Source organism: Lottia gigantea (assembly GCF_000327385.1).
Source record: "Lottia gigantea unplaced genomic scaffold LOTGIsca_36, whole genome shotgun sequence".
NCBI classification, from domain to species: Eukaryota; Metazoa; Mollusca; class Gastropoda; family Lottiidae; genus Lottia; species Lottia gigantea.
This window is the reverse complement of record NW_008709220.1, coordinates 920469-1049171: the sequence shown is the minus strand read 5'-3', so window position 1 is coordinate 1049171 and position 128703 is coordinate 920469. Positions and strand designations below refer to the sequence as shown.

Sequence of the window (128703 nt, the reverse complement as noted above, 5' to 3'; positions counted from 1 at the left end):
AATCTTCATCTTTCCAATTTGTTCAATTTTGCAATCCTATTGTATATATAAGTAAGTTTATATTTCTTTGTCAATATTTATGTCCTGTGTTTATTATTGTTCTGTGGTACTTGGTTTATTTATTGTATTTTCTAGAATTATAATAAGGTAAGATTATTCATTTATTCATTATTCAATATATGTATATCATCGTTAGTAGTTGGCTTATTTGTATTTTATTGTTAATATTTGTAAATTTATATTTCATTGTCAATATTCTAAGGTTTTATACATTTTGTAGAAGTGTCTTGTTATTTTAACAATTTTATTAAATATTTGTTATAAAATTTGTCGTTATATATCAGTACTATATGTAGGAGAAATTGCAATCTTTCCAACGGGAATTTCTTTGTAATTGGGACTGGTTCCGAGCAGTTGAAGATTTGTTTGCTTCAATCTTATAGCCTACATAAATTTGTTATCACTAAATTAGATCATCATAAGATAACAATTTCTATTCATTGTATATCAATTTATTTCCTTAATCTTCAGTCAGGCTCAGTCAAGTGGTTACTTCGTTTACTTACTGTAACCTTTCATTAGCGTTGAAATGTTTGACTTCTCCTCTTCCGGAAATCGGAGGAGAGAGGTTAATGACCGCTGACGCCATCCTGACTTTTGGTTAAAATCTTTTGTTTGTATAGATTTGAAATCATGGTATTAAGATTTATAAAATATAATTAAAAAAAAACTGTCAAAAGTTGTTGGAAGGTTCGAGTCTCAGTCAATCTGTGATTTTTTTTTATCATTTTTCCAAATTTATCGGAAAGATAACAATGAATTAAAAGTGGAAAATTAAATTCTATAATCTACGCCAATTTTAAATATGTTTAAAAATAGATTATAATTTTCTATGTTTCAGGGTTAGGGTAAGGCTATAACAAATTTCTACCGTCTTTCATTGCTGACTTTGTGTTTGGGACTGAGGTAACAGATATTCATGATGTCACTGCTATCCAAACTGGCCAAACAATATGAACACGAAACTCGTTCAAAATATTGCATTACATCTTACAGAAATCCCTGAAACTCTATGCTCTATGTGAGATGTATTAATACACCACTCCTACTGAACTTGTCGGTATAACGAGAATTCGGTCGATAAAAGATGGGTAAAAGCGTAAAAACTTTGTTTCGTTTATGATGTTATCGGTAAACTCTTCACCTACATTAAAAGCGATTGTCGGTAAAAATGTTTCAGTTGCAATAATATCTGGGTTATCTTCCTTTAAACGTTCAGCTTGTGAAATTAAGTTTTAATTCTATGTTGTGTTTTCTGATTCGATACGTTTGAAAGGAATTTATTCAAAAATATTTACATTTCTACTGTCACTCCCTTCAATAAACCAGTTAGCCAAACCGGCGTTTATTTTCCAATAACTGTAGTTTGTCACGTGACAATAAGGCGTATGAATACATCGAGAACGAAAACAAGGATTGACTCAAGTTTTTTACCTACGGTTTCGGGTATTTTTACAATTAAAAATAGAGCATTTTGGCGTATTTTAGCAGAAAAGATAAACCAATGTAAATATAAGGAATGAATGTGGATCTTGTTATCGTTATGGGGAAATAAACGCTGGAAAAAGTGGTCTCATACGAAACTATGAAAATTGACCGTATAGAGGTATAAATATATGAAGCAATTTCCCATTTAATAGGAATAATGTTTACTCCAAAAATAATCTGAACAAAAGTTAAGAACCCCTAGCTACCTAGTCTGAGAAAATCCGGAATATATTGAAATGTTTAAACAGGAAATGTGGTGGAATATCTATAGATGTTGGTTTAGATATGTTTGATGAAATGGTAGTACCAATTTTTCTTATATGGTGCGTAAATGAGGTCATACGTACAGTTCTAAAATTGTAAATATGCGGAATAAATTTCTTAAATTTATATTAGAATTAACTAAATATTCATGTACTGCAGCTCTATTGGTAGACAATCAATGGGTACAGTTTATTATGTTAAATGTTTCCGGTATTCGATCAAATTATTATCAAATTATTAACTATGGATGATTGTAGGTTTGCAAATACATGTGTATTCCGTGGTATTTAATCTAGATTTGGCAGGCGAAAAACATGGGCAACGAATGTGAAGACAATTCAGGATATTATTATTATTGAGGTCACTGTGACATATCATTACTACAAGTGTTATATTTATTGACTGACTCATATTGCAAACCGTATGTTAGGTCGCCAGGTTTATATTAATATCTAGGGATCACTCTATTTAAGTGTTATTTCAATCGGGAAAGAAAGGACACGGTGTTGGTTATTGTTGTTTAACTTTTGTGAAGTAATAAAGAAGCCATTTCTCGGAAATCTAAAATTAAACCAGTATATTTGTGATTATTCGTACCACGCTGGGCTTTACATCAGACTTGTTGGTGTTGTTAGTACCTTATTCAATTGTGGTGTTCATATATTAAATATATCAATATAATATCAGGCGTAAATATAATAATATGTATTTTATATTTACACCTGATATTCACAGCTATTGATTGACTGATCCCAATGGTTATTTTACAGGTGACAGTTTTCTATGCATTGTGTTGAGGCGAAGACATTCATGTTGAACTGAACTACAAATTGCAACTTTTGTTTGTATAGATTTGAAATCATGGTATTAAGGTTTAAAAATATAATTAAAAAACAACTGTCAAAAGTTGTTGGAGGGTTCGAATCCCAGTCAATCTGTGATTTTTTTTTTTATCATTTTTCCAAATTTATCAGAAAGATAACAATGAATTAAAAGTGGAAAATTAAATTCTATAATCTACGCCAATTTTAAATATGTTTAAAAATAGATTATGATTTTCTATGTTTCGGGGTTAGGGATAGGCTATAACAAATTTCTATCGTCTTTCACTGCTGACTTCTATTTAGGACATTCCAATTCTTCATCCAATGCCTGTGGTCCCTGAAATTCAAGAACCGGAAATGACCCAGCTCCTATGGTAAAAATATCAGTCCCATTGATTTTGGCAGCATTCGTATTAGGTTGAGGATCTGGATAAGAATTTCCACCAGTAAGGACTATCGTAATATTTGGGACCCCAGGTCGACCTTGGGTCTCTAGCATCAGCTGGGCTGCATCAACTGCTTTTCTTACAATCCCAGGACAGCTATTATTTGGAAAAGTAAGATCACGGATATTTGTCTGCGATTGATTGTGGACATATCAATGCTACCCTCCACAAATTAACTAAAAAGTACGAGACCAACATTTACTGCCGCTGGGTCAATAACAAAATGTTGATGATATGAAATCTGCTATTTGGTTCATATTATCGAATTTAGAAAAACCTACTGATCCTGTTCCATCCATAATAAAAAACTACATCTAGTCCATCTCCACAATTTGTCGCAGAAATAGAAGTAGAAAATAAAAATAAATCTGGCTATTTATATACAAAAAGACAAAGCATCATATTAAATCCAAAATAATTATCGATTAGAATATTTTTAATGATTCGCGTCCGAGTTGAAAATTTCAATTTTGTTTTCAAAATAGCAGATTAAATCCTGTAACAAATAACAAAAAAAAAACCGAGGCTAAATTGGTCCACAAATAGGCTCTAAAGCCTCAAAACCAATTGTGTGCACATTATTCAATATTTCAATTTCGGTTAAGCAAAAATGATGTTTTATATATACACTTTGAAAACTATCACGACCTTATATTAAACAATAAAGCCAGAAATTCTATACCATTTTCGGTTTCTGCTTCATGCGTGGACGAAATAAATAACAAGAAATATTTAAACAAGGCGATTTGCCACGCCACTATCTTACCTAGAGGTTTGCAAATAGGTTTTTGATATTTCTATTCTCCGTCTATACATTCAACTACTTGTTCCATCTCGAATTTATTATCGCATGTAATTGCTATTCCTTCACATGGATCTTCAATGAAACTGGCGTTTTCAACATCAGGATAATTTAAACAATCTGTAAGTTCAATTTTGATATTATTTCTTGTCAACATAAACTCCTGACTCGAAACGATACACTTCCACAATATTATTGATTATTTGTCTATTATAGAAAAGATTGCTGATGATGCATATAGGCTAGTTCAAGTGATATTGGTACTCCAATCTGCAAATTGGAATATTAGAGACTCAAGTCAACCGCTGGGCTTCTAGCTCAGCCTCGTCTAATAATGAATAAGCTAACTGAAATTTCATTCAGTTTTACAAAACTTGAATTCAAAACAGTATACATAAAATAATATTACAAGTTTAGTAGAAATAGTTACTGGCATCTATAAGAATCAGTGTTGTTACGGATGATAACAATACAGAACATAAGAGGTTTTCATGGTTTTAACGTTAGCAATATCAAGACTCATTGATATTATATGTTAAGAGACACTATCTTATGCTACACTTGATCTCAAATTTATTGTAAAGTTAATGTTTCCTTCTGGACAGATGTTGCCTTAATACATATTTTATATCAGCAGACCACCGATGGATATCACACATATATTTTTTTTTAATTAAACACTGCTTTTTAACGAAGGATTGTCATTAAGGTGAGTCAATATTTCACCGTAATATTCTACAGGTCATTATTAGAACAAGAAGATGAATACTAAGTTCTGCGCACAAATTGCAAATATGAGAATTTACAATTATTCAATTACATTAACCCAAGGCCAAAAGAAACTTAACTAATTTGAAAGTGAATTTCAAGAAAAAGGTTCGAAATTGATAATGAAATTGCAGCGTTTCATTTTTTCTTTTGCTAGCTATAAGTTTGCCATTTGATGTGCTGGTTTCGTTGACTTATCAACCTGCTTAGAATATTTAAAACCAATCATTTATATTGTGTTATTTTTTGTATCAGGCAATGGCCCAGCGGTAGTTGGGCAAAGAGGGCAGCCGCCCCTCTCAAACCCTGGTAAAGTTTCTTTTGGCCTTAAGTTTATGTTGTAGAATTAATGCCCTCGATGTATAAATGGATATCGTTTAGATCTTGAATTCTAAAAATTCTTTAAAACAAAGGAAAGGGGTAAAACGTTCAACAGAAGAGGTGAGTAATCATAGAGTAAAATATTAATCCGTTTCTCTTATCCGTTTGCCACATACGGCCCTAAATATGTTGCGTAACTTGGCCGTTATTACAGTGATTTTGTGCTTTTGTTTTAGAAAAAGGTGCGAATATACCCTAAACAGATTTGATAGAGCAATTGGTTTCGAATATTTTAAGATACAATATAAAAGCAGACGTTCTGTGTAAATTAACACAACTTTTACTTAAAGAATATGAATCCAATATACAAATCTGTGGAATTTCATTTCATACAGACACCACAAGAAAGGTTTATTTTTGCATTGCTTGGTACATACAATTATGATAACGAGCATCTAAGATTAAGTTGAAGGGAAAAAAAGAAAATATTTGTTATACAATCAAAGCTAATATATTTGTTGTTTGATAAATATCATTATTTTTTTAATACGAACTGCATGTAACAACACTGGCGGACCTAGCACAATATAGCTTATCAAACATTTCATCGTACATAATATATTTGCATTTCATGAAGTTACGCCTTGATAACTGACTAACTGCACAAATAACTTTGTTCACTTTTTTTGAAACGAAATAAATATATTCATTTTACTAAATCGTGTGTCCACCTATTTAAAAAACGGTCAAAATTGTAGACTTCGTAATGGAATGACAACTCTCACAGGTTCCTCAGATACGTTGCAACTTTCTAGTGGTGTATCTTGTATATTTACTTTAGTAGTGTAGCTTGTATATTTACTCTAGCAGTGGATCTTGTATATTTACTCTAGCAGTGGATCTTGTATATTTACTCTAGTGGTGTATCTTGTATATTTACTCTAGTAGTGTATCTTGTATATTTACTCTAGCAGTGGATCTTGTATATTTACTCTAGTAGTGTATCTTGTATATTTACTCTAGTAGTGTATCTTGTATATTTACTCTAGCAGTGGATCTTGTATATTTACTCTAGTGGTGTATCTTGTATATTTACTCTAGTGGTGTATCTTGTATATTTACTCTAGTAGTGTATCTTGTATATGTACTCTAGCAGTGGATCTTGTATATTTACTCTAGTGGTGTATCTTGTATATTTACTCTATAGTAGTGGAACTTGTATATTTACTCTAGTTGTGTATCTTGTATATTTAATTCTGGTAGTAGATCTTGTATATTTACTCTGGTAGTTGATTTTGTATATTTACACTGGTAGTGGATCTTGTATATTTACTCTAGCAGTGGATCTTGTATATTTACTCTAGCAGTGGATCTTGTATATTTACTCTAGTGGTGTATCTTGTATATTTACTCTAGTGGTGTATCTTGTATATTTACTCTAGTAGTGTATCTTGTATATTTACTCTAGCAGTGGATCTTGTATATTTACTCTGGTAGTGGATCTTGTATATTTACTCTAGCAGTGGATCTTGTATATTTACTTTAGTGGTGTATCTTGTATATTTACTCTAGTAGTGTATCTTGTATATTTACTCTAGTAGTGTAGCTTGTATATTTACTCTAGTAGTGTATCTAGTATATTTACTCTAGTGGTGTATCTAGTATATTTACTCTAGTGGTGTATCTAGTATATTTACTCTAGCAGTGGATCTTGTATATTTACTTTAGTGGTGTATCTTGTATATTTACTCTAGTGGTGTATCTTGTATATTTACTCTAGTAGTGTATCTTGTATATTTACTCTAGCAGTGGATCTTGTATATTTACTCTAGTAGTGGATCTTGTATATTTACTCTAGCAGTGGATCTTGTATATTTACTCTAGAAGTGGATCTTGTATATTTACTCTAGTGGTGTATCTTGTATATTTACTCTAGTAGTGTATCTTGTATATTTACTCCGGTAGTATATCTTGTATATTTACTCTAGCAGTGGATCTTGTATATTTACTCTAGTGGTGTATCTTGTATATTTACTCTAGTGGTGTATCTTGTATATTTACTCTAGTAGTGTATCTTGTATATTTAATTCTGGTAGTAGATCTTGTATATTTACTCTGGTAGTTGATTTTGTATATTTGCTCTGGTAGTGGATATTGTATATCTATCTAGTGCTATCTACATGTGACTATTCTTTATGGATTTTTTGCTTTTTATTTTGAAGGTCAATGTAATTATGAAGATGATCCCTATCGATTGTCGCGATGATCTGATTATTTTTCACCGAAATATCATGTCCGACTTAGCGTTTTCACTCTATTAGCCATACAGTCCAACACTCAAGTAATAATTCTTTGTGGATTCTTATGATTTGTATACGCCCACGCGTAATATGGAAGCATATTGTCGTTCGACCATCCGTCTGTTCACACTTGGCTCGGGCTTACTAAGGCTACAAACATGATTTGTAGTTGCAATCAAAGCTGCTGGTGGGCGAGTGCCACCATGGTTATCTTTTAAACTTGGGACAGAGACTGAATAATATCAACAGCAAAAGTTTTAGATTTTACTTGGTCATGGCAACATTGGTCAATTTTAGAATTTATATATTCAAATTCAGTGGAAATTTGTTACATTGTCGGACATGTTGAATATAACTATTACAGTGAAACGCAGTAGATATTTGTAATAGATTCAGACATGTTCAATACATCTTCTACAGTGAAACGCAGTAGATATTTGTAATAGATTCGGACATGTTCAATACATCTTCTACAGTGAAACGCAGTAGATATTTGTAATAGATTCGGACATGTTCAATACACCTTCTACAGTGAAACGCAGTAGATATTTGTAATAGATTCGGACATGTTCAATACACATTCTATAGTGAAACGCAGTAAATATTTGTAATAGATTCGGACATGTTCAATACACCTTCTACAGTGAACGGTAGATATTTGTAATAGATTCGGACATGCTCAATACACCTTCTACAGTGAACAGTAGATATTTGTAATAGATTCAAAACAAATTCCTGGAGACTAAAAACTTCAATTTACACTTTACGTCCATTGTTATCTTTCTAAGAAATTTAAAAACCAAATATAAAAGAAAATGTGGTCAAGTTGAAATCAAACCAATCATAATAATATAGGATTCCCGTATGAGAAATCAGTAGAGAGCTATACTGACTATATTAATTAATATAACAGGTGATAGAATTCCACCCAATGTAACTGTAGCAACACTGTTAGCTTGATTTGTATCAGTAGCTGGTACAGAACCATCGAGAATGGGGTATATCTTAGTTGTAGCAACATTATTGGTTTGATCTGTACCAGCAGTTGAAGCAGGACCATCTAAAGTAGGATCTATTGTCATAAAAGTATCTGTAGTTGCAGGTCTTGAAGCAGGGTTATCTGTAGTAGCAGTATCTGTAGCCACATATCTTGAAGCAGGGATATCTGTAGTAGCAATATCTGTAGCCACATATCTTGAAGCAGGGATATCTGAAGTAGCAGTATATGTAGCCACATATCTAGAAGCAAGGATATCTGTAGTAGCAGTATCTGTAGCCACATATCTTGAAGCAGGGATATCTGTAGTTGTATCCATTGAAGATTGTGATGAAGTTGATAATCCATCATCTGAAAATAAATAAACGTGATGTGAACATGTAAAATATCATCATCTGCTTTTTGTTTAGTTTTATTTATGGTCAGCTGGAGTATCATTTACACAATTAAACTTAATTTCAATTATCTGAAGAAAGAAAACTTGCATTTGAATATGTGTCTCTTGAACTTGTGTCTTACTGTGGTGATTAGGATTTCAGTTATCTCTGTTGTTATCTTAGCTCAGAAGCTTTTTTGATCTACTACCCCTTTGAGGATCCGTGATTGCATTACCCCATTCTCCCTATTACTCCGTTGTATTTCCTGTTGTCCGAGAAGGTCTGACTGAATTGAACAATTTTCATTATATTTAAAAGCTTCCATTACACCCACAAAATTAAAAATTACCCCCAGGTTGAAACCTCTGTCTAAGCTAGATGCCACATTAGTTTGAAAAATTATGGCACATTCGGTATCATAGCTGACACTGCACTGTCCCTGCGTGGCTCAGTCGATGATAAAGAAATAACAATACAAATCATTTCATTATATAACTATACAAATGAAAGGACATACCTGTTGAATTTGTACATCCACAGTTTATAGACATAAAACCATCTAAAATTAAATATCACAAAATCACATGAAAATACTTAATAATCAACAACATATCGAACACATTATAATAAATATTGAGATTTTTCAGAAGAAATCCTGGACATATTCTTTTAGCATAGGTGGTCATAATTCCAAAAGGATAAGAATTACTTTCGAACAAATATCCAGTAAGTTGAAAACTAAGTCCTTACCCCAAACTCTAAAGAATAAAACATCTTCTTCATCTGGCTCCATTCCTCGTATTTCCAGTTTAAAATCTCTACCGATATAAACATGCTGAGTATTTAACATTGTAGTACCACTTGTAGAACAGCCAAACAGTTGAAGATTTTCCGAGAAAAACTTTACTTTGGAACAAGTGCGTGGTTTTAAATGGATGAAGAAAATTTCTAAATGAAGAGGGTTGTTAGATTTGACAGAGCAGTCACAGTTAATATTCTGCCCAGTATATTTCTCTCCAGTAAAATATAGAATAGGATTCTTCAAGTTTTTGTCAATTTTGGTAGATATATTTAGAACTGATGATTCTGAAACAAAGTTAATATTAATATAAAGATGAAAGTTAATAATTAAATCACGATTCCGTTTACACGGTATCACGCAATTTGATTGGATAACAGCGGTCACGTGCATTTGGTTCATATCCGTGTAAAAGGAATGAAAATATAAGCTCCGCCCCTTAACGCACTACTTTTATTATTGAGTTTGATTGGCGTGGCCACTTCACGGCGTCGCTGTCGTTCCTTAGAACGTCAACAGAGCCGAAATCGACACATCATTGAATGATAAAGGTATTTTCTAAATTCCCTCAAATGTGCATACTCTAAATTCATGAATTCTAGTCTTATTTAGATCTTTCAATAAATGTTCAGGTCATTCCTTAATTATAATATCAGAATATTTATTTGTCGGGAAATTGAAAATGACAAACTGTCCTGATATCCTCCTAACTAGAGTATTACCTTTGATCAATAATCTATTTTAATAAGCATACAAAATCACGCACTTTGAAACATTACTCATACTATTATATACTACTCATACAATTATATACTACTCATACAATTATACACTACTCATACAATTATATACTTCTCATACAATTATATACTACTTATACAATTATATACTACTCATACAATTATACACTACTCATACTATTATATACTACTCATACAATTATATACTACTCATACAATTATACACTACTCATACTATTATATACTACTCATACAATTATACACTACTCATACTAGTATATACTACTCATACAATTATATACTACTCATACTATTATATACTACTCATACAATTATACACTACTCATCAATTATATACTACTTATACTATTATAAACTACTCATACAATTATATACTACTCATACAATTATATACTACTCATACAATTATATACTATTCATACAATTATAAACTACTCATACAATTATATAATTCTCATACAATTATATACTACTCATACAATTATAAACTTCTCATACAATTATATACTACTCATACAATTATAAACTACTCATACAATTATATACTACTCATACAATTATATACTACTCATACAATTATACACTACTCATACAATTATAAACTACTCATACTATTATATACTACTCATACAATTTTAAACTACTCATACTATTATATACTACTTATACTATTATATACTACTCATATAATTATATAATTCTCATACAATTATATACTACTCATACAATTATAAACTTCTCATACAATTATATACTACTCATACAATTATATACTACTCATACAATTATAAACTACTCATACAATTATAAATCACTCATACAATTACACAAACTAACTACACAATCAAATAGTATATTATTTCCAGTTTTTGCTACATGCGTGGACAAAAGCAAATTTAAAAAAAAGGTTACAATCTGATAACGAATTGCTAAAGAAAACAGTAACTTACTATCAAGACAGTAAAATGGATAATTCACCATTTTCTTATTTCCTGTCCTTATTCCCTCTTTGATGTTTATTTCACAGGAATTTTTAAACGTACAGTTTTTATAAACTTCAATTCGATTTTTTAATGTTGAATGACGCGGTGGGTTATACCAGTTACATTTCATATAGTGGTCTACTAAACAGAAATCAGAATAACTCATCGTATAACCTTCTCTCATTACACTATAACCAGGTTCCATTAGAATGATATCATCATTATTCTCACATCCTATATAGAATTTGGACGTGTAATTGGACTTTTCACAGCCACATAAAAAACACAATTGTGTATCATTGCAGCGTTGTTGTATCTGTTGTATAGTACAGGTTGAATCTAAAAAAAAAAGAAACACAATAATGTTTTATTATAGCGATATTTGAATCTAAATAAGAAAATGATTGTAAACTGTCGTCATGTACCGAGTGAAAAGCTCGTTGGAGCGTGCTATAGATGAAAATTATAAATCTAAGGGACGTTTTTCTATGTTAAACACTATCGTTTGTATGGACATTTCAGTGTTTCCGTTTAAAATATTTATATGAAACATGACCTTTTCAAGTTAATATTAATATAATCACAGGTAAATAAATAATACATAAATTGATACCTTTACCTGTAAAAGTGGAGAATAAAAACAATAGACATATTAGGAACTGCATTATTTCTCTGGGCGCTGGCTAGGTGTGCTTTCTTGTTGGATTAGACGGGCCTTTACATGTGTAATCTAATATTGTCTAATATTTACATTTCTACTGCCACTCCCTTCTTTATCAGTTACGCAATCTGACGTTATTTTTCGACATACGTAAATTGTCACTTGACAATATGTCGTATAATAACATCTCTAAGCAAAACAATTACTGAATCTGAGAAATAGAAATAAATGCTAATAAAAAAAAACAATTCAGTTTGTAGGAATAGCAATTTCTGAATTTAAATATAAACCTTGGTCTCACTAGCCTCATTGGTGCGTTAACACTATTGATCACGGGACTAACATGTTTGTGGTGTGATCAATTGTGTTTACACACCTTTAATGCAAGTGAGAGCTACGTTTTGTCCTGAAAGGGGCAGTCTGTTTGTTCTGTTGGTCGGATATCTTTTTTTGGTCAAAAGTTTTGATCAAAATCTTTTAAAAATTTGTCTTTATCTTATCTGACAGTTTTAACTAAAAATGAATCTTGCAGTAAATGTGTTAAAGCCAAATATATTCAAAAGGTTATGTAAACTTTTAAAATTCGATATGGTTTTTGGCAGGGGTCACGAAACTATTGTGTGGATCTTAGCAAAATAGAAGCTTTATTGTAGAGTAAGAGAAATATATTTTCAGCATATTTAAAGGGTTTCAACTGATATAATAAAAAATACTGCTCTTTTGAATATACATCCTCACTCCTCCAGGTGTGTTTTATCGTATAACTGTCCCTATACACTGTGACTATTATATTCATACTATACGTTTTCTTAGTACATTTATACCCTATATTTAATATAAGGTTTATAGGGTACGTCTCATTTTTTATTTGAAGGGCGTTTTTTTTATACGTAAACAATATTTTATAAGTTTCTTTAGTTGAGGACAGGATTACGTCTATATAACCCTTCTCTATAATACAGTCTTCGTCTTCATTAGCCAACATAGTGCAGAAAAGTAGGACGTAAAACTCCCTTCATTTTCATTTCATTTTTTAGAATACAGTGCGTATTACAAATACTCATCCTCTCAATATATTAACATTTTTAAATGAAATGAATGGAGTTTTACATATTACTTTTCTGCACTTAATTAGACTACGAAGATGGGCAACGCCATGAAAAACGGCATTAGTTTGCTCTCTTTCTCTTTGCTCTTGTCAAGGGATCTTTAACATGCACAGCCTGTAGCACACGGGGCCTCGGTTTATTGTCCCATCCGAACGACTAGACACTTTACAATTGAGTTTGTAGTTTGTAGCACAGCCTGTAGCACACGGGGCCTCGGTTTATTGTCCCTATTCGACGGAACTACGACTAGACACTTTACCTTGCTATTTCTGACAAGGGGAAAATCAAGTTGGAAAATCCGAATGTATTATCTCGACCTGTGTGAAACTCTTTAGACAGAAATAATTAATTTATCAGAAAGAATAACATCGTTAATAATGTACAATCTTTTTGAATAGGTTTATAAAAAGCATGAACATTTTTATAAATTGTCTCCGAATCAAGCTAATAATCCAGAAATATTAAAACCTAAAAATATTGTTTCTCAGAGTTTCAAGCTATCTTCAGACGACTGACCTATCGCAGCCTGCTTCCCTACTGAAGTTGGACACGTAGAACTTATTCTCATGTCTACACTTCGGACGAGTTCGGGAAGTTTGTTTAAAGACGCGCGCTTAAGGAAATTTTCGGTTAGACAAAGGTTACATCGTTTGGTTGTATTTGTGTAGTCTTTGTAGTCAATCGACCACAATATTTTGTTCGGAATGTTTGTTTAAAGACGTTTGCTTACAGAAATTAATGATTAAAAGCTTCTCAGTTAAACACGTTATCGTTTGGTATTATATCTATATATAATAGGCCTTTATAACATACATGTGTTATCTTACCAAACCAATACAACCCGATTTACCTATTCAGGTCTATTTGTCATACATTTCATATAAAATTCATAACATATAGTTAGATGTCTTTCCTTTCGCTGATGTCTTCATAATATTTTAATATAATTTTCTCTTATCATCATAATATAACAAATTATTGTTCTCTCCCTTGACTGTTGAAATTGAAGAAATGTATTTCCGTCAGTTACGTACCTTGAACTTATAAAATTCATAAGCATGTTCCTATTTTTAGTGTTTGTTGTGTAGGTTGGGCAGCTATGACGGATTTGGTGTCAGGCGGAAATGCTTACTCTTCCAGACACCTGATACCACTTTTCATTATGAAATACCTATTCATAAAGAACAGTTCTTTTCCTGCTATCAATGTTTTGCCAGTATGTTGTTTGGATTTCGGGTTTCGTTTTGCGGTTTTGATTTATTGGTTTATATTCGAATGTTTCACATAGACATTTTATTATATTCCATGTAAGAACCAACATTGTTCGTCATTAATATTTCTTCCGAAACCTTATGCTCCTTTCTGGGATAAATATTGACTGAATTGTCTACCCATTGTTAAATAGTATAATAATTCGATTGAACTCAATTAAACAAAGAAATCGGCCAGATCATGTTTGGCGAGTGAAGAGATGTTTGCACATAGATAATCTATACTTCTTGCTTCTTTGTTTTGAGATCCTATGAAATAAAAAAAGTGATCAATTTGAAGTTTGGTAATTCGCCCCTATTTTGCCTTTTTCTCATTTCACTCGCTTACCCATTTTGTCCCTTGCCACTTCGCCCCTTCTTTGTTAATTCATAAGCTTATACTTGTTTCGATTTAATTCCGGTCTTGTTTGCTTTTTGGTACTGGGACAGCTGGAATTTGATAAAGACTAGACTGCAATGTCGCTGCTTCAGCAAAATTTTTCAAACCACAAACAACATTTAGATTTGTATTCAATGTCTTAAATTAGTTGAAAACATTTAAATGTTTGAGGTCTGCGTACGCATTTTTCAATTTTTGCAGGTATCCATTTAATACAGATTTAAAACAGGGGTGAAATTAAAATGGGTGATATGGGAATAAACCACCCCACCCCCTACAAATTCATTTTTAGGCAGTCCATGTGATAATGAACGCAATACTGCCAAACAAAATTGACTGCTTAGTTTATGGTTTGATTTTTATGGACTCGATCCAACTCTTGTCGGGTACTAAATAGTAGTAATAAAGAGAACATAAAATCAGACTTATATTGTGGTTTTGTAATTTGAACCACAACATTGCGTTTTTTATACTTTGGATCGGTCTAAGGTGTGCACAAATATTCTTGATCAGTGGCGGAGCCAAAGGGAAAGCAGAGCCTCCCCTCCCCCACTCGCAGCCCCGAAAGAGAGGGTTTTTCTGGCAAAAAATCTCATAACTAGCCCATGCCCCTCCCAACGGACGTAAACCTAGCTCCGCCACTCTGGGTGTGATGATTATATATTTGGAATAAACAACTCCCCTCCCAGAAATTGTAGCCTACATTATTTGATATTATGACTTCAAACCATCAGTTTCAATGTACAGAATTTTATTTCAGTAAATATTACAAGAATTTCTTAATACACACCTTGAGTAACTTTTATTAGTAGTATTTTTAGTTTTCTATTCACCGTAATTTATGTCTGCCAATAAAGCAATATGGCACATACTAAAAACTACAAATTTATTTATTTCTTCTCAAAATCTAAAAATACTTATAAGCGTATATACTTTTGAGATCCTGCGTAAATATGATTAAATTCCAGATTTATATTTTTTGCTTCGTGTTTCTCCGTGAAAAAGTACCTACATAGTAAAGTTGGGCGATATTATCGAAAAAAAAACTGGTATGAGACAAAACCGGACGATACGATATGGTAATTTTCCTCTACCGGTATACGGATATCAGGTTTGTCATAATTATGGTCAATGCGCATTAGTCAATTGTAACATGTTCCATGAGAAATGTTTTAAGTAAAATTTCCTTTTACCAACGGACATTTTTTATGCAATGCCTAAGTTCCTGACACTTAAACATATATTACGTCTTAAAAGACAAAAGTTTTATGCTATTTCACCTATAAAAGAACCAAAATACGTTAGATCAATGAGAAAACCAAAAAGGCAGTGATAAAATCATTTTTTAAATAATGCTGCAATGATAATTGACATACCAATTTCGTATCAGTTACTTAAACATTTTGAAACAGACGAAAGACAAATGACACGAAACATCTTCTTAAGTTAAGAAGGGGTGAGCATAACACATTTACATTTCAATAATTTGTATAGAGGAGTCGTCTTTTGATTTGAGGTGACTGAAAATGCTTTTCACTTTTTTTTTATTCGTTTTGATGGTAACCATGGAAATGTAAACAATTTAGAAGAAAAGGGACCAAGCTATTTAAAATTTCCTCTTTAGTCTCTAATATTGGTTTAAATAGAGTTTGTTGATTTTCTGTTAATCTAAGTTGTTGTAATTTGAGTAGTAATAGCCTTTTCATATTTGACGCTTTTAGGCATAAAAAACGCTCTATTCACGTTTTTATGCCTGAATACACCTAGTATGGAAGGTCCAACATCTAATTCCATCATAATATGAAAATAACGCATATCTACTATCATATATGAGGTCCCCCATAGCAAGATTGGTTTATTTATATAAAGTCAAATACCATATTAAATTTATTGTATACAAAATAGTCAAGTGATAATAGACCAATGAACAATTTGAATTGCGCAATAAAAAAGGGATTGGCCTAAGTCATAGAATTGACTATAATTAAAGCTGTACTGATTTAACTGAATGCTTAAATCAAAACTGTTTACAAAATTCACAGAACTAAAATCTCTAAGAATTTACCCACGGTAGTATCGAAATGCAATAACAAAATTCATTCTTCTATCGATGTTTCTCGAATAGAAGCTAGTCTAAATCCAAATATTATAAAGTTTTCTTTTACCCTTAATAATTTTGAAAATGAAATAAAAGATATACACGTTAAGGAAAAGTTTAAAGTTGGAGATTGCGTTCGTATTTTCAAATATAAAAGTAAATTCGAAATACGTTGGATATTGAACAAACGAAATATTAATCGTAGATAAAGTAAATAGTACACCACTTCCAACATATGAATTAACCGATCAAGACAAAGAACACATCATAGGTAGATTTTCCCAAAACGAACTTAGAAAAATTGACTTATGAATAGCGTTCTTGATAAATATGGAAATGATGCAACAACAAACTTTCAACTCATGAGTTAAACGAGTTAAAAATTTCATCGTTTTATAATTGTATGCGAGATGAAATAAATGATCTCAAGGATAAGATAGGTAAATTGTATGCTTTAACAAATATACATACCTCCGATCAAAAAGGAGTTCATCACTCTGCTTTATACAATGACTCTTTAAATAACTTTTATTTCTTTGATTCTTTTGGAATAGAATCCACTGAAGAGATAATGAAATTTACTAATCAACCAATCAAATGTTCTACATTTCAAATTCAAATACCAGGTCAAAACTTTTGTGGACAGCTTTCACTTGGCGTTTTAAATCAGTTGAGTTTAGGAAAACAGTTTGAAGAAATTATAATAAATTTAACTTGAAAAAAGTTCTTCAATTTCTCAATGGTAGAAACTAAAGAACTATAAATTAATAACGAAAACAACAAGATTTATCACTTGTATTTAATTAAAACAAGTGGAAAATATATAGATACCTTTAGAATGTTAATTATACCACCAGCAGAAAAGATGATCTTCTTGGATTGGTAAATTTTGTTATGACATTGGAGATGGAAACTCCACCATCAATGAATATTATTAGAAACCCGGGACCACAAAAAGAAGTAAGCTCACCTCTGTTGATTTTCATAAAACTCAACAAAACCAGTAATAAGAGATGATAATGTATATGTTAATATATCAATCTGAAAAATCAAATTTTCATTTCATCTAAACAAGTTCAATGATTCGAAAGAACAATTATCGTTAGTAACTGTAAAAATTTTTATTAGATATATTTTGGGGATACCTATTTTAGATATTAAACAATTTCCATCTTTTGGTGTATCAGAAGTTCACTTGATTTAATTGTCTTAAATATGGAACTAGAAAGCAAAATGAGTTAAAAGTACAACAAGAATAAGTACAATAAATGTAGAAAAACATGGAGTAGAATTGATTCAGTTTTCAAATTAGTAAGCACAATACTAACAGTAGTAGTAACAGTGACAACGGCCGTAACTGGTGAATTAATGCTTCCAGTAATTGTCCCAACTACGTTAGTCGCATTCCCTGATGTTCAAACTTCATCTTGTGGAATGATTACTTTAGGTTATACATCAAAAAAGAAATATTATAAAAAGAAAACAAAAGCTTTAAACCTTTTCGAAAGATCACGAGAAAATAAGAACATAACCGTTGAAGAACTAGAAGAATTCAGTGAAATTTTAGATAAATTTGATGTAGAAATTTCATCAATAAATAAGCTAAAAAATATTCAATTAAAAAGTATATACTAAAAATATGAATAGAATCGAACTTATAGACGATGAAACATTCATAGAAAACACCCTATTTTCCAATATTATCAAGTCTATTTCTAATACACTTTCATCATTTTAAGGTCAAATTGAAATAGATGGAAAGATATTTCAAGATGGAGAATACAAACAAAATATGGGGCTTTTTGGTTTCAATGAAAAAATTTTCGTAATATCTTTTCAAATATGAATATCAATTCTGATGCTATGAATTGGTATTTTATAGGAAAAATAATTTTAGGTAAAGGCAATTTCAAAGAAATAAAAAGATCAAATGTTCGTAGGGGTACTGAACTACTTAAAAAGATAAATGAATATGAAGGTGAATGTTGTTATATAACAACATATGGTAACTGTTTTATCAAATGTGTAGATGTAACAATTAATGAATTTCATCAACAGTTTTCCAAAAGCAAATAGAACAAGAGTAACTGCTAGAATTAATGAATTGGATACCAGATGTGAATAGACATTTACAAGTATATCCCAGATGTATATGATATACCAGATGTTTTATACTTATATAAGTATATAAGTGGGATGCTTTGTTCGCTTGGGATTGTGAAACATATACAGAAAGTGAAACGCGCAAAGCAATAACAACCAAAAATAAAAAATACAATGTATTAATTTCATATGGCGACAAGAGAGAATTCATTTAATCTACCAATGAACTTGAGAAACATCATGGATGTAGACATTACTAAATATAATGAGGAATCTTCAAGACACGAATGGGAACCATATGCTAATGGGATACCCTGTGTCTTGAAGCTTGTTTGATAAAATATAACAAAGTTATGAAAGTTTCTTCCAGAATATTTCCAATAATCTAACGGCCCCATCTCTATCTTTAAAGAGTTTGTCTCATTTGTATCATTGCGATAAAGAAATGGTGGAAAGGGCAAGAATTGATCCGAAACATACCGAAAAACAGAATATAGAAAAGGTTTACTCACATACACACCCTTTTAAAAGATATTTTATCAGACAATCTATTAAAGGAGGAAGAGTTTCGGCAATGGAAAATCATTTACAACAGTTAAAATGGATGAAATTTGTAACGTATTAAAGGAATATACAGAACTCAACAGTGATAACATAATTGGTTTATTTAAAGAGTATAGTAAAAGTAATAAAGATAAAACAGAGGTTACTTCAAAACTTAAAAAAAATAAACGAGACATGTTCAAAATAAACAAAATAAAGGTTTTAGAAGTTATTTGAATCTTGTAAAGAGAAAACCACCCAATAGTGAAGAAATCATGTATCCTTATGGTGAAAAAGATGAACTGAGTTTTGATGAAAACTATGAATATGATGATTTCGATTACCGTACTATTCAAGAAGAGAATGAAGCTTCTTTGTTTTTAATGAAGTTAAATTACAATTTCCTCAGTTCCAAAATCAATTAACCTATCTTTACCATCTTTGATTTTCCGATTTATATATTTAATCATAAACGAATTAAGTAGTAAATATGTTGTTTGAAATGGTTTCTCTATAATTCTATATCCAATCGGTACAGTAAATATTGGAATGCTGTAAATAATATGACGTTTGTATTTATTTGAAAAATCCACCGTTTAGCCAATTACATTGAATATTAATGACATCAATATCATTTTCGATATTAGCCTTGTGTGGTGCTAATGTTGATTCCGTATATATTTGTTTATTAAAGCCTAGTAATGAATTTTCCACATTGAAATCAAATCCATTATTCTTTGATATTTTTATGTGGTTATTATCTTCGTTGATATTTCTAATGGAATTGTAAACAGAGAAAGAATCTTTAATTCGAATTCATATTCTTGATTGCGATCAACTTCATACTCATAATCTAGAGATAATGTAATGTCTGATTTTTTGTGAGGTTATAACGAATAATTGTTCTTTATTTGACATTTTTATTGGATATTTTTATAATCATTTTTTTAATGATGATCTTTTTCTTGAGGAGTCTGTTTAATATACAATTTACTTCATTGTATTGTCTGTTTGATCGATGAACTTCTTTCATTGCCACTAATTTTACTTGTAATCTATTAAGCAATCCCTCGTTGTTATCGGGTAACAAGATTACACTTTCTCCTGTATGTCATAAAAAGTCATCGATTTCCTCAAAAATTTAATCACTACTATTATCATTCTCATCACTGAAATTAAAATCATTGTAATCACTGACATTTTCTTCATCTTCTAATTCTTGTTTTCTCAACCTTTTTCTCCTCTTCTAGTTGATTGCAGAATTTGTACGTATGAATTTAAATGGTTAAAACTATAACCTCCTCCATCATATCCATTCATAAGATTAATCAAACCAGTTGTTAAATCATACATACCTTCTAAATGTTGGGTTGAGTTGATTGAAATGTATCCTAAAACCGCTAAGAACTAATCCATCCTCATCAATAGTTGGTTTAATTGATTTTGGTAAGTTTCGATCTGGATTTGAAAAATAACGTTGTATATCATTAAATGACCTAATCATAATACCACCATCTTAGATGGGATATTCTATAGAAGGAATTTGTTGAACTTGTTTAGGTGAAGCTTTAGCTACTTATAATTTTTTTTGTAATATCCTCTTGAGTTTTTAATATTGGTTGAAATAGAGTTTGTAGATTTTCTGTTAATCCAAGTTGTTGTTATTTGTTATTTTCAACCTGTGACTTTATTTTATTCTTAGCTTGTATCGATTGTCTTTCCATTTTTAAAATATTATTCCAGTCACCAATTTAAAAAAAATTGACTTTTGCGTTCTTTCTAATAAAAATAGCATCATTCAGTAAAATCATTGGGATTGGTATGCACAGTGACAGTTTTGATGTCTTCCTTTCATGAAGAATTCTTGTTGAACGGCTTGAATTCTTTGTGCAACACAGTCGTCAAAGACTATTAAGTTTTTCGGTTGCTATCAATGTTAGATAAGTCTAGATCATTGACATTTTTATGTCGGTTGGATTGAAAAATGGATTCTTTGCTTTTATTAAAATATGTCTTGAACAGCTTTCTTTGGTGAATATTCTAAAGCATAGGGGAATTGAAAATATGATTGCTCTGGTGTTGTTGTGTAGATGTACAGAGAATCGAAATCGAAAAGTTGTCAACGTGTTAAAAGTAAGATGAGCTTTTCCCCAATCCGAACTTCCGCAAATGCACACCAGCATTAGGTTACAATGAAATATTTCTGAATGTTCATTGATTTATTCATACTTGAACTTTATGGATTATAGGATCTTGATTTTGGTTATCTTATGGAAACCTTTCCGTGTTTCAACAGACCGAATAAAGGATATAATTTCCAATTTACGTAATTACCCCAACTACTATTATCAACGGAATTGTTCTGAAGTACTCGTTTTCCGAATCCATGGTTAACTGCGCGTCCTATTCTTTCTATTGTGTTTCGAGCAATAACTCTTATTCTAGCTTCACTTGCATCATTTGCAACATTTCTTTTTGGTTCTTTTAAAACACTTCCATCACCAACATCAGGTATCCATCCAGAAAATGAATCGAAGTTTTAGGAATATAGAAATGTTTTCAGCATTCTATCAAATTCCCCAGGGCGTTTGATGGTTTCTATAGGATGAGAATAAATTGTTTTCTAATGTTGTGTTAGTTTGTGGAACGCGATTCTGATTGGGAGCTCCGTCTTTGATTTTGAAATAGGATCTTAAATAAGCATCGCCAAGAAGCCACCAATTCGACAATTAAAATCGAAGGTTACTCTACCTCCATCATTCAGTTTTAGAACCAACAGTGGGTGAGATTTTAAATGAGTATTGAATTCTATCCTGTAATTGAAATATAAGATCTAGTCTGTAATTTTTATTTGCCATTTTTTAATAAGGACATTTAACACCTTCACGGGTAAGCAGGAAGAGAATCGATCCAAGAGCTTGCACCCCAGAAGAAATAAGTGATGACTTCAAACCATCAGTTTCAGTGCACAGAATTTTACTTCGGTAAATATTACAAGAATTTCTTAATACACACCTTGAGTAACTTTTATTGATAGCATTTTTAGTTTTCTATTCACCGTAATTTATGTCTGCCAATAAAGCAATATGGCACATACTAAAAACTACAAATTTATTTATTTCTTCTCAAAATCTAAAAATTCGTATATAATTCTGAAAGAAACCCACCTGCGTAAATATGATTAAATTCCAGATTTATATTTTTTGCTTCTGTTTCTGCACGTAGGAATACCTACATAGTGGAGTTGGGCGATATGACGATATTATCGGGAAAAAGACATATTTCATTTTCGGAATTTTCGAAAAATCGATATTTAAACCTAACCTTGAAACTATTTCATCATCTCACGCGTTCGTCCGAAAACTGTTACCTTATTTACAGGCACCAAGATTATTCAGCCACGAGTCGCACCCGCGGGTTAGTGCTAACAACCCACACGTTATCGAATATGCAGCTGGTAAACGAAAATGTTTTAAATAGGTTTGCCAACTTGCTATTAAAACTTTTACGGGCAAATTAATTAGCACGATTAGCTATATAAACCCTGTGAGATCGAGACAAGCTATCAGAAACTAACACCTACCAAACCGTAAGTAGAAATGTTTGTAATAATTTGTTGGTCATTGGGATGGACTTTCAATAGAAAGGTGTTCATGCTGTACATAAACGATTTTGATCTCTCCGATTTCATGCATTAGATCAAACATTAGTCCTCTTCAAGGGATTAGTTCAGGTCAAGCGGGACACTATGATTAAGGCACAAACATTAAACACAAGTCAGTTAGAGACTATACTTAGGCACAATCCTCTTGGACACACGGTCATTTAGGTAAAGCATCATTAAGCCAAACTGACTTGGGCACACCTTAAAATAGGCACATATTCACTTAGGCACACACTTTATATACACATATATATTCGTTACAATGGCATTGGCACAGTGATTTAGGTACATCTTCAATTAGATACATATTCATTAACTAATTAATGTGCTCTTTACGGACATACCGATAATTCACGTGACCAACGACTAAGTAATGGGGAATGTTTCCAAAAGGCACACAATGCATTGATTGAATTCTGAACTAATGTAACTCATGCAAAATAGTAAGATCAAGATGTTAATAAACAATGTCAAATTTTTAGCAAGGAGGGAAGGGGTGGGTGGTACACCCAATAAAATGACGTAAAAACAAAAGATAGCCGATATCAATTCTGCCGATTGATCACCACCAGTGAACTTGCTTCAAGATCAAGGTCCTTGCTTTTAGATCAAATGGCTTGGGCCATTATAAGAGGCACTCGTGTCATTTATTACACGGTATATAACGAAAATATCAAACCTTACCATTCTTTGTTTTGTCTTTTATCACAATTATCAAACTATCTTTGTTTCAATGTATGTTCGTCCAGCGAAGATCCGCACCGCGCCCTAATCAGAACACATTAGACATGGAATTTGGTTTGGTCGAACAATCAGTGGCATTTAAAAACGTAAAGAAGAATCTTATCTGGGTCACTGAGTTATATATACTAACATGTAACACCTGTTAAAAAATCTTGAACTTTAAGTACCTAGTTTGGACCAGTATCTTGCGAATTGTCGGTTTCAGACTCGATAATCTTGACCACAAAAATGAATGTAATTCTGACACGCGTTATGATAACATAATATCATTGTTTTTTTTTAATTCGAAATCCCTCCCAGAGTCCACAAAACTAAGTATGATATGTATGTTAGGGCTTCTAAAATGGAGGACGACAGAATTTGAAAAGAAAATAAAATGAATAGAAAAGCAAAAACAAGACCTGTCACAGATCTGTCAGCTACCGAGTATTTTTACGTTCTCTGCATATATATTGGTGTTTTCCAACATCGACCCTTCACAATTCGCCCCTAAATTATTCCCTGTTCGCCCCTCCTCTGTTTCGCCCTTTCCAATATCGTCCCATGCTATTTTCCCCTTTTCATATCTCTGACTCCCCAATAATAAAAATCATTCTTGTTCCAATTTGAATTCCGGTCCTGTGTGCATTGTGGTATTGGAGCAGTTGGAATGTGATAAAGAGTGGTTGGAATGTCGCGGTCTAGGCAATTGAGATTTGTATTCAATAACTTTAATCAGTTGAAAATATACGTAAATGTTTCATTTTCTGTATTCAACTGACTCTTACACTGTCTAATCCTTTTGTAAATACAATGAAATATGGGAAAATGGCGAATTGGGAAAGGGGTGAACTGGGAAAAAGTCGCAGCAGAAATAACTGGCAAAAATGGTAAGGGGCGAAATGAAAAAGGGGCGAAATTGGAAATTAGCGAAATTGTAAATGGGCAAAAAAATGGAGAGTAAGAAAGGAACATAATGAGAAGAGGCCAAATTGATTAAGTTGGGAGCAAATTGGGCACGGACGAAATGGGAAGGGCGATATAAGAACAGACCATTTATATTTCGTATAATGGGAATAGACGGTAAAAATATCTTTACTTGGCATTTTAAACAGTGGAATGTGGGTATTAGGAAAAATCTTTATATATATATATATATATATATATGTATATATATTAGAATTCTTTTTTTTAAATTTGCCAGGTTAATTAGAACTATAAGGGGCCTTATAAATATTTAATTGACCTATTTTTAAAACTTGAAAATTGAAAAGAAAAGCAAGACCTGTTTGACACTGATCTGTCAGCTTCCGAGCAAATTTACGTTTTCAGCATTTATATTTCGTAAAACATAAATGGGATTAGACTATTGGTGTTTGAAAACTTAAGTAAAAAAATTTATACTGAACCATTTTATACGGTGGATTTTTCACATTTTCATTAAAACCATCACACTATACTTTACAATGAATTGTTTGGATTGTTTGGATAGATATAAAAATAATTTTCATAATTTAAATTTATATTTTTAGTCCTAATGTTTAAAATGACTTGTAACATTGACAGCAAAATTTCCTTTGATGTTTTCGTTGTATAATTAGATGGTGTAGAAAACCATAAAATTGTGTTCCGTTATTTAATATACTTTAAAGTGTTGTAATAGATTATCCATTGTATTCCTGTGACAATAAAATGACAGTAACGCTTAAGTTTGAACTAATACAAAATAGTTATTATCTAATACATAACAAATGAACTTTATTGAAGGGTTAATTGTAGTTCTAGAGTCTTCGTGTGTTCAACTCTTAGTTTTAAGTTTCAACTTGGCCCTTTGGGCTCTGGGATGATATTATAGATGTTATAACCTTATAGATGTTTGACATTTGTATGCTATATATTCTTTTGCAGGAACTTTATTCGTAACCAACCATGCGTTTACATTGTCTTATTGCTGTGTTGGTCATTCTTGTTTTGATTGATGTTGGTGAGGGATACTATCGGAGATACTATCGAAATCGAGGGGGTCGTAGTTACTATCGATATCAAGCAGGACGTAGATACTATCGATATCAAGCTGGACGTAGTTACACTCGATATCAAACTGGAAGTAGATACTATCGATATCCAGTGGTAAATAGTGTAGATCTTCGCGAGACAACTATCAGTAAATGTATGAAATGGTCCATAGTGGAATATATCGTTACACAATTCACCTGCCCAAAACGTAAGTCTATCTTCATCATACTTGACAATATTAGTACCAATAGAAGTGTTATCTCAGGGGGTCACGGGAGGAATTTATGAAAATATAACTTTCGGTCATGCCCTATTACAAACAGTGAAACCCCTCCAAACCGCATCATCTGTAAACCACCATTCCTTTGAACTGAGATATTTGAAAAGTACCTTCAGAATCACTATGTACTTTAAAGAAGAATACCCCCAATAAAACGGTTATAGCTCCTCTAAACCGCAATCTGGTATGGATATAAGGTCTTAAAGCGTTAATCCATAGTTAAGTAACCTCTCTAAACCAGCTGCGGATTATCTAACTAATCTTTTGACGATATTAAAGGTAAGGATGACACGTGCATTGAAATTTACTCCATTGACATTTTTACGCTTTTGTGGTCTACACATTACTAGGGATTTAACTCCGTTTGAGTAGCCTATTGCAACCGGCAACCCCTCTTAACCAAAATTCTAAGGGGGTTTCATTGTATTTACGAGACAACCCCACTTCCAGTGACATGGAAGCAGGGGCAGGGAATTTATTTCACTTGAAGGGAAGTAACTCCTGATAAAGAGAAACTAGTCAAGGCTACAATATGACACTGTTAATGACAGCATTTGAGAGTGACTGTTTTGTCCTCAACTGGTGGCATCAACCTCCCGATTTACACAGAAGTTTCTCTGCAGTTGCTCGTATTTGACTTATTTTAGCGCACATGAGATCGTGGGATTGGGCGGTTGTAAAAAGAAAACACCATGGAGTTAATAAGCAACCGTTTACAGTAATGTTAATTTTAATGTTGTGTTAATTTCAGTTGATCCATGTGCTATGGTAGACTGCAATTGCAACGGGAAATGTGTTAATGGAAAATGTCTATGTGATCCTGGGTTTTTTGGACAGTTCTGTTCAGGTATGGAACTTTAAAGGCCCCGGATTTTCTATTCCATATTTCTTTTCAGTAAATTGCATACATATTGCTATTGGTATCACCCAAAAACAATCATAGCATACAAATTCAACATTTGTGGAAACTACACCAGTCTGTATGTCTGGTGGCCTACGTGATATTCTTGACTAAATTAATTTTATAGCCTGAATTTGCAACAATCTTCAATCTCTAGAAATATTTTATATCTACGTTCTAATAATCAACGGACTTTCAAATCTAGTTGCTATTTTTAACTTTCTTGGTTTTTTGGATTTTCAATGTTCCGGGTAACGTGGTGGCTCTCAGTGTATTAATGATATATAATATATATGTCAAATAATATATATGTCAAAAGCTGTCAAGAATTGCGCCTTCTAGAATGTTTACAGACTAAATATTTAACTCATACTAAATATTTTTTGGATTTTCCTGATTTTCAATAGAGTTCATCCATGGATGATAGCAAACACTCACACCAAATTCCGATTCTTCTGATTTTCAACACTCACACCAACTTTCGTCAAAATCAGTCAAGAATTGTGCCTCCTAGAGTGTCTACGGACTATGCGCAATTGTAGACGGACGGACGGACATGTACGCCCCGCCCCATTTCATGTGGGTGTATAAAGACGGTTTTGATTTTACCGTCATTTGTATCATTATTAGGGTCTATTCCGGACTGTCAAAATGGTGGAAACTTACTGGCAGAAGATGGTATATTGATATGTAACTGTCCATCAGGAACATTAGGTGAAGATTGCAGTAAGTTGAAACTGAATAAATCTTATTTCTTTTGTCCTCACCCTACAACCCTTACCCCAAAAGAAAACAGAATAATAATTATAATAATAATAATAACTAGAGCTGTGGACAGCTGCGAGCGTGGCAACGAGACATTATCCCATGGATTTCGAACCTTTTAAAACTTCTATTCTGTCAACTCCAGTGCTTTGAACCAGAAATTAAAACTTTAGGCCATATGATAAACAAATCAAGTATATATTACACTCCACAAATGTCACCTCAATATTCTCAATTTGCACAAAAATAATAATAATATAACTTATTTATACCACCTCACGATAAACCTCTCAATTATTCACTTGGCAAAAGCAACACAGATAATCAGACCTAGTCACCCTTGAATTGCTTAATTATTTCGAGGTTGTTCTAGAAAGTTTCCCATAAAAAAACCCAATAGCATAACAAACTGTTAAAATCAAAAAATCGATTGCCATTTAACTGAATAGTACTGATGCAGGGCGAATTACCAAAAACAGGTACATATTAAGGCAAGTTTAATATGTACACAAAAACATACCGAGTTTGACCAAATTTAGATAAAAAAAAAGAAATATTGTAATGCGCATGCCTACAACAAAATTAAATAATTCCATGAAATTCAGAACTTTATTATAAATATAGGTACAAGTTTGATGAAATTGGGATAAGACATTTGTTAATGCGCATGTGCATTTGTTCTTGTATGCGAAAACTGGACATGGTGCATTTCTGATAAAAATTGGGGAGAAGAGAGCTTCAACCGACATGTCAAACTCAGTAAATCTACGTGACGTGGGGGCGTGACCTTATTAACCGAGTTGAATAATTATCTTTCTCCAATGTTATACGAATAGAGTTTCGAAATATTCATTCATCGACTTGCTGCGTATCTGAATCTGAACTAATTATTATTCTATCTCTATTAGGGCACAGTCATGTAAGGGTGCCTCAAAAAATGCAAACTTAACTTCAGTGACATCCATCTAACCGGAACCGCATGTCGGACATGAAAAATATTGCCATCATGTAAAAGCTATAATCAATATTATTACCGTAAATATCAATGCCATCCGAGGTCAAATAGAAGCATTCAAAGTTTCAAGTAAATTGCAACATTTTCTTAATATGACTGTGACACTTATCAAAAGCTATATTAATTAAGTACATTAATCGTCTGAAGGTGGAAAGGGGCTATATGAATCTAGCCCTGCCGAATTCTTTTTGTAATACTTTTGATGTTATTGTCGGAGTTAGCTCCCTTCAACTGAGGTAATAAATATAAATAGATTAATAAATATATATATGACGTCTTATTGGATCACATGACAAAAATACGTCTTAAAAATTTCGATACCACTTCGTTTTGACGCCGTTTGCCTATAAACTTAAAGTTAAATGCGCTGCCATCTTGACAACTCCAAATGGGGTCTTAGAGGATAGACTGATTTGCATGATTTTGGTATCTTTCAAAACCTTTATCGATTTCTACTTGCACCGACTTCTATAATGGCTGTGTGTAATTTGGTTTTCGCCGTATAAACTAAGCATTAACATAAAACAACGAATATCTCATGTTCTAATATCTATAGGCGGTTGAAATTTCGAACATAATTCAACATTGTACACGTGATAACAAAATTGGTGGGGTGGGCGTGACACATCCGGTTAGATTCACATTTATCTTAAATATTTGCATTATTTTGTTATAACTCGCAAAGTGTGACATGATGTATTCAATGATATCTTTACATTCCCTGTGCAATGGTTACTTACTGTTATACATCGACTTGTTACTATCGAATGTTATCAAATTTATCCGTCTTTTCACTGCGTAGCGGTAAATGATATACCGATTTTGTACTGCCGAAAGTTAACAAGCGTTTTCTATGCAACTTTCATCGATGTTGAAGGTCCGATAGGCACTGCACTGGTTCTCTCTCGCGGTTCTAGTATATATATTTCCAGATACAAGATTACAACCGGAAGTGTTGTAGCGGAAAACTCATAAATTTCGAAAATCAGCCATAAAACGCATATTTTTGTTTGATATTCCACAAAATGTTTTTGTTAAGGTACGGTTGTTATTGGTCCAAAAGGGGATAATGGAGACAATACAAAAGGTGATAATGGAGGCAATACAAAAGGTGATAATGGAGACAATACAAAAGGTGATAATGGAGACCAAGCAAAAGGTGATAAAGGAGACCAAGCAAAAGGTGATAAAGGAGACCAAGCAAAAGGTGATAATGGAGACCAAGCAAAAGGTGATAATGGAGACCAAGCAAAAGGTGATAAAGGAGACCAAGCAAAAGGTGATAAAGGAGACCAAGCAAAAGGTGATAATGGAGACCAAGCAAAAGGTGATAAAGGAGGCCCAACAATAAGTATATCTGGACAATTTGGTTGAACAGGGAATCAGGAATAATATGTACTACCCAAGATTACAATATATTGGAAAGTGAATAAATGATACACAAATTACACAAGGATTTGAGTTTTTGCTGATAAATTTACAGCTTTCGGGCATTAAGCATCACTTCCGGTTTTTGCAAAATGGCCTTCAAAGTCAACTTTTTACCTCTCACAGGTAAAACAAAGTCAACCTATATAGAATTTGGATTTAAAACAGGATAGAAAATGGTTAGGAAGTGTCAAACATGCCACCATTGTAATAATATTTCTTTCAAACACTACTCGTCCCTTATTCATTATCTGATTTGTATTGTTTTGTTTCCAATTGAATCCTTAGACGTTTGGCATTATCCTCAAGCTTATTTTCTTAAATGCGTGTGAAATCGATTTATCGATTTGTTACAGTTTATTATGCAGTCGATTTTTTTTTCGGGAAGGTCGGGAGTTTGTTATGCAATCGATTTTTTTCAGGAACGTCTGTAGCATAAACTGAAAATGGTAAAGTATTTTTTGTAGTATAAGCCCCAGAAGGGAGATAACTCTTTTTTTGGAAAAACAATTTTCTACTCAATTTTTAAACCTTAAAAATGGCAAATAAAATACTAGATCCAATCTTTAGATTATACGATCCGATTCGTTATTCATTTAACAAGAAAAAAGAGGATTATATTATCATCTCACCGACTGTTGGTTCTAAATCCCAGTTGAATTATGGTGGTAGAATTACCTTCGAAATAAATTCATAATCGAATTGGTTGCTTCTTTCCGATGCTTATTTCAGATGTGATTTCAAAATTAAAGATGGAACTCACAATGAAAATCGTATACCACAAACTAATACAACGTTAGAAAACAATTTCTTTCCATCTTTATTTAGCGAGATTTGGAAGCTGGTTCAAATCCGATAGAAACAATTAAACACCCTGGGGAATACGACACAATGTTGAAAACAGTTTTATATCCTAAAGACTACGATTCAGTCTCGGGTTGGATACCCGATGTTGGTGATGGAAGAGTTTTAAAAGAACCGGTAAATGTTCCAAATGATGCTGATTTAGCTAGAGTGAGAGTTGTTGCTCGAAACACAATAGAAAGAGTAGCACGAACAGCTAATCATGGATTCGCAAAACGAGTACTTCTGTATAATAATGTTGTTGAGAATAATAATAGGTGGGGTAATTACATAAATTGGAAATTATATCCTTTATTCGGTCTGTTGGAACACAGAAAGGTTTCCATAGGGTTACCATATAAAATTCATCTACAAAGAGAAATCAACGATGATAAGATATTCTTTGGAGAGAATGCTTCAAATGCAAAATTAGAAATAACGAATCTCCAACTTTTCATACCCGTAATAACACCATCAATTGAAGTAGAAACGAGAATATTCAACTCATTAACTAAAGATATTGAAATAGCTTTTCTTCACCGTAATACGGTAGGTAGCATGACTTTAACTGGAGAATCCACCACATGGCCAATCACTAACACTATTAAACCAGCAAGATATTTAATGGTTGGTTTCAAGAACTTACAAGACTATCAGACGAATAACAATAATGTCTTCAGAGTGGCAATGACTCAAAATCCTATAATCCATAAAGTTCAAGTAAGATTAAACAACGATAATTATCCTAACCAACCTTTAACAATTAATCCAACCACAAAGGATTATAATGAATTGTATAGAAACTATAAAAATATGTGTGAATTATTTGGAAATCTACCTCAGTTTGAATATGCAGATTCATCAAGAAGATCTTTTCAAAACAGGAGTCAACATAAATATTCATATTGAAAAAACACAAGGAGATGTGACCGGGTATTGTTTACTACTCGAAGAAGCAAAACATTTAATTAAAATAGCAGATAGAATAATGATAAGAATTGAGTAAAAAATGCACCCTTAAAAATGAAACCAGAAACTTTACTTATGAAAATAATAGAAGCTGTTGAAACAGATTCCCCAACTGTAATAACTTTCAATGGTTAAAAAATCAACATAACTAAAAAACTTATTGATAAATACAAATATTGTAAAGTCAGAGATGATATAGACTTAGAAAGAATTGACACAAATGTAAAAAAAAGGTGGATTTATATTTTCCCTACCTTTAATATTTGCTGGTCTTACCGCGGCGGGTGCAATAGCTGGCGGTGCAGCTGCTGGAGTAAGAAGTGCCAACGAAAAGAAAGCAGCTGCAGTAACAGCTGCCGAAGAACATAATTTAGTAATCGAAAAGGAAGCACACAAATTAGCTCTTGCGAAAAAAAAAAGGTTCAGGAGTGGCAGATATATTAGGTACAGTTAAAGAATTTGGAAAAAGAACTTAATAGTGTTTGACGACTGCGTGGCGGAAAGAAATCAAGCCGTTCAACAAGAATTCTTCACGAAAGGAAGACATCACAACTGTCACTGCATATACTAATCCCAATCTTTTTACGGGATGGAATCTATGTTCATTAGAAAAAATGCAAATTGTTTTTTATTATTTGAATTAAACGATGAAGATTTATCTCAAATCATTCAGTCGATAAATCACGGAATGGACAGAGATTCATTTAAAAAGGTTTGTAAAACTCAATGGAAAAACCCAGATGATCAGGGATAAATATTCGTTAATATTAGAAAACTTGCGGATGAAAGAGTTATGATCGACATATGTTAATTTTATTTTTTTAAAAATGCGTATTGATTGGAATAATATTTTAAAAAGAAATACAGAATATATCAAAGTTAAGAATAAAATAAAGACTCAAGTTGAAAATAACAAATTACAACAACTTGGATTAACAGAAAATCTACAAAATCTATTTCAACCAATAGTAAAATCTCAAGAGGATAATAAAAAGAAATTAGCTTTAGAATATAAATCTCCTATAGAACCTCATAAAGATCATTTTCGAACCCTAAAGCAGATTTACCAAAGAGTATTACACCAATCATTGATGATGAGGGGTTATTGTTTAATGGATTTAGAATAAAATTTAGGGCAAATTCCCCTTTATTCAAAATCGATACAAAAGACTTTATATTTACATTAACGAAAGGATTAATAGATTTAATGAATGGCGGATACATTGGCATTGCCGACTACAAGGATTTACTAGCATACTCAAAATTTCTACATGCAATAAGAAAGTCGGTACCCGAAACAAAAAGATCGAAAGCAGTTGAAACATATTTAAATAAAGTTATTCCTGATGAAGCAGATGATGAATATGAAGACAACAATCCAATCATACAAGAAATAGACGAATTCGATGATATGGTGGCATGTGGACAAGGTATAACGTTTTTATCCGACAACAACGAGGGACTACTTAATAGATTACGAATAATATTAGATAAAATAATAAAAATAGATAAAAATGATTATAAAAGCGTGATTAAAAATGACAAATAAAGAACAACTATTCGTTATCACCTCAAATAAATCAGACATTAAATTGTCTCTAGATTATGAGTACGAACTCGATCGCAATCAAGAATATGAATTGGGATTAAAGTATTTCTGTTTACAATTCCATTAGAAATATCAACGAAAAAAATAACCAAATAAAAATATCAACAGATAATGGAGTTACATCAAAACCATACGTTTACTACCAGGAAGCTACGAATACATAGCCATTAACGAATACCTATCTGAATATGGAGGAAGTGTAAATGGTAAAAACAATATTGAATTCGAAGGTAATTTGAATCTGAACAAAATAAAATTGATATTAAGAAATAATAGTCAAGTTGATTTCAATGTAGAAAATTCATTAGTAGTTTTCATCCAAAGTATACTCATCTTTGTTGTTGTAAGGATACATAATTCCTTCGCTGTCCGGTGCCTTTCTCTTAACGAGATTCAGATAACTTATGAAAACTTTCTTTTGTTTATCATCATCCTTTGGAATAACTACTCCATTGGTGAAACTTTTTTCCCATGGTTTCTTAAAATCATTCGTCACATTATGTCCACTAGCTAATCGAATATAATCTTCTACAGCTATCTTATCATTAGAGTAACCCTTAAACGTTTTCTTTTCTTTTAGAATACCGTCAGAAGTCAAAATGATATTATATTTAACTTTTGATGCTAAATATAAACCATATATAATTCCACCATTTCCATAATCATTCTTTCCTTTACAATAATCAGTTTCAGATACCAACCCTGCTTTATTTAATTTATCCCAATTTTTAGAAGAAATGTATAAACTATCAGTATCGGTATAGTATATTTCCGGCTTTTAAAATCCATCTATTACGTGAATAAAATTGTTCATTATTTTTTACTGTAAGATAATACGAATGACCCCAAATGACTAGGTGTTAGTCGTGTAGATTTAGGACGTGTACAGTTAAATTCTTTTTCTTCTTCATTTATCTCAACGATATATTGAGTCTCATTTACTTTAGGAAAGCTTTTGACGTGTGAATCGAAGTTGGTTTTTAAAGTTCCTTCACTCCATGGATGTCTCGATGTAGTTATATCCTCCTGAATAGATTTACCATACAAGGAATTACCTAATAATGTCATGCAATTACTACCTACGATATTACCTTCTCGTTTATATTTATTTCTAAGATCTCTCGAAATTAAAATATAATCTCTATATGGAGGAGTTTTAAAATTTTCTTCGTATACTATACCATCAAATATCCTGAGTATTTTACCACTGGCTTTAACTATTTCTTGAATATCAACCGATGTTAAAACTTCTGAACAGAAACCATTTCTGAACCTGATTTTAGTGCCAGTTTCCTTTTTACCTTCTTTGTTCGTAAAAGTAATTTTATCTTTAGCTGGTATGGGTTGAAAGAACATGTTAGTAAACCAGACTTTTAAAATAGCCGTTCTAGGTCTGAATTTCTGCTCATTAAAGAACTTAACAAATTCTTCTTCTTCCTCAGGTAAAAATGCACTAGCACTTTCAGCTTTTGGATATTCGCTGTCTAAATCCGACATGGCGGAAGCGTATAAACCGTTAGCATCAAAGGCCATCAGTTTAGAATAGTCCAGCTCTTTGAGTTTAGCGTGAACGTTTGTTTTATCTTTTGTACTTGTGTTTTATTCTTTGAATAATTATATTATTCCTTTAGTGTCACTTTCTAAATACTCCTTTGATATATTACAAATTTCATCCATTTTGTTCGTTTTAAATGATTTTCGATTTGCCGAAACTCTTCCTCCTTTAATGGATTGTCTGATAAAATATCTTATAAAAGGGTGTGTATGTGAGTAAACTTTTTCTACGTTTTCTTTTTCGGTGTGTTTCGGAACCATTCTAGTACTTTCATACCATTCTTCTACCATTTCTTTATTGTAATGATATAAATAATACCAACCCTTTAAAGATAAAGAAGGAGCCGTTAGATTATTGGACATACAACTTCTTTCATAACTTTGTTATATTTTATCAAACAAGCTCCGAGACATAACATATCTCTTTTAGCGTGAGGTTCCCATTCGTGTCTTAAAGATTCCCAATTATCTTCGGTGTATTTTGCAATATTAATATCGGTGATCTTTCTCAAATTCATTGGTAGATTAGATGAATTTCCCCATGCCGCCAAACTAGATTTTTCATGTTGATAGAAACATATGAAATTAATATTAATATAATGACTGGATTAATTCCTTCCTTCGAGGTCGGACCCAAAAAGTGTCAGTGTGCTCAATAGAATCAGAGGAACATGTTCTTGAATTCGGAGTTCCTCATGGTTCGGTCTTAGGACCGGTTCTGTTCGCTTTGTACATGACACCTGTCGAGGATATAATCACTCGTCATGGACTCAATGCTGTTATTTATGCGGATGACTCACAACTATATATCGCCTGTGATTCTCGGACAGACACTACCACAATCAGTCGTATAGAGAGATGTATAGACGAAATTAGACTCTGGATGCGAGCTAACCTATTAGCTTTAAATGACAGTAAACCCGAAATAATTCAGTTCTCATCGCGAACCAGGGACATAAGTCTAAAGATATCAGTAGGTGATGTACGTGTTGGTGAGGAATATGTTTCTCCGTCGATGGCTGTGCGTAACCTAGGAGTGATGCTGGACTCAACGGGACACATGGATGAACAAATCAAGGGTGTGTGTCGCAAGGCGTCCCATTCACTGTGGTGTATCTCTAAAATCCGCCACCTTTTAGATCAGGCCAGCACTGAGAAATTAGTTCATGGTTTCATTACTTCAAAACTCGATTATTGTAATAGTTTATTTTATGGTCTTCCGGATTACTTAATTAACAAAATGCAACACATTCAAAATTCGGCTGCTAGGCTTGTTACCAGACGGAATCTTGAACGTCACACTGACATGTCGCCTATACTCAAAGAGCTTCATTGGCTCCCGGTCGAACAACGAGTTCGTTTTAAACTTTTAGGCATAATTTTTAAAGTTATTCATAATAATAAGACTGCGCCTTTCTACCTCACTGACATTATCTCTATCCATATGCTAGCATATTGTACTAGGAATAGTACTGAAATAAGATTAAAACCTTTCTCTTATAAGAACCATAGAAAGAAAACATCCAACCAGTACGGCGATCGTGCCATAAGTGTAGCTGCGCCAAAATTATGGAACAGTCTGCCATTAGCCTTGAGATCTGTTTCAGATTTTCCTAACTTTAAGTCAAACCTAAAAACTTTTATTTTCAAAGACTATTATGGTCAATGTTAGCACCTTTTTTACATACATACTGTATATTATACATCCGTTATATATATTTTTAATATCTATTCTATATTTTTTATATATTTTTTTATTTAATTGCATGTGATATTTCCAAGTTTTAAGGTTCATTTTATGTGTACTTTTTATATTCTATTTGTATTGTTTTTATATCTGTTATTTATTATTTGTTCTGTACAGACTGTTGAGACTTATGTGTAATGGTCTTAAAACAATAAATATTATTATTATTATTATTTATTATTATTATTATTATATTTTGCAAATAATTAGAGTTGCCCATTATTTGTTTTTGTCTTTTCCATTTTTTCTGTAAATATTCATCGGCGAATGAATTAGTTAAAGGTAGAGACAAAATTCCTCTGGGCGTTTTTGATCATGATCCAGTTATCAAAACCGCTAGCGTTATGAGCAATTAATGTTATTCTTTTTTGATCTACTTTTCCTAAACGTTGCAACATTTGATCAATGCAATCTTTACCCACAAATATTTCTACTATATTAATCATGACTTTGTTGTAAAATTCTTCTGGAACACTATCAGTGGGATGTAAATCTGAAAAGTTATGTTTTATTCTGTCTAACATTTTTCTTAGTTTTTCTAAATTGACTAAAATACAAGAATAAGGAATGGCTTTATTCGTTTCTTTTTCGCTATAGGTTTCGCAATCCCACGCGTATAAACAATCATCGTGAATTGTTGGAAAAACGTTTAGTTTTAGAGGTGAAACTTGCGTTACCGCATTATCATCTCTACAAGTTCTCAATACGTTTTCATCGTAATTATCGTCTATTTCTGTAATGCCTAAGGTTTTGTTATTTCTTCTAATGAGACAGAAATGTGATTTATGTAAGTAAAATACCCAATGTAATTCCTCGGATACTTTCTGTGGTTGAAAATGTCTATGTTTGGGCATATAAATTTGAAAATAAGTATTTAATTTCTTATTGAATTCACTAATTCTAGCAGTTGTCATGATTCCTTTTCTGTTTGATTTTGAAAAACTGTTGATGGAATCTTGAAATTATTTTGTGTAGTCTTCGTTTAAAACACGATTTACGCGCTTTACAAAGCAGTGTCCATCGCTTGCTATATAACAATTTATACCGTTATATTCATTTATCTTTTTGAGTAGGGTAACACCACTACCCTTTTTTGATCTTTTTATTTCTTTGAAATTGTTTCTACGTAAAATGATTTTTCCTGAGAAATACCAATCAGAAGCATTTGATTAATCATCCAATCTTGCGAAGAAATTGTGAAAAGTTTTGGCATTAAAGCCTATATATTTCATTTTTTGTTTGTGTTCTCCATCTTGAATTATCTCTCCATCTAAATCAATTTGTCCTTTAAATGATATAAATTTATCAGAGATAAGCTTAATAATACTGGAAAAAAGTTCATTTGATATAAATGTTTCATCGTCTAAAATTTCAATTTTATTCGTATTTTTTAAGCAACTATTTTTAACTAGGAATTTTTAACTTTTATTGATGATATTTCTACATCAAATTTATCTAAAATTTCATTGAATTCTTCTAATTCTTCAATGGTTATGTTTTTATTTTCTCTGGATCTTTCGAAAAAAATGAATAATTTATTAAGATATGTATTTAAAATTTCTGTTTTCTTTTTATAATGAGCTTTCTGTTTTGATGTAAAACCTAAAGTAATCAATCCACAAGATGAAGTTTGAACGGCAGTGAACTCGGCTAATAAAGTTGGGACAATTATTGGAAGCATTAATCCACCGGTTACGGCTGTTGCCACCGTTATCCCTACTGTTAGAACTTTGCTTAAAGTTTTGAAAACAGAATCACTTCTACTCCATGTTTTTCTACATTTGTTGAAGTGTTTTAGTTTTTCTTTTAGTTCATTTTATTTTTCTATTATGTAGTTTTTTAGGTAATTAAATTAAGTGAACTTCTGATAAAGCAAAAGATGGAAAGTGATTAATATCTACAATAGCTTGACCAGTAAGATGTCCACCAGGCAGTATTTTTTCATTATCTGTTATAATTATTTCAGGTTTAATAATAAAAGCTTCTACAGTTACTAAGGATACATGTTCTTTCGAATCATAAATCTTATTCAGATGAACTGAAATTTTTGGTTTTTCGACATTGATTTTTATTGAACATCTAGAAGTATATATATCTCCAACTTCTAATCTACCATTACGTTCAATTATTGATGAAAATATTATAAATTCTTTATCTTGTTCATACTTTATTCATACTCTCTTGATCTATCAATATTATCAGTAATAGAAGCATCTTTATTACTCAAACTTCCAAATGGAAGATTGAAATAATATGATTTATTTTCTTTCTTGAGATACTCTAATGCGAGTATATTTTTATCCTGCTTTAAAACTACGTTATTAATAGTGGTTATCTGAAAAGTATCTTCATTTTCACCTGGAATGTTATCTATTAATTGTTGAATGTCTAATTTTTGTTTTGCAATCTTATCCTCTAATTTAGATATTAATGAAATTAAATTTTGTAACTCAGTTTTATTCGCTACGTTGACCAATTCTTTTTGAATAAAACTTATTAAACCTTTTACCTCTTGTTGTAGTTTAGTATCATTAATAAAATGTTTATTATTTAAAAGAAACTCACAGTGTAAGAAGTCGCACAGCTTTGAGTGACAGTCGACATGCCTTTGTCCATGTCAAGAGCAAAACAACCGGCGACTCATTACCTGTTTTAACTGATGCGATGAAAGGTGATCAAGTTGTAAGTGTAACGACATATAAAGTCCGTACAGGACAGCACGGGTAACCACAATGCAATCTCCTCTACCCTCAAGTGGTGCTCAATAATAGCCCATCTTTAGCAATTATTGTTTCACATCTCTAATGATAGTCAATTTTCTTTGATGTTCTAGTGCCCTGTATGAGGTGAGCATGCCTACGACGGAAGTCTCCTCACTCCCCTGAAATATCAAGCCGCAAAGAACGATTACAGAACCATAATGTTTTCCCTGTCCACTTAGACCGTCAGACACTGAAAGATGGTGAAGAATACAATCCTCCGTTACGCATACAAATGTGACAATAGGAAGCAGAGCATTAGTCTGTTAGATCATTAGATTTTGATGAAAGTATGTTTTGGAGTACAAACAATGTTTTATTGTTTTTTCTGCTTCAGATGTCCCGTCTGAACACATTTACACCGGGTGCCACTTTGAAGCAAAGTTATGACACCGATAGTATTCGGAATATCGAAGATAGTGGCCATTTTGAATTTGGTCCATAAAACAAATTCCCCAATTGTGCCAAAGTGAAATGTGTTCAGAAGGGCCATCTGAGGCAGATCAAACAATAAAAAATTTATGTATTCAAAAACATACATTGGTGCTCTGCCACTGGACTACATCCCTGGCAACAAAATCAGAGGGGTCATCTGCGAAACCACCAAACGCCCGATAACGACTAATCGTGGACTAATTACGTGGATAAGGGTGGACTTATGGAACAAATTTTAAGTTTGCTATCAATAAGAATACAAGCCTGATGTTTTGATTGGATAAGAATTTACGGACTTAAAAAGTGATTAAAGTCTGGTCGATTAGATTTGGTTGCGGATCTTCCATTCGTGGTCATCGGATTACCTCTAAAAAATAAAAACTGGTCACCTGGGCTTGTTCGCATCGTTCTGACATTCTCCCTGATCTGAATCTTTAGAAGCAGAGACTCCGAAGCTTGAGACATTTCAAGTTTTATAGAACAAGAATTCGTGTTCTCAATTCTGTACCGTACGTTGTTTCGGCAGGACGTTCTACGATTCTAAACCAGACACAAAACGAATTTTTGTCAACATTTACATCGAAAGAATGTTTCCAAGAGTAGAATTCTTGCAAAACTACACTACAAAAAACAATGAATAATATTCATCTCACTGCGTTTCCTATTAGACTCCAGCCCATGGTGCTGGGCGACAACAGTTAGCCTACATTGATGTGGGCTATAGAATGACCAGGTAAGTTAAAATGAGGTGCAACAGGGATAATCTTGTTTAATACTATACGGAGATGGGCAGAGAAACGTTCAGACAATTGGTTCCGCTTATATAGATCATATTAATAAGGAACAAATATTATGTGACATACAAGAGAAAGAGTTGCGAATGATAAGTGGATTTATGTTCATGAATGGCATCGTTTTGGAGAACATGATTGCAAAGTATGACAGATATGACCACAACAACTCCATGTGCTAATAGGTGATGTGTTGGCAGATATTGTTCGGCTTCTGACCAAATGACTACATGTATGCTTGTGTAACAGAGTAACCCCAAACTGTCTCTTTAAAATTGCCGGCAACATTGTTTTAAACTTCTGTAACAACACCCTGTCAATGTCTTTGATGTATTGCATCAGATCTATTGTAAGAACTGTTAAGGTTAAAGTACATCTTAAAATTAAGATTGGTCAATATAAGAGATAGAGAGTAAGCCAAACCTTGTTTGGGTTCCTTGACTAGCTCCAGTGGTGGAGCCAGGTTTACGTCCGAGGGGCTGTCGCCACTGGCATATGTAATAATGAGCAATCTAAACTATGGTATGACATCGTTCCGTTCAATAGATGCTCACATAACCCATATCAAGTAATGCAAATATAATAGACAACTATAGTAAAGGAGCGCCTTCACTATCCGTTTGACCAATCATACCTTAGTTTCAGAAATAGGATTTTTTTTAGCTTACATAATCGGTGATAGTGTTCACAGCTCATCGTCGAAATTTGACCCTTCAAATCTATGTTTAATCATAATTATTCACATTTGAAAGTTAAAAATTCGACTCGAATTTTATTGAAACTATGCCATATATAAAAACACATTACAGGAATAGACAGTGAAATTTCTAGTTTGAGGTATATTTGAAGGGATTTTGCGATTTTCGTGCGTTTTAGTATTTAGCATGACTACAGAATAAAGTAAATTTGTAAACTAATTAAAAATTAGTAAGATTGCCAGATAAGATAGTGAGAAAAGATATCGGATTGCCAGATAAGATAGTGAGAAAAGATATCGAATTGCTAGATAACACAGTAAGAAAAGATATCGGATTGCTAGATAACACAGTGAGAAAAGATATCGGATTGCTAGATAACACAGTGAGAAAAGATATCGGATTGCTAGATAACACAGTAAGAAAAGATATCGGATTGCTAGATAACACAGTGAGAAAAGATATCGGATTGCCAGATAACACTGTGAGAAAAGATATCGGATTGCCAGATAACACAGTAAGAAAGGATACCGAATTGCTAAATAACACAGTAAGAAAAGATAGCGCATTGCTAGATAACACTGTGAGAAAAGATATCGGATTGCCAGATAACACAGTAAGAAAAGATATCGAATTGCTAGGTAACACAGTGAGAAAAGATATCGGATTGCTAGATAACATAGTGAGAAAAGATATCGGATTGCCAGATAACACTGTGACAAAAGATATCGGATTGCTAGATAACACAGAGCGAAAAGATATCAAATTGCTAGATAACACAGTGAGAAAAGATATCGGATTGCCAGATAACAGATAGGGATTCCCCATTCCAATTCATTTCATGGGGAAAATGCGACCAATGTGCAAACTCCCAAAAAGACCTAAATTCCCTACATTTCATAAAACATCCTACATTTCATAAAATTCTTACATTTCATAAATTCTTACATTAAAAAAGACCAAAAAACACCTTCAATCAATTTCCTACATTCCATCAAAAAAAGCATATCAAAATTACCATTATATAAAAATAACATCCTTGTTTCGCTTAACATCTGGTTTTTTAATAGTCTCGTTTTAAGTGATGTTATTTTTAGTCTAGAAACTTCTAGAAGGGAGATAACTCTTGTTTTGGAAAAAAAACAAACCACAATTTCTTCGTTAAATTAACTAATTTAAAAATAGGATGAGTTTAATTCTAAAACACGAACAACACAGATTCGAAGATTATTCGGGCGACGGTATCTTTTCATCAATATTTTCTCTAGGTTCAAAAATAATTCCAAAAGTAGCTAGCTTTGTTTCAAACAACAAATCACTCATTTCAACCGGAGCGAAAGCCGTCGGCTCAATCGCGCAAGCGGGAAAGAGTATAAGCGACGCAGTGAAACAATCTGACGAATTGAAAGAATTACAACTAATAAGAGATCTGCGAAACAGGAGATTAGAAGAAAGGAAAGGAAAAGGTTTTTAAGTTATAGGATAAAAATGATAGTCGCTCACGCTCCAAAAACTTATTTCGGTTCAGGAGATATACAAAAATCATTGGGCTCTCTTCCTGGATTTCCATGGGCGAAATATCCCGGAGAAAAACATCTTCCGTGTCATAATTACACCGGTCCAGGTACCAGGTTAGATCTGCGACTAGACGAAAACGATAAACCCAAACCAGGGGAAGAACCAGTCAATAGAGTTGACGCCGCTGCGCTTAAACACGATATTTTATACAGAAATAAAGACATAAACTTCAGACACGAAGCAGACAGACAAATGATAATCGAACTTGAAAATATTCCAAATCCAACTTTCAAAGATAGAATGCAAAGAGCATTAATCATAAAACTGTTAAAAGCAAAGATGAAATTAGGCATGGGATTAGCGGATGAAATTCATAAAGAATTTAGAAAAACTAAAAACTTTTTAAAAGTTAAAGTGTTTGAAGAAGATGCAATATGGTCAGCCGATTTAATTCATATGCCAGTCGAAAGAGGATTTAAATATTGCTTAACAGTTATGGATTTGTATACGAGATATGTATGGGTTATTCCTTTGAAAAACAAAACGGGATTATCAGTCAAACAAGCATTTGAAACGATTATGAAACAATCTAACCGACATTCAGAAAAACTGTGGGTAGATAAAGGAAGTGAATTTTATAACAAAAATATGAAATCTCTGGGATTTGAAATTTACAGCACGCATAACGAACGTAAAGCTGTAGTAATAGAAAGATTTAACAGGACTCTAAAAAATGAATTATTCAAAAAATTCACGGTATTGAAATCCCAAAAATGGCTTAAAATATTACCAGAGGTTGTAGATGAATACAATAACAAAATTCATTCATCTATAGGTGTCACACCAACACAAGCCTCGAGTAATCCAAATATTATAAAGTCAATTAACGCGCAACATAACTACGAAAATGAAATAAAGAATTTAAATATCAAACCCAAATTTAAAGTCGGAGATCGAGTTCGTATTTTCAAATATAAAAGCAAATTCGAAAAATGTTACGTTGGATACTGGGCGAACGAAATATTCATCGTTGATAAAGTAAACACCACATCACCTCCGACATATGAATTAATCGATCAAGACAAAGAACAAATCATAGGTAGGTTTTATCAAAACGAACTTCAAAAAACCGACTTTTAAAAATGAATGAATTTCTCGATAAATATGGAACCGATACAACCACAAACTTTCAACTTATGAGATGGGCGAATGAGTTAAATATATCACCGTTTTACGCTATAACAAATATACACACTTCCGATCAAAAAGGAGTTCATCATTCTGCTTTGTACAAAGACTCTAACTTATATTTCTTCGATTCTTATGGATTAGAACTCACTGAAGAGATAATGCAATTGACTAATAAACCAATCAAATGTTCTTCCTTTCAAATTCAATTACCGGGACAAAAGTTTTGTGGTCAGCTTTCACTTTGGGTTTTATATCAGTTGAGTTTAGGAAAACAATTCGAAAAAATTGTAATAAATTTAACTCAATAAAAATGGCGAACAAGTTTGGATTAGGTTCTTTATCTTTAGAAACTAAAATACCTAACACTACAGCGTGGATAAATAAAGCGAAACCTTACTTTCTGGATCAAATCGGAATGATTTAGATATGAACAATTTCAAAGTAACTAATTTAAAGTCTCCGGAAAACGATAATGACGCTGTTCACAAGAAATATTTACGGGATCAAATAAATTCAATTGAAGTAAATAAAAACCATTTAGAAGATAAAATAAGTAATGTGAAAAGATTCTTCAAACGTCAACTAAATAATAAAAATGTTGTTAATGATACTAAACTACAACAAGAGGTAATAAAAAGATTAATAAGTTTTATTCAAAAAGAATTGGTCAACGTAGCGAATAAAACTGAGTTACAAAATTTAATTTCATTAATATCTAAATTAGAGGATAAGATTGCAAAACAAAAATTAGACATTCAACAATTGATAGAAAATGAAGATACGTTTCAACAGGAATTAAATGCTCTAGAAACTAAACTTAACAGTGAATTACAAAAAGAACTAACAAATATTAAACAACAAATACAAAACATAGACGAAATCAAAACCTATATTCAACAACAAATACAAAACATAGATGATAGCGAAATCAAAACCTATATTCATCAACAAATACAGAACATTGATGATAGTGTTATTCAACAACAGATAACCACTATTAATAACCTAGTTTTGAAACAGGACAAAAATATAGTCGCATTAGAAAAAAAGTTTCTCAAGGAGGAATCATATTATTTCAATCTTCCATTTAGAAATTTGGGTTTTTTTAGTGCTTCTATTACTAATAATATTGATAAATCAAAAGACTATGAATATAAAACATATGGATTTACAGCAAATATTAGAGTATATTGTGTTCCAAATTATACTATTCATCCCAATTATATTTTTGATGATGATGATGAGGATGATTATCGTCCAATAAATTTTACTTTCCGAGGAAAACTTATAATTGAAATAACTTTCCCTTTTCAGGTAAAAGTTGATTCAATATTCTTCACACAAGACTCTCATTTTTCTGATAAAAAATTTAACGCTCAAAAAGTTCTTCAGTTTATCAATGGTACAAAAAATGTAGAAACTAAAGAATTTGAAATTAACGACGAAAACAACAAGCCTCGACACTTATATGAAATTAAAACGAGTGGAAAATATATAGATAGGTTTAAAATGTTAATCATACCAGATAAAGAAGAAGATGAATTTATATTGAGTGATTTTGATATGTTATTGGCGACGGAAACTCCACCATCAATGAATATTATTAGAAATCTAGAACCACAAAAAGAAGGAAATATGAGTTATGAGTTTTTACGAACATCAGACTTTGAATACGTAAAACTATATTTTGTTAATAATGATTGATATTATAAAAGTCAACAAAAATTCGCAACAGTGGATATAAAATCGGATGCTTCTGATTGGTATTTCACAGGAAATATAATTTTTCGTAAAAACAATTTCAAAGAAATAAAAAGATCAAAAAAGGGTAGTGGTGTTACCCTACTCAAAAAGATAAATGAATATATCGGTATAAATTGTTATATACCGAGCGATGGATACTGCTTTGTAAAGTGCGTTAATCGTGTTTTAAACGAAGACTACAAGAGAGATTTTCAAGATTTCATCAACAGTTTTTCATGATCAAACAGAAAAGGAGTTATGACAACTGCTAGAATCAGTGAATTCAATAAGAAATTTAATACTTATTTTCAAATTTATATGCCCAAACATAGACATTTTCAACCAAAGAAAGTATCCGAAGGATTAGATTGGGTTTTTTATTTACACAAAGAACATTTCTGTCTCATTAGAAGAAATAACAAAACCTTATGTATTAAAGAAATAGAAGATAATTACGATGAAAACGTGTGGAGAACTTGTAAAGATGATAATGCGGTAACGCAAGTTTCACCTCTAAAACTAAATGTTTTTCCAACCATTCCCGATGATTGTTTATACGCATGGGATTGCGAAACCTATAACGAAAATAAAGCCATACCTTATTCTTGCACGTTAATTAATTTAGAAAAACTAAGAAAAATGTTAAACAGAATAAATAATCTCTTTCCAGATTTAAAGCCGACAGATCCCATTCCAGAAGAATTTTCCATCAAAATCATGACTAATATAGTAGAAATATTTGTAGGTACAGATTGCATCGATCAAATGTTACAACGTTTAGGAAAAATAGATAAAAAAAGAATAACATTAATTGCTCATAACGCTAGCGGTTTTGATAACTGGATCATGATCAAAAACGTAAAAAAATTAACACAATGCCCTTTAAAAACAGCTAGAGGAATTCTGTCTCTACCTTTAACTAATTCATTCACTGATGAAGATTTACAGAAAATATGGAAAATAAAGGGTAATTCTAATTATTTGCAAAATATTAATTTCATATGTTCCTATCAACATGAATCATCTAGTTTGGCAGCATGGGGAAATTCATCTAATTTACCAATGAATTTGGGAAAGATTGAGGATGTTAATATTGCAAAATACACTAAAGATAATTGGGAATCTTTAAGACACGAATGGGAACCTTACGCTAAAAGAGATACGTTATGTCTCGGAGCTTGTTTGATAAAATACAATCAAGCAATGAAAGAAGTTGCATTTCAGAATATTTCCAATAATCTAACGGCTCCTTCTTTATCTTTAAAGGGTTGGTATTATTTATATCATTACGATAAAGAAATGGTTGAAGAAGAATGGTATGAAATACTAGAATGGTTCCGAAACACAACGAAAAGGATAATGTAGAAAAGGTTTACTCACATACTCACCCTTTTATAAGATATTTCATCAGATAAAGTATTAAAGGCGGAAGAGTTTCGGCAAATCGAAAATCATTTGAAACGAATAAATGGATGAAATTTGTAATATATTAAGTGAATACACAGAAACAGTAAGTAATAATATAATTGATTTATTAAAAGAATATAGCGCTAGCACGAAAGATAAAACGGAGGTTCATTCGAGACTTAAAAAACTAAAATGTACTAAACTAATGGCCTTTGATGCTAACGGTTTGTACGCTTCCGCCATGTCGGATTTAGATAGCGAATATCCGAGAGCGGAAAGTGGTAGACCATTTCGACAAGAAGAAAATAAAGAATTTGTTAAGCTATTTAATGAACAGAAATTCAGACCTAGAACTGCTATTTTAAAAGTCTGGTTTGAATATCCCAAAAACATGTTCTCCCAACCCATACCAGCTAAAAATAAAATCACTTTCACGAATAAAGAAGGTAAAAAGGAAACTGGCACTAAAATCAGATTCAGAAATGGTTTCTGTTCAGATGTTTTAACATCGGTCGATATTCAATAAATAGTTAAAGCCGGTGGACGAATTATTAGAATAAATATAAACGAGAAGGTAATATTGTGGGTAGTAATTGCATGAAATTATTAGGTAATTCCTTGTATGGTAAATCTATTCAGAAGGATATAACTACATCGAGACATCCATGGAGTGAAGCGACTTTAAAAGCCAACTACGATTCACACGTCAAAAGCTATGAAAAAGTAAATGATAGTCAATATATAGTTGAGATAAATGAAGAAGAAAAAGAATTTATTTCTCCTAAATCTACACGACTAACACCTAGTCATTTGGGATCATTCGTTTTATCTCACAGTAAAAAAATAATGAATAATTTTATTCGTGTGATAGATGGATTTTATAAGCCTGAAATATACTATACGGATACCGATAGTTTATACATTTCGTCTAGCAATTGGGATAAATTAAATGAAGCTGGGTTGGTGTCCGAAAATGATTATTGTAAAGGAAAGAATGATTACGGTGATGGTGGAATTATATTTGGTTTATATTTAGCGCCAAAAGATAAATACAATATCATTCTAACTTCCGATGGTGTTTTAAAAGAAAAGAAAACGTTTAAGGGTTACTCTAAAGATAAGATATCCGTAGAAGATTATTTTCGATTAGCTAGTGGACTCAATGTAACGAATGATTTAAGAAACCTTGGGTAAAAAGTTTCACCAATGGAGTAGTTATTCCAAAGGATGATGATAAACAAAAGAAAGTTTTTAGAAGTTATCTAAATCTCGTTAAGAGAAAAGCACCAAACAGTGAAGGAATCATGTATCCTTACAACGACGGAAAAGAATTGAACTTGGATGAAAACTATGAATTTGATGATTTCGATTCACTATTCAAGAAGAGAATGAAGAGTGTTAATTTTTTTGTTTTAAATGAAGTTGAATAACAATTTCCTCGTTACCAAAATCTATAAACCTATTTTTACCATCTTTTATTTCCAGATTTATATCTTTAATCATAAAGGAATTAAGTGGTAAATACGTCGTTTGAAATGGTTTCTCTATAATTCTATATCCTATCGGTACAGTGAATGTTGGAAGACTGTAAATAATCTGACGTTTGTATTTATTGAAAAATCCACCGTTTATCAAATTGCAATGTATATTTATGACATCGATATCATTTTCGATATTAGCTTTGTGTGGTGCTAAAGTGGATTGCGTGTATACTCGTTTATTAAATCCTAGTAACGTATTCAGTGAATTTTCTACGTTGAAATCAACTTGACTATTATTTCTTAATATCAATTTTATTTTGTGCAGATTCAAATTACCTTCGAATTCAATATTGTTTTTACCTGCGTATTCAGATAGGTATTCGTTAATGGCTATGTATTCATAGCTTCCTGGTAGTAAACGTATGGTTTTGAACATAACTCCGTTATCTGTTGATATTTTTATTTGGTTATTTTTTTCGTTGATATTTCTAATGGAATTGTAAACAGAGAAATACTTTAATCCCAATTCATATTCTTGATTGCGATCGAGTTCGTACTCATCATCTAGAGACAATTTAATGTCTGATTTATTTGAGGTGATGGCGAATAGTTGTTCTTTATTTGACATTTTTAATCACGCTTTTATAATCATTTTTATCTATGATACCTTTTTCTAGGAGTCTTTTTAGTATACAATTTACTTCATTATATTGTCTGTCTGATCGATGTCCTTCCTTCATTGCCGCTAATATTATTCGTAATCTATTAAGTAGTTCCTCGTTGTTGTCGGATAAAAACGTTATACCTTGTCCACTGTTTTCTCTCCTTTTCCAATTCGTCTATTTGTTCTGTGATTGGTGGATTGTCTTCATTATAATCACTCGCTTCGTCAACTTCGTATTCAGCATGTTCAATTGCTTTTATATATAGTTTAACTTCTTTCGATCTATTTGTTTCGGGTCCTGTCTTTCTTATTTCTTCTAGAAATTTTGAGTATGCTACTAAATCCTTATAATCGGCAATACCAGGATTCCCCCCATTCATTAAATCTATTAAAACTTCTGTTGTTGTAAATGTAAAGTCTTTTCTATCGATTTTGAATAAAGGGTACAATTTTTCAAATTTTATTCTATATCCATTAAACAATCACCCATCATTATCAACAATTGGTGAAATGCTCTTTCGTAAATCTGGGTCTGGGTTTGAAAAATAATGATTTATATCATCTAATGACCTAATTATAATACCATCATATTCAATGGGATATTCTATTTGATAAGGAGAAGGAAACGGTGGTTGTTGAATTTGTTTAGGTTCTAATTTCTTTTTAATATCCTCTTGAGATTTTAATATGGGTTGAAATAGAGTTTGATATATTTTTTATTTCTTTTTAAAATATTATTCCAATCGCTACTCATTTTTAAAAAAATAAAAGTTAACAAATGTCTGTCATAACTCTTTCACCTGTAGGTTTTCTAGTATTAGCAAATATATATCCGTGATCATCTGGGTTTTTCCATTGAGTTTTACAAACCTTTTTAAATGCATCTCTGTCCATTCCGTGATTTATCGACTGAATGATTTGAGATAAATCTTTATCGTTTAATTCAAATAATAAAAAACAATTTGCATTTTTTCTAATGAACATAGAATCCATCCCGTAAAAAGATTGGGAGTGGTATATGCAGTGACAGTTGTGATGTCTTCCTTTCGTGAAGAATTCTTGTTGAACAGCTTGATTTATTTGCGCAACGCATTCGTCAAACAATATTAAGTTCTTTCGTTTGCTATCAATATTAGAAAAGTCTAGATCATTAATATTTTTCGTAAGAAAAACTTTTATATCCGTTGGTTTCTTTCCTTCGATGTAGTTATCTATGATATCTTTTATTTCCATTTCTTCTTCGTTTTCTTCGTAATATGGGAATAGGTCTTGAACATCTTTCTTTGGTAAATATTCTAAAGCTTTGAGAAATTGATGATACGATTGCTCAGGTGTTGTTGTGTAGATATACAAAGAATCGAAATCTAAAAGGTTTGGTGTTGTCAACATGTTAAAAGTGAGATGTGTTTTTCCAGAACCGGAACTACCGCATATACACATGAGCATAGGGTTATTAGGAAATATTTCTGAATGATTAAATTTTTTGCCCATTTTTATTATTTTAAATGGTTCCAAAAATCACTCCTTCTCCTTTATACTTTGAAAGATATATTCCTTCTCCAGTGTGTATATTTCTTAAAAATATTCCATTACCATTATGTTTGACTTTGATTTCTCCCGTATCAATACTATCTACTAATTTATTTAATCCTTGTTTAACAGTTTTCTTGGTTTCTTCACTAAATCTTTTTCCAAATTCTTTCATTGTGCCTATCATATCTCCCACTCCTGAACCTTTTTTTGCAGTAGCTGCTTTCTTTGCAGCAGCGGCTTGCTTTCCTAGCTTTTCTACTTCAAAATTGTGTCTATGTTCTTCGGCTGCTGTTACTGCAGCTGCTTTCTTTTCGTTGGCAACGCTTACTCCACCAGCTGTAGCACCAGCCACTGTAGCCGCCGCGGTAATACTAGCAAATATTAAAGGTAGGGAAAATATAAATTCACCTTTTTTTACATTTTATCAATTTCAATATATATTCTCTGACTTTACAATATTTGTATTTATCAATAAGTTTTTTAGTTATGTTGATTTTTTTACCGTTGAAAGTTATTACAGTTGGGGAATCTGTTTCAACAGCTTCTATTATTTTCATAACTAAAGTTTCTGGTTTCATTTTTAAGGGTGTATTTTTTACTCAATTCTTATTCTTCTATCTGCTATTTTAATTAAATGTTTTGCTTCTTTCAATAATAAACAATAACCTGTTACACCTCCTTGTGTTTTTTCAATATGAATATTTATGTTGACTCCTGTTTTGAAAAGATCTTCTTGGTGAGCTGATAGATCAAAACAGAAGATTGGATGATTAAGTGCAAAATCTACATATTCAAATTGAGGTGGATTTCCAAATAATTCACACATATTTTTATAGTTTCTATACAATTCATTATAATCCTTTGTGGTTGGATTAATTGTCAAAGGTTGGTTAGGATAATTATCGCTGTTTAATCTTACTTGAACTTTATGGATTAAAGGATTTTGAGTTTGGTTCATTGCCACTCTAAAGACATTATTGTTATTCGTTTGAGAATCTGGTAAGTTCTTGAAACCAACCATTAAATATCTTGCTGGTTTAATAGTGTTAGTGATTGGCCACGTGGTGGATTCTCCAATTAAAGTCATGCTACCTACCGTATTACGGTGAAGAAAAGCTATTTCAATATCTTTAGTTAATGAGTTGAATATTCTCGTTTCTACTTCAATTGATGGTGTTATTACGGGTATGAAAAGTTGGAGATTCGTTATTTCTAATTTTGCATCTGAACCATTCTCTCCAAAGAATATCTTATCATCGTTGATTTCTCTTTGTAGATGAATTTTATATGGTAACCCTATGGAAACCTTTCTGTGTTCCAACAGACCGAATAAAGGATATAATTTCCAATTTACGTAATTACCCCACCTATTATTCTCAACAATATTATTGTACTAAATTACTCGTTTTTCAAATCCATGATTAGCTGCTAGTGCTACTCTTTCTATTGTGTTTCGAGCATCAACTCTCACTCTATCTAAATCAGCATCATTTGCAACATTTCTTACCGGTTCTTTTAAAACACTTCCACCCCAACATCGGGTATCCAACCCGAGACTGAATCGAAATCTTTAGGATATAAAACTGTCTTCAACATTGTGTCGAATTCCCCAGGGTGTTTGATTGTTTCTATCGGATTTGAACCAGCTTCCAAAACCATCTCGCTAAATAAAGATGGAAAGAAATTGTTTTCTAACGTTGTATTAGTTTGTGGAACTTGATTCTGAGTTCCGTTTTTAATTTTGAAATCACATCTGAAATAGGCATCGGAAAGAAGCAACCAATTCGATAATGAATTTATTTCGAAGGTAATTCTACCACCATCATTCAATTGGGATTTAGAACCACCAGTCGGTGAGATGATAATACAATCCTCTTTTTTCTTGTTAAATGAATAACGAATCGGATCGTATAATCTAAAGATTGGATCTAGTATTTTATTTGCCATTCTTTAGGTTAAAATTTGAGTAGAAATTTTCCAAAAACAAGAGTTATCTCCCTTCTACATTATTTAAAAACCGGATGTTATTTTACATAAGGGTATTTTTAATATGCTTTTTTTGATGGAATGTAGGAAATTGATTGAAGGTGTTTTTGGTCTTTTTTAAAGTAAGAATTTATGAAATGTAGGATGTTTTATGAAATGTAGGATGTTTTGCTGTAAGAATTTATGAAATGTAGGGAATTTAGGTCTTTTTTTGGGAGCTCATAGATTGGTCGCATTTTTCCCATGAAATGAAATGGAATTGGGAATCCCTATGCGACCAATGTGTAAGCTCATATACTACTACACAGAGCGAAAAGATAACATATTATCAGATAACACAATCAGAAAAGATATCGGATTGCCAGATAATACTGTGAGAAAAGATAACATATTGTCAGATAACTCAGAGCGAAAAGATAACATATTGTCAGATAACACAATCAGAAAAGATATCAGATTGCCAAATAATACTGTGAGAAAAGATACCGGATTGTCAGATAACACGGAGAGAAGAGATAAAATATTGTCAGATTAAATAGTGAGAAAAGATATCGGATTGTCAGATAACACAACCAGAAAAGATATGGGATTGTCAGATAACACAGCGAGAAAAGATATCGGATTGTCAGATAGATAACAAAGTGAGAAGATAACATATTGTCAGATAAAACAATGTAAAAAGAAAAAAAAATTGTACAAACTGTTTTCTACATAACTTTATATATGATATAATGAACAGTAATATCTGTAATGAACAATATGATATTAATGTAGATGTTTTTATTATTTTCTCCATTCCTAGAAATATTGCTAATACAAACACATCGCTAATACCAGATATGCTTTCTTTTTCGGCAGCAGTTCTTTTCAGCAGTTTTGTTGCAGCAGGCAAAGATTGATAAAGAAATTATCTTTTTTCATGACAGTCATCAGAATTTAACCTACAAAACATTGATGGGATTTAAATTGTTACTTTATTCTGTAATCATGCTAAATACGTTCTCAGGGCTGGCGATGATATGTGGATCAATCTCAACTCGCTGTACGACTATTTACGGAAAACTTCGATAAAGTTAATCAATTCTGTTGGGAACTCTTGTCCTAAAACTGCAGTTCCCATTCGAAATAAATCCTCGAAATGGTATGCATGTTCCCTAAGCTACCCGATGGACAAATATCTGTGATATTGTTCAGACATGGACTATATTTGAACAACCAAAACAGCACAGTAAGTTTTTGAATCTCTCTTGCCTTTTGTTTATTTAAACGATGTTTACCTTTTCATTTGTATTCGAAAATTGGGATACTCACTGTTTCTGTTCTATTGTACAGGTATGAAAGCGGGCGGATCTGTGTGGTTATAAAGAGAAAGGTGTGATTACATGGCATATGGTTAGCTCTGACACTCTACTGAAAATATGGTCTAAAGTCATACACATAATGAATTGTTATGAAGTATATCACATTAAAATTAAAGGGGAACAGTCGGCATTTTCCGGTATGAATTCGGATCTATATTGTGCTTTAATAGTCTTAATGAGTACTAAAACGAAAATCGAATAATCCCTTCAAATATACCTCAAACTAGAAATTTCACTGTCTATTCCTGTAATGTGTTTTCTATATATGGCATAGTTTCAATAAAATTCGAGTCGAATTTTTAACTTTCAAATGTGAATAATTATGGATAAACATAGATTTGAAGGGTCAAATTTCGACGATGAGCTGTGAACACTATCACCGATTATGTAAGCTAAAAAAAATCCTATTTCTGAAACTAAGGTGTGATTGGTCAAACGGATAGTGAAGGCGCTCCTTTACTATAGTTGTCTATTATATTTGCATTACTTGATATGGGTTATGTGAGCACCTATTGAACGGTACGATGTCATACCATAGTTTACTTTGCTCATTATTACATATGTGAGTTTAGGTGGCTTCCTGACTACACACAGAAACAATTATCAGACATATACATTGTCGATACCATACACTTTGTTTAGAATACATGTACATCACATCAAAACAACAGAGGGGTCTGAACATCCCAGAGATAGCCAGTGGCGGCAGTTTCTTCTTCAATTTTATGTTAATTCTAAGACGTAGTATCACTTTAAGAACTGTTTTTAAATACCTTTCTGTTTATACTTAGCTGAGGATGAAACAAGACATCATAGCTTTTCATAACATTTTTAAATTAAATTACATAAGAATAGATAATTTGATACAATTGAGTTCGTTGAAAATCATAAAAAGTCTGAAGTAAAGCGTCGTTGGTAACCAAATTATTGGTCTGATACTGGATTGTAATCTGTCTCGTCTCAAAATTCAAAAGATTTGATTGGTTGATTATAAATATTAAGCAATAGACATATATTATCCTAAATTGTATTCATATGAATCAAACAACCCAAGTAGGAAAAATGGATAAATATTTTATAAAAAAAGACAAATTGCCTGATGGTTCCGACACTACGACTTGCACTCTGTGAAAGCAGCTTTTCAACACTTACTCGCGTTGACTCACCACAACGACGATCTATGACTCAGCTTCGCCAGCGCAATCTTGTTCTTCTTGCCTTCAACAGGAAGCGTACCCAGAAAATTAACTTGGACGTATTTGTTCAACGTTTTGCCATAAAACATACCCGACTACGTTTAAACTAAAACGGCAATAACAAAAATAACCTGGACATCGTCTGTCAAGGTGCTTTGCTAAATTGCCCCCCTCGATTGCACGTTTGCCCCCCAAGGAATACTGGTCAGGCTACGGGCCTGCTTGGATCACATGCATGTAAAGCCATTCCGTGTTCCTTCTAATGTTTTTTTAACATCTTAGAGTCTTGTCATGGTTTTCTACATATAATCTAATAACCTTGAGTTGTTGTTGATCAATCTGGGACGGGATACAACCTAAATAACTGGCACTGAATGTGGTACTGATGAAATGTAATTAAACCTGATATAATCTATCAATGGAACAGATACAGTTGAGGTCATTATCTGAATTTAACGAGTTGGAAGCAGACAATATATAACTTATATTATTATTATTATTATTACAATTCCCAAAAATCTCCAAATTCAGATGACGTTTTAACGGAACTGGTAGAAGGTTGATAAGTATAATAATAATATAATAATCTTATCAGCTGTAGTGGGCGTCAACCTCACCTGACTGACAAGCTTGCTTTATTCCCACCTGTGTTTAGAACCAACAGTTTCGATGATGCATGAAATTTTATTTAAGAAACTATTTATCAGTATATCAAGAATTCATCATTTTATATATATATGCACATGTTGAGTTTAATTTTATGATTTTTTCTTTCTTAAAATGACATATGCTACATGCAGCATGTTCAAGCTACAAAAAAAAACGTATGGCATTCTGAAATATGCTTGTAAATAAACCTACCTGCACAAGTCTAATTAAATTACAGGTGTAAATATTTTTGTTTCTTGATTCTCCACGTAAGAATACCATCATAGGATTGTATCTTCAGTTTATATTTCAAAAAGTTCGGGATAACTCGATTGTAATTTTGGATTGGTAACTAAAAATCATTATTTACATTTTGATATAAAATGATTGAACACTAACCAAAAGAGAATCAGATCATAGATGATGATTATCAACCAGAGGAAACACAAAACATTTAGATCAGTTTAACATTTAAATGAATAAATACATGCATTTGAATAATTTGGTTAATCCATACCAAAGTGCCTTCAAACCATTTCACACCACAGAAACAGAAATTATTAAGAATGTTGATGATATATATTAGGAGATCAATAGACGACACTCAGCGATCTTGGTCATACTTGACTTGTCAGCCGCATTTGATACCTTAGATACTATGGTCTACTGGATACTCTGTGGACAGAAATTGGTTTAAGAGGTGCGGTTTTCCAATGGTTCCATTCATATTTAACCAAGAGGAAAGAAAAAGTCTGCAATAACAAATGTTGAATTAAGCGTGCAAATTAATAGATAAGAATTTAGAATTAAAAGTTAAGAAATAGCAAAGAAGAACATTGAATAAAAAGCCATTCCACCTTCCATAGATACAGGCCCTAATAACATCCAAACTTGATTACCATAACGGAATTCTGTATGGCCTTCCTGATTATCAAATTCAACAATTGCAACGTGTCCAAAATGTCGCAGCCAGACTTTTAACTGGAACCAGAAAGCATGAATATTTAACTCCAGTTCTGGAAAGTTTGCTCTGGCTGCCTATTAAACAACGCTATTTTATCATTTTTAAAATCCTCTCTCAAACAGATAAAGCGCTGAATGGTACAGCTCCAAGTTACATAACAGACTTGATTGACACTTTCATCATCTCGCTCTCTCAGATCATCTTCTCAAAACCTCAGTGTCCCAGACTATTTTTGAATACAGTCAACACATGCATTTCATCACGCATCACCTTACCTGTGCAACTCACTGCTAATTAAACTTTAACTATCCAAAACTGTGGAATTCTTTAAGAAAAATCTTAAAACTTATTTGTTTGATAATCATGAGAAGAAAGATAATTCACAAAACTTTGAAAGCGCACTATGAACCTCGGTATTAATTTTGTGCGCTTTAGAAATTCGGATGTAATGTAATATAATGTTGGGTCATTGTAATTAAAGAGCACAGGTTAATATCAACGAACCGACCCTAACCGATAGTAACACGAACTGGTCAACGTGACGTCATAGCTTCCTTCTCAAAGAGCATAGCTGACATTCTGGTTAAGTCTTTATCGTTCTAATTTCTGTTATTTGTGGAGATTAGTGGTTGAACATTTGATATGTTATTTAATGTATATCGTAGAACATTTCTAGCGGTCCTTAACCCCCTGTCATTTTGAATTTGTCCTGTAATTTATATGTAAAGTTTAGGTCCAAAATCGTTCTATCATCAATGAGTCGTGACTCATGATTAGCGCGCACTGTCGATTGCCTTATATGGAAAGTGAAAGTATAATTCCTCAAACAGCTGTGTTTACATTCTGTAGTATTTAAAGAGTTCGTCTCTTGACCAAATTATATGAATAGTTACTTATTATTGTAATATTGTTCCTTTTCAGTTAATGGTCAAATATTCTATCATATCTTGTTAGATCCAGCTTTGTCCACATATTTCTGGTTTTATGATATTATGGTTTTAATAAGCTCTGTGTGAACGCTGTTCTAATGTGTTTGGTTGTTGTGGTCCTGATAGTCCAAAGGAATGGGGGTATTTCTTACGAGCATGCGGTCATTGATCTATTGAGAGGGCACCAGTTCAATTGACGACCAAACCGTTGTTTCCATGAGTAGTTCAGCAACCGGTTACCGTTTGAGCATCCAATCAAAAAGCATCCGCATCGGTAAGAGGATCCCCCTCACTATTCAGTGTGCACAACAGAACTTCTTGCCATCAGCGACGCAGTAGCGTGGTTATCCGCCAATCAAACGGAGCCTGCCGCAATCCTATCCGACTACCATTCGACTACCAATCAACCAATTACCACGATCAGAACAAATTTGGGAGAATGAAGAAGATCGAGTAACTCACGACCAGATCTCACGAATTATCAGAATAATCCGCCTCTATCCCAGCCTATCATAGCTATTTTGACAGTTGTCAATGTCAGCTGGACTAGGGTCTAGGCCATGTTTTATGGGGATTTCCCAAATTGCGAAGTTGCGTTTCTTTAAAAATATGCCAAATTACCTTTACCACATGTTCCTTTAGCAAGGGTACGATAATTATTCACATTTAACATTATTCATCGTTCCGTTGCTAAAGGAACATGCCTTTACGATGACTGTAAATTAGTGTTGGCCATCAGCTACTTTCGTTTTGTTAGTATCACTTAATCTTATGATCCTAGATTTGTGGTTGCGCAGTCAGTCTGAAATGGCTGACGAGATTTCAGTTGATGGACCCACAGACGGGGCATAGGTTAGGGGGATAATGATGGTGTGGCTTAACTGTACAAATATCAATCTTTCCGAATAAAATGCGAAAATGTGGGTTTCGAAGATTCAAATAGACAAGTGTAAACCCCGCACAACTGGAGATTCGGAAAATGCCAACAAAACTGCGCCTAGTCCAGGTGACAACTGTCCAAATAGCTACCAGATGCTGCAAGACCCTTTGAAATTATGTGTACATTGCACGTGTTCAACCGAGAACTGTAACTCAATTTACAGGTGCCACAGATTACTCACCCATGAGTCGGTTAAAGCTTTCAGGACGACCCACACGTGATATCAACCTGCGATGCAGCTGACAACCGAAAAAAAATTTCAAATGGGTTAGCCAACTCTTGCAAAATAATTTTTACGAGCATTTTTTTTTTCACTATTAGCGATATAAACCCTGAGAAAATCGACACAAATATCAGAAACAAACACAAACTAAACCGTAAGTAGAAAATTTTGTAATAATTTGTTGGTCATTGGGATGGACAATTAGGGACAAATAGGAACATATTGATTAAGGTACATCCTTTATGGGTACACTAATAAGGCACATGTGACCAGAGACGGGAAAGGTGGGTGGGGGGGGGGGGCATAGGGGAGAGGGACGTTCCTCCGAAAGGCCCAAAATGCATGGATTGAACCTTAATCTACAAGTTAACGAGCAAAAGCCTGACTCACCGAGTCAATGCGGCTCTCCATATACAATGTAGCTATCTGAGATGTAAAAAATACATTAATAGTTTTTGTTTCATAAAACTCAAGCAAAATAAAATAGTAAGATCAAGATGTTCATAAACAATGTCAAACAATAAAACATTTTAACAAGGAGGGAGGGGGTGGGTGGTACACTCATATTTTAGCTCAACTCAACTTTCCTTATCGCTCTTTTTTTTTTAAATCCAAATTCTTCCAACGATCTACAAAACTAAGTATGTTAGGGTTTCTCTACGCATTAGCGCTCGCAAAATAGCTGAATGGGATTTGATAAAAAAAAAAGTTGAAAAGAAAGGGAAAACTAAACCTGTTTGACACAGATCTGTCAGCTTCCGAGCAAATTTTCGTTTATTAAACCTGAATGGGAATAGACTGTCAATGTTTGGAAACGTTTCCTAGTTGTAAAGATATCTTTACTATGCCATTAAACAGTGGATTGATGCCATGTTTTCAGTAAAGTCATCACAATATACTTTGTTGGGATAAAAAAAAATTACTAATTCGTACATGAATATAATGTTTCATATTTACTTCGTTTTTGGTTCATTTACAAAATATTCTTCATGACCTGTTACATAATCTTCTAAATTCGTTGTAAAATGTATATCTTCTCTTATAAGAGTGTATTTTTATTTTTATTTGTTATGTTTGAAATTTGGTTTATATACTTTATAAAGCTGTAGATTTGTTGATTATAATTCTGTTTTAAAATTAAGTTAATTAGAACAGGGGTCCCTATAAATATTAAAATCACCTATTTTTAAAGCAGCATGTTTCCGAAAGTTGAAGGCGGACATTTTAAATAAAGACATCGTTAAAAAAGTTATGACAAACACAATGTAAGAACAGCTCACTGAATGTTGTCAAAGCTTAATAATTAAATCACGATTCCGTTTACACGGTATCACGCGATTTGATTGGATAACAGCGGTCACGTGAATTCGGTCTATATCTGTGTAAACGGAATGTAAATGTAAGCGCCGCCCCTTAACGGACTTCTTTTATCATTGAGTTTGATTGACGTGGCCACTACACAGCGTCGATGTCTTTCCTTCGAAACGTCACCAGAGCCGAAATCTACACTTCACTGAATGATTACAGTATTTTCAAAATTCCCTCAAATGTGCACACTCCAAATATCAACAAAATCATGATATTTTGACTTATTTCGAACTCGTCTTTCAATAATTGATAATACTTTAAATGTGGCCGCTCCGTCAACTTTCAAGCAGTCGATAGTAGACTATAAATAGGTGACCTACTTATTGCTGATTGGCTGTTCTCTTGGACGTCTCTAATGTTAGTATCAGTTCATTAACGTTATATGTTAAAATTTGGGTATTTATGCGCCAATTTTGTGCCTTAGTTTGTTGCTATTTTAGATAAATATTTAAACACGTATTCGAGTTGATTTAATTATAAGGAATAACCTGAACATTTTTTCAGTTTATGGATGTATAAACAGAAAAAACCTGTGTACACTTATGTATAAATCGCTATGGATTTATACAGTGTACACAGGTTTTTTTATGTCCCTTCCCGATATGTCCCTTTTTTTTATTTGCCCCTGTTTCATTTTTCGTGGACAGTGCAAGAGTAGGAATACACAAAAAGAATTGAAATTCAATTGATATCAGAAAACTTTAAAAAGAACTTATACAGCTGTCAAACATTTACATTTAGTTATAATTTCAACTAATTGAAGTTATTGAATACAAATATTTATTTTGTTTGTGATTTGGAAATTTTGCTGTGGCAGCAACATTCTAGCCTACCCTTTATCAAAATCCTACAGCTCCAGTAAAATGAATACGGGAACGGGAAATTCACACTGGAACAAGTATAATTGATTACGTGGTCTCATTTTTAAAAAAGGAAGCTTCGAAATGAGAAGGGTTGAAATGAGTAAGTGGCGAAATGGGAAGGGGTGAAATCGGTAAGCGGCACATTGGGAAAGAAGCAAAATACAACGTGAAACAAAACATAACCTAGTGTAATGTAAAATGTAAAAATCATCTGGTGGCACCTCGACATATTATTGTGATGATAGTAGAAATTTATATTTTATGTTTTTCAATTTTCAGATTTCTTAAGGGACGTTTTGAGTCGAATTTGATAAATACCCTAGTAGCTTAGATGTTAAATGCTTCGATCTAGCAAATAAATCAGCATAGAAAGAACATGCTCTAGAGTATCGAACCAATTGAGACACATATACTCCAAAAGCTGTAGAATATAAAATGTGGCTGGACATAAAGGAAAATTGATGATTGAATATAATTTCACACTAAATCTCTTTTACAGGAATTTTATTCGCAAATAAACATGCGTTTACATTGTCTTGTTGCTGTGTTGGTTATTCTTGTTTTTATTGATGTTGGAGAGGGATATGATAGTAGATACTATAGCCAGACAAGGAAAGGTATGACTTAATACATAGTAAAATATATCGTTACACGCTTCACCTGCCACGTAATTAAATCTTAAACAAACATGGAAATATTAGTGAAATCAATGGAAATGTTATCTCAGATGGACCTTGGGTTCTCTATCTATGTGTATCTATGGGGGGGGGGGGGGGGGGGGGGTACTTTTTAGCAAACATGAGATCTTGTAGCTCCAAGGATGAGACATTTACCAGAAATGTTAATAATTTTTTCAGCGAAAGATTGTGGACTTCCTCCACCAGGTATTACATCAACGGGGTTTGCTAATGGCGATAACACTGCCACATACATTTGTGATGAGGGTCACACACCATTAAGTGGTAAGGCTGAGATCTCGTGTCTGGCATCAGGACTGTGGGAAACCGATATATTAATTTGTCAACGTAAGTTTCTCGGTACTGTTAGATTCAATTCCTATTTCAACTCTTCATCAAAATTTCCCTCATTGCAAACTGCTTGGCGTTGTCTGTCTTTATTCACCAATTAGGTTAAAAAAATCTGGACGTAAAAAAACTATTCATTTCTAGTAGCTCCGCGTATAGGACATTGGCTTTACCAGAAATGCTAATTCATCATATTTTTTTCAGCGAAAGATTGTGGACCTCTCCCCCCAGGTACTTTATCAACGGGGTTTGCTAAAGGTGGTACCAAGTTTCCTAACACTGCCACCTACACTTGTGATGAGGGACACACACCATTAAGTGGTAATACTGAGATCTTTTGTCTGGCCTCAGGACAGTGGCTAACCAATGTACTAATTTGTCAGCGTAAGTTTTTCGGTACTGTTAGATTCAATTCCTATTTCAGGTCTTCATCAAAATTTCCCTCATTGCAAACTGCATGACGTCTGTCTTAATTCACCAATTAGGTTAAAAAAAGCAAGACGTAACAAAACTATTCATTTCCAGTAGCTCCGCGTATAGAACATTGGCTATACCAGAAATGCTAATTCATCATATTTTTTTCAGCGAAAGATTGTGGACCTCTCCCCCCAGGTACTTTTTCAACGGGGATTGCTAAAGGTGGCACCAAGTTTCCTAACACTGCCACCTACACTTGTGATGAGGGACACAAACGAGTAAGTGGTAATACTGAGATCTTTTGTATGGCCTCAGGACAGTGGCAAACCAATGTACTAATTTGTCAACGTAAGTTTTTCGGTACTGTTAGATTCAATTCCTATTTCAGGTCTTCATCAAAATTTCCCTCATTACAAACTGTATGGCGTTGATCGTCTTCACTCACCAATAAGGTTTAAAAAAAAAGTTGTACGTGGAAAAAACTATTCATTTCTAGTAGCTCCGCGCATAGGACATTGGCTTTACCAGAAATGCTAATTATTTTTTCAGCGAAAGATTGTGGACTTCCTCCACCAGGGATCTTATCAACGGGGTTCGCTAAAGGTGGTACCACGTTTCCTAACACTGCCTCCTACACTTGTTATGTGGGCCACACACCATTTAGTGGTAAAGCTGAAATATTGTGTCTGGCATCAGGATTGTGGGAAATCGATATACTAATTTGTAAACGTAAGTTTCTCGGTACTGTTAGATTAAATTCCTACTTCAGGTCTTCATCAAAATTTCCCTCATTACAAACTGCATGACGTTGTCCGTCTCTTAATTCACCAATTAGGTCCAAAAAAGTTGGACGTCTAAAAACTATTCATTTCTAGTGGCTCCAAGGATGAGACATTTACCAGAAATGCTAATTATTTTTTTCAGCGAAAGATTGTGGACTTCCTCCACCAGGTGTTTTATCAACGGGGTTTGCTAATGGTGGTACCACGTTTCCTTACACTGCCACCTACGCTTGTGATGAGGGACACACACCATTAAGTGGTAAGGCTGAGATCTCGTGTCTTGCATCAGGATTGTGGGAAACCGATATACTAATTTGTCAAAGTAAGTTTCTCAGTACTTTCAGATCTTTGGTAGTTTCATCTATTTTTATGTGTTAATTTACATTTAAACACCAACAAATAACAATGTATTACAGATAATCATATCTTAACATGTCTGACATTGTAGTATTTGCTGGGAATTGCGACTATAAGTACTGAAAAGTTATTTCCCAATCAAAGCGTAATGATACATGGCATTTCGATACACTGTATTGTACAGTTACGTTTACTTTTTAGCGAACATGAGCTCTAGGGTTTGGACGATCGGAAGAAAAAAACCTTTACCCTTTACACATACAATAGTAATGCTTTGTCAATTTCAGCTGATCCCTGTTCCATGATAGACTGTAATTATAATGGGAAATGTGTTAATGGAAAATGTCAATGTAAAACTTGGTCCCATCAAAATTTCTGTTCAATAAGACTCCATAAACAGTTACGATCTCCGTGTTTTGTTTTTCTTACCATCATCATTTAAAAACGTTTTTGAGTATATCTCTATTTGTATCATTATTAGACCCTATTCGTGATTGTCAAAATGGTGGAAACTTGGTGGTAGAAGATGGTAAATTAAAATGCAACTGTCCACCAAACACATTTGGTGAATTTTGCAGTAAGTTTAAACTAAAAGAACTCTTATTTCTAATGTCCCGAGCCAACAAACCCTACCCAAAAAGAAAAAGGACTGAATAATAATAATTAATAATAATTAATTAAAATAATGCTAACTAGACCTGTTTGACACAAATTTGTCAGCTTCCGAGCTATTTTACGTTCAATACATTTATATTTCGTAAAAACATGAGTGGGAATAGACTGTTTGGAAATTTCCGACCGCATAAATATCTTTAATGTGCTTTTTCAAACAGTGGGTTCTTGGTTGTTCCACTCTGACCTACAAAGTTGTGAAATTAACTCTTCGTACAAAATATTTTTAGAAATTATTTTAAGAATACAAAAATAAAATGGACGTAAATTGAACAAAATATAATCGTTTTATAACTGATTTTCAAAATTTAGAAGTTTTCCGCTACACCACTTCCGGTTGCAGTCCGGAAGTCTTGATGTATATGGAAATGATATGATGCAATTATATTTAAGTATTGCAGCTTTTTCTAGGTACTTGAACAGCAACAAGAACAAAAATTAACGATATCAATACAGCTTCTATGTCAACTCAAAAGCTAATAATAATATGCATATCCGATAAGACGTTGAAAACGTGTTTTTAAGCGAAAACGTTCGGTAAAAAACGTGAAAAAACCTGTTAACTATAGGTAAAGAAAAGTTTGTCATTTCCAAATGGCACCTTACATGTTACTGCCATATACTATATTGATCATTTGTTACTTTGTAGGTCCAGTTCTTTCATATATCAAAACGTATTTGTCGACGATCTTAAAAATTCCGTGATTTAAAATCCGTGTGTTTCGGGTCAAAACAACGCACAATAACTATAGAACAAATAAAAAAAACAATCTAATATATAAAAGATCAATTCTGACAAAACACCTAGTGTCAATTGAAAGGAGAGATTAAGCAAAATGAGATCATAGGAGATATTTCAAGGTATGCAAATTAGCTCACGTGACTTTCATTTTTTTTTTTAAATAAATGACTATAAAATCGGAAGTTATGCACAAACGAGAAAAATGAAGATATTAACAAGTCAAAAGGTCATTTAAGGTCAAGTGCTTTTACGGAAATAAATTTAAAATTTCGGCTTCCTATGTTTGGTTAGCAATCTGTTGCAGATGCTATAGTCACCACAATTACATCCCTGATAGTTAAAATGACGACTCGTCATTTAAGATACTTTGTGATATATAGAATAGACATATAGAAATAGTTTATAAAATTCCTAGTTTGAAGTATTTTTAAGGAATTATGCAATTTTCGTACATTCCTAGTACTAAGGGTTATATATTCAAAACTAAAATCCAGCCCCAAAATACGGCAGTACGTCTTTTTTTATTTTCGGTCTGGCAACATGCGCTATTTTACACTTTACACTAACGAACAACAAGATATTACAGATAATCATGTCAGAATATACCTGACATCGTAATTTTTGCTGGACATTGCGACAAAAGTTGAAAAAAGGTCAACATTTGCAAAACAAAGCGTTACGAAAACAAAGTCAAATCGAATACAATTTCAACGAAATAATAAAAACCATGGGTGGGAAATGTCAATACCCCTTAGAGAAATGGTCCGTGATCAAAGCAGTTGCGGTACCTGTTGGTGCAGGAGGGTGGGACATTTGCCCCCTAGAAAATGCACCCCCACTTCAATTCTAACGAACTAAGAACAATGTTTTTTTTTTTACCCACAAATTTGTGTCAAAAGGAACAGATAATTTTTTTCTGCAATTTTCTGATGGAGAAATCTTTCCGATACTCAGTCGGATGCTTTTGTTTTTGCGCTTACAAATATTTAATATATTTTAATCAATTAATGTTAATAATTTTTTCAGCGAAAGATTGTGGACTTCCTCCACCAGGTATTACATCAACGGGGTTTGCTAATGGCGATAACACTGCCACCTACACTTGTGATGAGGGCCACATACCATTAAGCGGTAAGGCTGAGATCTCGTGTCTGGCATCAGGACTGTGGGAAACCGATATACTAATTTGTCAACGTAAGTTTTTCGGTACTGTCAATTCCTATTTCAGGTCTCCCTCATTACAAACTGCTTGGCGTTGTCTGTCTTTATTCACCAATTAGGTTCAAAATACTTGGACGTCTAAAAACTATACATTTCTAGTAGCTTCGCGCATAGGACATTGACTTTACGAGAAATGCTAATTCAACATATTTTTTTCAGCGAAAGATTGTGGACCTCTCCCCCCAGGTACTTTTTCAACGGGGATTGCTAAAGGTGGTACCACGTTTCCTAACACTGCCACCTACACTTGTGATGAGGGACACACACCATTAAGTGGTAATACTGAGATCTTTTGTCTGGCCTCAGGACAGTGGCTAACCAATGTACTAATTTGTTCAGCGAAAGATTGTGGACTTCCTCCACCAGGTATTTCATCAACGGGGTTTGCTAATGGCGGTAACACTGCCACCTACACTTGTGATGAGGGACACACACCATTTAGTGGTAAAGCTGAAATCTCGTGTCTGGCATCAGGACTGTGGGAAACCGATATACTAAGTTGTAAACGTAAGTTTCTCAGTACTTTTAGATCTTTCATCTATTTTTATGTGTCAATTTACATTTAAACACCAACAAATAACAAGGTATTACAGATAATCATTGTAGTAGTTGCTGGGAATTGTGACCATAAGTGCAAAAAAGTTATTTCCAAAACAAAGGGTAATGATACATGGCATTACATGCACTTTATTTTACAGTTACGTTACATTTTATGTTGATGAGAAAATGCAACAACACCCTGTTTACTACTCTGTATTTGTAAGCTGACAGCTTATAATCATACGTTTATAGAATTTTACCCTACCTAAAATATATATTTTACTACTTCATTTACATTTCAGAATGTAAATATAATTTCATTAAAGACTCATATCTAAAATTTAATGGTGATTTATATATGGAACGAAGAGGCTCAACCAAGGCTCAATGTGATGAAGAGTGTCGTAAAGATGCGAGATGTACAATTGGCTTTCTAGAGGACCAATACTGTTATCTATATTTAAAACCGCTCATTTTCTATTCTTATGGTACAGATTTTAACCAATGTATAGCGACATGTACTCAGATGAGTGAATGTTTATTGTTGGATCACGCTGGTGACAGTGGAGAATGTTATATCTATAACGTCACCCTGAACGACGACCTGATTGGTCTAAAAATTATAGATGAATCCCCTGGAGATAGCATTGCAGAAAAAATATGTTCTTAATTAAAACACGTTTATTATCATAAATATTGTATCCCTACTGCAAATTTCAACAGAATCAAATATGGGGGCTAAGATATACAATACCTTACACGCGTAATTGTTAATCTGAAAGTCAGATCCCAGCCTAGATTGTTGGTGATGTTGGTTGTATGATTTGACTAGGAAAAGGCATGTAATCGTTCAGATACGACAATAAGTTCTGATAGCGCCCACCGTTTATAGTCATTTCTTAAAGGCCCGATTCCATGTACTGAAATCCAGACTCAGACTCTAAAATCAAGCACAAACGTAATGAAAAAAAAAACAAGGACTTAGCCAATCCAATCCAAATTCTTAGCAAATTCTATGTTATGCTTTCATGTATTTTCAAGCACAAACTGAACACCTCCATAAACACAACAGATGTCCCACTGTATGGGAACAGCTGACACGGTGCTAAACCAGGAAGGACCCATTATACATGACGTCATTATATTCGGGACTTACCTCTGAATCACGAGATCAATCAAATATACTCTGTCACTATGATGATAGGCACTATTTTTGATTGTATTTTTTTCGCGTTATCACTACCGAAAACATTGGATTCAAGATTCTAACTCCTTCATCATTATCGTTTAGATCACGACTTCCCTATCATCAGTTATCATTTGTCATGGAACCCTACACTTGTACTAAAAACCCATTAAAAAATAAGATTTTTAAAGCATATCATATTAATAGTCTTTTTTAAATTCAATATAACCCATTAAAATAATTTAATTATTATTTTAGTTTAATTTTAAAACACGAACAAGAAAAATTCGAAACTGATTATTCAGGAGATGGTTTCATTTCAGCACTAACTTCTCTAATTCCCAACGCAGCTATCTTTGTTTCAAACAACAAATCACTTATTTGTTCTGAAGCGCAAGCTCTTGGATCTGATGCAAAAGCAGGAGTTAGAATAAACGATGCAATGAAAAAATCTGAAGACAGACAGAATTACACTGATCCTTGTACAAGGTTAGATCTGGTTAGAACCCAAACCAGGCGACGAACCTGTCGATAGAGTTGACGCTGCTTCACTCAAACATGATATATTATACAGAAATGAAAAGATAAAGTTTGGACATGAAGCAGACAAACAAATGATAAACGAACTTGAAAATATTCCAAATCCAACATTTAAAGAGAAAATGGAAAGAGCGCTCATTATAAAACTGTTAAAAGATGAAATTCATAAAAAATTTAGAAAAAACTAAAAAATTTTCAAAAGTTAAAGTATTTGATAAAGCTGATTTAATTAATATGCCAGTTAAAAGAGTATATATAAAGATTGTTTAACAGTTAAGCTTAAGAAAACAGTGTGAAGAAGTTATAATAAATTTAACTTAATAAAAATGGCGAACAAGTTTGGATTAGGTTCTTTACCTTTATATAGTAAAAAAACCTTACACTACAGCATGGATAAATGAAACAAAACCTTATATTGTGGATCAAATTGGAGACACACTTCAAGGTGATATAGATATGAACAATTACAAAATAACTAATTCAAAATCTCCGGAAAATGATAATGATGCTGTTCACAAGAAATATTTACTGGATTAATAAATTAAATTGAGACAGGAGTAGATAAAGACTATTTAAAAGATAAAATAAGTGATGTGAAAAGATTCTTCAGACGACAACCAAAATAATAAAAATTATATTGATGAAACTAAACTGAAAGATCTAAGTTATATTGATGAAACTAAACTACAGCAAGAGATAACTAGTTTGAAACGTTTAATTCAACAACAATTAGTCAATGTAGTGGACAAAACTCAGTTACAAAATCTAAGTTCATTAATATATAAGATGATAAATTGCAAAACAAAACTTAGATGTTAAATAACTAATAGATAGCATTAAACCAAGTATAAATGAAGATGCATTACAACGGGAAATAACTGCTCTAGACACTAAACTTAACAGTCAATTACAAGAAGAACTAACCGATATTAAAACCTATATTAAAGTTAAAGACATTGATACACCGAAATTCAACAACAGATTACTAGAATTAATAACGAAGTTTTAAATCAGGAAAAAAAGATAACCATATTAGAAAACAACCTCATGGAATTAAAAAAAAATAAACCACAATCATATCATTTCAATCTTCCTTTTGGAAAATTGAGGAATGAAAATGAAAGAGTTAGCGATGATGATAGTGAATCAACAATTCATGAATTTAAAAAATATGGATTTTTAGAAAAAATGGAACAAAAGTCTGACTGCTCTGCTCTCAGGAAAATTAATTCTACGTGAAGACAATTTCCAAGAAATAAAAAGATCAAAAGTTGTTAAAGGAACTGCACTACTTAAAAAGAGACATGAATATAAAGGTGAAAAATGTTACATACCATCAGATGGTTACTGTTTTATCAAATATGTAAATCATGTTATGAAAAAGGATTTAACTAAAGAATTTCAAGAATTCATCAACAGTTTTTCAAAAGCACTAATGACATGTGCTAGAATTAATGAATTCAATAAGAGATGTAACACTTCATTTCAAATTTATAATCCCAAAAAAAGACAATTATATCCTAATGATGTATATGGGGAACAATATTGGGTTTTGTACTTACATAACTTTATATTTCTGTCTTATAAGAAAAACCAACAAAGGTTCGGGAATAAAATAGAAAAAAGTATGAAAAAGTATGGAAAACACGAAGATGAAGTTAAACAAGTCTTACTTTTGATTTGAAACTAAACGAGTTTTCAAATATGAGCGATGATGCTTTGTACGCTTGGGATTGTGAAACATTTTCCGAAAGTGAAACACACATAGCAATTCCTTATTCCTGTTCTTTAGTTAATCTTAAGCTAAGAAGATGTTAGACAGAGTAAAACGTAACTTTCCAGATTCTACTAATAATAATATTCCAGAAGAATTTTATGATAAACTAATGAATATAGTGGGAATATTTGTAAAAACAGATTGTATAGATCAAATGTTGAAATATTTAACAGAAGTAAATCAAAAAAGATTAACATTGATTTTTCATAACGGTAGTGGATTTGATAACTGGATTATTCATAAAACGTAATGAAACTACCACAAAAACATACAGCGAGGTGTTCTGTCTTTATCTTTATCTAATCCATTCACCAATGAAGATCTACAGAAAAAAATGGAAAAAACAAAAAGAAATAACAACCAATAAAAATGATATATAAAATATTAATTTCACGTGTTCCTTTCAATGTGAAAAATCCAGTTTGGCAGCATTGGGAAATTCATCTAATCTACCAATGAATTTGAGAAAGATCGTGGCATGTAGACATTACTAAATATACCGAACATAATTGGAAATCTTTAAGACATGAATGGGAACCATTTGCAAAAAGGGACACCCTTTGTAGCTTGTTAGTAAAATATAACACATTTATGAAAGAAGTTGTAAACCAGAATAGTTTCAATAATCTAACAGCTTCTTCTTTATCTTTAAAGGGTCGGTATTAGTTTTATCATTATGAAAAACAAAACATAGGAAATGTTATTCACACGTTAATACCTTTATAAGAAAATTCATAAGAGATTCTATTAAAGGAGGAAGAGTTTCAGCAAGTAGAAAACAGATAAAAGGAATGAAATGTATTAAAGGAATATACTAGAACAAATCATTATGATATAATTGATTTATTTCAAGAGTATAAATAAGTAAAAAGATGAAATGATTCTAACGGTTTATATGCTTCTGCCATGTCAGATTTAGACAGTGAATTTCCAAAAACAGAAAGTGCTAGACCATTTTTATCAGAAGAAGACAAAGAATTTGTAAGACTCTTCAATGAATTTAGACCCAAAACTGCTATTTCAAAAGTCTGGTTTGAATATTTCAATACATTCTTTCAACTTATTGTATATGGTTTCATGGATAAAAATCTTCCCTGTTTGAAGGTCACGTTTCAGAAAGGTAAATCATGTTTCTACCCAATGATGGATAACTGAACATTGAAGGCACAGGGCATACAGAAGCATCAGGATAATTAAATGAATTAGACCCGGTAAAATGTTCCACGACAATCATTAACCAACCCACGACTCTTTATTCTTCTCGACAGATCATGATATGATTTAGTCATTTTGCTATTTTAAGCAAGAACACAAAATTTCAGTCATCAATATTCAAGCACTTGGTCCATCGTTGTTTCTTTACTTTTGTTTCTATAGAGAAAGAAATAAGTCATTTCTAGGAAATCTAAAACCGTTTGAACATGTGTGACAATATTCTGTTTCATATCCACACCTAATACAGCTCTGTCGATTTTATATGAATGGCCTGTATATCTAATGAGAAGTCATTTCCGGAGAACTCAAAGAGATGAGTCATGAAATTTTATGTGTTTATTCATTGTGTTTTTATTCTAAATAGGGGCAAACAAATCTAGTTATTGTTCACCATTTTTAAGCCTTTTTAAGAAAATAATCACGCCATTTGTAACCAGTTTATATGGGTTTTGACAGGAAGTATGACGAATGGGGGCGTTTTTTGGACACGATCAAGGTGACTATTCATACTGTACTTGGTCTCATCAGACTGGTTGTGAACGTCAGCAGATTATAACTTCTTGGTCAAATATTTCTTGACAATATTAGAATAGAATATAGAATACATCTCTAAGTGTGTTTTATATCTGAATATTCTATTTTCAACCAATACATCTATAGTGTGTTTTATACCAGAATATTCAATTTTCAACGAGGACATCAATAGTGTGTTTTATACCTGAATAATTCATTTTTAACCAGACCATATCCAGTGTGCTTTTTACAGGAATAAAATGGCCACAGCTTCAATGAGTAACATACCGGCATGTATTATATGTTTTTCAAGTTTTACAACACCAAAAGTTTTGCCATGTGGGCACACAAGTTGTTTGCGGTGTATTGAGAGATATATCAGTGATAAAATAGAGAAATTCCCCTGTCCTTATTGTAAGCAGAATGTTGAGATTCCAGAAGGTGGCGCTGAGAAGTTTCCTACCAACTACATACTAGAGCAAATTATGGTCTTCTTCAACAACGAAGCACAAACATCATCATCATCATCATCATCAGTTCAAACCAAACAACGAAAAGTCCAATCTAAACCAAATTGTCCGAAACACAAACGAAATGAGGTGAATTATTACTGTCATGATTGTAATGTAGGATTGTGTTCAAAGTGTATATTTATAGGAAATCACAAAGATCACGAAACACTGGATATAGAATGTGACGAAACACGAAATAAAGTCACAAAAGAAATTCAACGCTCACAAAAAATCATCCAAAACAGAATTAGAAATTTGAAGAAAAATCGCTCTACATTATCAGAATCGTTGGAACAACTGAAATCTTTGTGTGAAGATTCCTGCATTAACATGATTAAAAGAACTGAACAAAGTGTAAAAGAAATAAGGCGAAATTTGGAAGAAAATGTCAGTGAAGTAGAGAAAAGAGAAAAGGAAATTACTAGTGAAATAAATTCATTAGAAGGTGAATCAAATATTCCACCTTTAACTATAACAACATTAGACCTTTTACAAACATCACATCGTTTTAAAGAAAAAGAAAAATTTGATGAGGCTAAGAAGAAATATGAATTGAGTGTTCGTTTTTTACAGTGGGATGGGGCACATTGTAGTTTACCTACACATCAGTTAGGGGCAGTTATGTCTAAACCATTTTACATACCAGTTTCGTATCAGTTTCTGTTTGATATTAGTGATGTTGAGAAAAGTCTGTACAGAAATAATAAGTTCAGAAACAACAACATAGTATGGACGCTTAATGTAAATGAAAATATTGGTGGTCTATATATTCATATTTCACCATTATCAATTGACAATCCTAGACTAAACGAATGTAATATTGATTATCAACTCAGTGTATTGAATATTGATGATGACAGTAAAACTTTAACTAAAAATGTTAGGGACATGAAATTCGAGAAAGACAAAAACTGTTTTCATTGGAATCCTATTCTCTGGTCTGAATTCACTGATAAAAACAATGGTTATTTAAATTCTAGCGGTCTGTTTACGATTCAATTTAATATTACACAGATCAGAAAAATATAATGGAAATTTGGTCATGTGCAATTACTCATAATCAACTAATAATTATTTATCTCTATTATATCCAGTTTATGTTTGTAAAAGAAACCTGGTGGTACTTCTGTTTGAGGAGTCCATTATTATACTTTTACTCTCGATTTTGCCATACTGTGATCAAATATTTGAGTAACAGAATCATCTTCCATGTACGGAGTTTAATTTATTTCGTTTTCCTCGAATTTTGATATTTTACTATAAACCTTATTGAGAGAGTACTATACTGTTGATTTGACTAATTGATTAATGAACCTATGTTATATATAATATCATATTATCTTATGTTTTCATATGTCACTAGGTGTAATACTTTGTAAATAATTTGTCACTATTAAATTCTCTGTATTGAATTCTCATATTCTCTAGAAATTTTCTGTTTTACCAAGAAATGTAAACGGTGGTTTTTCGGTTATTCTACTCTAACATAAAAAGGTGTGAAATTAACACCATTTGACGTTTTGACCTGCTACATAACTCTTTGTAAAATCAGTATGTTTAATAAGAGAATAATTTTATTTTAAATATTTTGGTAAATTTTATTATACATATTGATTTATATATTGTTTTATAACTGAATGTTGTCAAAGCTCAAGGTTATGTGGTATAAGCTCCCGAAGATACAAAAATTGTGCAAATTACTCATTTTCAGAACCCAAATAAACTAAGGGTATTTGATTAAAATCACAAATCATTAGGTGTCACTTGAAATTTTAGAGAAAGCAGATATTCGAGTACGGGTGTCGAAGGTCAAGTTTTGCAAAAACTTTAAAAAGAAACAAAAAAAAGAATGCACCTTGAATTCAGATCTGATTGTATGCATTGCCTTTTTTCTTTTTCTTAAAATATGTGTTCGAGGAAAACCGGGGTCTATTATCAGTCATTTGTTGATGTGCCATACTTGGATAACTTCACATGAATGCCAAATAGAATCTAAGAGGGTAGTAGGTGGATCTTATGTGTGCTACAACCAGTCTATTTTGATTTTGAAACTCCACCACTTTTTTAACAAAATGCATGACTTGCATGCGCTTCTATTTCATTGTTACAAGTCATATAACATAATTAAACAATCGAACCCTAAACTCGTAAGAACCGTGGTAATATACTACATGTATGTTGATGATTGGGTGGTTCGGCATTTCAGACATGCCTCGTCTAAGGTTCATGTGCATGGAATGGTTGCTGTAAATCATCTTCTTGTACAAATAAATTATCTAAGAGTGAAATAGAAATATAATAATTTGTTACTTTACTTGTAAATATGTATTATGGCTTGTTTCTCAATCGGTCAGACTTATATATTTGCAAATGTACATATTTATAATTTTGAGAAATAAATATTGTTTAAATTAAATATGTATTATTCTCTCATCTTTAACTGTGGCATTCGACTTTTATGTGGGTTAATAGTTAGAACTTGTTTATTAATGAGCTGTTCAATTCAATTTTATAACCTACACAAAACTACTATGCACGATATGGGGGTTTGCCAGTACAAAACACAAGCCACGACATTCTACTTTTCATCTCATGTTTTACATTCTGGTATTTCATCGTCATGGGTTTGTAAAATTTAGAAGAGAGTGGTGGATGCTTTTCCTGGATGCCAATTTTAGCTCGAATCATGAACGGTGATGAATGGATCAAATATCGAAGCAGTCATGGAAACGATGTCTCTCTTGGTTAGAATCTAATACGAAGGTTCGGACACATGAAAGGCTAATATGTCTCGTTCAGCATTCTTAAAGTCTTTACTGAGGGCAAACTATTTTCTTTAATGGAAAGCTGACCGACGCGGTCCTTAATTGAAATGTCATTTAACACATCAGTATTGTTTGACAACCATTTACGAATGCTTAAACTTGCGCTTTAAAGTAGAGCAGTCAATTCGCATCGTAACTGGACAGCTTGTGTTGTGGAGTCAACACTATCTAAGAGATCGTCAACATACATTGAATAAAAAAAAAGGAATTTGCTCCTAAGGGGTAATTTTTAATGTTCACATTCGCATGTTCACGTAAAACAGCTTGAGATAAATATGGAGATGAGGTATTACCGGAAACCAATTGATTATATTGATAAATCTTAATCTGCGAAGTATCATTCAAATCTTTCCATAAAAAAAGTTTTTATCATTCGGTTGCATTTTGATCTGCAAGAACATTTCTGTTATGTCTGCAGCTAATGCGATGGATCTATGTCGAAAGCGTATCAGAACCTCAAAAAGTTCACTTTGCTACTTTGGACCTGGGATGAATCACATCGTTTAAGGATATGACTATACAACGCACAGCAGCGTCCATGGCAACTCTGACTTTAGTTGTAGATTTGTCCATACGAATTATGGCGAAATGTGGCCAATTGTACGAATGACGTAACCAGTCGACAGCAGTTAATTCACCAGTAACGTTCTTAACCGTAAAAGCGTCCAAGTTAAAATTAGTCAAACAGTCTACACTACTTACTCCAAAAGTGACCTCATCTGATTTCAAGGATGTTTTAGAGCCACCTAAAACGTCTGCGTTTAAATTAATTGTGTCACCATGCAAACCTAATTCGTGTTAAGACAAATTCTCTAACATAACTCTCTGTTGAGCACTCATCTAGTAATGCATTGACCTTTAGCCGCCGATTGTTTTTTACTATAAACACAGGTACAATGTCCATAGCCAAACTGTCATTCTTAAACTGAGTATGAGTTCGTGCTGAATGCGAATCTGATGCGAGACTATAATAATTAGGTTGGGGAAATGGGGGATTCTGTCTCACATGTGAAGTCTCTAAAGATTTAACAACTGGCAGTTTTGAACACCGCGAACATGCGACTCATTATACAAACAACACATCTTAAGTCAGGATTACTACCTATTGTCATCATTGTTTCTAAATCTATGAGTACTATTATTATTAGTTTTATACCCATTAGGTGAGCGACTGGACAAAGTGGACGAAAAACCGCTAGCTTCTTCACGAACCTCGGTTCGGTATTTTATTATACTCGCTAACCACTCTTGCAAGGAATTAAGGTTTTCGTCTTTCTTTCCAAGAGCTACCCATCGTTTAAAATTTGCGATATGTTCTGACTGCAATTTACCTCTGACAACACAGAAAGACATAGAATTAGACTGAAATCCATCAGTATGCTCACTGTCACGTAGAGAAATTATGCTCAGTTCGAGTGTGTCGACAAATTCCTCAGAATCTGAGAAACTAATAGGTATAAAGTTATGAATATCATGCAACAAAATCAAGAGGTCCCTGCGAGGGCCTCCATACTTTTCATCAGGTCTATTGAGCGCTGCATCATACCCTATATCTGATGGGGGAAAACCTTCAATGGCTTTGAGCGCGTCTCCTTCAAGATGCTGTCCGAGATGCAATAACATGCAAGATTTAGTCATACTCGATTTGTCGATACAATGATTGAACAACTCACAAACGAGGGTGTAATCCCTTTTGTTACCAATAAACTTAGCAATAGATACTCGAGTGAGTTGGTGAAACAAGTCCCTATCAACAAGACTATTCGAAATTGCATTTTGTGCTATATCTGGAGTGTTGGACCTATCCGAAGCGTCAGTTTGGTTCTCGACTCTAGATTTATTGATAAGTTCAGAAGCATTAGACAAATATTCCTGTAGATTAGAATCTGATTGGGAGGATTCTAACTCTTGCTTGAAACCATTAGCATCGATGTCACACAATCCCAGCAGAATATTCAAAACGTCTTTCTGACATCGGAGGACGTTATCAACCGATTTACGAACCTGGCCCGCATCAACATCTGGCGAGCATAGTTGACTGTTAGGAAAAGCTTGGCTTTTGTAAGTTGATTCTTCCCAACACGTTTCTGACGGCAAAGATTTGCTGAGGTATACTGAGCATCAACATCTTGCACTTCTTGTTGTTGAGCAGTTAATTGCTGCTGTTGTGTAACATCTATTTGCGATCGATCGACGATGTAGCTGGACCCTGACATTGCGACGATGATGTCGGCGTGGTCGAATTTTCTCGAAACATCTATCACATCACACCATACCAAAGCGAACAAAATTGTCTAAAATAACCACGCCATGGCTGCCATATATTCTTGATAGTAGAACAAACGAAAGTGGTGGATGTTTTTCTATAACTATTTTATTACGATGTTGTAAAATACAGACAATGTTGATGGATACAATTACACATTCAGACCATTACTGTCGACCGTCCTCGAGCCCATTGTTACCTTCTGTCGCCATCATCAGAGGAAATAATATATGTAAATTTTTGTGAAAGAGGCGAGTAAACAAAATAGTCCGAAAGACTCATTCCGAACACTCCCCAGTGAACACCAGGGGTACTGTATTAGCACCTGTACATGGACTTGCAATGAAAATAGTCTCATAGATAGATAAGTGAATGCTATTTTGTGACCTGTTTTAATTCTGTTGTAAGGTTATTATAAATAACATGGCGTCTATGGTAGAGGAAATAAATAAAACGAAAATAACCATAACATTTGATTTCTATCATCTTCTTTAATATTTTCAGATTTCTTTTGATTGTAAGAACTAAGAATGGCTCGGTGTAAGAAGACTTTCAATCTGATGTTGATATTGAGGTGGCGAGAGAAGGTGATATATTACAGGAAGGACAAGATTTAAATATGTTTAAATGCCACAAGAATCCTGGCCATTCAGGGTTTATCCCATTTAAAGATTTAACATTGGAAGATTTACCAGAAGAAATAAGAAATTTAGAAACGTTAGAGAGTATTAAAAAATGGGGTGGCTATGTTGTCAGATTAGTGGTAAAAAAAATAAAGAATCGAAGATGGGTAACGGAATGTGGGTCTGGGTTCTTGTTTAAGTATAGTAGTAGACTTTGTGTAAAGACTAACAACCATGTCGTCAAAACTGATGATGAAGTTAAAAATTGTAGTGACAAATTTTTCTATGATTCTCATGATGAGTTGAATGTAAAGACTGGTGAAGGAGTAAAACTTGAATACACATGCCCTTTTAGAGATCTCTCAATCATTTCGTTCCATCCTGTGAGAAGATCCGTTGCTCTCTTAGCCATTTATTGTGATCAAGTATACAAATAATCGCACTACACGCGACACGTTAATGGACAACCCAACTTTTTTTTATTCTACTTCAGAAAATTTGAACAATCCTCAGATTGAAATGATGTTCATTTGTTTGGATGACAATACAATCAGTTATTTAAAAAGCTCTTATTTTAAATTTCAACCGATTCCTTCCAATATACAAGAGTTAACTCGTATTGAAATTCATATGTGTATTGGAGACACCTTTGACTTCTATTTGGGACATTCCAATTCTTCGTTAATCTGTCGGCGATTTTTTGGTTGGAAATGCCGCCATCTTGTAAGGGGAGATAACATATAAAATTTATTATGTAACTGTGATCTGGTGGTATAATGGTTACGAAGCACCATGATATATGCCATCTCACAATCATACCAATCGAACCGATTTAAAATCAACAAAGCAAAAAGTATTTGCCTAACAAGAGAACATTTTTGGATCAACAAATTAAAAAAGATGCATCCATATACCAAGCTATTTCCATTTCTATTTACATATTAAGTTATATTACTTATAGCCAAAACAAAATCTGGAACTGAAGTGTACTCACAGATATCTTGATAAAACCTGGCAACTATGGCCAAATCCCGAGGCTCATTCTGATTCAGATTATGAAATAAAAACCAAATCGTCGCCCTTAAAACTCTGTGGCTTCAAAACAGTCAGAAATAGGTATAATGTTTATAATCAAAACAAGTTAGAAATGAATTTTCATAAATTAACCAAATACTAACGATCCGAACCGCAAAACTAAACCCAAAATCCAAAACAACATTTTAACGAAACATTGGTAGCAGCTAATGAACTTTTCACATGAGGAAGTATATCAATAATAAGTGAGTAAGTATTTCATAATGAAAGGTGTTTAGAAGAGTAAGCATAGCATACCCTGTCCAGCGACAGGCCCGTCATAGCTACTCAACATACACACTACAAATAGGAACATGTCAACTGAAGAAATTATAGCTACTTGACAAATTTTAAATGTTCAAGGGACGTAACTGTAATGCATCAATTTCCAATTTCAATAGTTTAAGGGACGTAACTGATGACAATACATTTCTCCAATTTAAAGGGAGGGAACTGATTACAACATTTGTTTTATTATGAGAAGAAAAAAAGTTGCAAACACGGAAGCATTTAATGATGAGAAGTGGCATCAAGTGACCACACGAGTAAGCATACCCTGTCTGGAACAACACCAGTCATTGCTGCTAAATACTACAAATAAGATAGGGAGGCAAACAAACCTTGTGTAAAATTACAGAATAATCTGGTGGCAACATATTATTGTGATGACAAGTTTAAACTTCATCGTTAAACAAAAACATCTGCGATGATAGCCGAAACAGATATTTTATATTTTTCAATTAGTTCATAGTAGTTTAGCTATTCGACCATGTCCATCAAACATACAATGTCCGTCTACATTAGTAAATATTGGTGTAGAGAAGTATTATCTATCACCCGTCCTTCTACGACGATTCTAGAATAAATGGATTAAAAGTAGCCTTAAAGATCCATGAATTGACATTAAATATTTGTATACGGTTGCCTAACGGGAATGTGACTATTGGGGGATACAGATAATGTTAGATAATGACCTCGTGCCTGTTTTTACCGAGTTAAAAAAAAACCTCGAAAGAGAGGGGCGTCGCCTTCGGGTATTCCACGGCCCGCATTTCTCTCTCTTGGGCCTTACTAACTCGGTAAAAACTCGTCCTCGGTTATTATCCTAAACGTGAAGTAATAAAAGAGTTGTATCATTATAATTAGGTTTTATTTAACAGGGTATTTTTTCTGCTACAGTATACTTAATATTGTATTGTGTTTTGTTTTCCGTACCAGGTAATTTGTAATATAGTATGAACAAAACTCATCGTTTCATATTCACTCGTCTCGTTACATTTTTTCATACATTTGTCGAGATCTATAGGAGAAGAGAGGAAGATGAGTGGTGCTGGATAAAGGAGACAATAGTTATCACGTCGGAATGAATCAGTGCATTCTGTATAGTTGGTTCCACACACTTCAGCACATTTCGAATTTCTAGATATTGATATAATTTTATACTGTTGGGCCACCACTCCTATACCATTGTTATATTTATAACAATCTGAGGTATCAATTACATAGTTCTAAAATAAACTAAAATTTATGGACAGTTGAGCTGCTAACATCAATTAGGCCTAACGAGTGTGCAAATATAATTTACTCATTGGATGACATACCGTTACCACCTTTTAGACTCACTGGATAACATACCGTTACCACCTTTTAGACTCATTGGATGACATACCCTTATCACCTTTTAGACTCACTGGATAACATACCGTTACCACCTTTTAGACTCACTGGATAACATACCGTTACCACCTTTTAGACTCATTGGATGACATACCCTTACCACCTTTTAGACTCACTGGATAACATACCGTTACCACCTTTTAGACTCATTGGATGACATACCCTTATCACCTTTTAGACTCACTGGATAACATACCGTTACCACCTTTTAGACTCACTGGATCACATACCCTTATCACCTTTTAGACTCACTGGATCACATACCCTTATCACCTTTTAGAGTCACTGGATCACATACCCTTACCACATTTTATAGTCTCATTAGATCACATACCATTACCACCTTTTAGTCTCATTAGATCACATACCATTACCACCTTTTAGTCTCATTAGATCACATACCCTTATCACATTTTAGTCTCATTAGATCACATACCATTACCACCTTTTAGTCTCATTAGATCACATACCATTACCACCTTTTAGTCTCATTAGATCACATACCCTTATCACATTTTAGAGTGATTAGATCACATAATTATAACTTATCGTTGACGTACGTTGAAAGACGGGAAATTTGAGGGGTTGTTTTTCAAATCAAATTGTGCTCATTTCAAATAAATTTCATAGCACTATTGGACCAGAGTAACCTTCAGATATGAAATAATTTATCTAGTCATTTGATGACAGATATACAAAACAACATATAGGCCTATTGGCGATAGTGCCTATATAGGTAGCACTAGCACCTAACCAACTTTTCTGAATATGAGCAAGTATAGGCTAGTAAAAAGTGTATCAAGTGTCTAGAAGAGTAAGCATGTCATTAATGAAAGAAGTCAAATTATTTAAGACAAGATTTATCCGTGTACAGCCTGTTAAGTCTAACAGTAATTTGTGAGTTTCTCAGATTAAAGAGACAGATATTTGACATTTTGACAGGTGAACTTTGTCTAGATCATCCAGCCCTGTGATTATTTTCTTAAAGCTAACATGACAATAAAATACATGTTAAAGACATCTATGCCTCAGTGAATGACTCCAATAATAATAATGAATGTCTTTTCATATTTTATTAAATATTTCCTCTATCAAAAGAGATAAAAAAAACCTTTTTGCATCCCTTTAAATGCTAGTTGTGATTAGGCTAGGCCACAAATTTGCCAACTTTGAGACTATTATAAAAATTATGTCCATTATATATAGAGGTAGTATTTCTTTAAGCATAGGTTTGATTCACAATCTTTTAGAATGGTACGAATCAGGTCTGTTCTAATGTTTGCTCGATTTTATCTCTTTTGTTTTGTATGCTTTTCATTTCCGATGAAAGTTTTGTAATGTCGTGTTAGCTTTAAAATCTGGATAATCCAATCTATAACCTAATTACTTTGCGCATGCGTTACGGTAAAACAAACATGGCCGATCCTTGACAAGTTCAGCTGATTTTGCGAAAAAGTGTGAAATTATTCCACAAATTTGAGCGATTTATTTGGAATAATTCTACAAATTATTTGTTTTACTGGGGTTTCTCCCTTTTGTTTCCAGTTTTTTTTGAAGGATTGGAAATCAGTAAGGTAAGTCGAGCGATAAAATGTCATTTTGACAGATCACTTCAAACTTTTTCTTGATGTTTTTATGTAAACATTACAATGGTTGATATGAATTCTCGGTACATTTTTCACATTTCAATGAGGTCGTCACGTTTTTCGCTTCTTCTCACAGTTTTGTCATGACTGAATCTCTCTGTCAACTCCTTTATTTTAGTTAACATTTCAATTTGTGGTGACTTTCATTTTCAAATTAGTTGAGACAAGAGTTGAAGAGGCTTTTCCTTCCCTTTTTGACTTTGAACTTTCTGAGTGTAGAAAGATATTCATTCTAAAGAATGACTCCGGTGGAGGAAAATTCTTTTGGATCTTTAGATTAGATCTGAACCAGTTATATAATGATTTATTTGATTTACTAGCCTAGCCTATAATTTGTTCTCAGTAGGCCTAGTACTGTAGGAATTGCTGTTTTTTTTTCAATTCAAATTCAAATTTTAGACCATTTATTCTCCAGCCTGTTAATTTTAACCTCTTCATTTCAATGACAAACTATTTGTTGAATTTGAGCTTCATTATAATAGATACCGGTACTCTACCAAGATTTTGACTTCAATAGCAATCAACTAGTCATATAAATAGGTAGAAACTGATTTGAGCCAAAGATTAAAATTTGGTCTAATAAATCTTCAATTAAGTAACTAATAGTCATGACACCTTTACCTGCTGACCTAATTAATGATGTTAATTCAACCTTAACGACTTTTCTGACCTACATTAATTATTATTCCTATCACTGACTGTCACTGTAGATATTATCTACCACTTGTTAAATTGATTTTGAGGATATTATCTAAGCTATTTATATATTGGAGACAGTGATAGCAGCATTGATTTTCATGATTCCAGTTTTATGTCAGACGTCCGTGGAAATGAAAGAAACTACTATATTTTACAAGGATCATAAGGTTTACAGAACATCCTGTCTACCAGCTTGTCCTTGACCAAACCTCTTGGCATTGATCTTTCTCTGATTATCTGTACTCATTTACAGCCTGCGTCAAGCGGAATTATGAGTGAATTATTTCAAAGGCCTTTGGATATTATAAGCACCTTTCACGATATAACATTTAGTTTAAGTCGCATCGCAAAAAGGTAACCCTGGAGAAGATTCATCGTTCAAGAGGGCTGTCGTTAGACCCTAACTGATGTGGTATAATTTTGATTAGACTGAGATACATATGAAACTTGAATAAAATTAGTGTTGAAATAAGATTATTTAAAGATTAAATATAGACATGGTATAGTTATATAGTTGGTACGTAGATTGTCAATAGAGATAATACATGTCATGCATTTTTGTACCATTCAGAGCTATGTTGATATGTTACTTTGCCTTTTAAACTAGTTATTATCAAGATTAAAGAGATATCTCATGTAATTTTTCTCCTATATTAAATACAAGTATACTGTACTGTTCATATACATCAAATAACTACTATCTTATAGATTATCCTACTCTTGGGTAAAACTATTTGCTTTCTACCAGGAGAAGTATTGAATTGTGGTTGGTTATTTAATGTAATCTCTAGCCCTAAATGCCGCTTAAGCCCTGGTTGTTTATGCATGTTGCACTGACTTAATTTAACTAGATAGCATTTTAAAATTAGTAGTTCTTTCTTCTATCTTGTCATCTTCACAATGTCAAGCTATTTTTAGCATTGTTCTTATACCTTGACTCCAATAGCTGCATTTTTTGTGAAAATAGGTTGGAAGATGAAACTAGAATAGGTAGGTACAAGGTAGAAATAGGTCTATACTGATAACATTATAGGTTACAATGTAAATTATGGTTTTAACTCAGTAACATGGTTATTACACAAACCAACATGGTTATAACACTTGGCCAGTGCTTTCATTGAGACTTGTCTCAATACACCCTAACTGTGTCTTTTCAACTAAAATCATACTAATGACTAACTAATAATTAACATAATTAATAGACTTATCTATTGCTCTGTGACCTAGGTCAGTGCTTTCATTGAGACGAGTCTCAATACACCCGAACACTAACCAATAAGCTTATTCTAACCGGTAACCAAACTCCGTCAGTAAGCAGAAGAACCACACCACATTCTTTTGGACAAAGGCTTCTATAGAATATTTATGAATATAATCGAGGTGTATAGTTTACTGTCAATTTGGTGTTATTTTATGTATCTATTTTGAATATGGATTATTACAGTTTAGAACTTTAAATGTGTTTATTAACCTCCACCCACCTGAATGTTTCTATTATGACAACAAGAAGTATACAACCTTTATTGAATAGTGAAAACTAAACCACCAACAGTCTATGTTGCATAAGAATAAATGAACAAAGTCATGTTGTCCAAAACCATCTGAGGTATTATAATAGCCAGATCTTTACATGCTGGTAGTTGTCATTAGAAGTAATATTATAACCATTCTTTTGTTCCGTATTTTATTCTTAGTTTAGCCACTTCAGCTCTTGAACATTCATCCTCCAGCCAATCAAGTTTCTTCTAATAAAAATTGAAAATTCAGAAAATGAGGAGTTTGAGGACCCCCACCATGACTAGTGCCCTCTAAAACTCACAAAGGGATGCTGAGACCCTGTTTTGAACCTTTGCTCAACTACAAAACTATGTTAAATATGTCTTGTCATGTCTATATTTAAACTATTTCTATAATGTAGGTAGCTATATATCTACTCGACCTAGTTTCTGTATTATGTAATATATATTGATATATGCTAATTGATAAACCAGGATATCTATAAATAGAAATAGGTCATTATGAGTATAGCCTGGAAAATACCCTTCATATTTCAATTTTATCGATATTGCCCTAAATCATTTTAAGCTATACATTTGTACATAAATTGATAACCAAATAGAGCCTACTAATAACATGGTGGTCCATAAATTAAGCTTATATGTAGTATCTATTTTTAGACTTCCTGATACTTAATCCAATTGAATTATGTTTGAAAACCAAAAGTTAAACTTTGAATGACATTTAGAAGTAGACTTCTTCATGGATATACTTCTCCTTCCTTTAATTTTAGATATAGAGGAATCTTTACATGGTTATTTCTTTAATTCAATACAGTAAACTAAAATCATCTAATGAAGGATTTCTTATTTTCCTTTCAGATTGAATGAGTGAGAAAATAAGATAAAAACACATCAATGTCATCGGGAAAACAGGACCCTGTGTGGGTCAAACAACTACAGGGGACAACTAGCAAAGATCAAGGTTACACAAATGGACGTCAGCTGCAGAAAGTCCTGTCAACACCTATTCCAGTCAATCCTCAAAGTTCCTCAGCAGCTGTACCAAATGGGCACGTGTCTGTCAGTGGACAGAGGTCCAATCCAATGAGAATCAGTGAATCTCCGCTCTCTGCTCGTCAAATATTAGCTGGCCCCTGCCAACCTCAACTGGAACGTCCAGGGTCAGGGGGTTCTGTGTCGTCAACTGGATCAGCCAATAGTCAAGCTTCTCTATCTCGTTCAAATTCAGGATCCAGCCAACCTGGAACTCCTAAATCAAGTCAACCCGGAACCCCTACCCGGACCAACTCTGGATCAAGTCTACACGGGTCACCAAAGAAAGGACATCCAGCCATTCAGAATCTACCTAATGTCTCAATAATAAGCACCAGTGCAGCAACGGGTCCCACTACTTCGTTTCATATTAAACAGTCGCGACCAGATATGATACCAAGTCACAATTTACCAGGACCTTCCCATGCACCCAATGGAACTCAAATGAATTCTTCGACACCGAAAGTCTACAACTTGCCACCTTCTGCTCAACATCAACCAGTACTGTCCTCAAATACGAACAGCGTCCAATCTCAAATATTGAAGGCTCCACCTACTGCAATGATAGGTCCACCCACTCCAACGATAACTCCACCCATTCGAACAATAGCCCACCCGGCTTTCCGTGTCAGTGTGGACGAGAGTAGCTGTGGACAACCAGAAGTGGTAACCTGTAATGGTGGCAATGACGTAGGAACTGGAAGCTCTAGTCTACCAGATCTTTTAGATGGAAACTATAGAAATACATCTGCATGGTAAGTTTACATTTTTTCAAAATATATCAAGAGTAAAATTTATGCAGTAGGCAGCAATTCATATGGTATATTTTTAAATATTTGAGCGTGACCCAATTTAAATGACTGTATTATGTGTTTAAATCATAGGGATATTTTTAAATATATATATCACAGTCTAAAAAAGAGTCAGATATAGCTCAAGGTGAAACAAGACATTTTTTTTTTGAATTTATGATGAAATGAAGATTATAAATGAACAACGAATTTCCTGTCTGACATCAAAAACAGAAACAAAATTGTTGAAATTGTTTGACCTTGTAAAACAGAGCACAAGCTTTGCAATATTAAATGAATGTGGACTAGGTCACTAGATTGTGGGTTAGAGCTGTTGAATGTTATCCCACGTGATTTTAGATTAATTAGCATTATACAGTCAATTAAAGTACTCCCCCAAAAGAATTCATTTTAGGCAATGCTACCTTTAAAGTAACCCATTTGATCATTCGAACCTTAATGTCAGAAGAGGGATTTATTTAGTTCTGCTAATTACTAGTACCTGGTGGTAATAGTGTACCCATTGAAATTTGAGCCTGGAAATCCATGTGTGGTGTGTCCACAATCATCTCGGCATAGGTCGAGATAATACCTTTGGATTTTTCAACCCGGTTTCCCCCTGACAGTGATGCAGGTCAGAGGGACTGATATGGAAAAAGTGTCTAGTCGTTCGGATGGGACAATAAACCGAGGCCCCGTGTGCTACAGGCTGTGCACATTAAAGATCCCTCGACAGTTGAAAATCGCAAAAGAGCAGACTAATGCCGCTGTCCTGGTGAAATTTTCCTCATTGCCCGTCTTTGTTAGCCCACATGGTGCAGAAAAGTAGGACTTTTATACAATTATCTGCGTTCGAAAGTTAAAAAGTCGAGTTATCTTTTCTTGAGACTACACCATATAAACAACAGCTATGTATAATAATACATAAAAAAAAATTCTTACTTTTGTAGAAAATGTGCCATTTTGGTACCTTTCTAGTACTTCTGAATACTATTACATTATTCAAGACCAAAATCAACCCTTTAAAGTTGATGATATGATAGTAGGCTACCTGGTACATAGAAGATACTATGCGTTTTATCTGATATTAGCCTAAGCCTAAATGTATAATTGTGAAGCCTACTGCACTGAGATAGTGTATGGACTGGGCTCTATAAATAAATAGATAAATAAACTGAAGTCCATTGAAGTGAGGCCCATAAATGAGTAAATATTATGTTTTAATATTTTATGGTTGAGAAGGTAAACACAATATAAGGATGTTAAATAAGATTTCAACAGTCAGTCAGTAAGCATGGGAAAAATCTCAGGCTTCATCTTGTTTAATAACTCTTTGATAATCAAAAATAAAATATTAAGAGCTTTGTGGACTCTCTGAAACCGATGTCAGTTGATGAAACCTTAAAGATGAAAATGAAAATGCTAATAATTATATGAATAGAAAGTAGAGGTGTTCTAGGATAATGACTTAGAAAAATACCAGTTTGTCTCACATGTCCATAATTAATTCATAATTAGCTAAATTAGAAGAGAATTACAAGCAGAAAAGCAATGATGACCGATCAAGAAAGGTCAAGAAGTCTTTTTTCGTTTATCCAGACTGTACATACATGGACATTTATGATTGGTTAAAACTCTTAATTATATGCAATAAGAACATAATGATATGATTAAGAATATGTTATAATTCATTAGAAACACCAATTAATCAAATAGTTTGCTTAATTTGACAATAAAAAAAATAAGGAAAACCATCTTTAATATCAAATAAACATTATTAGCTATGTTGACTCAATTATGCTAGCCCACTTTTGACTGCCCAGTTTCGAATTTCTTATCATTGAGTTCTTTGATACTTGATGCCGGTAGCTCCCCTCTCAACCTCATGACTCTTTAAAACGACTCTACATTGGTCATGTTATCAATTTTGTAATTTCTTTCTTGTTTTTGTCAATAGATAGAGTAGTCAACTAATTGTTTTCATTGGCTTTTTATTACTTAATTAAAAAATAATCAGATTTTCATTTTAAAATTTCAAATAGATGTTTCAAAATAAATCACCTACATGTCTTTTAATATCTCTAAAATGTTTTATTATGCCTATAGCAAGCTATATAGGACATTGACACAAAAAGGTTATATCATGCATAACCTTAATATAGGTTTATTATACAACTAATCCTGCCAAAATATGTCATTGACAGACTAAGCTTATTATGCAGTGTCTGTTTGTTTTTGCTGGCTTTATATTCTTTGAACCATAAAAATCAAGATAATTTATTATGCGACTAAACCTGCCAAAATATATCACTGGTATAGTGATCTTATTATGCAGTGTCTGATATTTTTACTGGATTTGTAAATCATGAAATCTGTGAAAAACCCTTGAGCACTGAAGTTAAGATGTTACGAGGAAGGGTGGTGCCCTCTCTCAGGAATATCCAGTGATCTGAGACATTGCAACTTTTTAGCGATGAATCGTTATTTTACCTGCAAACAACACATATTATCCTGTTTATAATATAATGTCATCCCTGGCCAGTGCTCCCTGCCTGGGTCACGTTACTGTCTCTATTGTATGGTGTGGTTGGGTATAGATACTTTATGATGCCAGGTATACCAGACAAGCATCTACAACACAATGACATAGGCCTTATAAATCATAAAAATGCATGGAAATCAAAAACATATTACATGACAGTAGCCTATCTACACAATGGATTATGAATAATTCCTATTCTTGTGTTTATTGTCTAAAAATGAACAGCTCTGCTAGTAATAAATCATTGAAATTTTGAAGGTAAAATGATCTATTGATGTTATAAGAATTTTATATAGAAATACCCAATCAGAATTATTTCTAAGTCTAAGTTTTAAGACAATATTTAGGTAGAAACAGTAAACCAAGGACAGTATTATTGGTTAAAGATAAATAAACAGTATGTATATTTACTGGTGTATATCAGTATGAATGTAAACAGAGTATATCTATATAAAAATATAATTCTATACCTAATACAAGCTGATGAATATTTTAATAGATTTTCTATCTGAATGTGAAAATCTCCTGTATGTTTTTATAATTCAGATTGCTGTCATTTGGGTTGTCACTAATGAAAAAATTATTTTATTGACACATTTTGAAGGGGGAGTTTAAAGGAACATCTTCACTATCCATTCGACCAATCATACTTTAGTTTCAGAAACAGGAATTTTTTTAGCTTACATAATCAGTGATAGTGTTCACAGCTCATCATCGAAATTTGAGCCTTCAAATCCATGTTTATCCATAATTATTCACGTTTTAAAGTTAAAAACATAACCTAATAGAGAAATATATGGGCATTTGCCCTCCTAGAAATTGGATTGTACCCCCACTTTATTTTCAACAAATCTAAATGTCTACCTTTTTTCTCCAAAATATGTGCCAGAATGTACAAAATCAGTTCATTTTTTCTAAAATTGTCTTGAGAGAACCCTCTAAGACGCTCAATGAGAGACTTGCAACTATGACACCACCACAGAGTAGCCAAAAATTGAATTTAGCCTCAGTAGTTGTCCCTCCATTGAGTCAGTCTGCCCTCTATTTGTACCCCTAGTCTCAGGGGCGCTGCAACCGATATACACTTTGTGGCACAAGATACAACATCTAAAACAATACATCCTCATAATCAACTTATCTTTATAAAAGATGTATAAATCTCGTTGTATGAAAGTGAATTTGTTATAATTAATCAAAATAATCGCTACTTATCAAGTGACAAGACAAGTGATTTTATTTCCCTATAACAAGATATACATTCGTAAATTAAATTGATTTTTATGTTAATTCTCATAAAATGGTTTCTGTAATTATTATTCAAACATAGAAGTGTAAAGATATTTGTACACAGTGGTGTATGAATAGAAAGAAAAACTTGAGAAATCAAAAGCAGTAGCTTGTATAATTTGATTTATTCTTCCTCCAGCTAGAGACTTGTTGTAGAAGATATAAATGAGCCACTGATATTAAGAGACTAAAAAATCATCAAGGAAAAAGATAAGACATAATAAATGATGACAGGGAAACAATATGTGTTCATTTAGTCGTCTAATTTTTGTGTTAGCTTTCTAGTAAGAGAGACATGGTTTGATTTAAACATTATCACATCACAGTTTGCGAGTCAAAATGACCCGTTTTGTGATACACTATTGAAATTAGTCACAGTGATTTGAAATTCAAATCATATTGTATATTTTTCATGAGAATTTTCTGCCAAATCTAGAAGCATAGGGCAACTTACGCCAGTCTCTACAACCTTCAGGAACTTGCAAGATCAATCTAGTCTTCAGCTGGAACATTTTGAATTGCAATAAAACTGACTTCCTGAGTAACTTTGAACTTCTGTTTTCAGTGATGAGAGTACAGATCTGGTTGACTTACGGGCAGGCCCCAAACGTCAACCCTTTCGTCATTCTTACTCCGATGGTGTCCCTAATGCTCTCACCAGACGACGAAGTTTTACGATGGCCGAGGCCAAAACTCATGCCTTCTCCAGATTACAACACGAATTAACTAATGCTCAAAAGGTAAGATATAATCAATGAATTATCAAAAATGATATTATTGGCTAAGTGAACTCTACTCACACTAAGAAAATATTAGTTTATTATGATTATTCTTTGATTCTAATGATTTTGTTAATCCATGTTCCTTGATTGTTACTAAACATCTATATTATTACATATTACATTGTTAGACTTATAATAGTTATTTCTCATGAGGTCCCATATATCCTGTTTCTGAATATTTTCTTTGTTGTGCATATTTGAAATTAGGAGAATTTCAGTTCTGAATATTTTGATTTTATAAATGTTTTGAATTTATGAATATTTAGGATTGTTATGTTATTTTATATTGTTTTATAATTGTGTTATAGGAATTAAAACTTAAAGATGAAGAGTGTGAGAAATTATCTAAAGTGAGATATCAGATGGAAGAAGAATTAGAAGATTTAACAGCTAGTTTATTTGAGGTATTTGAACTCTTTCATCTACTTTAAACAGATGAAATTTAGATCACATAGTGCTTCAATTGTTAGACAGCATGTGATAGTTGACTTTCAAGAAGTCATCTTTCCTCATTTCTAGTCTACCCAGCTGTATATGGGTATTGATAATCAGAAAATCAATGCCCTGAGGTTTGACGAGGACGAGCTGGTAGATTACACTTGTGACCTACACTCTGTGTAACAAAGGGTTGTTACTTTTTAGAAAGTTCAGTGGTATTGTTGTTTATATCCAGGTAACCAGAGGGACTAAATTCAACATCTTCAAGAAGATAAGTGTTGCTAGTCTGAATGAAATGTTTTATAGTTGTCTGGTGTAAAAGGGGCTATTGAGACATTAGAAATGTTCTTGATTTCATGAGTTATTGAAAATTCCCATCAGATGCCAAAGTTCAATTCTGTTTTCATTCTGATTCCAGGAAGCCAATAAACAGGTTCAAGATGCCAACCTAAAGAGAATTCAATCTGAAAAACTGTTAACAGAGGCTAATCAAAAAGTAAGATAACATTTTCAAGTACTAGGCTACCACAAACAGACTGTTTATAAGATATAGACACAGCTTTATAGAACAACAATCACTGGTTAAAGTTTTATGCAAAGTTTCGACATGTTTTCCCCGTCGCCCTCAGTCAATTTAACCAGTGATTGTTGTTATATAAAGCTATCTCTATATATTGTACTCACAGTTACTAAATGCCATGCAAAGACTTTGTTAATAAAGATACTCACCTTCAATATTGGTACCTGCTAATCATGCTCGGTATTTGATTAATAGATCTTATTCAAGCCTCTTTATAAAATCAAGGATTCCAGTGATTCTTGAAAGGTGTTGATGGCCGGGTACATGTCATTTTTAAATGCTTCCATCTGATTGATTCATTGATTGATTCATTGGTCCATTCATTCATTTAGTCATTCAGTCATTCAGTCATTCACCCTTTCATTCATTCATTCATTCATTCATTTGATCATTGAATTTTCAGATTGAGGTATTACAGGCTGAAGTAGTGGCATTAAAACAATTGGTATTAACATCGACTCCAAACTCACCTAATAAACATCTTCATCCCCAGATAGATACTCATACCCCTAAGAAAGAGAAGACAAGTATTAAACCGTTCTGGAAAACCCACCGTAGATCCACAAGTCACCACGAATTCACCAAGGAAGCTCGACAGAAAGAGGAGGCACAGCAAGAATCAGTCAAGTTAAAATGTAAAGAGGTCAGTTGCTATAACTAATAAAATATGTTGACTGTTAAAAAATAGATTCATCAATTATTATGAGAACGGAATTATTAACACACAACCTGCTGTTCAACCTCAAAACTCGAGTAACAACATGTTTCAGGTTCTGTTTTAATAGTTTGCTCATCTTTATAATTTATTCGAAAAACCTTTTAAATTAATTATAATTTTGTTTCATCTTTTTTACGCATTCTAATATTTGAATTACTTGAAACTCACTTGAAATTGAGGTAGAATGCTAGTTTGTGTTACATTTCATTCAAATTTAATATTCACATTCTGCTATTGGAACCCCTAATTGTTGAAACAATGGTCTTTTAGCGTTTCTGCTTGAACAATATCCTATGGTTATTTCAGCTGGATACGGCCTGTTTTGAAGAGTTTCAACAATGGAGGAAGAGCCCTGTCCAGGACCCTATTAACAGTCAGTTTTTTAGTCGGGTATTTAACGAGGATGTCAAACCCTGTCTCAATTTTCAAAATAACCGGGTAAGTCAAACTCGGCAGACATACTCCTGACTCTGACAAATTTTTACCAGTACCCGGACATCTGAATTTTCGATTACATATCACCTATCATCTATCACTATATATATATCAGCCGAAGTATGTGTAACCACACATTTGGCCTTTTGATGCATCCCTTTGTCTTGATAGTTTTGATAGATATTTTGACTTGTTGGTGCCAATGTTCTTTTTGGGCTGATAGTTACAGAGTCTATAGTTTCAAGTAAATTTATCAAACTATTCTAAGCTGCCTACTTAAAATTTAGTCAGCTCTGTTTTGTATTACAGTATTAACTCTTGTAAAATAAATTCAGATTGATCAAGTAGATCCATAGTAGTAAATAGCATATTTTAGAAAGAATTTTATCGTTTTTAATGATTAATTGCATATTGCTTCTCAATGAAGTTTCGGGAGCCACGGTGGCTCAGTGAGATAAATGCTTTCTCGGCATAGTTCGAGATAATACCTTCGGATTTTTCAACCTGGTTTCCCCCTGTCAGTGATGCACGTAAGAGGGGCTGACATGGAAAAGCGTCTAGTTCGGATGAGACAATAAACCGAGGCCCTGTGTGCTACAGGGTGTGCACATTAAAGATCCCTCGACAGTTGGAAATCGAAAAAGAGCAGGCTAATGCCACTGTCCTGGCCAAATTTCCCTCATTGCACCCTACATTCATTTCATTTCATTTCTCAATGAAGTTTCTATGTATGATTATCATTATCTTTTTATATTTCAGTTAGCAACACGTCTGTTGGAATGCGTGGAGAAAAATTGTTTGACAATTGAACCTATCCCCGGTGATAACTCATACCCACGGAAATGTTCTTTAACTGAATCCCACAAACTATGTAATTATAAAATACGATTGGATACAGAAGATACAGAATGGTATTCTATATCACAACTCTGTAGAAATAGGGTAAGAAAATTATTGGATTTCACTAGCCATCAAAATTCCCAATCTGATTAATATGCAAATCAGGATTTTTCATGTGGTGTTTTATCTGTTGGTGATACCACGTGTCATACAAGCTCTGAGGAAATGTTTCAAATTCTGGGAAATAACAGTCTTATGTTGTCCCGTTCATGGGTAGCTAATTATGAATTAATTATGGACATGTGAGACAAACTGGTATTTATCCAAGTCATTACTAAGTATTAGCATTTTCATTTTCATAAATGAAAATAAAGGAACCCATCTTTAAACTTGTTGTATACCTCTCTCTTCAATTAAGTTTTGAGCTTTTTCAAAAAAGTAACCGATCCTCTTGGCAGATAAATGTTTTGTTATAATGGAATTTAGTAATTTCTGATGGTTGTTTTGGTTGATATTTCAGATAGCAGCCGTGTGTGATTTTTATACCTATATTAGATATATACAACAAGGTCTTGTGAAGAGTGAAGGTAAATATTACTTTATCTTTCTGTAACTCAATGACACTTTCTTTAACTCACAATAGATCAAAATCAAACCTTTTTACCATCTACTTCTTGACATTGATCTTTCCCTGATTATCTCTACCCTATTTGAATGGGTTGACTGATGAGGACGTTATGCTACAGTCTTTTCTTTGATTACTGCAGGTTCAGTTTGATAATTCAAATTTCTATGGCCAAAAGCTCAATTTTTTTTAAAGGGACAGGTGCGCCATATTTTTTTACCAATCATAACTTAGTCATAGAAACCGGGATTTTTTAAGCTAAGCCAATCAGTAATAGTGTTCACAGCTCACCGTCGAAATCCATGTGTGTCCAGAATTACCTGAATTTGAATGTTAAAATGACTGATATATAGAAATAGAATGTTTTGATTCCTAGTTTGAGGTATTTTGAAGAAAATATCAGATTTTCGTACATTTCTAGTACTTCTGAAGACTATTTACATATTTTCAAGACCCAAATCAGCCCTGGAAATGGCGCACCTGTCCCTTTAAGACAAACTCCAGCAAACTAATCTTTGTGCAGCAGGCTTTGTGTAACAATCTGGAGACCTACCTTAAAACAGAAACTTTACTGAAGAACAATGTAACAGTTTATGTTTTTCTATTTGTAGATAAAGAAGCCTTTTACGAAATATCCAATCTACGACGACAGATGGCGCTAGCTAAACTTGGATATACATAATCTATTACTTAAAAACTTGTGGATGTAAAAATATAAGCTTAGATGTTAATTTGAGCGTTATATCGTCATGGAGACATCACAGTATTGTATTCCATAATATTAAATACAGCAGCACGTCAAACAGAGTTGACGTTTAACGTACCACCGAATCAAGTATCTTGGAAACAGTATTAATATATCTTGGATACCAAAATATGCACAAAACTATAACCATGGCAACCATAATTTTGGACAGTGATGTAACTCATAATATACATGTCATGGATATAAAATATTCAGTAAGAATTACTATGGCAACTAAACTATGTTGTGATTATAAACTAATGTTGTTAGTGTATTAATGTGTAATATTTATAACATGGTTACTATAGTGATATAGTATTACCATGGCAACAGATCTGAAATATAGAATTCTAGGCTGTGAAACTAGAAATATATTTGTGATGAGTATTATGGGTATTTTTAAAATTTTGGCAAAAGTTGTGATTAAAACATAATTATTGTGTAAAGGGCTTTACCATTGTCCAGGATCCGTTCATCTGCACAATGTCAAGTTATTGCGAACTTTGCCTTATACCTTGACTTCAATATCTTTCACAATGTCAAGCTATAACAAACTTTCCCCTATACCTTGACTTCAATAGACGCTATTCTTGTATCACAGAAGTAAATGCAGTGATAAGCGAATACAGTCAATCAGAGAGCTTGACACAAAGTCTGTGAACAATAAGCCATAATGTTTACAGTATTCTGTCGAGGGCTCTGATAGGCTGTAATTGCTGGCATGCAATCCAATTAAACTGCTGCATTCCATGATACAAGAAAGATGGCTATTGAAGTCAAGGTATAAGATGAAGTTTGTAATAGTCTGACATTGTGAAGATAAGATCTGTTGGACAGATCAACATGAAGTATTTTATTTTTAATTATTTGGTTCTAGCCATATCCAGATCAGGATGTTAGGATTTTATGTGAAAGAGGTGGGGTGGGTGTTCGAGATATAGTAGGGATAGGGTTGTGTAATATTATTTATAAAGCAAGGCCAGTTTTTGTCAATGTACTTAGAAATAATATTACTACCTGTGATAGTTTGAAGTAAGAATTTGTCGCCAAAAAGTCATGTGATATTGGAGTCACATGACTTTATTTAGGTTATTCTATTTATATCTCAATTCTACAAGAGTAGTAGAGGTAACAAGTGAGTTTAATATATTCTTGTTGATTTCTGAATTTCTTTATTTGCACCTTTCCACTTTCTGCTTTAATTTGATCATATACATCACATCACTATCACAAATACCAAATTAAAAAAGGGATTGTTAAGCAATTTTTTATGCGTTTCAGGTACACTGGCAGCCTCAATTAGCACCATTCCACTAAAACTAAGGAACTAAGGCCATATAAAATAAATAATCTGTTTTACAAGCCCAAAAATGCCTAATTGTTGCCTTAATATTAAATGTAGATTAATTTTGTGGTAATAAATAATAAATGCTTTCTCTTGCTCCGATTTATTCCAGTTGAAAATCTAAAAAAGCGCTTATAAATGATAAATAATAAATTGGCCCTCTCACCCCGACTATTTATTTTGTATAACCTAAGGCAAATGAAGTGAATGATTTTTTACAGTTATTTACTATTGCTTTTTTCTTTAATTACTTGAACTACAGACATTAGACAGTAAATTGGAAAGGTGCAGATAGAAACTGTAAATGGCCTCGATACACAACTCTTTTAAATTCTAGTTGTCAAAATATACATTTGATTTACATAGTGATATTTGTAGCATAAAGTGTTGATCTTACACCAGTCAGAATCACATTCTATGTTATTTAAATTTGACAGAAAACTCTCAATGTGTTAAATAAAAGGTGCTGAAATGATTTTTAAAAATGTTCTTAATAAATATTAGTAGAACAATTGACATTAAAGATGGGTTCCCTTATTTTCATTTATGAAAATGAAAATGCTAATACTTATATGAATAGAAAGTAGAGGTGTTCTTATGACTTGGAAAAATACCAGTTTGTCTCAAATGTCCATAATTATCATGCAAAGAGAGAATTACCAACAGAATTCTAATCAATGACTGATCAAGAAAGGTTAAAAAGTCTTTTTTTTATTCATCCAGACTGTACATACATGAACGACTATGATTGATTAAAACTCTTAATTATATGCAATAAGAACATAATGATATGATTAAGAATACATTTTAATTCATTAGAAACACCAATTAATCAGTTTGCTAAATTTGACACTGAAAAATAAGGAAACCCATCTTTAAGTGGTTCTCTAGGTCTTCATCAGTAAAGAACTAAATTATATAAAATGTTATAAATGTTGAACATATTTAAATATTTTCTTATATTTTTATTACTCTATAATTATATTATTTTAATAAATTATTATCAAATTGATTTGAGTTTTTAAAATGCTCCCTCGACTGTTTCTTATTCTTATGGCTTAATCTTGGTTGTGCCACAGTTAGTGCAAGAAGAAAACCGAACTGACCTGGTGTTTTTCGTCCCATATTTCTGCATTTGATTCAGTTAATGAAAACAGACAGGACAAGTGCAATGAGGGAAATTTTGCTAGAGCTGTGGCATCATACTACTCTGTGCAACTGAGTTTGTCAAATTAGTACCCAGACAGGGTATGCTTATTCTTCTAGACACCTGATACCACTTTCCATTATGAAATACTTACTAATTTATGATTGATATACTTCCTCATGTGAAAAGGTCATTAGCTGCTACCAATTTATGTTGTTTGGATTTTGGGTTTAGTTTTGTAGTTTGGATTGTTAGTACTGGGTTTCTCAAGTAAATAAGCTGAAGTGCCTCTTTTAATGTTTGTGAATTGCTAAAGTGCAACGGACCTTAGCGAAAATCCTGCTGACAAGGCCCCCCTCACCCCCTGCGTGCTGCCAGTTGAGAATCCCTGTGTTACTGTTAGTACTTGGTTTATTTATGCAACAGATTTTAAGATTGTATTGTATCTTGGAGTCAAGATTGTATCTAGTTGAGAAGAATTAATTGTAGTCTTATCCCAGGTAAATTAACTGTTTATCCCACAAAATTTATTTGTGGTCTTTCTATTCATGATACAGTTAACTGTAGTCTGAGTCTATTTCAAATTTATTTGTAGTCTGTTTTAATCGATGAAAAATTTAACTGTAGTCAGAGTCGAAGGGAAGTAATTCATCTTTTGTAGTCTATGGGAAAATTAACTGTAGTCATAGTTAGAACTCGCTGAGTCTTGTGCAAGAGAAGTAATCAGTATACGACACTGGAAGTAGTTGAGAGAATTAACTGTAGTCATAAAATTCAAGGGAAGTAATTTGTTTGTTTACATGATGAAAGTTCAATAAAAGGTCAGCGTCCTTGAAAACTGAAGTGCTGGCACATCGTATACATTTGTGAGCTGAACTTGGACAATTTTACAGTTTAGACTCAGGAAGTTTTAGATTAGAACAATACGAGGTTTGTCTTCTGCTTCAAGTAATGTTCGATTGTATGCATGTCATATTTTAGATACTTGCTGCAGTTCAATTATTAGGCCTGTATTCAGCATTATATATCGAAGTACATTATGTAGTCCGAAATATCTGCCTCTGATATCTATTTTGACAGTAAGTCAAATAAATGAATATGTCGAAAATACCAGCATCTTCGGAGCAGTGGAAAATCTCCATCAAACAGGGACTGTCACTGCACCTGCTGACAACTGTCAAAATAGATATAAGAGCAAATATAGGGGCAGATGTTTCGGCCTATAGGCTACATTATTTTTTAATTAATTAGCAGACCAATGTCTAATGATTTCTCTTCACTGAAACTGTGATATTTGAATCGAATTCTTTTTTATATTTTGAAAGAATTGTTTTGAGTCTTGCTTTTGGTTAAGATCTGACAATAATCTGACACAAAAATTTCAATCATTTCTTGAATCTCAATCTGATCATATTAATTGTAATTGGAGATAAAATAGCCAGATCCACATGTTGGAGCTATTTTCTTCAATTCTAATTCATTACTGAATAATTATAATAAATAGCATTTCAGTTCTTTACCACTTCTTCTTAGATTCATTACATACCTTCAAAAACAATATTACAGTAGCCTAAGTCTACTGATGAAATTAGTTAAAAAAAATTCCTTTTTCTGAGACTATGTTGCGATTGATAAAATGAATGGTGAATCTGTCTCTTTATATCCTTGAGATTGTATCTTTAAGCATTATTCAATATTCAGTTACCTGTTTAAAAACTTGATACAGTGACATTGGCCTAATTCAACATAGAACATGCTGGGGATTATGGCTACAAGTTAATATATACCAAGGCCAGCAAATGTTGTCAGTACAAATTGTGTAGATGGATCTCTAGTTAGAGATTTTGACTTTGGCAATTTACAATTTGGTTTAGTTAGTTCATAATATATACAGTGGATAAATACAAGTTTTCGATTTTGACAAGTACATTTTGGCTTTCTCTTTATAATTGCAGAGCAAGTGATCCAGTGACTATAAAATCAATATGGATGCTGTAGCTAACAGAATGGAGAGGTTAACTGATGTAGCCTCTGCTAAAAAACAGAAAGTAAGTATAGTTGAGCACGGCTTCTTTTCAGCGCATCTAAAACTATAACATATCTCTACCGTGTTTCACTGAAGCTGCTAGAAATATGTCATAGTTTCTCAACTTTTTCCCTGATCACCATTTACTGGATAGCTCACTCTTTCTTCATGGATTCAGAGAAAATTTCCTAGCTTACTTGTAGAAAAAGCCCTTTTTTCTGGGACGATTTTGGTTCCCTTTTAATAACTTGTAATATCAGAGAATTTGATCAGATATTAACCTCACTAATGAAACTATATTTTACTAGAATGGTATTTGTGATGGTGACATCATTATCTGGCTTGAAAACCATTTTTTGAGTCATGTAAATCTTGATTCTCTTTGGCTATGATAAACTTTCAACATGGTTTTAATTATTTTTGGGCCTTGGATTAGACTAACTTTGATCATAGTTTCACCATTATTTTTATACACCTACATGAAATCTTGAAACTGCATTCAATTTTTAGATCATAAACACACTTACATATATTTCATTCTGTTACCGTACTCCTAAATAGCTGCCAGTGGGCGTATATTACCTTGCCTGGCTAGCTATCTTTAATTATTTTTATATACGCCCACATGAAATCTAACTTGAAACTGCATTCAAATTTGAGATCATAAACACTTACAGATGTGATTCTTGCCGGATTTTGACAAAACTTGGTGATATTTTTCAGAATCACCCCAAAAAGTTCAAAAGTGTATAGGTGAAATATTTCATTCTGTTACTGTACTCCTAAATAGCTGCCAGTGGGCGTATAGTACCTTGACTGGCTAGCTATCTTTAATTATTTTTGTTTGTAGTTTGAAGAAATACTCAAGCCACTATATCTAGGAGAAGACAAGATAAAACGTTTGATGGATGTAATGGAAGAACAGATGAAACTGGCCACCAGCAAGGACGAGAACACCAGAAAAAAATCTGATATTTTAATGGCAGTAACTCATGTACGATGTCTATTACAGGGTGGTGGTGAGTTGAGTTGTTCTGAAATTTTTTTGTCCAGTTTCCAATGCTCCAATATTTCCATAAACAATAGTTTTACTGAAAGTTCAAAGTAATGTCATTGGATTGCTCTATAAATGTTGTATTGAGCACTATTTTAACAGTGGTATTTCTATATCACTCTTCAATTGATGTATTGAGTACTATTTTAACAGTGGTATTTCTATATTGCTCTACAATTGATGTATTGAACTCTATTTTAACAGTGGTATTTCTATATTGCTCTACAATTGATGTATTGGACACTATTTTAACAGTGGTATTTCTATATCGCTCTACAATTGATGTATTGAGCACTATTTTAACAGTGGTATTTCTATATTGCTCTACAATTGATGTATTGGACACTATTTTAACAGTGGTATTTCTATATCACTCTATAATTGATGTATTAAGCACTATTTTAACAGTAAAAATATTTTATTAGTGTAAATACTTAGATATGTATAAATAAAGACATCAGAGAAAATGTAGATGAATTTTAAGGCAACTAAAAGAAATAGTTGAATGTTAAAGATGGATTTCCTTATATGTTAGTGTCAAATTAAGCAAGCTATTTGCTATATTCCATAGTTAGACAGAAAGCCTCAGAAAACTTATCATTTCTGACCTAAGTCTGATTGACCTTTGTGCAAATAAATTTATAAATCTCACCTTATGTTTATTGAATATTAAAATGCTGTCTGTATTATAGAAAATGGTGACTATCTAGGATTAGATCTCGGTGGAACTAATTTCCGAGTTGTTCGAGTCCAATTAAAAGATGGCATGGCATCCACTACAACTAAATATTATACATTAACAGAACAAGTTTTATCAGGGCCCTGTGCTGGGGTGAGTTGAGCTTGATTAATTTAAGGTTACAGAGCTTCATTGAATCTGACCCTTAATCGGACAAGCTAATTTTATGACCGTATATTTGTCATAATTATGGTGTTTCTTAATATAAGATTACACAGTTGGGAAAAATTCTTATCATCCTGCAAGATTTTTTTTGTAGAATGGGACAGTGGTTTGAATGGGCCAGTTTCATTGAATGAAGAAGAATGACCCCCATTGTGCAATGAAATAAATTTGCTAGGATAAGAGATTTAATCCTGAATGACCAGAATGTCAGATATCCTCGTTATGTATACATTTAGAATTGTTATGAAATAGTTAACTCTTATTTTCTAGGTGTTTGATTTTATAGCTGAAAGTATCAAAGACTTTTTACAACAAGAAAATCTCATCAATTCAGATTCCAAAATACCTTTAGGTAGGTCAAAGGTTAGATTGATTTATAAGGATCCTGTTTTATGCCTGAGCCAAACTTCATAGCATTGATTTTTCCAAAATTCTCGATATCTGTTTACATCTTGGTCGAATGAGAGAAAAGATGACTACTTCAAGGTCACCTACATAATAACATAATGAATAGTTTGGCGTAATGAAGTATATGATGTAATGTTTTAATTCTCTAACAAACTGTTCGAAAATCTATCCTTGGCATTCTTTTTATGTCACGGGGTGCAATGGATAATAGAGTTAGAAGCTTGCCTGTTGATTTTATGTTAATTTTCTTAATCACATACTGCATGGCCTTGCCCATCTTCATTAGCCTAATTAAGTGCAGACAAATAGGATGATGTTAAGTGATCCTTTTCATTTCTTCTGTTTCTAAAGACATTTATTATGATAATAATATTAATAGATATCTTATTTATAGGTTTCACATTTTCCTTCCCGTCTACCCAGCTAGCGTTAAACAGTGCTATATTACTGACCTGGACTAAAAGTTTTAAATGTCCTGATGGTGTAGGATCTGATTCTGTACAACTTTTAGAACAGGCTATCGCTAGGAAAGCTCCAGTAAGTCAATCATGCTTTATTACAATCTGCCCAAGAAACTTAGGTTTTAAAAGCCAAATAATAAAATACGCTAAAATAAGTAAATATGTTAAATTTAAGGATTTTTATAGCATAATATTGACAAAAATTCTACCAAATTGACTAGTTTCATTTTGTAGTATGAAAATCTGCAATCATTTAATCTAACTATACTTATTTAAGTACATTTAGGTAGGGGCGGTAAGGCAGTTGGCTTTTAAAACCCACTCAAGACCCTTCTATTTCCAGTCACATGATAACAGGGGCAAGCAACTCTGCATTGCCTGACTATAAGGAATGTAACTCTTACTAAGCTAGAACTATTCCAGACCACAATATGCTAGTAATAATCCTGTTGGTTTTATAATGTATATTATGTAATATGTTACAGGGTTTACCAGTAGATATTGTAGCTGTAATGAGTGACACAACCAGTACTCTGATGGCAGGCAATTATCTTGATAAAAAATGTCGTATTGGAGTCATTCTCGGTAAGCTTTTTTATTCTCTTATTCAATACGATTGTCCAGGGTCCTTTTCTCCACAACTTGACTAAAATAAAACAGGATTTTCAAAATGGATTTAACTAATCTAACTTAATTTTCAGGAACTGGGTCGAATGCTGCATTTGTAGAACATTTAGAAAATATAGAGAAATATGGTGGTGATTTTAAGGAACCAAAACAGGTAGTGTTTCAGTCTTTACCTGGGACTTTGGAGTCACGGTGGCTCAGTGAGTTAGACGCTTGCTCACTAACCTGAAGGTCCAAGGTTCAATCCCAGCATAGGTCAAGATAATACTTTTGGATTTTTCAACCCAGTTTCCCCCTGTCAGTGATGCAGGTAAAAGGAGCAGACATGGAAAAAGCCTCTAGTCGTTCAGATGGGGCAATAAACCAAGGCTACAGGCTGTGCAAGCTAATGCAGCCGTCCTGGCAAAATTTCCCTCATTGCACCCTGCATGGCTTTGCCTGTCTTCATTAGCCCACATGGTGCAGGACGTAAAACTCCTTTCATTTCATTTCATTTTTATCTTGGGTCTTATTCACGATAACTTAAAGAGGTTTTCTAGCTTGTTTTTATTGATATGATGTCACTACAACACAAGTTGTTTACAAGGGTCTTTGTGCTAGGGTCATAAATTGCTTAGTTTCAGAAAATTGCAAAACTAACAGACTTTTGACTGAAAATTGGATTTATGTCTTTTATGTTATCATTGTAAATCAAAATACCAAATTACCATAAGTGGGTGTAGACCTGTAAGCCTCTGCAAGTCAGTCACTGTTTACCTTTTGAAGTTGCCGTCATGATTTTCACCTGATCACAAGGTGGAAGAGCAGCTGGAAAGAAGTCGATTTTTGTGAATTATCTGACTAAGCAGCTTGAATTACAGCCAAGCTGATCACAGTAATCACGCTTACTGGTGTAGTTGAAAGTTGAACTAGTCCCTAATAACCAGTTTCAACTGTATAATAGGTATTGGTAAACGTAGAATGGGGATGTATGGGAGATTCTGGTTGTTTAGATTTTTATAAAACAGAATTCGAGAAAGAAATAGATCAACATTCCAACCATGTTAATTCTTTTACGTAAGTTTTTAACTTGAAACTTGAATTAAAACTTAACCTAAAATGTAACTTAAAACTTTACTTAACATAACATTAACAGAACATAACTTACAACTTAATTTACAACAGTGTAGGTTATTATTCCAAATCACTTTGTATTTGCGTATATAAAGGATTTTGGTAAATGGATTTTTTCCCAATTTCTTGGGTTCCCTATATTCGCAATTATACAGTTATAGCTTTCTGAAATGATTGTTATTCTGATATTTATATTCTGATATTTTTTATATTCAGATATTTATATTCAGATATTTATAATCTGATATTTATATATTCTGATATTTTTTATATTCAGATATTTATATTCAGATATTTATATTCTGATATTTATATTCTGATATTTATATTCAGATATTTATATTCAGATATTTATATTCTGATATTTATATTCTGATATTTATATTCTGATATTTTTTATATTCTGATATTTTTTATATTCAGATATTTATATTCAGATATTTATATTCTGATATTTATATTCTGATATTTTTATTCTGATATTTATATTCTGATATTTATATATTCTGATATTTTTTATATTCAGATATTTATATTCAGATATTTATATCCTGATATTTATATATTCAGATATTTATATATTCAGATATTTATGTTCTGATATTAATATTCTGATATTTAAGGTTTGAGAAGTCATTCGCTGGTATGTATTTAGGAGAATTTGTACGTCTTGTGTTAGTAAAACTGACCAATGAGGGAGTGTTATTTAATGGCCATGTGACTGAAGAATTGGCCACCAGGTGGAAATTTACGTCTGGGTTTGTGACGAAGATTGACAGGTGAGGTTAATGATTATGAATGTTCGGAGTAAAACAGTAATAAATACAGTAATCTGATTGGATAGTAAAACTAAATTTAAAATTAATTTAAGCCAATCAGATTTCTTATTTTCCAAATTCCACATTTGGGAGCAATTCTACCCTTCTTTCTAAGATGATTTAGAAATGAGGACCAGTTACGAATAATATGATAATATTTTTAACTTCCAGTGATAAAGATAAAGAAACAACCAACACCAGAAATATCCTAGAGAAATTGAACCTATCCACAGCTAGTGATGAAGATATTGCTATAGTTCGTGAAGTCTGTGATTTTGTTGTACAAAGAGCTTCCTACATCGTGGCAGCAGGTAGGCCTACTTGTGGCTTTATTTAAGAAAATCACAAAGTGTTTCCTTTAGTTTCATTTCTAACGGACATTATTCGTACAATTATTAAAAATTTCATATATGTCAAATGTATAGGACAGCATCAATTTGAAGATGTCAGACGTCAGTGGTTTTTGCAATTTAACTAAAATTAGGTGCTTTATGACGTTACTATCACAAATATATATCAATAATAGCAGCTTTTAAATCATTACCAAGGAACTACAGATATCTGACAGCAAATCAGAATGCTGTAAATAACCCTAATGTACTTGTATGGCTGTATGACTTTTTACTTCTCAACTACAAGTTTTTTATTTTAACTGTTAGATTTTAAAACTGATGGCACAAAGGTTTTTATCTTCAACAATTTTATTGTAGATTATAGAACAATTTGATGTTTAAAACTTGATACGACAGGTCTATTAGAAGTAACTCTGTTATAATTCTTTGGAGCATTTTTTTTCTTGTGACCTTGGCCAATACTTAAGGGGTATAAAAAAACTTCTTCAGTCTAGAATATACAGAACAAGTAGATATATTTTAACAAGATGTATTTTTGAATTACAGCTTTAGCGGTATTGATAAGACATGTCAATCTACCTGAGGTTACCGTGGCAATAGATGGATCACTGTACGAACATCATCCTAAATTTCATAATTACATGATGGAGTTAATTTCACAGCTCAACTTACATACACAGGTAAGCAAAGTATATAGAGCTGAATGAGTGGGTGGAGGTGCTTGATCTTTCAGGTTGATCTACAATAGGTTGTGAGATGGAGTGGGGGAATTTCTTACATATAGACTTAAATACATATGTAGACTTACAGTTAGCTGCTAACAGTATGAATCCTGTATGAATAGACCAATCAAGGGACCGAACCAAACGATCTCTTTATAAAGGTGGTATCTTAGAAGAGAATTGGATCAGAATAGGCACCCCATCAAGAACATCTGATGCCTCTGAGCACCTTTTCAATATTTTGACATTTTTCCATATTAGGAAGGAAAACTTAAACTGGCCATGAATTATCCTCCACTTACTGGTTGGAAACTTCCCGAGCCAAATTCTGAACAAATCTCCACCTTTACAATGGATGATCTCTTTGTTTCAGGTTAAGTTAATCCTAGCTAAAGATGGTAGTGGTCAAGGTGCAGCTTTTGCAGCCGTCGCAGCATTACGACAAATAGAGGAAAACATAGTCTCAGCTTAGTCACAGACATCCAGTGCCTTATCACTCATAGCTTCTTTCATCCAGTATTTTAAGTTTTCATAACTATTTAACTAGGTTATCATGGTCTTAGGAATATTTTACTTTATTTTCAATACAGAGATGCAGTAGCTCAGTGATTTAACGCTTGCTTGCTAAATTGGAGGTCCAGAGTTTAATTCCTGCAGAGGTTGAATACATATATTTCTCATTTGCTTAATGGAATCTAGTTGTTTTGAAGGAAATTAAACTAAGACACTGTGTGCTACAGGCTGTGCACATTGAAGACCCCTCATCAGGTTGGAATCGCTAAATCCAATGTCAAGTTTTTTTTGTATATCTACATGTGCAATTTTTTAATTAATTTTAAGATAAATTCATATAAAATTAGAGGGCTTTATGACTTTAACAAGGTATTGACAATTCATTTATAGAAATCTTATTGTAAATTTTGTGTTTTTAACTATATGTTTACTATGGGGATATTATTCTATTCAGTGTTAATAATATATATATTGAAGATAATAATATGTTTCACAACTACCGGTATATTCAAATAATATTTTCATATTCTCATACAGAAATTCCCATGCCCAAATGGTTTCCGCAAAAGTGATGAGGTATTATGATCAGTTTTATTTTAAATTACAAGAGCAATAGCTTGGCCTATAAGTTTCCCCCAAAAGCCTTCATATAGGCCTACAAAACCTCTTTTAAAATCCCTTTATCGGGTTGAGAATGGTGTAAATAGAAGCCACAAGTGTCTCTTATACACATACAAAGACTAGAAAATCTCTGTTGAATTCAGTTTAACAATGCCACTGTAAGTAAGATCAATGAAGGTTTAAGCATTTTAAATGCTATTTTATTTAGCTTTTTGGACATTAAACAGTGTATTTTGAAGTTATTTTTTTTAAGTAACTGGACCTTATATCCCTATATATTAGGACAAATTGACTTTCGAATTCATTATACTTTATTTCATACATTTATAAGGTTTCACCCCATGATCTATACCCCAAATATTGTCCCTGTTGATCACTTTATGACCAGACTCGCAACCAGGAATAAATTGCATGGTGCTGGTGCTAAGATATTGTACTCGACGAGGCTGTCTATGACCCATATTCAAGTGCTGGGCATTTCCAATTATTCACTCTTACATAATTAGCGTCGGTCAACATTATTACATTATGTGAAGCCATAGGGGCCTACATAACAGTTGCTAAACAAACTGGAGGTAATTTAAGAAAAAGAAAAATGTGATGTGGTCCGATTCATAATTAAATTTTGTGAATTATCTTCCCTTTATTACTGCTTCCGGTAAAAACAATCTTGTACGTTTTAAGAAAATTTACCTTTTTTGACCAATTTTAGTGAACACTGGCAGGTAGGTTTGTTGGTTTTTAGAAAATCACAGTGCCATTATTTATCCGGCAGTTACTTACTTTCAATTTTGTATTGAGGATTTCAAATTTCAATGTCTGAAGTATTAATTCGCCAACTGATCGTTCCATGTTGAGTTATTATTGCCCTCTGCTTCTCTCTGGCTCGGCATTTTTGCTATTTCCCGAACATTTCCAAGTCACTAAAATTCCTGAAGAGACAGAACCAAGGGCACTGTTGCTCTCTACACTCTAGACGTCACATACTTTCTGGGTTTTTTCCCTCGTAGCATGTAAAAAGCATCCTGACATAGATAGAGATAAAACCTTCAGATTTTTCCACCCGGTTTCCCCTGTCAGAGATGCAACTAAGAGGGGATGACAAAAGAAAAAGCGTCTAGTCGTTCGGATGGGACAATAAACCGAGGCCCTGTGTGCTACAGGCTGTGCACGTTAAAGATCCCTCGACAGTTGCAAATCAAAAAAGAGCAGGCTAATGCCGCTGTCCTTGCAAAATTTATCTCATTGTACACTGCATGGCATTGCATTGCATTTAATGTCTCTTATAGATCATTCAATTATTCTAGAAGATCACCAAAAACCTAGATAATGTCTGAAAGAAAAGTTTTAAATGTAAGTAGATTTGGAAATAATAAATCATTTTAAGATACATTCATTTGCAAATAGATTGAAAATAATTTAACAAGCAATTAAATAAGTGCTGAATTTTGTCTTCGTGTTCACAAAACATTGTGTTGGACCATCAATAAAGTTGAATAAAAAGCAAATTTTCTATATTGATAGTATTAGAACGCCCTACACCTTACCTTGTTTTAAACTTTCAATTATATCAAAAGATAAAATTCCTGAAAAGGAGAGGTAATGAAGGGTTGATGGATGTAAAATATAGGACTGGTAAATTATGTTTTACTTGCATTGGGCTTGTAAGCTTACTGAAGGACACAAAATTATTTTAAAAAGTTTGATGGAAAAAGATGAAAAAAAAGTTTTATGAGATGACTTTGTAGGTTTCAAAAGCAGCAATTTATTTGGTTAATGAAGGATTTGACATTTTGTCTAACCATTTAATTTCATTGTTTTCAGAAATACTATCCACCAACATTTGACCCGTCTAAAATCCCTAAGGTTAAGGGGCCGAAGAATAGAACATTTTCCATTCGTGTCATGGCACCCTTCAATATGAGGTTGGTTTAATCAATCATTTTTCACTTTCTGTTGGAAGATTATTACAAGGATTTTTTTATATACTTGCTTCATTTTTGACATGCTGAGATGCTAATTCCTTGCTCTTTTGAGTCTGTACATGAAAAATAAATAAATATTATAATATTGACCAAATTTCAACTCAGATTTGAGAAGTTGTTGAATATTCATTTCAAAGTTGTTGATCAATGACCATTCTAGATATAAGTCTCCTTCACAATGACATGATTCTATATGAAGATGTTTCTATTATAAAATTTATATTCCAGATGTAATACATGCGGTGTGTATATCTATAAAGGTAAAAAATTCAACTCCCGTAAAGAAAATGTGGATGATGAGTTTTACTATGGTCTTCGTATCTTCAGGTTTTATATTAAATGTCCATGTTGTGTGGCTGAAATAGCTTTCAAGGTAAGTATTAGTGTGCAGCGGAATTAACAAGTTACAATTCATGGTAGGCACTGGCACAGGGTTAAAGTAATGTTTATAACAATTGTGATGTTAATTTTCAATGAACTTAATCAAACTATTATAGATGGTATAGTTTTATTGTGTTCATATGAGTTAGAATGAGTAGAATATCTATTTGTGATTAGGATATCAATATTTAAAAAAAAAGCATGATCCTTGCAGGATTTTGCCAAAACTTGGTAATATTGCAAAGAGATATTCAAATATGATATTAAATATTCCCTCAAAACAGAGCCTGTACAATTTTAAATTTGACAAGAATTCATGTTAAACAGATAGCTTAAATTGACTTCTATCCTAGGCTAGTTAAGCAAGTACTTACACAACCACATCCGTTGAAATATCTGTTATTATTGATATTTACTGTATTATTTCAGACTAATTTAAAAGATACAGACTATACTCTAGAAGCAGGTGCTACCAGATTATTTGAGGCAGAAAAACTGGCTAAGAAAATGGCAGAAGAAGAACAGAAAGCAAAGGAAGAGGAAGATTTGAATCCCATGAAGGTCAGTACTGAGTTTTGTACCTTTTCCCTAACTCAATATTACAAGTACAGTGTTCAAAACAGACAGTTATTTTGATGATAATCACTTTGCACATTTGTCAGTAAAAAGGAATTTGTTGAATTGAAACACACTTTCCTCCCAGAAATTTGTCCATTGTAAAAACAAATTTTAAAATGATAATGTGTGCTCGTGTTTATAGTTTTATCAACGCAAAGTCATATTTGATAAGTAAATTTGCTTAAAATTAATTGTTGAAATTTGATTTGCTGAGTGCTGACAAATATATGAAGACAATGCGCTTCCTTCTTTGAAATGATAATGAGGATGGCATCACAAAAAGCCATGCAAATGTTTCAGGGAATATTCTCTGGACTATGTCATTAAGACCATTTATAATTGCAGGTATTAGAGAACAGAACTAAAGCCAGTAGAAATGAAATAGAACAGTTAGATACACTGGAAGAACTACGAGAACTTAATACACGGAATGCAGCCGTAGACCATCAACATATGATACAACTACATTCAGCATTTGAAGAAAATCTCAAACGTTTACAAGATGAAGAAGATGAACAAATGGTTCAGTAAGTTACTTTTAATCTACCTAACTAAATGGCAGTGGAATTAGTCAATCAGTATTGAATCTTATTTCTCTTATTAAAAAATCTTTTTGATGTTATTTGATGGAAGAGTGCCTCAGTATGTTTATGTTCTCTTCTGCATAGCCATTAGTATTCCTGCCGATAGGTTGCAGTGGAATGGTGCTGTCATGTTGGATTCTTATCTGCTGGGGAATTAGGGGCTGTTCCTCTTAAACTTGTGATCTATAATGCTCCTTTACCGGTAGGTTTGATCATGACCTCCATAACTATGGGTCCTGTTAGTTATTTAAAGGAGACATTGTTATTGATTTTCATTTGCTTTATTATTTTGTATAAGCTTGATCACTGCAAAACTGGAAAGTGTTAAGGGTGTTTGTGTCCATGTTCTTTGTTGCTACTTGTATCTTCTCATTAAGATTATTGTTGTTAATGTGTAAACCTGTGAATTTTTCAAAATAAATTTCGAATTTTCAAGGGAAGTAACTTGTGTTTATGATATTTTCCAGATCGTTATTTGGTTCGAAGGATGGTATGAGTGTGAAGAGACTGGTAGATTCTGACAGTGATGACGGCAATGACACAGAGATTGTAACATCGTTAGACAGCAATAAACGATTAAAAACTGATAAACCAACAGATATATTATCAGAGGTGGGTCACTAAGCACAAATTGATTTTACCAAAAAACCAAATTATTGTTATAATTGAGACTAGTGAAATCTTGTAGAGATGTTGTATTTAAGAAATAAAGTGATTGTAATCCATAAAAACTGATACCGTGGGTTACTACTTGAAACTTCGTATAACGATATATGACACGAAATTACTTTCGAGAAAAATGCAAACAACTAATTGTACGCATATTTTGTTAAAATCTTTATTATTATTTTTTTTACTGCTATACGTGGTTTTCATTCTTTGAAAATATAAACCTTGTATAACAATTTGAGTTCTCTGGCAGATTGAACCAAAAACTCGTATAATAATACAGTATAAGAAGCTATGAATACAAGGTTTTAATCACAAGATCCACGCTTTTACAAGCTTTTGAACGGTACCAAAAAGTCAAAATGACCAAATATGGCATCTACAAGGTTTCAAGCGGTCACCCACAATATTCTATTTGTGTTGATTAGTAAATGCCCACTAAATAGTATATCGTTATTATAGTGTCAAGCACAAATATTTGTGCAGATCTGGATCCCATACATCAATATTAGTAGTCCACTTTATTTGTAGGTAGAATGACTAGCAATTGACACTAAACAATCTATAAGCTTATTTATTCTGTTCATTACCATATAGAATAAACTTGACTGCTCATATTTTTTTTTAAATTGGGTCCAGATGTTAGAAAATATCTTGTCTTGACTATAGATATGTGTTTGGTGTTGTATGGGCTGTCTTGCGGCATTGAGTAACACCCACCAAAATACTTAACATAAGTGCAGGTTAATCTCAATCAAGTTTGTAGAGCTTTTAGCTAGTCAATTGAGGAATGAACCTTCGGGTTGTCTTGTTCATCAGTGAAATCAAAATATCTGTGAAGATAATAAAATTCCTTCCATGAAATGTTTTTACTGTTAATACAGTATTGTATTTAATATGTTAAAAATATTAGCTGAAAATAAGATCTTCGTTTTATCAACTTTCTATGTTTGTCAATAACATTTTATCACTAAAAAAAACAAATAGATGATTGTTGATGGATTTATTTTAGACTTCTATTTGTTTTTTATACGCCCACATCTCTCTATATTATCGTCAACGCACTGCCCTGTCGGTCGGTTTTGAGTTTTAGAGTTTTTGATGGAATCAAATGAAATTCGGTATGTGTATACATATTCATAAAATGAAGATCAAGTTCGAATTTGAGCTATTTTCGACCGTTAGAAGCAGAGTTATTGCCCTTGCCCCAAAATCTTGAATATGCTATTACTCTCTTAGTTTTCTACTGATTTTGATGAAACTTAAAATGGATGTTATTGGACCTAAATCGAAAGGTTTGAGAAAGTTTAGTTTACTTCTGATTAAATTTAAGGCTTTTTCAAGATTTTGGTCTCTTACGTCAGTTTTAAGGAGTTATCGCCCTTTAACCTCTATACAGTAAGTGCTTCTATCAACATCAATTGCTCGTAAACACTCCGTCTGTCCACCCGTCAACATTTGCTTGTAAACGCTCTAAAAGCTAGAGTTTTTGATGGAATCAAATGAAATTCAGTATGTGTATACATATTCATAAAAAAAAGATCAAGTTCGAATTTGAACTATTTTCGACCGTTAGAAGCAGAGTTATTGCCCTTGCCCCAAAATCTTGAATATGCTATTACTCTCTTAGTTTTCAACTGATTTTGATGAAACTTAAAATGGATGTTATTGGACCTAAATCGAAAGGTTTAAGAAAGTTTAGTTTACTTCTGATTAAATTTAAGGCTTTTTCAAGATTTAGGCCTCTCACGTCAGTTTTGAGTAGTTATCGCCCTTTAACCTCTATACAGTTAGTGCTTCTATCAACATCAATTGCTCGTAAACACTCTGTCCGTCCGTCCAACCGTCCGCCCTTGCCCCAAAATCTTTAATATTTACCAACCGCATGCCGCGGTGGGCGTATATGGCTGTGATCCACTATCTTTTTTTTTTTTTATGAAAATATTCATTTTTTTACCTTCCATTTCAGAAAACAGTAGAAAAAGAACCCAAAAAATTGGAATCTTGGCAAAAAAGTGTGGGTACGTTATCTGGTGTTGGAAAATCCAAGAAAAGTTTAGCAGGACTGATAGTCAAGAAGAAACCGAAAGTTGAAACAGAGACATCATCAAATTATGTGATAAATTCAAATAGTGACAGCAAATCAAATATTAAATCTTCAAATTCTAATAGCCAATCAGAGACTGGAAAACAAACTAGCCCATCAGGAACTGGAAAACAGACTAGCCAATCAGAGACATTGAAAAATTCCAGCCAATCAGTGACTCTATCAAGTACTAGTAGTGGCCAATCGAAGCCTGGAATGAATGCTTTAGGAATGCTGGGAGGTTATTCTGATTCTGAATCGGATTCGAATTGATTCTGTTGTGCCTTATATCTTAATCTTGGACATTTATTTACCCATTAGTTAACAATGACTTTTGAGGCCCCTTCACAAATGTATAATTGCATTTTTTTAATAAAAATCTCAGCTTTATTTTGTGACTTAACTTCACTGTCCTTATTTGTCGTCGTCATGAATATATTACATGACTTGAGGTTGATGTATTCATCTCCTTTCAGGCTGCCTCGAGTGATGTCTCTGACTAAACGAAGGAATGGATTACGAGTAGTCTAAGGAATGGATTACGAGTAGTCTAAGGGATGGATTACGAGTAGTCTAAGGAATGGATTACGAGTAGTCTAAGGGATGGATTACGAGTAGTCTAAGGAATGGATTACGAGTAGTCTAAGGGATGGATTACGAGTAGTCTAAGGGATGGATTACGAGTAGTCTAAGGAATGGATTACGAGTAGTCTAAGGGATGGATTACGAGTAGTCTAAGGGATGGATTACGAGTAGTCTAAGGGATGGATTACGAGTAGTCTAAAGAATGGATTACGAGTAGTCTAAGGAATGGATTACGAGTAGTCTAAGGAATGGATTACGAGTAGTCTAAGGAATGGATTACGAGTAGTCTAAGGAATGGATTACGAGTAGTCTAAGGGATGGATTACGAGTAGTCTAAGGGATAGATTACGAGTAGTCTAAGGAATGGATTACGAGTAGTCTAAGGGATGGATTACGAGTAGTCTAAGGAATGGATTACGAGTAGTCTAAGGGATGGATTACGAGTAGTCTAAGGAATGGATTACGAGTAGTCTAAGGGATGGATTACGAGTAGTCTAAGGAATGGATTACGAGTAGTCTAAGGAATGGATTACGAGTAGTCTAAGGGATGGGAAATCAGAAAATATTTTATCTCGAAATTTGATTGCTTTCACAATTAAATGAAGTGAAACACACAGCGATCATTGTTTCTTTTTGTCAAGATTCATAGTTCAGAAATCGGTCATTGTCAAGTTTCATAGTTTTGGAATCGGGTCCTTGTCAATTTCCATAGTTCGGAAATCAGGCCGTTGTCAAGTTTCATAGTTCAGGAGTCAGGTCATTGTCAATTTTCATAGTTCGGTAAACGGGTGACTGTCAAGTTTCATAGTTCGGTAATCGGGTTATTGCCAAGATCCATAGTTCGGCGTCAGGTCAATGTCAAGTTTCATAGTTCAGTAATCAAGTCATTGTTAAGTTTCATACTTCGGGAATCAGGTCATTGTCAATTTTCATAGTTCAGGAATCAAGTCAATGTCAAGTTTCATAGTTCGGGGATCGGGTCAATGTCAAGTTACATAGTTCAAGGGTCAGATCTATGTCAACATTCATAGTTCGGTAACGGGTTATTGTCAAGATTTCATAGTTCGGGGATCAGATCAATGTCAAGTTTCATAGATCGGGGATCAGGCCAATGTCAGGTTTCATAGTCTGGAACAGTGGCGTGGTGGCTCCAAATTGACTGGACGGGCAGAAATCGTTTTGGCGCCCCCTATACAACTGCACCTTTTGTACAATCCGAACACAATTTAAACACGACATGTTATAATGCAAGACTCGGAAAAAATATCTTTTACTTAAGGCATTGCTAAGATAAATTAAATAAGATCATAGAATCGGAATAACGCCCAGTTCAGTGTTTCAACAAGATGACAGTTCCAGCTCCGTCACACCGGAACGGCACCCTTTCTGAGCTGAAAATGAGCTCAGAGCTCAGTAGCGTCACATACCGTACGATTGGCATCATTGTCGCCAATATGAGTTATTGCCCTTCACTTAAGAAAAATGCGTGAACACGATAGGCTACAATTTTCGTCCGATTTAAATGAAATTTGGTGTGATCATTTATAATGATGATATCTTGCACAAGTTCGAATTTGATTTTTCAACAAAATTTGTTGGCTTGTTAACGCGATATTAAATTTTGTGTGTTTGTTTAAATCAACAATATCTTGCACCAATTAGATTTTTGGTATGATTTGTAACAGATCGGTGACCACACTTGATATACTGAAAATGTATCAGGGAAGTGGGCGTATCTTGCAAGGCAACCACTTGTTACGGGACTTTTTCTTGCGTTCTCTCTACGTTTGTCAGCGACCAAGCCAGTGTAACGGGGTTATTCTCGAGGCACTTGCCTGTATGCGTCAATTAATTCATCGTTGTGACCAGCAAATCTGCCGCTCATATATCACCAGCAGCAGTCCATCTAATCGATCTTGCACCATGGAGGGTAAATATAACAAGTTCGAAAGATCGGAACCGCCGAATGAAACCCAAAATCCAAACAACATATTGGCAAAACATTAAAAGCAGCTATTGAACTTATCACATGAGGAAGTACATCAAAAGTAAGGTTGTATTTCATAATGAAAAGTGGTATCAGGAGTCTAGAAGAGTAAGCATACCCTGATTCAAGTTTATCTGCACAGCGTACAAAAATCAAAGTCATTATTCGGACAAAAAGCTTCCATCTTTGGCTATAGACGTTCTGTGGAAAAACAAGAAATTCTTCGTTTTTCTGTAAATTTATTTATGGAAAATTCATGCAGCCTTTACCTGCATGCGTGCGAATATTAAAGTGGTAAAAACGACGACCTTCTAGAACACTGCTTCTAGTAACTTTCTAGAAATTGAAATTGAATTTTCAAGTTTACAATGACATTCATGATGGTAATAACAACAGGGCAATAAATACTCCTGGATAATCTACGACAAAAACAAAATCATAACCTACAAATATAGTTCTACACGAGTCATCGCACAGACCGCTGTTGGCCTTCTGTTGGATGCAAAACAACCACATTAATTTGTAGAAAAACAATTTTATTTTTAAACATTATCATATTAGACACATTTTATGTATTGAAATATCACACATCACATCATGTTTTGAAAATTTAATAATAATTTGTTATGATTTGTAAATGTAAATCGGGATTGTTTAGTTAATATTAATAGAAAAAAAAAGAAATTTTAAGGCAATCAGAAATTTGTAAATTGATTAATTATAGTCGTATAAAAATAAATAATGTTGAAAATGATAAAATCGCTATTATATACATTTATAAAATCATTCATAATCCAAACAGCCACACACAGGTTATCTAAACACGACAGCAATGACTGTTTTTCATTAACCTTCAAAAACTCGGGAACAGACGGGAGCTTGGTCTATACTCATCTTCACAAACCAACGCATTTCGTTTATACCTTGACGGTTATAGCTGGATTTCTTGTATCATAGAAGGTTGCAAATGCAGCTTGCGTTACAATCCAATGCATTCCGTGATACAATAGTGACCGTCGCAGTCAAGGTATAAGACGAAAGTCGTAATAGCTTGACATTTTAAAGATGGGTGTAGGGTTTGGGGTTATAGCGATGCAATGTCATTGAATAATTAAATACGTTTAGACCACACTAAATATTAACAAATTCAAAAAACCACTCGGATTGCCCTGATGTATTTTCAAACTCCATTCGTGTCTCCGAATTTCGTCATTTTAGGTTGTTTATGAAAGATGTGGTCGCCATCTTCAATCCTGATTTTAAAATGAGATTCGAGATTCAACAATAACGATTCTATTCACTTGTCATTAAGAAAGGAATTTGAGCAGAAGTTTATATCACAAGGCAACACACAATCTGAAAAGAGAGAGAATAAAATTAAGATCCTGATGTGGAGGTTTGAAGGGGAAGGAAAGTAGTCTGTATCATCAGGTCCCCCTTTGTCTTCATAAGGCCTCGACGAAAAGGTATAGTCTAGGCGTTAGAGACAAGGTTGGAAAGGTTTGAGATCGATTTCCGATCCAAACAGAATACGAAACAACGCTCCTGACCTAGATGCAAGATATCAGATCACGAACTAAGAAGACCGCCATTAAAGAGGTGTAGCCTAAACCGAGATTCTTTTCAAAACCGGAAACACATGTTGTCCCAACATACACGGAATTAAACAGAATCGGTCGATTTGTCGGCTTTAGTCATATCAATGTTGGTCAAGTATGTTCGTGTCCGTTTCTTTAAGGAATGTGAAAAATAGAGAAATGCACCATGCTGGATAATGAAGACAAGAGACATTAAATGCAATGCAATGCCATGCAGTGTACAATAAGAGAAATTTTGCCCGGACAGCAGCATTAGTCTGCTTTTTTTCGATTTCAAACCTAGGATTCACATTGATGGTAAGGCATTTATTTATTCGATTCTTTACGAGAAAGAGTGTTGTCTCAAAAGTCAACCCTTTTCGTTCTGCATCACTGCGGCTTGAAGGTAGAACTTGACCGAAGCTGGAATACTAGCGACAATAATTCAATTTTCTTTAGACTGTTTCACTAGAAAAAACCCACATAATTATATCCCTTTGTATCCCTTCTGGCTGTAACGGCTTATAATTAGTCACCCATATCCCTTTTCAATGTGAAGACAAATCGAATGTAACGTACCTTAAAATGAGTTTATTTGAAGTAAACGCTCAGGGCGGAACAGGCTACAACTACTAGGTTTAGAATCATAAATGTCGGGGTGTTGGCACCGCTTGGCGTGGTAGATTCCTCAGTAGTAGCAGATGTAGTGTTATTCTGAAAGAAACAAAGAAATAAATTTACAAATCCAATATATATAAGTCATTAGAACACCTCTACTTTCTATTCATATAAATATTTGCATTTTCACTTTCTTAAATGAAAACAAGGGATCACATCTTTAAAGGGATTGTAAAGAGTTTTTCTGATTTTTTTCATCTGGTTCAGGGACACTGATAGCATCAATTTGCATCATTCGATCAGACGTCTGTGATTCCTGCAATTCCACTAAAGTTAGTGATGACTATAACATAAGGCCCTTCGAAGTAAGTGACTTCCTCAAACACTGGAATTGCAGAAACCACAGACGTCTGATTGAAAATTGGAATGGTGCAAATTTATGCTATCATTGTCCCCAATGCACATAAAAAATATTAGAAACCCTTTTTACAATACCTTTAAATCAGATTAACTGTCTTCGTAATTTCTAATTTATTTTCGTGTCGTGTCGGGTTTGGTGTATAAAAGCCTTTAGGTCCCAGAATGTCTTTGAATTGATCAAAATTAAAACATAAGCACTCATAATCTTTTTGGAATATTTATTTTCAGACAAAAGTTGAGACGGTTTTGGTCGAAATATCCTCTAAAGAATCATGTTTATAATCAAATTCATAATTTTATATTCATACATCAATATTACTGGTTGGATTAACTAGCTAGAGGAGTAAAGTAGGATATTAAACTCTACCAATGTAGTAGCAAACTGTTATTTTAGAATTTCCGGTTTCGTTTTTCGATTCGGATCCTTGGTATTTAGTACGCCTATAATGTTGAGCTGCAATTACGGGCGTGACTCTAGGCAGGATATGATTACTCTTTCCAATATGAAATATTAAATCTTCCATTGATATCTTTCCTCGTGTGAAAAGTTCAATAGCTGCTATTAATGTAATGCTAAATCATGTATTTTATTTTCATTTCGGGTTTTGTTTAGCGGTCGGATGGTACATCGTGCCAAAACCACACCCCATTCGTCAATGTCAAAACCCGTATTCGGGATACGATAGGGTTCCTTAGTACTTGGGTTTTGTTTAATTCTGTATTATTTCATATGAATTTAGTAATAAATCTGCCAAGTGATAAGAGACTGTCATCTGAACTGTCTTCTCTAACTCTCTGATTACTCACTATTATCGATTAGGTCATAATAAGTAGATATTTATCAGGTTTTTATATCAGACATTTAATGTCATATCTTGACCTCTTTTCTATCATAATTTATATCTTGTTGATATGAAAAAGCGTCTAGGTGGTCGGACGGGACAATAAACCGAGGCCCGGTGTGCTACAAGACGATTAAGACCTCTCGACATTCATTTTTCAAATCTAGTTTTTACAATCTAGAAGCAACATTAACTAAGCTTTCAATACGCGTCTAGAATCAGACTCTCATTTAGATGTCATTTCAGTTTATAATTCAGAAACACCCTAACTTATCGTTGTTACGCGCCAACTTCTGTTTCTTAATTCATAATCACCCTAACTAAATTGGCAATACCATCCAGATACACAAAACTTAGCTAAAGTTTCATAATTCAGAAACATTCTTACTATTATTGTTGTAGATCCGCACCCGGGACACAAACCTCAACTTCAGTTTCATGATTCAGAACATCCTTACTATGTTTCAGCGCATTGGTCGGTTATTCATATTTTGCAGATTGTTTTTCACGAGAATTTGAAAGTCATCCTCAAATTAGTAACCTTAGTTTTAAGATTTTTCACATATTTTCACTTTGAAATTTGTTGATACAATATAGGGGATATTTTTGGTTAAAATTCTGGAAAGGAAATGGGTTTCTTTACAATGTAAGATTATAAGCGGGTATGTTGTGAACGTGTGAAACGCACCTGTTATTATTATGAAATACAATGGTGCATATAAAGATTTAAAACCAACCAATTTAAGGTTTTCCTTATATGATATGATGTATTGTCATCAAGGAAGTCATATTATGTTTATTTTCCTCTCAAGTCTGTTTTCAAACGACTTAAATCAATAGATATTAAATACATCCTGGTAAAGGCCGTACAATGTTGTTGAATGAACATGGTTTCAGTTATAGATACGTGTAATTTGAAGCTCATCGGCTCACAGAACCAATGTAAACTTGTATGTATTTATAATCTCGTTCATCCAAACAGTTTTGTACACATTAAAAAATTTACTCACATGAAATTTTTTTGGATACAATATTAAATATTTTTTACGATATCATGTTGAATTCATAACATGAATATAGTCATATAAAGAACGGACGAACAAAGTAAAGGTATAAATAATCTCATTTGATACTTATGTCACCACTGTTCAGTGATTTCGCCTAAGGTATGCTCGCTGTCATATGTTGAGAACGCAATTTCCATGATAATGAGTTGTAAGTTTTGTTCCAGACTTATGACCAATCAGATTCAATAGACACTGTAGACTCGGTCAATTACAAAGATCTTAACCTACTGGTTCGAAGCTGTGCGTAGACAAAGTTGGATTGCATGGTAAATTCTAACGTAACTGTTAATCGTATGGTGCGAGCGTACCTTAAGCCTATTCACTAAACAGTGGTGATATAAGTATCAAATAACATTCGCCTACTGATGACTAAGAAGTTATCAGGTATCAATGGCATTCTATATTTATCTCCTCCAGTCACGACCTCAGCAAAGAGGATGTTATTCGATTCTAATCTTATGACCTTGACGTATCGTGAACGCGAATATCTTTATAAACATTTTAATTAAGGGGTTTGATCCTTGAAACATTTGATTTCATATGAAATTCAACAAATAAACCCCCCCCCCCCCCCACGGGAATCTTTTTTTTAACATATTATCTCTTGTATTCTGAGACTCCTCGGAAAGTCAATTTCATGCTTGTTGATAATTTTTTCTTGCGTGAAGAGCTTATGGATAAAGATGGGTTTCCTTAATTTATAGTGTAAAATTAAGCAAACTATTTGATTAATTGGTGTCTCTAATGAATTATCATGTATTCTTAATCATATCATTATGTTCTTATTGCATATCAATTAGAGTTTTAACCAATCATAAATGTCCATGTATGTACAGATAAGCAAAATAAGACTTTTTGACCTTTCTTGATCGGTCACTCATTGGAATTCTGCTGGTAATTCTCTTTTAATTTAGCTAATTATGAATTAATTATGGACATATGAGACAAACTGGTATTTTTCCAAGTCATTAGAACATCTCTACTTTCTATTCATAGAAGTATTAGCATTTTCATTTTCATTAATTCTTTTTCATAAATGAAAATAAGGGAACCCATCTTTAAAACATTTCGCCAACCCACTTAATTCCACGGCCCACAATCATCTATTTGAGACATTGACAATTGTGTATGGGATATTGTTTTAGGTATCAAGATATTAAGATAATATTGTCCAGAACGAGGTGGATTATTATTACATTGTTATTACATTGAACCTACAAGTAATCGATGTACTTTACTTGTCATAGCACCGATCCTATAAACTGATTGTTTTAAATCAGGATATCGATCTTTATCAATAAACCAATAACTTTGGAGACTTTGATCTGCTATCATGTTTCAATAAATCACCTGGCTGCAGATCAAACTGTGTGTTTAACCGATTAAGATAGACATTCTAGAAGCCTTGTACTCAACTTTGCTTTTGTGATAAGATAGCAACCGTGTCTACTTACTAGCTGATCATACTTAACAAATCAACGAGATTTTTGTTAAAATTACCCTCTCCGTTGAATTATCATATGAAATAGAACAATAGATACACCACTTCCTAGTAGATAGATGACTTTGCCCTGTCCTTACATAATGATAAGATAGCGCTCAAATTCTGGATATAATTCCAAGAAACACCCCCTTCTTGTCTCTGTCTCCCATGCCAAACTAGACAAAAGGGAGTTTGACCCAATGACAACCTTCGCCAACGTTCACTAGCTTCCGTGAGTTGATCTTGCAGAATTCTAGTCCCGAAGTTGAGAGAGGAACCACTTATTGATCAGAATGGTGTTACAAACACGGGAACCACAAACAATTGACCAGAATTGGGATTGGTGTAAATTTTAGTTACAAGTTTAGTGTTCCCGATAGAAACCCCCATGAGAATCCCTTGAAACCGAGTTTAATATTTTGGGATTACCCGACACCACTGAAATTACAGCTCAAATTTTACTCCACAAGAATATCTTCCTTGTAATGAAGCGTCATTACAAGATCCTGATCTTAACCAACATAACTCGATATGGTCTCAATGGTAGTAATATGGTCGTTAGCTTGGGTCATTTGTTTGAGGGGGCGCGTAAAATCCAAACTGACAAACCGTACCAGGAAGTAATTTATAGTAATAAAAATGTACATAACTACTATCATGGACAACTGTATTGCATACATATATACTATGGAACGTAACCATTGAATTTGGAGAAAATTTGGTGTATCAATATCATGAAGTCATTTTTTTTACAAATTGCAACAAAACAGATTTTTCATTAGAAAACCCAAATTCTCCATAATGATACATCACCGAACATTCCTCTGAAATCTATACTTATATTCCGTTGTATAAGATATTTGTAATGACAATTTTGCACTTCCGGTTCGAAAGATGGCGCGGTTAGTCTGTTGAGAACATTTAATTGGGGAGAAACACAAATATGCTTTGCCATCTTCTGTAACTGAATTAAGAGAATTTTTATTTGTATCTGAGTTATGACTTCGGCTGATTTAATGTTTAATGTTCAATATTAATCAAGAAAGATATGAAACTAGATTAACCCTGTTATCGTCGGCACTCCTAACATTACCTGTCAACATGAATTTAAGATGTGTATTGAAAAGATCGAGTCAATATTTAGACAAGTTTTAATAAAAGTATTGCTATAAGCCGAGTATATACTAAGTTATTAACTCTTTTTATACCCCTTAAACATGAAATCTTACACCTACTTGTTGGTTTAGTAATGGCACAATAATAGGTTCAATGAAAATTACGTGGTTATTCAAGATACACTTCAAAACGGTTTAAAGTCTACAGGTTATTTTATTTGCAGATATATAATATAACATGCAATACATCTTAAAACGACAAAGAAATTAAATGGAATGTATGGAGTTTTACGCCTATTTGGGATAGTGAAGATGAACATCGCTATGCAGCACGTAATGATTGAATTTCGCAGGGCAGTGATATTAGCCTGCTCTTTTTTTTCTGTTTTACTTCACTCGCCATTGCATCAACTTGTCGAACAACGCGAAACGAAACATCTAGATCTGTTTTTTTTAAACATACCTCCCCGTCTCCTGTTGGATGGCATAGTTAAACAGTTTTTTTGTTTTTTATGCAACTAGCGACTTCACCGAATCGAAATGTTACCAGTGAGAAATTCAGACTTAAATTTCGATCTTGAGATATTTTCTGAAATCGAAAGCGACACTAATTTAAAGTTGATAGTAAGGCGTGGCAGACCAACTAAGTGGTTTATGAATCTTTAATAATATTGAAGAATTGAAATTAAACGTAATAAACGCTGCGAAATGTTTATTTTGCCTTTTTAAACAACACTAATACAGTCTTATCATTGATAACAACCGGTCATAAATACTCTCGTATATTTGACATGGGCGTTTACTCAGGTCGTGACTCCATTTATTTCACTTCATTTCAAGTCGTAAAGGTTTGACTCAGATCTACATGTGACTATAGCAGCATATAGTTTTGCAGATTCCAAGAGCAACTGGATCTTTAACGACTGCACAGAACTGACGCCTTTCTCATTTTCTAAAGAAATTTTGTTCTGATCGTCGAAATCTATGACCATCAAATCGATCCCACGGATTTAAAGCAGTGTTCACTAAGTGTAAAGGTCGGGGTTAATATTCATACCATGTCGGTTGATTTGAGTTCATTTGAATCATTAGTCACCCTTTATGTCCGAATTCTAATTAATATTTGACTGTGTTTTATCTGTTTTGTACGTGAAACAGCATGACTATTTAAATATATAATCACTTTATTTTATTTTATCTAGAATAAATTAGAAAATAAGATATTCTGAAATTTGATAAATAAAATCCGCTGTAGTTGTCCGCTTTCTTAACTATAGTGTGAAAGGTAAGGGTAGGAGCTCACCCTTTTGCAAAATGAATATAATATATGGCAATTCCTTGGATTTTGAAGTTAAAATATACATTTAGCATTTTTACACATCGACATTGGCAGCATTGACAAATGCATTTTTTAATGACGATATTGGTATTTTAAAGCTTCGACACTCTGAATAATTTTGTCAACGTTATACCTCCATAGTTAACAATGTTTTGTTTAGTCACGTCTGAACTACATTGACAATGTAAAACAGTGTACAATTCAATAAACTGGCTGCATTTACAAACTTCAGTTATATGGAAAGGGAGCTATTGGAGTCAAGGTATTAGATGTAGTTATTAAAAGCTTGCCATTGTGATGAACATGGTTATGATGTCAGTCAATTTTTGTGATATTTTCATGGATGCTGGTTTGTTACATAACTTATTACACCACAATCGTTGTGTTGTCATTGTGACGATGTTTAAAAACATGAACTCGTTTAAAATAAAAAGAATGTTTTATCACCATGTTTTATTCAGATATTTTCATGTCTAAATACGTGTTGCGGTATAAAATTACCAGTAACTAACCAAGTGGGACCAAGGCCACATTGTGATATAGCTTGAAACTTATTGTGTTTTAATGTTTTATTTTACAGGTATCTTTTTCACCTGAACAATGACAATCTTTGTAACCATGCTAAACTCTATTTTTTGTCGACGGGCAGGGACACGTTCTTACAAAAATATTAAATTACAAAATGAAATGTTAAATAATGAAATATATTTCAAATTGCGACTTGTCTATTCACGACTGGCGCGAATTTGGATACTTCCCGCGCAGTAGTTGTTATTGACAACAACACCACGCAGATGTCAACTTAAGTCGACCCCGCGAAATCTCTAAAATATATCAGGGAAGATGGTGGCGAAAATGTTGGGAGGGATAAATTCTGACGAGCAAGGAGAATTGTTTGAGTCTATTTTCAAACAAATGCGCACCAAGAAAAAATTCAATGCCAATTTTTCTGTCAAATTACGCCCTAACATCATCTTGTAGGGGTTGCGTCGACCCAGCGATTGAGACACTTCACTTCGATATAGGTTGCGAAATACTTTCGGATTTTTCAACCCTATGTCAACGATGGAGCCAGTTATACAGATCGGAAGGGCTGTTCTGAAGTTGTAAACGACGTAAAACACCATTTACTTGCTTTTCATTTGCCACTAGTTTGTGTTAACTCAGTGTATCATTTCAACTGTTTATAGGAAATGAGCATATTGATGATAACATTGTCATATTAGCACTATCCGGATGTTACCATAGCAACACAATTTAATTATTATCATTATTAAAAATTCATTAGTTATTCGTTATGAGCTGACCTCGTATAAAATTCCAATTAAGCTCTGTAATTATCTCTTCTCGTTGCAAATTTAATCTGATATTCTCTTAATGAACACGACACTGAATCATAACACGGTAGTCATTATAGGGGCGAACTGAGGACAGGAGAAAGGAGAGGGGATTTCTTTCTTGACTTTGATAACAGTCATCATGAGACGTTCTGAGACCACGGTGGAAATAGGAACGTTAGATGGTACGAAGTTACCACCACATCTGAACAGATATATCTACCGTGTTAAAGGGATTGTAAAGAGGTTTTCTAAAATATTTATGCGTATCGAGGACACTGATATCATCAATATGGATCATTCTAGTTTCAATTAGACGTCTGTGGTGTTTTGTGACTTTTTATTTTAATTTTATAACGTTTTATGAATTGCTAGAACCACAGACGTCTGATTGAAAATTGAAATGGCGCAAATTAATGCTATCATTGTCCCCGATACACATACAAAATCAAGGAAACCTCTTTACAATATCTTTAACGTCAGGGTACTGGGAAGTGGGGATCCTGAATCTGATGTAGTTCCTACTCATGCCTTATAAACACACATTGTCTGGGCAAAGTACAAAGTTTTTTTAATTTTTCTTATTATTTTTATGAGAAGAAGAAAAGCAGTCTCAAAATGGTACTGATGGTCTTAAAATGTCTTTGCGTTGATAAAAATATAAGCATGAGCACACGATCATGTCTTCAAAATTTGTTTTTACAGAGGTCAATATTCAGTCAAATTGGTGACTTTTTAGAGTTGAAATTCCTAGGAGAGAAATGTGTTTCTTTTCAATGTAAACATACAAAAGATTATCTTTTTATCAATGAAAAGACATTCTAAAACTAACAGTACAATTTAGAAGCTGATATTCCAATTCTCTTAAACAATATTGAAAAAATTCAAAAAACTTTTTGATTTGCTCAGACAATAAGGTCGCTTCATAACTTGCCCAAAATTCCATTGCCCGTAAACAGGGCTATATCATCAGTGCTCTGTGTGTAATCAAGCGAGGAAAGTAGTCAATCATCTATAGGATGTAAAACTTCAATTCATTTCAACTAAATTTGATTTTTACGTTTCTATAGTTATTTAATTTTTAAATATTTTTAAATTTCTGACTTAAGATTAAAGTTATCTATTTTATCTATAGTTGCTTGAATTCATTATTGAATTTCATATCTATATTTCATACTTATTTAATCACGAAAAAATATTACCTATATTTCTAACCCGACATGTCATCTTGACCGTATGATTTACCTGCCGTCACTATCCAACCTTTAGTTTACCTATTATTTGATCTACGGGTGCAGCCTCTTTATCTACAACAATCTTATGAAATAGTCGCTCGTTGAATATATGAAATATTTAGTAGGGCTAGAAGCAATTGAAATGGGGAAATTTAAGAAATATTTCTCAACCAGGACGTAATAAGGTTAAACCAGGAAGAAACTTAAAACCCTGCGAAAGAATTCGTTTGTGCCTACATGATGAAAGAAATTAAATGATCCGCTACATCGGGCTACAAACAAAGACGCGTTCTGCGACCTCACCGCAGAAATGCTCGTGAGTTTTTCAGCTTTGAATCTCATTTGGTTCATGAAATGAAATTATGTTTCAAACTCTACAGGACTGAAATTAATAATAGTTTTATATCTCACTGTTCACTGGCCTTCTCAAATGGAGTTTTCCGTCCTACTGTTTTT

At 33.1% G+C, this 128703-nt stretch overlaps 15 protein-coding genes across 15 annotated transcripts; 8 read left to right on the top strand and 7 right to left on the bottom strand.

Moving 5' to 3' along the window:
• Positions 1-7524: 7524 nt before the first annotated feature.
• LOTGIDRAFT_233225 (hypothetical protein) lies at positions 7525-13528 on the bottom strand (the record flags this gene model as incomplete). Its single annotated transcript, XM_009058866.1, has 5 exons — positions 7525-8621; positions 9165-9206; positions 9398-9733; positions 11158-11529; positions 13477-13528. The coding sequence occupies 5 exons, from the start codon at positions 13526-13528 to the stop codon at positions 8146-8148; spliced, it is 1278 nt and encodes a 425-aa protein (XP_009057114.1). The 3' UTR covers positions 7525-8145.
• Positions 13529-29687: 16159 nt separating this feature from the next.
• Positions 29688-33285, bottom strand: LOTGIDRAFT_121338 (hypothetical protein; the record flags this gene model as incomplete). Its single annotated transcript, XM_009058865.1, has 2 exons — positions 29688-30075; positions 33230-33285. Coding segments are annotated over 2 exons (444 nt in total), but the record flags the coding sequence as incomplete, so codon positions are not given.
• Positions 33286-34380: 1095 nt separating this feature from the next.
• On the bottom strand, positions 34381-35064 carry LOTGIDRAFT_162843 (hypothetical protein; the record flags this gene model as incomplete). Its single annotated transcript, XM_009058864.1, has 1 exon — positions 34381-35064. One exon carries the CDS (start codon positions 35062-35064, stop codon positions 34381-34383), a length of 684 nt encoding a protein of 227 aa, XP_009057112.1.
• A 6706-nt stretch (positions 35065-41770) lies between these two features.
• Positions 41771-42376, bottom strand: LOTGIDRAFT_121355 (hypothetical protein; the record flags this gene model as incomplete). Its single annotated transcript, XM_009058863.1, has 1 exon — positions 41771-42376. The coding sequence occupies one exon, from the start codon at positions 42374-42376 to the stop codon at positions 41771-41773; it is 606 nt and encodes a 201-aa protein (XP_009057111.1).
• A 660-nt stretch (positions 42377-43036) lies between these two features.
• On the top strand, positions 43037-45961 carry LOTGIDRAFT_162841 (hypothetical protein; the record flags this gene model as incomplete). Its single annotated transcript, XM_009058862.1, has 2 exons — positions 43037-43480; positions 44714-45961. The coding sequence occupies 2 exons, from the start codon at positions 43037-43039 to the stop codon at positions 45959-45961; spliced, it is 1692 nt and encodes a 563-aa protein (XP_009057110.1).
• A 297-nt stretch (positions 45962-46258) lies between these two features.
• Positions 46259-47365, top strand: LOTGIDRAFT_162840 (hypothetical protein; the record flags this gene model as incomplete). Its single annotated transcript, XM_009058861.1, has 1 exon — positions 46259-47365. One exon carries the CDS (start codon positions 46259-46261, stop codon positions 47363-47365), a length of 1107 nt encoding a protein of 368 aa, XP_009057109.1.
• Positions 47366-47648: 283 nt separating this feature from the next.
• On the top strand, positions 47649-48601 carry LOTGIDRAFT_162839 (hypothetical protein; the record flags this gene model as incomplete). The annotated part of the gene is made up of 2 exons (XM_009058860.1): positions 47649-47853; positions 48018-48601. The coding sequence occupies 2 exons, from the start codon at positions 47649-47651 to the stop codon at positions 48599-48601; spliced, it is 789 nt and encodes a 262-aa protein (XP_009057108.1).
• Positions 48602-48805: 204 nt separating this feature from the next.
• LOTGIDRAFT_162838 (hypothetical protein) lies at positions 48806-49516 on the bottom strand (the record flags this gene model as incomplete). Its single annotated transcript, XM_009058859.1, has 1 exon — positions 48806-49516. One exon carries the CDS (start codon positions 49514-49516, stop codon positions 48806-48808), a length of 711 nt encoding a protein of 236 aa, XP_009057107.1.
• Positions 49517-50323: 807 nt separating this feature from the next.
• LOTGIDRAFT_121345 (hypothetical protein) lies at positions 50324-51043 on the bottom strand (the record flags this gene model as incomplete). The annotated part of the gene is made up of 1 exon (XM_009058858.1): positions 50324-51043. The coding sequence occupies one exon, from the start codon at positions 51041-51043 to the stop codon at positions 50324-50326; it is 720 nt and encodes a 239-aa protein (XP_009057106.1).
• An 8430-nt stretch (positions 51044-59473) lies between these two features.
• On the top strand, positions 59474-68025 carry LOTGIDRAFT_233223 (hypothetical protein). Its single transcript, XM_009058857.1, has 11 exons — positions 59474-59486; positions 62063-62180; positions 62421-62588; positions 62793-62972; positions 63174-63353; positions 63555-63734; positions 63930-64109; positions 64626-64721; positions 66585-66752; positions 66939-67286; positions 67622-68025. The coding sequence occupies exons 2-11, from the start codon at positions 62084-62086 to the stop codon at positions 67987-67989; spliced, it is 1965 nt and encodes a 654-aa protein (XP_009057105.1). The 5' UTR covers positions 59474-59486; positions 62063-62083; the 3' UTR covers positions 67990-68025.
• A 4800-nt stretch (positions 68026-72825) lies between these two features.
• On the top strand, positions 72826-72996 carry LOTGIDRAFT_121225 (hypothetical protein; the record flags this gene model as incomplete). The annotated part of the gene is made up of 1 exon (XM_009058856.1): positions 72826-72996. A coding segment is annotated over one exon (171 nt), but the record flags the coding sequence as incomplete, so codon positions are not given.
• A 3989-nt stretch (positions 72997-76985) lies between these two features.
• LOTGIDRAFT_162834 (hypothetical protein) lies at positions 76986-78103 on the bottom strand (the record flags this gene model as incomplete). The annotated part of the gene is made up of 2 exons (XM_009058855.1): positions 76986-77220; positions 77892-78103. The coding sequence occupies 2 exons, from the start codon at positions 78101-78103 to the stop codon at positions 76986-76988; spliced, it is 447 nt and encodes a 148-aa protein (XP_009057103.1).
• An 8964-nt stretch (positions 78104-87067) lies between these two features.
• Positions 87068-96144, top strand: LOTGIDRAFT_217030 (hypothetical protein; the record flags this gene model as incomplete). The annotated part of the gene is made up of 9 exons (XM_009058854.1): positions 87068-87179; positions 91610-91784; positions 92135-92230; positions 92683-92760; positions 93248-93487; positions 93869-94000; positions 94757-94939; positions 95358-95424; positions 96074-96144. Exons 2-9 carry the CDS (start codon positions 91722-91724, stop codon positions 96142-96144), a joined length of 930 nt encoding a protein of 309 aa, XP_009057102.1. The 5' UTR covers positions 87068-87179; positions 91610-91721.
• A 3381-nt stretch (positions 96145-99525) lies between these two features.
• On the top strand, positions 99526-108555 carry LOTGIDRAFT_233221 (hypothetical protein). The gene is made up of 14 exons (XM_009058853.1): positions 99526-99629; positions 100655-100747; positions 101576-101744; positions 102472-102611; positions 102954-103035; positions 103486-103628; positions 104038-104137; positions 104254-104333; positions 105123-105235; positions 105916-106071; positions 106282-106421; positions 107010-107143; positions 107559-107838; positions 107873-108555. Exons 2-13 carry the CDS (start codon positions 100685-100687, stop codon positions 107655-107657), a joined length of 1419 nt encoding a protein of 472 aa, XP_009057101.1. The 5' UTR covers positions 99526-99629; positions 100655-100684; the 3' UTR covers positions 107658-107838; positions 107873-108555.
• A 1093-nt stretch (positions 108556-109648) lies between these two features.
• LOTGIDRAFT_65091 (hypothetical protein) lies at positions 109649-114639 on the top strand (the record flags this gene model as incomplete). The annotated part of the gene is made up of 7 exons (XM_009058793.1): positions 109649-109672; positions 110144-110244; positions 110533-110677; positions 111115-111246; positions 111649-111830; positions 112355-112503; positions 114536-114639. Coding segments are annotated over 7 exons (837 nt in total), but the record flags the coding sequence as incomplete, so codon positions are not given.
• Between the last annotated feature and the right edge of the window lie 14064 nt (positions 114640-128703).

Excerpts from the sequence above, each read along its gene's own strand:
- LOTGIDRAFT_233223 (XM_009058857.1), top strand. The coding sequence starts at position 62,084 with ATGCGTTTACATTGTCTTGTTGCTGTGTTGGTTATTCTTGTTTTTATT. Across the intron at positions 62,589-62,792 it reads CGATATATTAATTTGTCAAC|CGAAAGATTGTGGACCTCTC; the intron begins GTAAGTTTCTCG and ends TATTTTTTTCAG. Across the intron at positions 62,973-63,173 it reads CAATGTACTAATTTGTCAGC|CGAAAGATTGTGGACCTCTC; the intron begins GTAAGTTTTTCG and ends TATTTTTTTCAG.
- LOTGIDRAFT_233221 (XM_009058853.1), top strand. The coding sequence starts at position 100,685 with ATGGATGCTGTAGCTAACAGAATGGAGAGGTTAACTGATGTAGCCTCT. Across the intron at positions 100,748-101,575 it reads CCTCTGCTAAAAAACAGAAA|TTTGAAGAAATACTCAAGCC; the intron begins GTAAGTATAGTT and ends TTTTGTTTGTAG. Across the intron at positions 105,236-105,915 it reads AACCATGTTAATTCTTTTAC|GTTTGAGAAGTCATTCGCTG; the intron begins GTAAGTTTTTAA and ends CTGATATTTAAG.